The sequence below is a fragment of the Takifugu flavidus genome, chromosome 8 (genome assembly GCF_003711565.1).
Source record: "Takifugu flavidus isolate HTHZ2018 chromosome 8, ASM371156v2, whole genome shotgun sequence".
Lineage (NCBI taxonomy): Eukaryota > Metazoa > Chordata > Actinopteri > Tetraodontiformes > Tetraodontidae > Takifugu > Takifugu flavidus.
This window is the reverse complement of record NC_079527.1, coordinates 6,614,295-6,723,835: the sequence shown is the minus strand read 5'-3', so window position 1 is coordinate 6,723,835 and position 109,541 is coordinate 6,614,295. Positions and strand designations below refer to the sequence as shown.

Below are 109,541 nucleotides of genomic sequence, written 5' to 3'. Positions count from 1 at the left end.
CATCAAACAAAATACCGACCGTGGTAACCACTGTAACAACATTTCTGATTGCTGCTGCCATGGTGAGGAGGCTTAGCAGCAGTTTGGTGCAACTATTCAATATCTTTGGAACACAGATGGTGAAAGGGTTAATGAAGTAACACTTAGAGGATATCCACAAGTGCAAATCAGAGTACATTTACTGGCACAGCTTTAAGATACATTATCGTGATACATCTAAAGCTGGTCACACCATTGCAGAGAGACTTTGCATTCAAAACAATCACAGTGGCTGAAGTCAAGAATCATCAGGCTTGTCTCCTTAAGCAGGAAAAAAATCTCCAAATGTTATGATTGGCCTTGGCTGCAGCCAGCTGTGGTTGCTGTCGTGTTCTTGCTGACTTCTGCACCTGGAAATCTGCCTCTCTGGAGCTGAGAGCAGGTGACAGATCTGATCACTGAAGACTGCATAAAACTGCCTTTGGATGCATTTGAATGCTTTTGTTTCTTGTCATTTTCTATTTTGGGTGCAGTTTTGCAGCCGAGTATCACCCTACAAACCACTTGTGTCAGCAAATATTACCAGTAAATCCGTTCCACTGGCACCAGTAACACTGGTAAAGGTTTAAAGTGCAGACATGGTTACAACACAATTGTGTATAGATTTTATATGTTATAAATTCATCCGATTTGTCAAAATAAAACAATGAGATGGATTCAGATTAAATTAGAAGAGACATCCACATTAAATAAATGTTTGTCGATGTTAAAATGATTGCCACTGCCAGTCCACATTTTTGGATATTTGCTTTATAGTTTACAGTAAATACATGATTATTGCAAACGCAATGGTTCCATGGATCAAAGTGAATAGTTAATATCAAAGACCAGTCATTCAGAAGGGTATTGCGTGTGCGTGGCTGTGCGTGAACCCGCAAAGTTAAAAAAAAAAAAAAAAAAAAAAAAAGCCTCTGTAAATCGCCACCATGTGTCCCGCGTGCTGCCGCTCCCGCCGCCGCCGCGCCCGCGCCGCCGCGTTCTCACTTCAGTCTCATCCTGCCGCCCAGCTGGACGCAGAACAGCAGACAGAACACATCAGAAAATTACGAGCACCGACAACCAGCGCCTAAATATTTCACCAGACCTTTATTTTATTCAGAAACCTCCGCTGAGGGTTTATTCCGCAAAAGACTGACGGCGCTGGCGGGACTGAAAGTGCGGAGGTGCGGAGCGCGGTGTACGGCTCCTCCGGCAGCGAGCACCGCTCCCGCGGAGGAGTAGCGGCCGGTGGGTGAGCAGCCTCTCAGAAGACGGGAGTTTTTGGACGTTTCTGCGAGAAGATTGTCAGCAGTTTCAAGAGAACAACTTAACGGTGTCGATGCGGGGAGCTGCGGGGCTGGAGGAGTGAGGAGATGCTCGGAGTATCATGGATATCCGAGAAGGGATAAGCATCATTAAAGAGCACAGGGAAGCACTCAGGTGAACAGAAAAGAGCTTTTATTGATTTTCTACAGTCCTGTTTTTGTTATTATTCTCGCAGGTTGGAATGTTTTAACTTCCATCTTTAATGTTGAACACAAGTTTTTCTTTCACTGAATTATTAGACCTTCAAGTAGTCGTTGCTGTAGATTTTCCTCATATTTCTCCGCACACAGTCCCCATCCCATCCCAGCACTGCAGGAACCCGGAACACTTTATATCTCCATCGCTTCATCAATAATCTTTATAGGCGAAATAAATGATTGAATGAAAAGATGCCGCTGCACATCCCAGTTTCCTGCTTACCCATCCTGACATTTACTGTCTGTCTTTATGTCTGAGGACACATGCCCTCTCATGTCCACCCCCCCACCCCATTCAGAGAGTCAGCCTCCGTCAGTGATCAACAGGGGACGGGACCCGAGTCCGGTCTCATCAGCTCTTCCACTCCTTGATTGCAGTGCGCCTGATTGCCTGCTCAGACTGTCTGTGGTCCTTTGGCGCGGGGCTCCTGTGGAAATAGTTATCCACGGGAAATCAAGTGGCCCATGTGTCTGAGCGGGAGACGCGGGGGCATTGTGACTTGGCTGTTGGAGAAATTAGAGGGGGTGGGTTATTTCACCCGCGGTTTGAGCCTTTTGGTGTGCAGGATTTCTGCTCCCGCTGCATGTATGAGCCTGCAACAGTCTATTATCAGTGACACCACTTCTTGTCCTTCCGTGCACTCACAAACTGCCATCTTTAATATCTCGTTGGTTAGAGTAGCAGAGCTACTACACATCTCCTTGGGGAAGTGTACTTATGGCTGGACACGTTTCCGATGATGTCACCGAGTGAAAAAGAGCAGGGTTGCGGACCATGAAGTTCACAGCACCTCGCTGAGCGACGCCCGATCCGCAGGAGAGGCGGAGGAAGAGGAGGCCGCAACAAGGAGGGCGTCGTGCGTGTGAGGACGGGTGCATTGAGATTGTCAGTGCGGTTTTAGAACTCTTGAGATGATAGCGGGGATCCGCAGTGACAGATAACCTCACTGAAACTTCACACCGGGTGTTTGATCGGACTCAGACCAAGACGTTGATCCTTTTCTTTCCATGTTAGAAATGTTTACTGTTTTATTCAAAGCTCGATTTGGACCCGGCTGAAGTGGCTCAGCGAGTCCCAGTCGTGTATAATGAAACCCCATGAATCGGAGATTCGCTTTCCCGCAGTTCAAACAAAACTAAACACCCTGCAAAGATGACAGAAGGAGAGCTAGCCTGGACATACTCGCCAGGTGCAGAGAAGATAGAGATGCTAACTACAGGAGATAGATAGCGAGCTGGATCTGGACACATCGGACTGGCTCAGTGGTTCTGAACAAGGTCAGATAGGTCATCAGCTTGGTCCCTTGGAGCCTGACAGAAGGTGAGGGTCACCATGCAGGAAGGGGGACATTCGCACACATTCCTGGTGCTAGCATCAATGGAGCACTTGCATTGTCCGTGCATAAAATAGCACAAAGAAACAGATGATCTCGATTTACAAAATAACATCAGCAGAAAACAAAAGAAAGTCTGTCGACATCTGTGTGTTTTTATACCTACTGGACACATCAAGGGTTTATAACCGTCAGGTTGTACGTCTGAAGGGGTCAGACTGACAGATCTCTGGATGTGTCCTTTGCAGTGGTCACAGTGCAAAGCCTGACAGGCTTATAACCAATGAGCACAACCCCTCAAAACATTCCTGAATGGTTTTGTCTGGTGGCAGCAGTTGTTGGTTACTCAGGTGATAAACAGTGGGGGTTTTTTTCCTGGTAGCTGTGATAATGGTAAATGGGGATCCAAACAATTCCCTGTTTGTTCTGTGAAAGCAAAATGAATCTAGCGCAGCTCACTGCAAGCGTGGCATTGTTTTCTGTTTTCATGTGCAAAAATGGGGAAGAAAACGACTTCATGAGCCCCCACGTAAAGCTTTTTTTTGTACCCTTTGACTATCAGCCCCGAATCTGTCAAGATGTTAGACACAAGCCGCTGCCTTTTAAGGGTATTAAGTGACAGATGTTGGAAATGGAATCCAAAATTAGCAGTAAAAGCATACGCGCTGGAATGATCAGCTACTTGTGCGCTCAGGCGCAGCATCTGCTGAAAGACAAATCCACGACTGCAGGCGCCCCGAACGAGTGATTCCCCTCAAAATGTGACGGTATTTATCAATTACTGCATCGCTTCTTTCTTTGGGTTTACACCCCCAACCTGCGCAGCTGAGTGGAGGAGAGCGTAAAGTGTGCGAAACACCTGACGGCGTTTTGATGTGAAGCGTCTCTGCTCATTACGCCGAGTGTGGAGCGTGCGCACGTGCAGAGGAGCGCTTTTAACATGCAAACTTTGTCTCTAGGGGGATCGGGACGAGCGCGTTGGTGCAGGGCCCCCTGGTGCGGTCTGGAGGAACCAAGAAGCTGGCATGCGTCGTGTCGCGCCTGTGGGTTGTGTGCTTAGATGAAAACACTATTAGTCTCTTTGTCTTGTGCCACTGTTTGAAGCAGAATCTTGGCTGTGGAATATGTTGGCACTTCCTTGACTCCTGCAGGGTGCCATTTGTGAGGAAAAGTGAGGGAGAGAAAGGGGAAAAAATGGGTGACACACACGCCACAAGCCTTCAGCTCGAGAAAGTTTGGAGGCTTCTGTTGGTGTGTGCTGACAGGATAGCAGCGCCAATTTAGCAATGACAGTTTTGGGCTGTTAGGTAATGCCTCAGTTCAGTCGGAGTCGAAGAAGTATTTCTTTCCTTCAACATTTAAAATGATTCCATTCATGGCAATGTTTGAGGAAGTGGGGCAATATTCCGATTAAAAGAAACACGATATTTGGAAATGGGTAGAAATTGGTCAAATGAATGATTCCTCACTAACGCTAATGCTAAATCCTTTTGCAACCTCTGTTTGTGTCTTCACTTAAAAACCAGCAGAACATGAGCTAGCTAGCCCCCTGGCAGCTTTTACAATTGTCGCTGCTTGTTTACATTAGAATATCAGATTATCTGATATTATGTTGCTAGCCGGGCTCGAAACAGTTAAACATTCACGCTTCGGGAGATCTCAAAACGTACATAAGTAGAAACTGCTGCGTGTGCATAATGAGAACGGATCCGTGGGGGTTATAATTCACCAAATTTAGTCTTAAACCCAGTTTAAAGCACTATAAGGATTTGAATATATATGATTATTTTGTGTTACATTTTTGATTTGATAATTGAATTTTGAGTCTGATTCATCCTCTCGCAAATACTCATCTACTTAGGAAATGACGCTAAAATCGCCACTGCTGCGCCGCAAAGCAGCCCGCTGAATCCTCCATTCACGTGTGGGGCGATTCAAATTGTGCGGGATTAAGTCGAAATTTCACGTTTCCCCGCCGCTGTTCACAACTGGAGCACTGCCGGAAAATGAATTTGAGATGACTTGAGGCGCTCGGAGCCAAGAGAAGAACTTCCCGCAGACACTGACGGAGCTGGTGTCTTCAGATCGAGTGAAGTCACAGCACAGGTGATTAAAGATGCACCATTTTCCTCGTCTCGTCTCGTTGCCGTGGAGTGTAGGAGTCTCATTCATGATTTAGAGCTCAGGGGCTACCAGCGTGTGTGTGTGTGGGGGGGTGGTTTGCTCAAGCATATTAGTGTGAATTTTATCTTCATCCAGGCCCTACCACAACTTCTGGAAGACCCTACTATTAAAACATTTTTTTTTTTTTTGCGGCCCTGAAATATTGATGGCGGAGGAGAGACGGGGCGCGGGAGAGGGGGTGGAATCAGCCGTCACTGTCAGCGTCTATGGCTGACTGAACTACAATCTGCGATTTATCAGCTCCAGCTGGCGCTGTCAGAGGAGGGGAAGAAAAGAGGTGTCACTTTGACAACGCTGGATTCTAGAGGACGGCTTTGTCCTTACAAATGTGAGGCTTCCCTTCAACGCAGCTGCAATAACTTATATAAAAGCTTCGGTTTCGTGAGCTCACAGCCGGCCCTCTCCAAAAAGCTGGAGAAGAATCAGCTGAGGAACCTGATTTGTAGATCCACAAATAACAAAGCACTGTTTCAACTGAAATGACTTCTATATTTGCTTCCTGCTGTGCAATAATTATTGCATCAGGTCAACAGAGGCAGCCGTAGGATGAAGGAAACAGTCATTGTGACCACGACCTTTCTAAAAAACACCAGGGCCGTTTGGAGCTGGTTTCTGACGCACGAGGTCTCACTCGGCCCTACTTTTCACCAGACACTTGTTGCATTCATCCGATTGCCACTATAGAACCTATATGAAAGCATCTCTTTGACAGCTTGCCTTGAGAACAGCTGCCCCTGTGAATAAACAAGTCATTTGCATCTGATGAGTGTGTCTCCATCGGTAGGGCGAGACCATTTCTTCTTGCAAAGGGACCTACCTTCATACCGGTCCAAACATCAGTGGTGAGGGGTGGAACAGATGGATGGGGTGGATGTGATTTAGTGCAGGGAGTCATCAACCCAGACCCACTCGGCCCATAATCCAGCCTGGTCCTCTGTTCCACCAGGTAGACAACAAGTGTCAGCTTGAGGGTGGCAGATAAGAACAGGCCAAATTGATCCGCAAGGCCAGTGATGTGGAGTTGGGCTCTCTGAGAAAGGTGGAGAGAAGAATGTGGGCAAGCATTGCTGATGACACCCACCCACTCCAGGACGTACTGGTCACACAGGAGCATCTTCAGACAAAGGCTCATTCCTCCTAAATGCACCACGGAGCTCCACAAGGAATCGTTACTGCCTCTGGCATTACGGCTCCTCCCTCTGAGAGGTGAAAACAACACATGTACCTCACAGAAGATTTTTATATTTGCTCACTTTCCAACCTGGCATCGGTGGTTTGATGGGGGCGGCCAGTAGAAGCTCCGATCCGGAGCGTCAGTGTTGAGGCTCGATGGCGTTGTGCTTTCAACCGTTGCCTCTGCCTCGGACATGAAAGGGGTGGACTTGAAAGGGGAAGTTTGAAAGCCTCCCCTGTCATTAACTCTAATTTTACACAGCAAACAATTGAGAGAGTGAATTTGGGATGAAAGTGTGTCGTCGGCTTTTGTCGTCGCCACTTAAGGTCATGGGGGTAATTTGTTTTCATTTTTGAAATTTGAAGAGGAAATCAAATGCCGCCGCGGTCACGACTCCACTCGCTGTCATCTGAGCTTCCCGGGATCAAAGGGGGCCTTTCATCCACGCACTCACCCCGTCATCTCATGTCTGGTCCTCGCTGCGTAATAAGGATCAAGCGACCAGAAGATACCTGTTGAGAGCCTTGTCTCAACAGTTCTCACGCTCCGGTTCTGTCAAGAGGGGGGCTCTTGGCTTTGAAAAGGGCCGTCGACTCAGAGATCATATGATGGAACATATGGGCGCTTCAAACCTTTTTTCTACAAATGTTGAAGATGTTCCTCAAAATCTGGAGCTGTGGAATGTTGGAAAAATTCATTTTTTCTGTAGCTCTCCACGCGATAGCACCATATTCTAAGAATTGTATAACCTGATTTTTAATAATTTACGTGTTAGGTCCAATCTGTGACCACCCCCACCTGGATCTACTAGGCCACCTACAGTACCTCTGAACGGTCAGAAGTGAATTGCTCGTCCAGAGCGGAATAATTTATTCACGACAATTGTTTCCTCAAAGGAGCGGAAGTCCAAAAATATCCAGGTGCGAGAGTGGGGATTTGAGCAGCTCCCTTTTATTATTAAAAGCCAACATTTGCTCATGACATTTGCATCCTAATACTGCAAGATAAGTCGGAGCTAAGATGACACTCCAAAACCCAATGGCTATAATGAGATTTATGGCAAAAAAAAGTGCAGCCTTTCATGCTTCCCAACGAGGGATGGAAGCTGGAGCAGGGGAGCTGTTCTTAAATGTAGTTATATATCCAGTATTCTCTGTCATCCTGCAGAGATTAAAGGCACGCGCACGACGGAGGAGCTCCAAATGTGTCATCTTTCACCTCTCTCCTTTCTTCCACCGCGCGCTGCCTCCCTATTAATTTGCCACACTTATTTTTTTGGCCGTGCCGCTGGTGTGTGTTGACGGGAGACTCTTGTCATCAGTCTGTTAAATGTACCACGGCGCATCAGCCTGAGCAGAGACAATGGCTAATTTCCTCTCTGGCTACATAACGTAGCTCCTCGTTCACAGATGTTTATCCGGCGCTCTATCGGAACAGGACCCCGGCCAGCAGCAAATCGCTGGTGTTCAGTGTTGGGACCAGTAAACGCACCGCTGGGGGTGAGTGGAGGGACAGGAACATATGAAATCTTCCTCATCACGGAGTCAGCAGCGTGGCTGACTGTGTGTGTGCAGTCACCTGTTTATGTCAAACCTGGTATAACATTCAAGGCCTGATGATTTGGAGGACAGGTTGTTATTATGGGCTGCAGATGGTTTGACAGCCAGCTCGAGTTTGTTTTTTTCTCAGCAGGTTTGAGGAGATGCCAGCGATCCCTCGTACGCATGATCCTTCTATGCGATGTTAAGCACTCAAGCTCCACGGCTCTAGAGTGCTCTCCAAATGCTTTATTTTGACCAATCATCCTCCGTGTTTACGTGAGCCAGGTTTGCTTCTTGATTAGCACCACATATCGCTCCAGAAATATTACGCCGTCTGCCTCTAGCCGCTCCCTGCATTCTGAAAGTCATTGTTTCGTGGCATTAGCCTGGTGAACTATTTTGATTCCTCCCTCTGTTGAGCTGGTCTCGAGTGGTTCTGAATAACTAATGGGGCCATCCTTCTTTTTCTTTGCCTTTGACAGAGCTGTGGATGTGGACAAAGCCAAGATTCTGTGCACCTGTGATTGGATGTAAGCTTGTATTAACCCGAGACCATTAAAAATGGAGTTGCTATGGAAATTCATACTGCTACTGTCATCGCTGGTGTGTGCGGCAGGTAAGCTCCCCACTGACACACACACAGGCACACACACCTCCACTCCAAATATGTACTTCTCATCTTGTTAGCAGTGGGGCTATGAATTGTTACCTTGGGGGCGGGGGAGGCTGAGGAGAGCAGCTCAACTCCAGCGTAAAATCCACAGTGGTGACGATGAAACAGGCTTCTTCTCCTGGACAGAAGCCGGCAACAATATTCAGAGAGCAACACCTTCAGGTGGGCAGTAAGGTGCCACCAGCAGCTTTATTTAAGGTTGCGTTCACAGTCCATACACAGCCGCCGATGAACGGCCAATTTTTCCACTCGCCGCTCTGGCCATATACGTGATGGTCTTTGTGATGCCTTCATGAAATCCACAAGTTAGTGGAAAGTAAGGGGGGAACAAAGAAACTCAAAAAAAAAACCCACACATCTTACATTTCTGGGTAGGTGCACATCAGTTTAGAAGGTGATCTCTTTTTACGCCTTACACTTGTGGTCCCAGCCAGCTGCTCCTCAAAATTACCCGCTGCTGTTCAATATTTACGACAGCAGGAGAGGTGACATTTCTGATCAACTATTACCACTTCGCACCAGATGAGACGTAACTGCACTATTGGACCCATAACACATACAGCTGACATGAAGAATAGGATACAATCCAACGGCGGCCAGTGTTAGCCTGCAGTGTACACAGTGTTCATGCTAGGTTTCAGCAGCCTTCTTGTTATTCTAAAAAGTCTAAAAGCAACCAAACACACATTATGCAAATGGGGCTAGCCACCGTATCAACCCTGTGCTTCCAGAAGCCATTTCCAATAATACCATGTAATTTTCAAAATTGAAATTAGAAAAAAAAGAAAGGAAAATACAATTAAAAAGAAATCTAGCGGTCTGTTTCTGAAACGTGTAGGAACCCTTTTTAAACAAGGAGCATGTTAGAATATGTGGCGAGTAAAGCTAATTAAGTCAAAATAAATTATCGTGATCATTCCTGCCATGGCTAAAAGTCTTATAATTGAACGGAAAAGTTCACCTTGATGTCTTTTCATCAACATTTTTTCAGAGCACATAGGATCTGTTCCTTTTTTCCTTTCAGCTTTGAATCTCCGGCTCAGACGGGCAATAATTAAGCCCGCCCTGCGTCTGTGAAAGGCGGTCTTTATCCAGCAGTTTATTGCACATTCGCTTAACGAGCCTCCAATTGTCGCCCTAATTGAGATCTCGCTGCTAGTGGCGCGGGGCTCTTGTCCTTCATCTCGCTTTTAACAGCAAACACCATTTTTTTAAAAATTCCCTTGTGAAATGTTTAGGATAAACTGGGACTTCTTCCAGCCCCTCTGAAGCTGAGAACAAGATGAACGAGGGCGCCGCTGCTTGCGCACAGTATGTTGAGCGGGAGCAATCTTTCATGTTGCTTTCCTCCAAATCAGCAGCCCCTCCTCACAGCTGGGACCTAAAATAATTAGCGAGCACGCACGCCGATTTGTGTCTTTGTGCGTCGTGGCTGTGTTTGTACGTCTTTGTGAGCTGGCCTGCACCAAAGCAGCAAACACCCATCGTGGTAACAATCACACACATCAGCGCGCGCCTGATGATGGATCAAGTGCACACATCTGGGCTGCAAGAACCCCCCCCACCCCACCCCCGACCCTGTGAAAGTGAATCCAGCTGAACGGCTGCAAATGGCGGCAACAAAACACGCCGCTGCCACCGAGAGAGGCAGAAGACACACCCGGGGTTCGGAGTCACGACAGAAAACGTGTCTAACAGAGGAGCAGAGGTCGAATCGTTTCTGAAAAGCATTGTGTTGCACAGGCGTTGCCTCACTCCCGAGGCGCACAGCCGCAGTAGGTATAACAAAGTAGCACCCGCGCATTAATATTCAATCTGCTGCTGCATTACACATGCCCTGCTACAGGACCGAGGATGGCGCAATAGAACAGCAGACCCGCGGAGCTACTGTGTTCGAGAAACGACACCATGAATGGTTGAGCGTGCCGACGTTCGCTGAAGGCAACGTGGCGTCCAGTTAGACTCTAACCAACCCCCTTTGAATCTCAAACTCTAACTGTTAGAGTTTGAGATTCAAAGGGGGTTGGTTCGAATGGGAAAGTTTGTATTTGACAAACACAGATGTGTGAGGGAGAACACAAAGTGGGAAAAGGGAAGTCGTTCTTGCTTTGAGTTCATTAGAAGTTCTACCCCCGCGTCCCCCCTAAGGGTTTTAACTGCCTGGAGCAGGTGACACATACTGTGTGTGTGTGTGTGTGTGTGTGTGTGTGTGTGTGTGTGTGTGTGTGTGTGTGTTTGCTCCTGTACTTGCTACCTATTGAGTGCCAAATCTGCATTCTACAAACAAAGTGAGGACATTCTGGATGGACTTCCCAAATTCTGACTGTTTGAGAAGGAAGACATGGTTTTATAGTTGAGCTTAGAAGGAGGTTAGAAGTTGGGGTTTGGGTTTAGCATTTAGTGGAAGGGTTAGGATTAGGGTGAGGGGCTGGGGAGTGTACTGTGTCTCTGAAAGTCCTCACAAAGATAGAAGTACAGGGTGGAATAATTGCTCAGTTAGCATTACGTAGTTTATCAGTTATGCAAAAGTCATTGTTTAAGAGAGCAGAAGTAAGGGTGTTTGTTGGTTGAGTTGAGATTTTATTCATTTACTTGAGAATTAAAGGTATTATGTAATGTGACATAATGTGATAATGTGACATCAAAAAACATATAAAATAAAAGTGCATGATTAACTCAGAACTTGTTTGATGAATCTAGCGTCTTTTTGTTAATTTAGCGCAATGGAAACTTCAGAAAGGAAACCTTTTTCTATTTCTCTCGTTAATAATTTTAAAGAATTGCTTCGTGCACAGCTGTAAACCATTAAAATGGCAAACAACTAATATAATATTTGGTATATTATACTTGGTGCTTGGATTTGATAGAAACTGTGTTTGAGAATGTGAACGTCCACCTTTGGAGACTAAACTCTGGTGGTGGTGAAGTCTGACGAGGCTAATGGAGCAGCAACAGAGACACTATTGGCAGTGGTCCGAACTTGTCTGGAGCCTCCACTGATCCATCTTCAGGCTGCACAAAAAGCATTTTTTTTAATTATATAAACTGGAAACTGGCCAATGCGTCCACCTGCTCTTCAGACCCCCTATTAGAGCAAGAACTGATTTTTAATTTGATTCAAAAATCAAAGAGCACTTCTGGACTTGTGTAAACAGGAGTCAAATGATCAGATGTTGAGAATCCTCTTGACTGCAGGAAGGCGGTGACGCCGCCTCACACCGGTGCACCGTTTCCATTACTTGGACATCCGTAACTGGTTTCCAGTCTTTCCTGGGGTGAGGACTTTAGGAGACTCGTGTACTCCAAGTTAGACTTGGTCTTGACTTCAGCACATCCACCTGTGGCTCATCAGGTTCAACAGCTCATGTGGGCGGTGGCGGGATTTGGTGTTCCGGATCAGTGGCTGAGGCTCCGCCCTCTGATCCAACTGCCTTTATCACAGCCACCCACCTACACTGAGGAACATTTGGCTTGTTTCCATCACCAATGTGTGAAATGAATAAAGCAAGCAGTTTCAGTCCCAGGGCACCATTTTAGCGCCTTTCTTCTAAAGCGGATATAAATGCAGATGAAGAGATTTTCCCGGACATCTTCCGAGTTCCCCAGACCTGCGTCTGAACCGCTCCTTATCCCCCCTTCCAGGGCGTCTTAGGTTGGGAGTTATTATTGACTTACCTCATTGATTCATCTGAACATGGCGCAGCCTTTTAAGAATGCTTAAGCAAAGATCTTATTGCATGTTTGAAGTTATGTGAAGACGTGAAACACTCTCCTGGGAAATTGCCTTGCGTGGCCGACCGGCTTCCTCCAGGAATGAAAGATCCTCCAATTAATGCACGCACAACGGAGCGATAATCACGCACGCAGGCTAATGACTGTATTCTTTGGGTATTTTCATGTTCCTGCGTTGTAAACACGTCAGTATCAATCAAAGAACCCTGTATGTTTTATATCTATCAGAATGAATGTTGCAGCCATACTAATTAATCGGCATTTTGCTTGATCAGCACAAAAATAACCCCCTTTTTTTCTTTTTTACAGATTGTTAACAGCTTTGTTCCGATTAAACTGCTTCTTATCGCAGATCTTTGCCAAAAGCCTAAAAATGAAACCGGTGCCGACGAAATCAGGTGTTATTATTGTTGGAAAACTCATCGTACATTTTTAAAGCATGATGAATGTTTCCATTAGCAACGAGCATAGCAGCAGGTAGGCAACAAATACCTCCCAACGCGAGTCGTGAAGCTAGTCATAGTACCGCTATTAGGTGACAAATAGGATTTTGTGAAGCAGTGTTCTCCCGAGTTAATGCAGACGTTCGATAACAATGAAAACAACCAGGAATAGCTTCAATGTTCCATTCCCACACATGCGGGCAATCAATCCTGTGCTTTCCCAGTTAAGGTAGCTTTGACTGCCCTGGAAACAAGGGTATTGAGTTTCACACGCGAAAGGATGGAACAAAGCGCGTTTGCATACAAAACCCCTGCAAGATTCCACATTTCAGCGCTCTGCCATTCGGTTTTAGGCCGAATATTTCCGGGCTTTGGTCCTAATTCTCCAGCGTGGGCGCCACGGTGTGTCTGATTTTCATCATTGGTGTGAACTTCTAGAACCAACCTTGCTGAGATGCACCCCCCCCCCCCGACCCCGACTCAAAGACCTGAAAGGTAAAGCTTATCAGCACAGGCAGAAAGGAAAGACGCTTAAAGCAGCAAGATTGTTTTTTATATTTTTATTGTCTGATACATAAAACCCTGAGCCGAAACGAATGGATTCGGGGCTGCGCGGACCACCGAAACCTCCCTCAGAGCCGACTCCCCCCACGCCTGTTTATTCATGCTGAGCTAAGCTGGACAAATTCATATGCTGTCAGCTACTATTGAATTTGAGATTAGTTTTTATTTCGGCCTCCTAAACGGCTCCCGCGACCGCCACTCCTGCCGCCCCCGGGGAGTCTCGTGCCGTCTGAGGGGCCCGCCTATCGCCACCTGGCAGCAGGTGGGAGATAAGAGCCAGGGCGTTCCTTATTTTATCTGAACGGCCTCCCTCTGAATGTCCTCCGTCTCGTGTCATTGTGCTGTGACTTCCTGTTAGGACTCCGCATCAGCACGCGTTCCTGACAGAGTGCTTTTTCATACTTTGGCTTTCCCTGGCCTCTGACTTTGGCGCTAACTCGGTTATCTGGCTGCAGCACATCGTCCTGGTTTTATATATCTGCTGCTTTGCTAGTTTTCCCTGCTCGCATCTGAGCGGCCCAGTCGAGTCGCAAAAATGAAATTCCACCTGGGGAAATAAGAGTGAAAAAAAAAGAAACAAACAATCTCTCAATGTCTCCAATCTGTGAAACTCCAGTGAAGCTTTTCAGCATTTGATTACGAAGAGGAAGCTGAGCGGAATACCGCTCCGCCTTCTCAAACCGTAGCTTAGGTTCGTTCTCGTTAGGCCACTGTGGAAATTTCCCAGAAATTGCGTCAGGTTAAGCCGGGGCCCCGAGGCGAGCGCTCCCAGCTCAACCTCCTCTCATTATTCTGACACTCGTTCAGGATCGTCACAACATTCGTTCAAGAGCAGGTCAGCTGAGTAGAACTGAGAAAAACCAAAACAGCCGAACGCCCCACATTCCACTTTATTATTCTGAATGTCTTTGCGCCTTTAAATTGCTGCCATTTAAAGGTCTTATTGAAGAAAACATTAATGTTTTTAAGACCTTTTTCAGGGCGATAAAAGTGTTGCGATCAATGTTTCAACCGTGTGCTATCGGCCACAGCAGCATTCTCGAACGCAGCCTCGTTCACTCGGAGTCCATGGTCCCCTGAACAGGTGCCTCACGGCTTTGTCCTTAAATTCAAAACCACCTCGGGGGTCGGTCTTCTAGCTTCATACATGAACCCCTTCACCATTGTTTTGTGATTCTCATTATGTGTATGTGTGCATTATTTTTTGATAGTGTGCAGCTGCCACGACATTATCGAATGGTTATTGTGTTACTTTTAGCAATGTGCACGATTTCCCAATTTAGCCCGGTTTTCTGCACAAACCATAGCCATTCCTGGGAATATGTGCTGTATCCGTGATGAAGAGAGGCAGCGCCAACGTGGAGGTACTGACCCTCTCAGCATGTACTGTAGCGCATGAAAAATAAACTTACGATTCAGCTCGGTTGAGGATTCAAAAAGGCTGCTCCAAATTTCAACTTGCTTGCGAATACGTTAATTGCCATCATTTATTACCGGTAGCTCTTGTGTCTGTTCGGTCCCAGGTGTCCACTGACCCTGGGTGTCCTAACCCATCACATCAGCACGCCTATCCAATTAGAGCCTTTTACATGAAGACCTTCACCCCGACCGTCAGCCGTCATTATGACTTCCAACACTTTATTACATTATAAGTGCTCCAATAATAAACTCCAGCGGCTTTTTTAACCATCAGAGATCAGTTATGCTGTATATTTGATCTCCTACACTGAAATGTGTGCATAAATAAATGCTTTTTAATAGTAAATTATTTTTGCTTAGCATCCGTATCACCCTGCCTGTTAATTAAATCACCAGTTTACTGGAACTGGTGATGTACAAGAACATATTAGGTGTGAATCAGCACCAGTACTGCTGACTGGATGTGTTGTGACCAGCATTTATTCTGATATTTTGGATGAATATTCACATTTAAAACACCTTCTGAAAAAGGGAGCAGAACTATCTCGCCCTGGATCACAACCGGCAGCACCAACCCCCCTGCAATAAAAGGGCATTTTATAAATGAGGGCATGTTGCTGTTTTGGCATTTAAGCGAAAGCTTTACTGGATTACATCTGTCTGAAGGTCTCCAACCTCATTACGCTCATAACGTGAACTTGAATTTTACACGGAAAACGTCGATAATCTGGTGCAAACACAGATCTGTGCTGCTCTGCTGACCTTCCAGAACTTCCCGTCTAATGCGGCCTCTCCTTTCAGGAAGTGCAGTCCAGTTGGGGCCCGTGTTCACCAAACAGCCCGGCAGCGTGGTGTTTCCTCTCCAACATGGCGAGAATCGCAAAGAGGTGGTGTTCAGCTGCGAGGCCCAGGGACACCCACCCCCCTTCTACAGGTAACCGTGGCTGAGGATGATGCTGCTGCTGCTGATGATGATGATGATGAAGGTCGTGCTGGTATCGCACCTGATTTGGAGGATTTAACTGGATGATAAACATCAATAAAACCAATTCAGCTCCTGCTTGTTGGCCTCAATTTTGCCCTGAGAGGTTCAGCGGTCCCTTGGCACATGCAGTTAGATGCAAATTGATGCCTCCGTGGCTAAAACGATGACAAATGAACACTAATGACAAATGATGATTTGCTGTTAAAGCTGGTCGCAGAAGATGATGAAGCTCAGACTCAACAAACGGGGTCGCTGGCGATGGCTGTCGCACGCCCCCTCTCCTAATTAAATGCAAATGGGAAAAACCAAGCATTTAACGCATAACAGGTTGAACCAGTGTGTGGAAGCGTGTGGCTGTAAATGTAGCTGGAAGATTCTGGGTGAAAATCGAAATAGCTGTGGCAAATTCAATCAGTGTGATCAACGGAGACGCTTAATTAGCATCCTGGCGCTACGCCGCTGTCTGGAAAATCCTACTTTTGAAAATAAAAACATTCTAAGAGATCAAATCTGCAAGTTCCAAGAGCCTTCTTGGCTCTATATCAGATCAAATATTGCTCTAATTAGATCCTGATCTAAAGATGCTCATAGGTATGCTGCTGCATGTCACCGTGGGAATATCGCTTAAAAAAAGATGAAGGAATAAAACATGTCTGATTATAATCATGGCCGTGCGATTAATCTGAAACCAAATTTAGATTTGAAAGATTGCCTCTACAAAAACTGTAACCAAGGGGGTGGGGGACTGAAATGTATGCCTTAAGAACCTAAATCATGTTACTATTTGTTTGAGAGACAACTAATCAAAGCTGGACCCCCCTCCCAAGCGGCGTTTTATATGAAGTCTGAAACAATTTGACTCTTATGTGTTTAGATATACTCTTTCAAACGTGCCACGAGTCTATTTGTGGGATAAATATATGCTAAAGTAAGCGAGGGCGGCATCTCCATCTGGGGGATGCTCTGAACTTCAGGTCACTAATCTGAGTTTCAGAGACGAGCCCCGTCCAGCCGAATGTCTCCCCGCTGATGTGCGCGGAGGCACAGCCGTTTGCGGGTGCCAAGGACACTTTAATTTGTTTAAGACTCCTTGGCGCCCGCTGCCACATAAAGACCCCACTTCAATTTATCGCCATGGTCACTTGATTTGTCTCATCTGGAGCTCTTGGATCCATCTCAGCCGTTGGCCACGTCCCTCTAATCAGTCAATTTGCGCCGGCAGCGCTGCTCGTCTGTGTATGCACCTTCCTCTCTCAAACAATGGCTCCCTCTTCCTCCTCAGAATACTTTACATAGAATAGGAGATGGAAAGAAGAAAATCCGAAGTTGCTGTTTTGGTTTTTCCCCCCCAGATGTGTGAAAGGTCTAATTAAACCCAAGAAGCTAACGCCCAACCCTGTTCCTGCCATGAAAAGGCATTTCTGGAGAATCTCCTCTCACAAGTGTCTTTTTGTTCCTGTGTGTTTACCCTCCTGTTTCTCATTTCCGTCTGCCTTTGACTCTTACTTTGTTTGAGAGGGAGCGTGTCGCTCCTGCTTTGCTGGAGTCTAACACAGACAATTTCGGCAAGCTGCAGAGATGATAAAATATATCTGAACACGTTCACAAAGTTCCCCGCAAGTCAAATTTAGTTTTTTGAGGGTTTTTTCCCCCCCTTTGCTCAGGTGTTCACGTGCTTGTGCGCACACACACACACACCAACACTTGACGTTTCATCAAAAAGGCATATTTTGCAGTTTGAGCAGCCCTTTGGTTCAGCCTTCCATTCATATAATCACTAATAGGAGGAGAGGAAGGGCTCTCCTTCTTCTCTAGATGATGGAGAGATCTGACAAGGAAGCAAATTCAGCCTTCTTGTTGAGAAAGTGCATTTGCTGATTGGTTTCCTTTTCAGCTGCCTTGTGTGCACCACTTCACGTCCTGAAAAGCCAACATCATTGCTGCTGCATAGATCTCAGGGTATTATCATTATTGCTGAGTTTATTGGTCTGCAGGCTGAAAGGATACTTCTCTGACTTCCAGTTGTGGGCTACAAATTGAAAGGTCAGCTGGAGCGCTGCCAAGGTGCTGTTGCGAAAACACCTCTCCAACAATGATCGCATCTTCATCTGCTATTTTTATGTATACTAATGTGTGTACTAATAGAGGGTAAATAGTGTGTTACTACAGTCTTCTTTTTTAAAACCTTTCACACCTGTTTTTCAAAATCTTTTTTTTCACTGTTTTTATGTCCACAGGTGGAAACTCAATGACTCTTTCATCCATCCCAGACCAGGGTCGCGCTACTCACTCGTGGGAGGAAACCTTCACATCAGCCGTCTGAACAAAGACGAAGACGTCGGCATCTATCAGTGCCTGGGCTCGAACTCCTTCGGCACCATCGTCAGCAGAGAAGCCAGCCTGCACGTTGCATGTGAGTGTCGCTGCGTGCCTGTCGTGTCCATCGAGTGAGCCTGTTGTCTTGGAAATTTAGCAAGTTAGCTGACCGGTTAGCGTGTTCTCACTGAACAGTGGGTTCTGTTGACAGCCAACAGGCCTGTACAGGTGGGTGTGAATCTCTATTTGCCCTGGGACTCCACCTCACGCGCTACAGGTGAAGGATAACATCTGGCTGGATGAATTGAACGTTAGCATTTTTGTCATTGTACGGAACACAATGAAGCTCAAAATGCTGGCACTTTTACAGGCATAATATAAAAAGAGTAAACTTCCTTTCTGCCTGGTCCAAATTTTTTTTTGCCACCAAAACATAATAACAGGCCTTTTACAAAAGAATAAATCAATCATCGTAAATTATTATAGTTTGAAGTTCTCTCCAGTTTTGCTACTTTGCCTCAGTCGAGCTCACCTCAGTTCAACTCCTCCTCCACTGCATCGATCCCGTCTTTATTTTCCTGGGGAAAGCAAAAGTTTCATTAAACTATAGATGTTCCGCTGGACTGAATGTGTAATGACCCGGTAGGATTCTTGGGAAATTGTTTGTTGTCAAGCCTGATCTTCTCGCTCAATAACGCGGGACGAGAAAGCCCGGAAGGCCGAAAGGGTTAAACGCCTGCCTTTGGTTGTTTGCTCCGCCCGCTTCAGAACTTTTCGCAGCCCTGCGATGACTGTGGCCCGGGCCTTGGCGGACCCCCGTGCAGCTGACGCTTTACAGCCGCCATCCATCACGCTTTATAAGACTGGATTCTAAAGCCTTTCTGGCGCCAAGGTGAACTTGAGGCCTCTGTTCTTGATGGGCCGTCCGTATCGCACGACAGCCCCGGTGTCTGTGAACAGATGGCACGCCTAGATTGAATCCTGAGGTTCCGTGTCAGTGCCGGAGCTGATGCACAACCACCGTTGGAGATGTGGGATCCATCCAGCTCTTCGTGCGACGGGTCTCAGCCGGGACGAGCAGCCAACGAGCACGGACGTCGTACATCTTATTTATTGCTCTCGGTTTAACTTAATTAAGCCTGCCGTATGATTGAGCGGGTCTCAGGTCAGGGGATGAATTCACAGGGGAGCAGCCAGTTATGAGAGTCAGTATCGTGTCATTTGTAACAGGCTGTGATTCTTAGCGTCTCTTCACAAACACCAGGGGGCCGTCACCTTCCACGGCCTCATAATAACTGTGAGACAAAGACCGGGGGCTTTATTAAAGAGAAGAAGGCTGGTAATCTTATCCAGTCTGGGAGGAAGGTGTGGTTTAGACAGGCCTCAACAGGCTTTGGTGTCCTCTCTTACTATTGTCTTGGCCAACCATGTCGTCCATTTTGAATTAGTCAAAAAGTTGCTGGCCTACTTTTTAATCCTACATTGGCTGTACATTGGTGTCGGTCAGCATCTGGTGGGGGCTTAAACCTCAAAAAGTGAAGGTCTCTAGTCTTGCTGACAGTACAGAATTAAATGTTTAAAAGGCCAGTTCTTCTGCCCGAAAGGCCAGAAGGAATAATCCAGCGTCTCATCAAACCAGATTGACTTTTCTAATCCCCAACTGGATATTTTTGGTGTAAGTGAAAGGATTGCCACCGATACAAGTTGGACCTCTACGACAGATTGCCACGCTGGCCGAGCACTACTGGACAGCTGCTCCCAGAGCCTAAATGCAGCACAGCATTCGTAGCCTCCAAGGGTGCACATGATATAATAGAAGCATCTTTACCTGTGTTTACCTGTGGTCCAGACTTCCTTTAACTCTGCGTGTAAATGCCAAGCAGAGACAAACTCGGCTGTGGCTTTAAGACTTTGTTAAAAATATCAAATTGAATTATTGAAGAGTCCAACGTCAGTGAAGGAATCATCGGTCTTTCTTTTCTCAACAATATGGATTTGAGTTTGCTGAAATACTGTAAAATGCTTCTGCTATGGAACGTCGATAGCATTTTACAAACACAAACAAACAAACGCGTGTTTAAAACCCCCGTTTGTCAGGCCTTTTGGTCATTTGTTTTTACCAAATTATTTTTTATTATCTAGACCTTTTTTTCACTGCGAAGTTTTGGTACATTTTGAAAAATGAGAAAAAACCCATATAATTTAAAAAGAAGAAATTGCTAAAACATCCCTCCTTTTGATTATCATTTTGTAAATGTTTATTTAATATTTTATTTCCCACCCAAGGCCAGTCCACCTTAACAGGGTGGAGCACACACAAGTTCAATCGTGTGCTATTCACAAAATGTGACTTTAGAGCAAAAAAAGAACAAAGAATTATTTGTCTGCTTTGCTTTGTCATAGCAAGGTCGTATGCTGAAAAGAGCCACAATATGATAAAGACTGCAGTTGCCTTTTTTGCATTTTCTGGTAAATCTATTATTTAACATGTTTTCTCATTTGCATTGGAGCATTAAATCCCAAAGATTAATCATGTTTTAAGAACATTTTCCTCTGAAACCCAGGTGATGGGTCAGTTTATAAGGAGAATCACCCTTAATTGGTGAAAAATAATGCAGCCAGAGCCCTTTAAACCTTGGTCGGATGGAAAATCTAACCCTGGCACAGATTGCCCTTCATGTGACACTCCAATTGAATGAGTTTAATTCTTCTTGCCTATAATCAGTTTTCATTCATCACAACCGGACACATTGATGTAGGTGTTTTGGGGGGAAAAATGCAAATTTACGTCCAATTTCATGGTTTTGAAAGCTCTCAAAATTGCCAGAACTCTGCCACAGAGACTCACATGGAGTCACAGAGCGGTGAAAGGCTTGATTAGATGATCCGCGGGGTGTAGAACAGCTTGTGTTGTCAGGCGTTGTTGGCTTTTAGTGAGTCGAGCTCATTTGGCGTCCCGTTCTCCGAAGCAATATTGATCACCGGAGCTCTGCTCCACGGAGTCAGCCGAGTAACTGATACTTTCTAATTATTGGGCTCAGTTTAAAAAAAAAAATCGATTGTCTTTGTGGTTATATTAGATTTATTTATCTGCCATTTTGTAAAGCCAAATTTATGCATCCGAGCGAGTGCACGGGCACGTTGCACAGCTGTCCTTTGAAGGACATCACGCTGACTTTCAATTGTCATTTTGATTACTGATGAAATCAGTTCATACCTGAACAACCGGAGCGTCATATCCTTGTGATAGCAGAGACTGGACTTGGACCTCAGCTAACCAGGTTGAGGTGGAAGATGCCTCAATCATGGCCACCATCAAAAATGTTCTTTTTATTCCTGATTACTGACTGGTGTGTTTAAGGAGTGCATACGGCGGTGCAGTTGTTAACACGGTTGCCTCATAGGTGGAAGGTTGTGGGGGCCTGGGTCTCCTGACTGTGTCCACGTTTCTCTAGTTCCCCCCACTGTGCAAAAACATGCACATTAGGCTGTTGTAGATGTAGGTCCTGTGTCGGTCACCTGTCTTCCTGGACGGATGGACATTTTCAGCTGTTGCAGCGTCAGTGTGCATTACAGTCATGTCTCACACAGAATAAAGACTAACCTTGGCAGGCTGATGCTCCTCACTGCAGGCTGGATACTTAAGGAAGGAGAAGCTCTGTCCTCTATACAATCCGGCATCACTGTGTGTCTTTGTCATTTCCTGTTTTGATGTATAATATCTTCCTTTGTTGGTGTTGCATTAACTTGGCAATTTAACACACACTTGTGCGCAGTTGCTATGGTAGCCTTTTCAAAGCAGAGGTAGATGCTAAATGAAATCCCCCCAAAAAATATTTTGATAGCTTCAATTGTCCTGTTTCTTTGGTGTAAACACACATTTCAGCTCCCTTCGCTTTGTAGCTTCTTCTGTTGACTGGCTGGTTTTCCTCCAGCCAGGCCCAAGTGTCCTGCAGTGATCTTGAGACCACAAACAGCTGAAAACAGGCAGACCGTCACGTCTCAACAACGAATTTACAGAGTCAGGTATCAGGGTTAAAGTGGTGAGTTCTGCAGAGGTGCTGCTCCTGACTCAGCAGGTTGTGGCCCTGGCAGACCTGGCTCTTTAATATGTTACCACTAAGTTAAAAGATTAGACTGGAGCGCTTTAGAACAAAGGGCACTTTAGAAAAAGGGCTTTAGCAGACCTCCTCTGCCTGATCTGAAGTTGTTTTCTTACAACAGAATTCAGCTGCTTCAGATTGAGTTTCGTGCAGCGTGTTTCAGCTCACAGGCAGCAGAGGCGGCCCTGAAAGATTTGAAGCCATTTTTAACCTAAAATATGGATGGATTTTAACCTTAAAAATCACATTTTCGATCATGCGTACGAAAAGAAGAGGTTTTTGGTGCATATATTAACTCTGTAGGATCGTGTTGGTGCTCCCTGATGTGCATAGTTAAATAAATCACTCCAGATTAAATAGCTAATTTAAGTGTATCTCTTTTTTTTAATCCTTAAAATGAAAATAAAACAACAGATCTCTGGCACGGACAAAACCCTCTTTGACAACCTTGGTGAACAATATGTAAAAGCTTCAGAGACCTTCAACTGGAGGAACACGAACCAGACCGACTTCTGTAGCGCTGAGGGAAATTTAATAAACCAAACAAAAAGCATAAAATGAAATGAAAGCTGTATGTTTGGCTGCCCCGGGTCCAAAAGATCAGGTTAATAAAATGTTTCTCCACTGATTTTTAATGCCGTATATTGACAGGTTTTTGTTTTTTCTTACAATAAAAATGTGACGGGATACAAAGTTAGTGCAGAAATTTTAAACCTTTGTAATATTAATAATACCTCCAAGCTCTTGCTGATCAGTGGTAAATGTGTTTGGAAGCCTGTGCACGCTGCCATATTTACTGATGAGGCTATAGATCATCCGCAGATTTAAAATTGTCTGGAACAAAACAAAAACACCTACAATTATGGCTCTCCTGGACAGAGTTTTCCATTATTTTCAGGGTCTGCGGAGATCACGAACCATATTTACCACCTCTGTCTCGCTCGTGGGCAGACGCCATCACTTTCACAGTCCTTTTGCTTGTTTATGAATACAGTCTTGATTATGTCATTATATGGCGGGTGCGTGTATGAGCTATCTCCATGGGGAAAGAAAACGGCGCCATGTTCGAGGTTTCTCGTCTCTATTTGCTTTCTCTCAGCAGGTTGTCAACTAGTAATCGGCCTCCATACAAATGATGTGTTAGTGGTAGTCGTTTAATTGTTGGCGGCCCGTGTGCAGTGGATGAAACACAGAAAGTGATAACAATACACAGTTCCAATTAAATTCACTCATGTGTGACTTATACTTGAGGGATTGCTTTCTGCACCAGTCACAAGTGTCGAAGTCTCCGGCGCACTTTGTCTGCATTTATGCAAATATTACACGGCCGTCTCTGCATCACGCTGCTGTGCTTTAAGCAGATATGGAATTACGGAGCTCCGCAGATACGGTTCGCCGTGTGTTTTTATCTGTGTAAACACGTTCGTATCTGCTGTTTGCTTCTCTGCCTTTGTTTCACTCCTGTGTGTTGTGCTTAACAGATCTGGAGGACTTCAAGACTCACAGAAGGAGTCCAGTGAGGGTTCGCGAAGGTCAAGGAGTGGTCTTGTTATGTGGCCCGCCGTCCCATTCTGGAGGTAAGATGGCTCACCGCGTGGTTGCATTCATCGCTGTTTTACAACTTGAGTCATTCCCACTGCGGGCTAATATTTTAACTCCAAGGTCACGAAGAGTCAGCGCCGGTTTTGCACAGAAATACTGGCGGCGTGCTATCACTTCTCCTCCTTATCTGCTCCGTATATATCGGGACGAAGTGGAAGGCGTGCTGTTTGTTGGAGTTGTTGAGGTCAGCGGAGTGAGTCATTTTTACTCTGCCAGTCTCTGGCCTGTCAGGCTGGTTCTCTGTTGGAACTTCTGGTACGGACACTGGAGAAGAGAGATGCTCACCACAGAGATGCTCTACGGAGGTGCCTAAAACAGCGGAAGATGGCGTTGCTAATGGAGGGATGGGCACCTCCTTTTGTAAGAAAAGTTGTTTCACACTAAAATCATGTTGCCTGACATCAGCTCCTTGGAGAATGATGATGATGATAATTGCATCGGGCCCTTACCTTCAGGTTGGGGATGTTTTGTTGTAACTATCAGGGTGACAACAAGCGTGGGAGCATCTGCAGCACAGCCTGACGCAGTGATAAAACAGAAGGAATGAATGATTAGTAGGGGTGCACCAGCTGATATCACCCATAGACCATTAGAGCAGCTCTTCTTAATTCCTGCACCTCATTTTTCGCACAGTAATGTTGAGGTAGGGTATACGTCCATTCATCAATATGCCGCCTCTCAACGCCATCACTCATTTTTGCGTAAAGCAGCAATATAGTTAAATGACAATGGAGGACTCATGAAGTCATTAGAATCTGACTCACACATTAATGCACCTCAGATGCTTTAGGAGAGTCAGATTGCTCACCGGTTTATCTTGGGATCAGCTTTCAGATGCTTGATGGTGCTGCCTTCCTGAGTGGCGATCGCGCTGCAGTCCTGTCCGCGTGACGAACGCGCTGCGGTACGAGAAGCTATTTGATATCAACAACAGAAAGATTTTGCGAAGAGTGCCAGTCCAAATTCAAATTCCTGATTAAAGGATTAAACGTGTAACAGATAACAGATAAATACAAGTAGCGGGACCCCAGAAATCCTACCTGCGGCCCTGTCTGGTGTTCGGCCTTTAAGCATGATGTTTCACCTTTTTGATGACAGAGAGCCACAAGCACACGTTTGGAGATCAAGCTGTAATAGCTGCTTTCTTCCTGATGCGCGGGGTCTAAATGCCAAAGCACAGTCCGGCTCGGAAACAAAGCGTCAGCTTCCTCAAGAGTGTTGGGCCGTAGCGGCGCTGTCGCGAACGGGTCTTAAAATACAGTGGGACCTCTACTTACGAAATTAATTGGTTCCAGAAGTTGTTTCGTAACCTGAAAATTACGTAAGTAGAGACACGTTTTCCATGTAAATGCCCTAATCCGTTCCAAGCCCCCAAAAATTTGGGCATAATTTTTTTATAAATCATAAAAATGCATCAAAACATGTAACAAATACATGTGACAATTAGATTACTGCACAATAAATGTAGGAATTCAGTGCAAGGCTTCTCCAGGAACAAAATGAACTTTATTACAGGCTAATCTTACATTAGCCGTCATTACTAGCAACGAACGTTAACACTTGTGGTAACACCGCCATCTAAAAGACAAACATACGAACACCCACAATAAATGAAAGTGAAACGAAGGCGACACTGGGATACACACAAACTTGTACTGATTGACGTCCCTCCTAGCCAATGGGATTACAGGAAAATGCTGGGCGATAGCCAATGGCCGAGCAGCTACTAGCAACTTTGCGTTCGCTAAACTCCGCGAGCTGCGAGTAGCAGCGGTAGCGTATTTTTGACCTTTGTATCTCTTGAAATTTCTTTCGTAACAAGAGGAAATATTTTCCCGTTGAGATGTTTCGTAACCTGAAAATTCCGCATGCAGAGACGTTCGTAAGTAGAGGTTCCACTGTACACGCAGTGCAATTCAACAGTCGGTTCATTATTGATATAGAAGCAAGGCTGATTCAGTCAGGGAGGTGCCCCAAATTCTCCCGACTCTCTTCCCAAAAGCGCATGTTCCTGCAGGCATGCGGCTGATGCCTGCACGCTGATGCCGTTTGAAAGAGGAAGCTTGCGTCTTCTTATGAGAGCGTGCAGACAGGGGATGTAACATTCCACGACAACCTGCTGGATGAGGTGTTGACGTTGACAGACTTCTTCTGGGATAGATTTCAGAAATACTCTGGGGCAATTTGCACAAATTACACATGCAAGCATCGAGTAGTGTCGGCTAACCAAGCAAAAGGGGGAGGAAAGAAAAAACCACCAACATGTGCGCACTTGGAAACATACTGATATCATTTAAAGACATTCCAGTTGAATTAGGATGTTTTACATGATTGAGTTTACTCTTAATCACTAGCTACAACACCTAATGTAAAACCATTCAAAATGCTGCCTGCAGGGAGGGTGAGGCTACCCTTCACAGAGGTGTAAATGGGCTGTTTGTGGGTTGGCTATAGGTTTTCTGTTTATAGACACTTATTCTTCATCAGGGTGTCAGAAGGTTCTGGAATCCTGCTGCTGATTGAGTATCAGGAAAAGCTAGGTAACGTCTAAAAATGACTTTCCTACAATTGATGTCAAATTGATGGACTGCGTTAATGGAATGAACCTGAACCGTCTTTTGTTTCGAAATCCTAAGTCAGCACACTTTGGACTTATTATTATTATTTTAATGGTTTGCCAAGATCCCAATAATGCTTAAGAAGTCATCTTTAGGCTAAATAAAGTGTGCAAGTTGTGTAAGTTGTTGGTTGCTCGTGGGTGGTGTGGGCAGGTGTCTCCTGGAGACGACCCCAGCCATCGTCTCAAATGCTATAAAATGGCTGTGCTAATCATTAACTCAACTGTTCCAGATTGTTGCAGATCATTCTCAAACAGCTCCTTCACCAAGGGTGTAAATATAATGGGGCCATTTCCAGGTGGTCCCCAAGGTGTCTCAGGCGTTATATGATAACAAGTGGCTGGTGTTTAGATGAGGTGAGATTGAACTCTGTTCGTCTTGAGGAAAAACAGGTCGATATCACTTTTTTTTCTACAGAGCGAATGTAAATGTAGCAGGTGTGTGCAGTCAGTGTGTCATTGATTTCTTTTTGTGTTCTTTTGTGTGTTTTTTACATACAGAGCATAAAACTGACAGTTGCTTAATATAATTTGCGTTGGAGGAGGATAAAAAAGGGAACTTTGGAGTTACAGTAATTACTTGTGTTGACATTTTTAAAACCTGTATTATCAACAGATCCTTATGTGTGTTTTTGTTGAACAGCAGGTGAGAACAACGCCGCTGCAAGAAGGGTTGTCGGAAGCCAGCGTCTAACTCCTGAACTGGTCTTTATAATACTCTCATGTTTTTCTGGGTCAAGACACTTTATATTTTTGAACAAACAGATGGTTTATCCAGGAGCTTCTAGGGTGTTTACACTGTTAGGCAGTCGTGCGGTGAGGGAGGGACGCGTGCAGGCATCATTTTATTTAAATCGAGAGCGAAAAAGTGCATCAGCATCCCTCTTTTCAAACTCATTTTCCTAAGATTGAGGCGTCGTCCTCGGCCTCTGATGTTACACAGAAGAACTTCAACGCCTTTGTTGTGAGTGCGATCCTGCATATTTGACAAACATCGCACGTCACAGATGTTTACCAAGAATGTGTGCCAGCGTGTGTTTGGGGCTTTGACTAAATCACTAGAAATATGATATGTGGGTCTTGTTGATGTTTTTCAGCCCTCAGGGAAGTGTTAATAGATTTATTCAGTAATTCTCTTTAATAATTCATGTTCGTCTCGTCTGTCATTTGTTACCAAAAGCAAGCTCCTTATTTAGACTGCCAACTCCCCTCGAACTTAACTCCGACGTGACGTTGATCATTTGGGACTCTGGTCCTGGAGGGGTTGTTGTCACTCAGCGACGTTGTTGTGTTGCACCTGGCCCATATCTGTCACTACCAAGTCGTACCTGGTCTTTAAAAAGCTTCAACTATCCACACTTGTATGAACTTCACAGCCGTGTTATTTGTCTTGACATAATCCCTAAACCAACGAAAAGAGCTATTAAAAGCTCCACAGAAGCTTCTTAGACGGAACTTAATTAAATCAAAACAACTGAAAAAGAAACTCTCTGTGTTTTTGGGCAGAAAACATTAACAGAATTAATGAACAATAACATGCTAATGTTGTAGACATTGGGCTTGTACTAGTAACCGAGGGGGTCTGCGGCCTTCTCCTGCTTTCATACTTCACCCAAGGGAAGTCCTTATAGGCCCCTCCCACTCTGGCACACGTGCCACGCCCGGAATCTGTGCGTGCTGAAAGAAATCAACATTTCTGCATTTTACTTTGGCCACGCCCACTTTACGACCACCTACGTTGTTGGTGTACACTTCACAAGAAAAACCTTTTAGCTTGTTGACGTGTGGTGAACAAAGCCGTGAGCTCTCCTAAACCAATAACATCTTTTTTTTAATCAACCCTGGGAGAACAGACATATGAGACTTTAAGGAAACAATCCTGTGCTCTTCTCCGTGGGTGTTTTGATTCCAGGAACTCCAGAGGAGCTCCTGCTAAGACCCTATATCCTATTGCTGTTACCCTCAGTCTCTACACCACCTGCAGCAACTGTAGGAGGTGTAAGCCAGCCTGAGAGCGATATCTCAGTTTGCATGCACCTGATTAATGATGCCATAATTATGAACACAAGTAATAGGAACCGTTGTCGAGACTGTGGGCTTTCACCTGCCACCTCCCTCATCATCTATAATTAGCTCGACTCGTCACGTCTTTCCTGTGCTCTGCTCCTCTAATTTTGCTGAGAATTATCCATGAGATGTTTGCTGTTTTAAAAATCTAAGAAACATAAATGATTCCAACAAATAGATAATTTTGACCGTGAATTTAATGTAGATGTTGCACAAAACCTCAGTAACATTCATGTCCACACCGCCGCTTGATTGTGGTGAATTAAAGATGAAAATGGGAGTGCTGATTACCAGTCATGTGGACTGGTTTCTCCATATTTGTCCACCTAGCTTGTAATCAGCACTCCGACTTTCGTGCACACCGGAGCTGCTTCATCCCGTGTTGTCGTGACATTCAGGTGTCGGGAGCGGCTGGCTCTGATGTTTGCCGACAACAGTCATCACACATCAGGCCCATTGACGGAGATGTTTAGGATGATGAGACGAGTTTCAGCTGAATCATCTCCGCTTTTCTTTTCTGAGAGGTTAGCTTAGTCATTTCTGTCTGATGATTTATCCCAGCTAACTCACTCACATGCTCATTTTCACGTCCTCAATTATTCCCTTAGACAAAAAAATCTAAACATCGGCCCTTTTCTTTTTGTTTTAATGTTGGGCTCATTTTAATTTTTGAAAGGATTTCAATATCCCATACTTGAGTGAGGAGGCTGTTAGCATTCAGAAGCACTGTGTCAATGGAAACAGTGAATCTAAAACCACAAATAATTTCTGAATTGTGCCTAAAGAACATGGAAAACATTGTTAAACATCCAAGAGCAGCTGCACGGTCCTGCACTGCAGCACACCCCGTTTGCATCAGATGGCTCTGTGCCATTTTCTCCTTTGAAAGGGTCTGAGTAGCCGCGGCCCTAATGCATCTGACCTCTTTTCACTAATGGAAAGGGCCTTTTAGGTTTAGTCAAGGCTGAAATCACTTGTTCTCTCCATACCCTACATCCACGGCATACCAAAAGCTGCTCTGTTGCCACACGTGCCCCTTGCAGCGATTCTTTTGAGAGGGTGAACTTATGTGCTATGAATACAGAGACACGGCCCCGGATAATGGATTTTACTGTTGGGACAGAAACCCGCTAACTTTGACACAAGTTGTGCACCTAGTTCTGTTTGATACAGTGCACACAGGTGCAGAAGAAAGGAAAAAAACGCTCCAATTTAGATTCAGCGTGTACTCGGCCTGTCATGTTCCATTTCTGCTGCCTCTGCTCAGGTCATTAAGAGGGAACCGCTGTTGCCTGTTCATTATACAGAGACTAAATGGAACCACAATGAAAATCTGCCACTCACTGTCAGTCATCATTGTATTATTCCATTACCGCCCTTTCGCAGAAGGCTCTTAAGTCAAATCATCAAGCGCGGACATTGGTGCTTTCCACTTCCTGGTTCCTGCTTCCTATTTCTCACATGAATCTTTAACTGGGCAATTAGCAACCACTTATTTGCTGTGCTTCCAGCCTGTTGTGCCCCGTGCAGTTGGAAGGTATTGTCTCAGAAACAGGCATTAAATATACATGGTGTCGTCAGGATGAGAGCAGGATGTATTATTTAGAGGAGAGAAGGTATTACAGCTGTTTTCTGCACAGGTCCATCAAGACAGGAGGTCTGGAAGAGAAGACAAAACAGCATGAAAAGCACATTGAAATTCCAAAGCAACCCAACTCACATCAGTTTGTGGACAAATTTCCTTTCTTTTTTCAGTGAACACCTCTAGACCGAGAAGTGTTGCTGACTGTTCCTTGGCTAAAGGAGTAGTACAAATAATCATAGATCCTGTTGCCAAAAACCCCGTAATTTGTCCCAGGGTGTTAGTCTCCACACAGGAACATCGCCCAATCCTCTTATATATATATAGTTCACGGGTAAACTAATGGAGATGGATTATGGTGAAACTGACATTAGCTTGTGAGCACAGAGTTAGCAACCTGCACCTGACTGCGCCCAATGTGACGGCCAGCAGGAGGATGGCTGCCTGCACCGGTGCCACACCCTCCACTTTTGAGAATGTATTTAAAATATCTTTGTCCCATTGGTCTCTCAGTTGGGGTGAGATGGCTAGCCTAGACGCACTGTAAGTGCACAGCAGTGCGATGTTTTACAGGGTCCCTCCTTTCAATACAAGTCATATCTGCCAATTATTGCAAGCTGTTATCAGATTTAACTATCTCGCCGAGATGTTAGAAGTATATCTAACAACTTACAAACACATTGGCAGACTCTGAGGAGAGACAGATGCCATTTTCTGTGCAGTTTCAGTCTCACATTGTGTTCTTGGCGCTGTCACGAGGTCAGGCCGTCCTCCAGTTCAACCCACATAAAAGCAGCCATTCCGGTCTGTACTGGATAAAAGGAAGCATCCCTGCGTGTTCTTTCTCGGTGACAGATCCAGATTTACAAGGTTTGCGATGAAAGCCCGCAACTACTCCGGCCCCCCAGCAAGCTCCCAGCTTAAGTGAAGAACACCGAGTCAGTAAATGAGTGTGCAACTGATGTTTCAGTTATTCCCTTTACTGTTGTGCCGAGTCATCACTTAGGGGGGGGTTTACCAACAGCCGAGATTGCTTGTGGGACAGGGATGCAATACGGTCCAGAGCAATCTATCCTCGTGTCAATATGTCAAAACACCATCTTTCCTTTTTATAATGCTGATTGTTAGTGCAAAGCTGCTCTGACTGCACTCAATTTGGCGCATAGTATTGGGAGTCTGTCCCAGAACTTTGGGATGATGGATTATAGACTGGCTGGTACCATAGCGACGTCCACCACCTTCTGTTGCTGCTGCTTGTTTGATTTTTTTGTTTTTAAAATCAATTTATCCATTTTCTGTTAACCACCACCTCTGCTAATCAGACCTGCTGGAGTCCATCCGTCCGTCCGTCCGTCCATCCATCCATCGTGTGTGGTTTTTTTGTGTGTGTGTGTGCGCTTGCCCATGCTGCTGAATGAGGACCATACACATCTCACCTTCAGAGTGAGGACAATTTGGGCTGGTCCTCACAAAAGTAAAAGGTCTTTGTGGGTTAAGTCCTGGTTTTAGGTTAAGTCGTTAAGTCAGCCTGAGGAGCTGGGAAGTAAATTTTGCTAAGCTTCCCCTAAAAAATACAAAGGTGTGTGTGTGTGTGTGTGTGTGTGGTGTGTGTGTGTGTGTGTGGTGTGTGTGTGGTGTGTGTGTGTGTGTGTGTGTGCACCTGAGCATCGTGGTCGTCTTCTTTGTCACCAGCAGAGTTACTCGGTGATTCTTACTGGAAGACAAATATTCGTTGTTTCCTGAGTTTCCACTCAGAGGCTCTGTTTTACTTCCACAGCATTAAGGAAAATTATCTAACAGTGGAGGAGAGTAATTGCTCCTTAATTACAAACAGTGCTTTTAATTGTGTAAAGTTGGCGCTAATACTTTGCCCCTGAAGGCTTCTCACACTGGAGTGATGAGACGGCTGAAAGAGCCCTCGTTATCTGTCCACGTGCACAGACGATTCATAAATGCTGTTATATGTTTCGGCAGAACTCACCTTCAAGTGGATCTTCAACGAGTACCCGTCGTTTGTCACCCAGGACACCAGGCGCTTCGTCTCTCAGAAGACAGGCAACCTCTACATCGCCAAGGTGGACCCGTCGGATGTGGGCAACTACACATGCGTGGTGACCAACACGGTCACCAAAAGCAGTGTTCAAGGGCCGCCGACCCCTCTGGTGTTGCGGGTCGATGGTAGGAGTTGAATTATCACGTAGAAAAGTTGTATTTTACACTCCTGTGTAAATGTAGCAAATATTCAGAGCCCTGACAGAGCGACATATGTGACTGCTGCGATTGCAAATAACTAATCAACGATAAATAATCAGCATTCACAGCGATGAGTTCGGAGTGGCTTCAGATTAGCTTTAGTCCGGTTAACAGCCTTTTAGAGGTGAAGGTTACAGCTGGCCGCCATCGATTTTACAGCCTAACTGGTGCCACCAAACGTAATCATGTGAAGCGGTCCGTGACTGGGCTAACAAATGAAACCCCTCTCCTGTTTGTTAGGTTATAGAGTTCACTATTACTTCTCACTTTTGCTTACTTTACGACACACTACACAGCTCGGTAATGGGATTTTATATCGACGAGCGGACTGATTACGGTAAACACCAGATCCCGGAATCAAGTCAGAGCAGGAAACAAGCTAATTCCCTCTCAGGACAAGAATGCATTTGAAATTGCTTTAAAAACACCGGTTGGCGGATTGAGCTTGATCTGAGCTCTGTATTTACTCTCCACGTTTCTGCAGGTGTGATGGGCGAATACGAGCCAAAGATCGAAGTCCAGTTCCCTGAAGTGGTCCCTGTTGCTAAGAGCTCCACTGTCAAACTGGAATGTTTTGCACTTGGAAAGTATGTCCCACTGTGTGTTATTAGACCAAAACTCACGGCAGTTGTTGTTTTGTTTACTGTATTAATCAAAGCCATATGGTAATGGGCGGGGAGGCTGCACGCTGCTTTTCATAGCAGGCGTTTTTAGGTCTGAAAGCCAGAAGACTCCAGTGATGCTTTAGATCGAATAAACATTTTCTGCTCTGGTGTGATGTTTCCTACCGTCAGCCCGGTGCCGACTATCAGCTGGAGGAGAGAGGGCGGGGCCTCCTTCGGAAGGAAAGTGGACGTGAATAAAGCCAGCGGCGAGCTGGAGATCCCGTACTTCCAAATGGAAGACGCCGGGGTGTACGAGTGCGTGGCCGAGAACAGCAGAGGGAGGAACTTGGTGAAAGGAAAGCTGTCTTTTTACGGTTAGTGGGAGGAGGACTTTACGCCGGCTTCGATCGAAAACTCGCCTTCCTCCAAACCTTTTTGTGTCACGCCATATTGATCCTTAAGTTAGAGTAAAGGGGGGGGGGAGTCATTTGCGTTGTGATTCGTGGCAGCCACAATGGCCATGCGGAGGAATAACAGTGGAGTATGGTGAAACCATTACATTTGGGTGTCAGACATCCACACATGAGTGCATCATATAAAGGATATTGGCTATAGCTGTATAACCTGTGCTTTAACTGCTGGTTCCCTTTTGACAGTCTCTGTATTGTGCCAGTGGCTAACATCAGGCACGGATTCCTATCGCCTTTCAGAGAAATGGGATTCTTTTCACCCTCGTCCCCTACAATAGTTCTTCCAGAGCAGTTAATGGCTCCTGATGAAGAAGCTTTATGGTTCCTCTCTCCATTATTTTGCCATTTATGCATTGACAATGTCTGCCCACAAGGCCCCGGAGGCTTGTGCTTGAGTGAAATCATCAAATCTAAATACGTCTCTCCAGTGAAGGGGGATGGATGTTTGATATGCTAATATCAATGGCATCAATGGCACCTGTGGGGGAGACAAAAAGCTCGTGTTACATGAAGGTATCACGCGCTTTCATTTAAAGCGAAGCAGCCAATGTCACAGCGACGGTAACACAAAGAAGTGACCATCTCAGGTTTTCCATGGGCAGCCCTCCCTCCCCCACCCAGGTTGGAAGCGGTGTTTCTACTCGCCAGATTTAAGTCCCGTCTCAGCTCAAAGCTGGGTGATAAAACTCTGTAATCTCATAAATGGAACCTTGTGAGACATCCATCAATTCTATAGAAGAAGAGCCGAATCAATAAAGGGATGCGGTGTCGGCAACAGCCAACTTAAAGCGAGCGCAGGGGCCAAACCGGTGGCCTCTCTCTTTCGATTCCCCACCTAATTGCCCCTCTGTAGTTGCAGGGGATTTATGAAATTAGATTATGGTTTAGCAGTTGACTGCATTTGAATGGGTGATCTGATTGACTAGAAGCTGCCTCCAACGTCTCCTCCTTCTATTATGCTATAATTTCAGATGTAGGAAAGTACGAGACAAGGAATTTGTTTCCGCATAATGAGCGTTTTTAATTCCAGAGGCACAGTATGTAACACGCAAGGAGTTCTCGTGGAAGGAGCTAAAGACAGCTTGTTTCTTTTTTGTTGGAAGTATTATCTCTCTTCTCATGCGGCTCCACCAAATATTTTTTTATCTCTTTAAGTTTTAGTGTTCTTGGCGAGAGAAACACGCTTCTGATAATGGATGGAACGCTTCTGTAGTCAGCAAATGCATTTTATCAGTAAAAAAGAAACACAATCCTATACTTTCATCCTGTCTCGCGCTGTTAATTGTTGCCATTCTCTCGTTAATGTATTATCAACTTTTCCCCCTTTCAAACAGCCTCAAACGACCGAATGTTTCCACAAGGATAGGAACAAATAAACCCTTGATCCCCTGAGCTTAGCACAAAATTGATGACTGATAAATACTAACTTACTGATAAATAGTTAATAAAATGCACTTTGTCAATTTAGGACGCAATAGGTGCACCAGAGTCGCCGTTCGGCCCGTTGTTGTTGAGCATGACATTGCTGCGGCGGCGCAGCTTAGCTTGCAGACGGATTTCAGTCCGGCGTTCTCCTTGACCCGGGAATGGCTCCTTCTTTTTATGTGGGTGATTCATGAGGGCCATAAATCTTCTTCCACTGTTGCCAGAGATAAGATCCCAGTCATTTATGTGATTCCAGGACCACTGTCATAAATACTCTGGCTTTTCTCTTCTGTAGATTCCAGACAAAAAGGGAAGGCGATATAACCAATGTTATGAATGGCTTTCTATAAAACAGAATGCCGACCTTTATTTTTCACGCACATAAATAAAAACTACAGGCCTGGTCCCTGTTACAGATCTGCATTGGTAATTTGAGTAATTTCTTCAGCTATTTATTCACTGTTACTTCTTTTCCTTAATTGGCTCATGTGGTTGTTTTTGTTTATGCATTCATCAAGTAAAGGTTAGCTTTAGGTTAATTGGTCGTGGATTTATGATTTTTACCCTCTGATGATCCCTTAATGAACTAATTGCCCGCTTGGATGCTCCATCGATTCATCCTGAAGCTAGTCCGCGTGCGTAATGATGCTCGGGCCTCCGCCGCCACTCACGCCATGTGGTTTGTAACCTTACAGCTGCGCCTCAACTGACTGAGAAGCCTCAAGACGTCCAAAAAACCATCGACGACACTTTGGTGTGGGAGTGCAAAGCCAACGGCAAGCCCAAGCCGTCCTACCGCTGGCTGAAGAACGGAGAGCCCTTGGACCACATGGAGGTAGGAGCTCATCAGCTGCTTCTAAATCTACATTTACACGCGCAGCAGCGCAGAAATCAGGTGATTCCAGGGAAATCAGAAGCAGCGTTTAGTCTGTTATCTGCTGCCTTCCTCCGAATTTTCCCAGGAATAAATTGTGCGTGCCTTTGCTCACGCTTGGCCATATGTGCCGGGGACTAAATTTGGCATTCAGGCAACGCGCATGTGCCGTGCTGCGGGAGGGGGTTTGTGTGTTTTGTGAAGACGCCAAAGCGATGGCGATGATTTCAACAGTGGAGTGCTCCATCACAATTTTGTCCTTAAATCTTGTCTGGGAAACGCCTCTTCATCCAAAAATACATTTCACATTTAGGCACTGTGCCTTGTTGTTTTTGCCGGAGTGGATGTGCTCTCTGCCTACAGCAGACCCGTTGATTTAGGAGCAGCGATCGGCTAATGAGCCCAGATACTGTTGCTGTTTAGTTGGACGTCTCTTTAAAAGGGCCTGTGCGGTTCTAGTTTTCCATAACTTGGGGTGAATGCTGAGATAATATCTGATATCTGGGGCACTTTAATTGCAATCACAACGCTCAAGCAGCGAGGAAGATTACAGAGCTCCGTGCTGTGAATGGGTTGCCATCACAACACAGAAATAGTTATTTACCAAGGCTGCATGCACAGGAAGCCAAATATTGATGCGTACAACTGGGTGTCACTGTCACAATGTCGGCATTTCCTCAGTTTTTTAAATTGTTGTCATAAATCTGAATCACCAACAAAGGTCACCTCCTCTGTTTGCCTCACATCTTTAGCCACAGGACACCCTCGGCCCACCTGTGCATCTCCACTATTGATTTCTAAATAACATTATAGAAATTCCTTTGCCGGGTGGCCGGGGTCACATATTCTCCCTGCGCGTTGCTATATTAACGAGGTTGGGTGTTACCATTTTCAAAATGCCACCGTCAACAGCCGCAACAGTAAATCAATTTCCAAACCCAAAGGTCAGTGATGTAGAGAAAGAGGGGGAAGCGGAGGAGGGCCAAGAGGGCCATTTGTTATTCCTCATTAGAATGGATCAGTCCTCTTCTCCCTTCCTCTCCCCGCTTTATCTCAGCATCTCTGGCACCCTTTTTCTTTTCCTCAGCTCTTTCAAGCCTTTATCTTCCCCCGCCACTTTCCCTCTGCCGCATTTTGGGTCCCTTCCAAGGGATTTCAATGGCTCAGTGGAGGGCTGTCACTTCAAAATGTCATCCCGGTGAAACAAGGGCGCTGCCGTCTTGCGTCTTTTTCCACTCCGCCACCAGTTGACCGCTGAGTGGGCGCGGGTGTGTTTTTGGTGTCTCCGCACCTCCGACCTCTAAAAGAAGAGCACAGTGGTTACATCCCAGATTTGCCACTTCATCCTCAGAGGGTTGAAACATAATTAATGACGGCCATAACGCTGCTGAATGCCAGCGTTTGTCTCCGCTGCTGAAGAGACACTGATGAGCCTCTCAGGGTTTCTTTGACGGGACATCGGGTACAGGACGGTGGGTCGACCCAGGCGCTCTCACCCGTCTCCCTCATCTCTATCATCTATTGAGAGGCTCTCCTTCTTTTCCTGTTTGCTCAAACGCACACTTGGGCCTCGCTCCTCCCCCCGAAAACACTCCATCGCCGCCCTCCCCTTGAAAGACGCTGCACCCCTCCGGCGGTGGGTTTAACAGCAGGTCAGCCGTGCATCCATTGTACGGCCGGACCTCAGAAAGAGCTGACGCTCCCCGGCGGTGTCGCGGACTGATGCTAAGGGACACTTCTTGTCTTTTCAAGTGGCAGTGCTGTAAGGATTCCAGGCGACAGCCGTACCGGCAGCAGGACCCTCCAGACTACTTTGTCAGTGACATTAAAAGGTCTGGCTACACTCAGTGGGAAAGATCAAGGGCAGGAGCGACGAGCGCTGCCACAATTACACTGACACGGCTATAAAAGGGGAGAAGAAAGAAGTGCCAAACCTTTTAAAGGTCAAAAGTATCTCTGTTAAGAGAAGAACTTTGTTCAGGTGTTATTGTTAATATCTGCTCTCGGTGAAGACTTTACTACTGTAGTAGTTCACATTTTAACTTTGAAACAAAGATTTTTATTTGCAGATGGATAAAATAGCAGCCTCATAAGTTTGGATTTTCACCACTGGCTGTCTGGGGGGTTGCGTCCGTTCACTGAAGGCCTATTAAGACCCCAGAAAATGAGTAATGTTTCAGTTATCAAGCCCCTCAGGACAGGAATAAGATTGGTTGTCTGGTTCCCACTAAGTGTATGAGACAGTTACTGGGCAGTTTCAAAGCCTTCCGTTTCTTAATTACACCGAGGTCTTAAATAGAAGCAACCAGCCATCAATTACCTTGCAGCTCATTTTAATACAGCAAAATCATTGCATTTAGTGCAATTTTACTGTATCGCCGCCTGTTAGCTGATAGTTTAAAAAGCATCAAGCTGCCAAAACAGTACTGGAAAAATAAAATTTGAAATTGATGGAAACACAATTGGTTGCTCAGGCTGTGCATGTTATATGTCACCATTGAAGCATAACTCATTATGTTGAATGGATACAAACATGCATTAAAAAGCCTTTTACAGTCATAACTGTAAGCAAATGCTGTCTAATTACATGGAATATTTCATGGAATTAAGGCATAATTAGTGTATAAAACACAATCAAGCAGAGCTACGTATATTTTTTCTTTCACGTCTGATGCAAACAGGAAACAAACAGTTTGTTTAACTTATCTGAAAGTGCCAGCGTTGTGCTGTATCATTTCGGTGTTTGTGTTAAATGTTGTTTCACTATTATCAGGGGCCGCCACCTGTGTCTAATAGTCTCCGCCCACTTCCTGATGTGCATTAGATGTGTCCTTCATCCCTTTAATGGCGACTACGCTCATCTTGTGTGGCTACCGTGATTGAGTCTTTTACAATGGAGATTGGGTCTCACCTAAACAAGCAACAGTGGCAGGAACACACCACTTTAAACAGGGAGAAACCGTGAGCAGGACCAGGCTCATTTAGATGGACCCTGCACCCCCCCCCAACCTGGGGACGTTATCTTGACACTACTTGGATTACATATGTAAAAGTATTGAAAGCAGTTGCTCAGAAACAAGCCAGGCCCTGATTGGTTGCGGTTCGTAGCGTGTCCGGCCTCCTGCTGACTGGTCGCCTTGTCCGATGCAGTTTACAGTCTGTCACCAGGTCGACCTAACGCGAAGCGTCGTGACTCAGGTATGATCATGTTTGTGCTGCATGTCCCCAACAGGACAGGCTTCAGGTGAATAATGGAGTGCTGAACATCACCAGCCTGAACCTGGCGGACATCGGCATGTACCAGTGCGTGGCGGAGAACAGGCACGGCCGGGTGTTCACCAACGCTGAGCTGCGCGTCGTCGGTAGGTTTTTCTTTTAAAAATCAAGCAAGTTATGCAGACGCCACGCTGCTGCTGCCAGCGTCCATTTATCTCCGTGTGGATTGAAAGTTGCCATTTCACCATCTTCTCCACCCACGATCACATTGGCAGAACATTCGCTACTCGTATGTGTGCAATTTTCTTTTATATAAAGAAACGCTCTCCCTCCGTGCTCGTTTTCATAATCACGGCTCTTTTTTTGACCCTGTAATTTATAAAGAAACACATCGAAACACGGCACCGACGCAGAGCCAGAGTTGACCTTTCCCTTGTATTCAAACAAAGCCCGTAAAATTGGTTGCTGTTCGTTTTCCTCTGCGTTGAAAACCAGAACAGTTCTTTCAGCACTAATGCGCCTCCGAGGTCACCCCAGAGCCGCCGTCATTGTCAAGTGACCATGCGGGTTGCTAACGAGCTACGCCGAGGACGGCGGAACAGGAAGTTGAGGAGTTTGCCGAGGGATGAACAGAAGAGCAAGAAATAAGAGCAACACTGTATTTTCTCATCCTTATATAACTGACATCATGAAATAAAATTTCTAGGAGCCTGATTTAGAAGCTACTCCTGAACTGTTTCCACCCTTAACGAGAACGGGACCAAAGCCGAGACTGAGAATTTATTTTATAGTGCACCACTTTAATCTTTGTACTGCAGCAGATGTGTCACGTCGAGGTTGTTTCCACAGCTTATAATAATAATAATAAGAAGAAGAAGAAGAAGAACAACAACAACAACACTTTAGGCTCATTTAAGGACCTTTTTGTTTAAGGGAACTACAAAGCAGCAGACAGGAGCTGCGCATGTGCAAAATATGGTTGTGTTGATATCATTGAGGGTCTAAGCTGACCTTCCCCCCCCCACCCCCGTCTCTCTGTGAAAACTGCCCCCTGCTTGTTTGCAGCCTCCCGGGGTGCTTTACAGTTATTAGCATTTATACAGACAACGAGCATATCAAGACTATTTTTTGTTCATCTCAGCTGAGAAATGTAGCAGTTTTGACCTCAGCGTGCACCAACTCTGATCATCTCAGTGCAAACACGATATCAAAAATGTGCCCGTGGCTTTAAGACGCGACCCTCTACGAAACCACATGTTTCACGTGTCACCGTCACTAAACCAAAGTGCCCGGCTGTGTGTTGTGGGACTCTTTATCTGCTCGTATGGATGCGGTGTCAGGCGCAGCCGTGTCACCAGCGCCAGGCTTCATGTTCATGTCGAGGAGCTTTCTGCTGAGTCGATGCGCATACAAAACAGCCCCAGACGCCGCTGCCTTAGTAATTAAGGCCTAAAGGAGCGGCCGTGAATCCTGCTCCTCATTATACGTTCCCTCAGTTTTGTTTCAGAGTCGCACAGCTTAATTTTAAATGCATAATGTCTTTCGCGGGGCAGTAATGAAATGGGGATACATATATTTCTTTCTAATTAAAATGCCTTCTTATCTTCTAAGAAACGAATAAATGCCGCAAAGTTATCCTGGAGTATCGGAGTCGGGGTGACCTTTGCGTTTCAAGAATCCCAACTGTTGGCTATATGCTGCTTCCTTCACCGTATTTACAACGCTTGTTTGTCTTTATTTCTATTGCTGTTGCCGTCAGCCATTGCTCCGGACTTCTCCCAGAACCTGTTGAAGGCCCAGACCCTGGCCCGACAGGGTGGGGATGTTCTGATTGAGTGCAAACCCAGGATGTCTCCTCGGGGCATCATTTCGTGGAGGAAAGGGAAGGAAGCCTTGAGAGAAAACCACAGGTATGCGGAGCATGGCGTGTGTGTGTGTGTGTGTGTGTGTGTGTGTGTTTGTGTGTGTTTATGTGTGTTTAGTCCTTTCGGAGTCGTATTTCATCAACTTGTGATTCTATGTTTCCCTACTTGCTATTCATGGTCTAAAAGAAGCCAGCCCATAATGTGACACCTCGCCATTTGAATTGCATAACGCGCTCTGCCCGCCGACACTCGGCTGCGTCCCTTCCCTCGACTGTACTATTGTATTTTGCTCGGAGCCACTTTCTGCAATGTTTACTCGAGGAATTGGCCGTTCACGGCACGCCACATTTGGATCGATGGCCTGATCCATCAGCTCATTAGCAGCATGCAGGACCTGGAGGGTCATTAGAGAACAAGGCAAACAATCCAGGCTACCATGGAGACCAGGGCGAAGCACCTGGGGATCTGCTGATCAATGGCCGGCTGCAGAACAACATGCGTTCCTGTGTGATCACAGTGGTGCTACCGGGGAGGGAGGACGGAACACCTTGTTTTATTAGAAATCAGGTTAAGTGCAAATCAATTGAATACCTCTAGGTGCTGGAGAGGGAAAACAGAGACGTCCATCAGACAAGAGAAACCAGTTTCTCTCTTCAGGTGCAGTCACACTTGATCAGGATGCATATTTTTTGTCATATGTAAGGTAACAAACCAGCCTGGACGAGGGGATTTTAATCAACACGGACTTGGCTCTAAAGGAGTGAAGCTGCGTCAGGTTGTCACGAGTTGCGTTTTTCTGATTCTTTTTTGCATAAAAGACAGCTCAGCCCTTCTGGAGCTCCCCCTTTTGTGTTTTATAACACCTAACATCTGCGCTGGAGTTTGCCAACAGGAGGAGCGGGCGAACCTGCTGGCGTCGTGGTGGGACGTCCATATCTCTCGTTTGATAGTGGATTAATTTTTCAACTGCTTCAGCAGCTTCCTCACACTGGAACTCTGGGGTATCCATCCCCACCACAGTGGGAGTTCACTGGGTTTAGTCATGTTTCACCTCCCCTTGTCAGGCAGAATGCCGGGGAAGTAAAACGAGGGATCTGATTGCCTGTAACGGCAGCGTCTTATTCCAGGCATGAGCTGCAGAATCAGCATCCGGATTACGTGTTGCTAACGCTGGCTAAACGAGGGGGGACAGTCTGCAGATTTATCATCCTCTTAAAGTGCTGAAAGGAAAATGCATCCGCTGCAGTGTGCAGAGCCCAGGAAAGCAAGACTCCCTGTTTGAGATTTCAGTTTACAACCCCGGCGAGGTGCAGATGCTGGGCTCTGACATTAGTGCTGCGTGCGTATTCCCTCACTGCTAGCTCGTTAGCACTTACTTTGTCAAAGCGGGGCTGCTACCAGGGTTGCTGCAGCTGTGGCGCACCGCTAATCCATCCCAATGGCTCAACTAAAATACCCATAATTCCTTCTAATCTTGCAGGGATAATGTTTTCAAGGATCTGTTGTGGGGAAGAACAAATCAACTAAAAACAGGGCAGATTCTGATGAGTTAATGAAATCCCGCTGTTGCGGTTCCTGCCTAGCACTAAAGAACCGTTTCATTGTGGTTAACCATAATGAGCTTACCCTAATTCAATTTAATTGCTACTGTAAAACAAAATTCTGTAGCTTGGAACAACATTACCTTTGACTTAAAACATAGTGTTTCACCCTAAAGAATATATATGGATATATGCACCCCATAATGCCACAACGTGGAGGGATTTTCTGTTCTGTTCTGTTGCCAGGGATTAAAATAAGATGTGTAGAACACAGCGGTCCAGTTGAGAGTTAATAATACAATTATTGTTTCGAGGTAAAACATAATGTCTTTCATTTACAGCCTCTTAGTTCGGCTCCTCTGCACAGAGGTGTCGGCGCTTCGAACAATCGCTCACTTTAATGGCGGCCAATGAGGTTGAGTTGAAGGACCTGTTTACAGAGCCACAAAGCTAAAGTTTTATGCACTCTGCACATTTCTTCGATGCCTTAATCACTCCGGCCTGACCTTTGAGGGAAAAAGGAAGACGGCGGAAGCCTTTCAGACGGCTAATGCTCGTTACATCTTCATCCTTCACCGCTCCTTTGTGGCTTTGTCGCACACGTATCCCGAGATGGGCCGCTAAACAATTTAATAGTGAGGCTTACCCGTGCCAAATCTCATATCCATAACTCTTTGTTATAGACCATTACAATGGAAGCGCTCTGTTCGGTTAGCAGAATATGTCCCCGACTCCGCGGGGAATGGGCACGGCAGAGGAGGCTAATGTATTATAATCCTACAGGTCATTCTGATCGTGGTGGGAGGTCCGCGCCGTTTTCCACTGAACATTTTCCTGAATGCGTTCAGAATCTCCCTTCGGTTATATTTGAAGCATCAACCTCATTACGCCGCTGTGCCGTTTCGACAATAAGGAGCCAGTTTCTGGGGAGGATTTGCAGAAGGATTCGTTTGTCAATGCAATTAATTTCTCTGGGTTCAGATGCGGTCGGAAATTGACCTGAAACCAGAGCTGAAAGGCTTTATCAAACATTGACGCGGGGGAAAACAAACTGCCCACAGATCTGTGAAGTTTGCACATTAAAGACAGCAAATAATCATTGGGAACTTTAATGTTGGTTGGAAATAGTTTGCTAGCTTCGTGACTTGAACATCTTGGAAAAAACATATCAAACCACTAACTATGAAGGATGCTAATGTTGTAGCCTGTCTGAGCTCAACAGGCAGCCTGTAATTGCCACCCACCTTTTTAATGCATCCCATTGTTGGCTACAGGAGGATTTCACATACATGGTATTAAAAGCCATCCGTATCACTCTCAGAGAGGCGGAACCCCTGGTGTCACATGACCGCGGTGCCCCAGAGTGAGAAAGTGGCCCTCGTATCACCGTGAGACGTGTAGGATGCGGGGCGGGACGCAAACGCCGATACGTGACGGGCTGGAATGACAACAGATTACTTCCAGGATGGAGGCTGGGAGCGTAAAGGCGTGAAGCTACCGTAGAGAATGCACCAGGGTGGGGGTAAAGTTCAGGATGACCTAAAGCAGCGAGATGCTCGTGCATTTAAAGCCGCGGCGGCGTTCTGCAGGAGTCGAGCATACAAACCGCTCCGTTAGTTGAGGTTGTGATCAATTAAAAGCAGAGAAGAAGGATCGGAGTATAAAACTTGGCTGTGTAGCTTCCCTCTCCGACAATACAAACGCTCCTTTTGTTACTCCATTTGTCAGCCGTGCACATCCAACAACTGCTCTACAACATTAACATATTCATCTTTTGCATGGCGCCAAATGGCTTTTGCTTGTTTTCAATTACAATCAGGCTAAATGATTAATTAGTTCAGCAAGCGGTGGCGTCTTTGTTAGCTGAAGGCGAGGCGGCTTTTACGGTGTATTTATATTGATCCCTGTGGGATCGTCTCCTGCATACGTGACCTCCCAGGAGATCCAAGTGATTCCAGGCTGCCTACAGGACATCTGAACAACTCTTGACTTAGTTACTATTCGTATTCTCTGTTAGAAATCTGGAGATGATGACTGGCTGGGCTTCTGCCCAGCGTACCGTTCAGGGACCTCAATTCATGGATCACATCGGATTGGATAATTCAGTCAAATGAAAATAGGCTCCTCCCCTTCCCAAATAAGAGTTAGCTTTATTTTAGCATTGTTGGCTTCCATTTAAAATGTGTCAAAGCTAAGTGGAAGGAAGTGTCACAGCGTTTTATTATACTTCTGTCGTTAGCATGCACTTAGCTGAGCACTTTTGACCTCACAATAGTCGCACCTGTTCCCTTTTAAGCTAACGTCAGTTGTTGCTTTTGCTCCAAGTGGCAACATCTGGAAGTAGCCAAATGCTTGTGTTCACACCGACACATTTTTCCTGGTGGAAAAATCTGTTTAATCACAGCATTTAATGCTAATCATTGAGCGCTACGATCCATATCAACTCAGACGAGCATGGTTTTTATTATATTTTGCGTAGCCATTTCATGCCGCAGGACAAATAACCGCAGAATAAACAGACAAATGAAATACGGGCTGACAAAGTTTATTTTCCTTCATTTCCTCTGGAAATACATTTTCTGGAAACTTGATAGCAGGATAGAGTGATTACAACATCCTCTAAGCCTGATGGAGGCGCAGCTTCCTGCGTCTGTCTTTAAAGCGCTGTGATAGATCTACTCCAGTAATTACAGAGATAAAAGAGGAGACAGATCAGGGAAAATGTATTTTCGAAAGCAGCTGAGAAGACGAATAGATCAATGAGGACGTATCAATGCGAGAGGATCCGCAGATATATTAAAACAAGTTCATATAAATAATAAAAGTGAGATTCATTTTGATTAAATATGGGCCTAAAAACATGTCTTTTTTTCTGACGCATAGTTCGTGGCCAGTTTTGCTTTGAGGTTCCAATTCCCATGAAAATAAGTGATTCAGCCTCGTATTTCTGAAGTATGTGGCTCACCTGTGACCCTTTCATTTCATCTCAAATGTTAGCTGAGCACAACAAACAATTTGATGACTTTTGATTTAGCTTTTATCTTTTAGCCTTGAAATGCAGGAAAATGGGGCTGAATGAAAGCCATCATGTGCATTTCCATGAAGTCTGGTCCCTTTCTTTCTGTCCAGGCTTTTGTTTTTTATGTGAAAACACTCCATTCAAGGCCTTGTTGATGCTAAGAGGCACAGATTTCTACGCTGCTCAAGGCTCTCAAGTTTCCCAAACTTTTGCTTCCAAAAGTAAAGTGAAGAGAAAATGTCACCTTGTTCCATCAGCGTTCAGGATTAGCAGAATGTAAACCTTCTCATGCACTAGAATAGTGCCGACATCTCCGCCTTCCATGAAAAACAGGACGCAACCCTGCGACACGAGGACTCGAGGCAGCGCTGCCGACTTCTCCGTGGCGTTAAGTCTTTTTTGAGGGGAGGGGGGGGGGTGGGGGGGTTGGAACGAGGAGCAACGGCGGCGCACTTTCTGTCAGAGCAAATCTGTCGGGCCTGAGTGATGACGCCAGCGGATGAAATGAGAATCTTTGGTATTTGGAGTCCCCGGCGCCATCTGTCATTGAGATTCCCGCTTCCTTTCATTATCTCACAAGTGGCAGGTTGGGATGTCTGTCTGTGCTGGGGAAATCTTCCCATGATTCAATGCAATAAAAGGAAGAAGAAATAATGCTGCTTTCGCACTCTGGCTGTTTACTTAAAGCAGCATTTATGTAAATGTTTGGGGAGTAAACGTTGGCATGCGTCAAAATAGAAGCCAAGTCCTGCGTCTCAGCTGACTCAGCCCACTTCCGAACCTTGAACTGTGTGTGTGTGTGTGTGTGTGAAAATACTCATTCTGGTCACAAAACGGGATTTTGCCCTCCTCAACAAAATCGATCGTCATGGAGGGGTTGTGATTCTCCGTCTCGGATGTCATTCATGTTTTAGCATGTCAGGCTGCAACACTTGGACGCTGTCCGTTCATCGTTTCAGATCTACTCTAACCTTAATTAGACTCCCTTCCTTAAACCACTGCTCTCGTCAACGGCGCCGAGAAGTCAAAGCCTTCACGCTGAACTTTTCCTTACCTGGAATCAGGGCGAAGAACAGGGCGCCAATTAAAATGATCTGCGAGCTGAGAGCGCCTGACGTGTCTCACCTGCAGTGATTTTCACCCCATGTGATCCGCAGAGTCACCGTGTTGGATAACGGAAGCCTTCGCATATCCAACGTCACCAGACTGGACGACGGACTCTACACCTGCGTGGCCAGAAACCAGTTTGGAGTGGCGAGCAGCGCCGGCAGCCTCTTGGTGAAAGGTAAAACTTTTCTGTTTTGGCTCATTCAGGGGGTTTTGTTTCCTCTCGTGTTGCAGCTAAAGACGTTGCTTATAATCAGAAGGTAGGAGGGACGTGAGCTAAATAATCAGATCTGTTGAAGGTTCCCGACAGCGCCGCAACCAGCCCTTCATCTAGTTTTCACTCCTAATGAACAGAGAAGCAGAGTTTTCTTTTTTTAAAAAGGCTCTTGTTACCTGAGACACACACTGTCCAATTAGTTGATTGGGAGTGGCTGCAGGAAGCCAGACGTAAGGCTGATTACATTTATGTGCCTCCATGTTTAATTCATACCCCCATTTTTAACACCATGCCTCGCAGCCATGCCTGGGTTTTTCCCCAGGACCTGAGTCCACTGAAAGGGCGCACTTGTGCAGCGTAATGAATTTTCCAGGTCTTTTCTAAAGAGCAGAGTCAACAACAGCACTCTATTAAAATGCCTTTTGGTTATTCCTGCTCTTTTTCTTCTTGTTGGAATTGCAAATGGACCCGCGCCGAAGCTCAATTTTTGGCTTCTCGCACCCCTTCTTTGCACGTCTGAATGGAGCTTTTCCAACCCCCACGTGCGCGGCTGCAGATTTATTAACATTTCACGTGTATGAGATGTTTGTGAGTTCACAGTAGCGGCGCCCGTGTTGCAGCACGTGCTGCGGGTCAACGATCATTCAGGGAAGATCAATCAGGCCTTATTTTCACGTCCCTTCGAGTCCCCTTTCAGATGTCCTCCTCGTTGACTTCACTCCCTCCTCGCCACTTGACGCCGCGGTTCCGTCCCTGTCACTGTTTCGACACACATGAACTCCTTTATGCTCACTTTCAGGTCTTCTCTACGTGGAAAATCGGGGCCGACAGCACACCCCGGCAATTCCTCCCAATCTGAACGCACCATTTTATATACAGGCCTCTTCCGGGCTGTTAGGACAATATTTCCTTCCAGAGGACGGTGGAATCAGAGGGGTTGCGTTCAGAGTGCACTGAAGGGACCGAGAGAGCCAATTTGTGATTTTTCCCTTCCAGCCAGGACGGGAAATGAGGGTGACAGCTTTGCAATCAGAAAGTTTTCTCCCTCATTTCACATCTGAGGGCTCAACTTTCCCAAGACTCACCTGATACCCTCGCCTCTCCTGGAGGGTTATCTTGTTTTGACGCCGCTGAATATAGACCTTCCTGCCCACCGACACGCAGCGTCGCCCCGCTTCCCCATTAGATGCTTATGACACGCACGCATAATTCACCGTGGATCGGCGTTGGGGCCCGGGCTGTATTCAGCGCCGCTGTTGGATCAGACGCCCTGCCGAGGCGGACAAAAGATTATGATGATACGCAGCACGGCGAGGATGCAGAAATAATGCCTTTTTGTCTCGGCACAAGCCAAATTATAGGTTCATGTCTGACCTGCAGTAATGGCTGCTTTCTTCTGTCCCCTCTGCCTGTTTTTTTTCCTCTTCCTCTTCTCAGTTCGGTCCTATATGAAACCATATTCTGATTTATGAAGGCGCTGCACCGCAAACAGGCGGCTAGACGGCAAAGTAATTTAGATTGTTTGACAAATGCCTCGGACGGGGCTTAAAGGAAGACCGGACTTATTTCTGAATGTTCAGGGAAATTAAAAACGGCTCTGCTCCGCGTCTGCAGAACCGACCGCAATCACCAGCCCGGCAGGTCACCTGGACGTCACCGTGGGGGAGAGCATCGTTCTGCCCTGTCAGGTGTCTCATGACCCCACGCTGGAGCTGAAGTTCACCTGGTTCTTCAACGAGCAGCTCATCCATTTTGGAAACCTCTGGGCTTTTTTTGAGAAGGTCGGCGGGGTGAGTGAAGTCATGACGCCGCAGTTCCTGCAAAAAAGAGAGAAACCCGTAGACAGGAAGTTGCATTTCTGACACTGAAACAGTCTAGTCTGCCCTCTTTAGTGTGCTCAGTGTATCCCATAATGCATTGCGAGTCTCTAATGACCTGACCGGAGTGGACACGATGAAGTCACTTTTGAGGCTAACCTTAGCCCCAGTTAGCTCGTGTTGGTTCAGGTTTCCCAGCATTCCCAGCTGTCTTTAACAAATCCTGCTGCTGAGCTTCATTTAACTCACTAATTGAAATGTTTGACCATAAAAAGCTCGAAAGGAAACAGCTGAACGTGACTTTTTAGAGGCAGGCAGAGCCGCAGCTCTGACCTCTTCACCCATAATTATTTCAAATAATACATGAATAAATTAGCTATTTTCAGAGCTTTTTATCAACTTGTCTCTTAAGACTTGTTAGTCACGGTAGCAGCAGCACTAATCAAGGATCTTATTACGGAATGTGTTATCCTTTGACAGTGTAACACTACTATATAATTCTATTTGCAAGGCTAATAATTAATTGTCGTGGGCTTATAATTATGTGTGGCCATGATTCACTATTGAACTTCGTTTTAAAAATAATGAGCTTAATTCTATATTATATAATGTACCTGAGGAAAAATGCCCTGGCTGAGTTTTGTAGCTTAGTCATCAATTTAGCGTTTTATTCTGACCTCCGATGATTTGATTTAAGAGTAAATTGTGCTAACAGGAGCATCTCAGCTCTGACTGTTGTCCTCTTAAGGAGGCATGAAGACGTCCTCTTCCCTCTGTCCCTGGATTTGTCTCTCATAATGTATCAGAGTCCCGCTGACAGTGCAGGTGCATTTCAGGGCCTTTTACCTTATTGTGAAAGTTGAAATTAATGTTTTTTTTACCCTCCGTGGCCTTTTTGCACCAACAGCGTTCATCCGGAGACATCATGATCCGGAACATTCAGCCAAAGCATGCTGGGAAATACACGTGTGCCGTCCAGACAAAGGTGGACAGCGTGTCAATTGCCACGGACGTGGTGGTCAGAGGTAAGTGTGATCCCTGCTGCGTGATGATGGCTGAGGCTGAAGAGTGTAAAGGCTCGGTCGTCACCCGGGTTAAACTTCTTACACGCTGCTTTTGTTCGGCTCAGGTCAGCGAGTACGTTTCTGATACAATCAGCCGTGAATGTGTGGAGGCTGGTGCCTGTGTCCTCGCAACAGAACAGGCAGAGATTTTAGTGAAGAATGCAGAACAGGCAGCAGCTCGGGCTGAACTGGGAAACTACGCAAATGATCCTTAAAATATGCCGTCAAAGACACCGGGGACAGAGAAGCAGAGGAGGAGCTGTTAGCATAGCTTCCAGGAACCCTTTCCACATTTCTAAATAATAATAAAAGGGTACCAGAAACTGTGCAATTTAGTGGTTAGTCCCCACAACAATAGCAAAACACTGGGGCCCTGATGAAAACACAGCTCCTTGGCCTTCTCTCACATCCAGGCGTTTCCCAGATGTTGATGCTGCTGTTACTGGGGCCACAGTGAAGCAGGTGTACAGTTCATTTGTGAGTTGGTCCCCTGGTCAGCTTTCATCCCGAGTGAGGCACCTACCTTTTCCTTCCAGGTCCCCCCGGCCCGCCCGGGGACTGTCGGGTGACCGCGGTGACAGAAAACACCGCGTCAGTGTCCTGGGCACCCGGGGCGGACAACTACAGCCCAATCCTCAGCTACGCCATCCAGGCCAGGACACCCTTCTTCCTCGGGTGGCAGGCCGTCAACACTGGTAGGCTGGTTTTTAAGCTGCAGAGCGATACGGAGGGCACGTCTCACCTGACATCTGCCCTTATCAAGACCACCGATTCACCAGTAGAACCCTGTTTAACAACAAGTAGCTCCCTATTCAAAATGGCGGAGCCTATTGTTGCTCTAGATGCTTCTGGAGGATTTTTGACTAGAATGTTCACAGAATAGCTAAGAAACGAGGGGGCGGCGGCTGGTGTCGCTTCCAGACATCACACATGAACTGTAAAGAAGACCTCATCGGCGCCGCAGGCTCTCGGAGGAGGATCTCGCGGGGCTTCCCTGAACCGCTGTTTCTGCCATGTCTCTCAGTTCCCAAGCTGCTGGGAGGGAAGCAGCTGTCGGCCACCGTCATCGACCTGAATCCCTGGGTGGAGTACGAGTTCAGAGTCCTGGCGACCAACAGCATCGGGACGGGAGAGCCCAGCCGACCGTCCAAGAAGGCCCGCACCAGAGAAACGCGTATGTGTCACAAGCTCTGCTGCCAGGTCCAATTCCAGCACTTTTCTCGAGTACAGAATGTGGACTCAAACTTTTATTTAAGTTAAATAAAACTTTAATGCCGCTTCAGCCCCACGTTAAACATCTCTGTTCCCATCAGGCTGAGCAAACTCTCCATATATTGATTCCAAACTTAAAAAGATACATGAATATTCTAACGGGTCCCACTCTGCTCCGCCAGCTCCAAGGGTGACTCCTGCCAGGGTGAACGGCGGGGGCGGAGGACACTCAGAGCTGGTCATCACTTGGGAGGTAAGGTTTGTCTTTGAGATACGAAAATTTGTGGCCTGCTCACGTCACTCCAGCCTCCTGGGTCGTGTCCTTCCTCTTCAGCCCGTTCCTGAGGAGCTCCAGAGCGGCTCGGGTTTCGGTTACGTGGTGGCTTTCCGCCCTCTGGGGGCGCAAGGTTGGATGCAGGCCGCCGTCACCTCCCCGGAGGCATCGAGATACGTTTTCAAGAACGAAAGCATCCCCCCGTTCTCCCCGTACCAGGTCAAAGTGGGGGTTTACAACAACAGAGGAGAAGGCCCTTTCAGCCCCGTGACCACCATTCACTCCGCTGAGGAAGGTCGGTCACATTTCCAGTACAACACAAACCGGTGGGGACGATTGTTGGTTGAGCGGGACTGACGGCGATGGCGATGGCGATGGCTACGCTAGCGCTGCACCAGGGCGGAGCTCAGCACTAATCTAGCTGAAGCAAAAGCTGCAATGAGTCTCTTATTTGTCCATGCTGAACACTGAAAGCTACAGTGGGAGACTTTTAGTTTCGGTTTTGTTTTTAAAGACGTCCAGGACTGTGGAATTTAAGCTTCCGTTTCAGCTTCTCCTGCTTTTGTTTTGTTTTTTGTTTTTTTTCATGCAAAAATGCTTTTAACATCGTCGGCATTTAGCGAGCAAAGTGACTTGTACTGCATTAATTCTGTAATGTATGTTTTAAGCAAAGCGTGAAGGAGACAAGTTACATGACAGCCACCTGTTTATCAAGTGTAGCTGCTGCGAGGGGGTCAAAATGCTATAAATTCTAGTTAAAATGCATGTCTTTCTGACTGTGTGTGTGTGTGTGTGTGTGTGTGTGGCGTTCAGAGCCCAGCAGAGCTCCAGGGAGGCTGAGAGCGAGGAGTGTTTCCGCGTCCGAGGTGGAGGTCACCTGGAAGCCGCTAGCCTGGAGCAACAGACGCATCCTGGGCTACGAGGTCAGCCAGACTCCATCCTGAACCATCCGATCGTACAAAGAAAGCAGACGACGATCCGGTTTCTTGCACAGCTCCTTATTCAGTCAGACCGGGTTGTGGTGTTGCTGATGATGAATGTTGATAGATATTATATTATATAAATGATTATTATTATTATTGGGGTTGTAGCTGCAGTACTGGAGCGAGAGGCAGAAGCCAGACACCGCCAGTGTCATCAGGACGGTGGGGAATAAAACTTCAGTGCTCATCAGGGACCTGGAGGGCCGGTGCACCTATTACGTGTCCCTGCGGGCCTATAACAGCGCTGGAGTGGGTCCACAGAGCAACACAGTCAATGTCACAACCAAAAAACCACGTAAGCTCTTTTTAATTATGCTGCCGCAAATGACTGTTTCTTTGTGTGTGATGGGTTGGCCCGGCTGGAGGAACGCCGCCCCTGAAGTACTTCACTATTAGAGTGAAGGCAATATTCCCTCCACAACAAACCATGTGGAGGTTACCTGTTTGATAGATGTAATGGATAATTACTACTAATAATCAATTCTAACGGATTTGACAAATGTTACACATATCTTGAGATCTGGGAAACAGCTGTAAACAACTCCAAATGTACCACTGTATGTTTTCTGCTCATTATCCTTTTTATTATCTGTATTTAAAAAACATTTTTTCCAAAGTCAGTTTGCAGGAGCAGACATTTAATGATTTATTATGCTGAAACAGCAATATTTCAAGGTATTCAGGTTTACATTTGGGTTTATTTTAGACACATTATCTTCGGTTCTGGACTGAGCTGTGCGAACAGCAACATCCACATTCTTGCCTCTGAAATCCAGGCGGTCAGACTGTTGCCTCTCTTCAGGTGTGGCTGGATGTGATGAACGTCTATCTTTAGATAAATACATACAATAATACCTGCAAAACATGGACAGGTTCCCAGTTTCTCACCTCTGATGTGGAAAGACGTTGATGTTGTTATACACTTGTTACACACTTATACATCCCCCCGACCCTCAGTGAGATCCAAACATGCTGTTCTCACGCCTCCACATCTAATCCCCCCGCCACTTTTTTGCTCTCAGCTACGGGATCTCAAAAAGTTCTTGATGTTGCTGTTTATTGAGCGGCTTGCTGGTTGCTCCCCTTTCTTCGCAGCGCCCAGTCAAGCACCGGGCAAAATCATGTGGAACACGTCCAACTCCAAGGTGATCCTGAGATGGGACCAGGTGCACGCTCTGGAGAACGAGTCAGAGGTCACAGGATACAAGGTAGAAACGGGGCGAAACGTGGAAGAGGATGAGGAAACAGTCTATTTTAATATAGATTTTGCCAGGAAGGCCTATTTCTGTCTGTTGTAGTGGCATTGTAGCATTAGATCTTTGAAGGTATAACCTTTTGTAACCCAACCACCCACTACCCCCTTTCTTTATACCAGTATGCATTCAGCTTTACACAAAACTCCACAACCTTATGGTTTGTAGCTCAAGGGGGAGTCACACAGCTGAGATAAAGATCTAGATAGGCAGCAGCAACATCAAGAATCCTCCCGTATCTCTGCTCCACCCTGGGTCAGTCCTTGTTAGAGTTCACAGTTTGTGCTAAAGCTCACGCCGCCACCCTTTTTCCACCCCCCGCAGGTGATGTACAGCCAGGACAAACACAGCCGGCCCAGTGTGGTGGAGACCAACAGCACCTCTCTGGAGCTGTCGCTGCCGGTCAACCAGGACTACGTCATCCAGATCAAGCCCTTCAGCGAGGGAGGGGAGGGCAGGAGCAGCCGCCAGATCACCATCCCCAAGATAGCAGGTGGGTTGTGGCGGCGGGGTTTATGATCTGTCAACATCCAAACTTTTTAAAGCATATGTAGAGTTATGATTCCAGTCCTTCTCTGCACCTCATTTCTTCTATCTAAGGCCGTTTCTAAACTCTACTGCTGTAGGTTTTATTGATTATTGTTGAGGTTGATTATTAATGGGACACTCTAGAAATACGTGTAAATATAAAGTCCAAGCTGTTGCTTTAAGATAAACCACTATCTTCTCATATTTCCATCAAATGCTAAAGTGGAGGTTTTTTTTCCTCATTGAAGTTATTGTGTTTAACTGCCTTGGCAGTGAAGTAGAGTCTCTTATCTAAAGACTGAAAATGACTGCATATCCCATCAAACAAAGAAATGGGAAGGAACACGCAAATAATATGTGCAGTGTTTTGTTGTCTGAAAGTGAATATTTCTGTTTTTATACGTCCTTCAATGCTATGCCCACTCTGGTTTTAAACCAGCTGGCAGGCAGGGTGGCAGTGCCATCTAGCGGTACTGTTCGGTATTTACGCCACACGATTTCTTTTATGGCATATATGATCACAGATGTAGAAGAATAATACATTATTAAGCTGATGGACTTGTCTGGATTTCAGGTGCCGTGCCGTTGGGAGCGGCCCAGGGGACCTGTACTTACTCTCTGGTTATCCTGGCGGCGTCCCTCTTCACAGCCATGTTATGACAAACATCTGCAGGAGCTCGCCGCCCGCCAACGGGAGAAACGGCAGGTCAGAGACGACCACGTGATGTCCACTTCCTGCCCTGGCTTAGTATCTCCGCTCTTCTATAAAGATCCGTCCTGCCTTTCAAACAGATTCGCTGAGAGGACCCGGCTCTTCCACGGGCTGTTGTTTTGGAATAATAAGAAGCGTCACTCCGCAGTCTCTTTGATGGTTTTCCTCCGTTTCCTCTCCTGTACTTGGGGGACCAGTGCTTCTAACCTCTGAGGACCGTGGGCAGAGATATGTGTATGCTTCTCTTCTCTGCAGGGCTGCTGTACAGACCTCTGGACCTTTCTCAGATGATGTTTTTTTGGAGGTTTTTTACCTGGTTGTGGAGGAGACTGAAGCCCGTACCCGGCTCATGTGTGTGTGGGTGAATTTATCTGCTAAACCTACATTTAAAAAAGGAAGAAAACAAGAAAAAAAAGTCAAATAAATTTTGGACCGTTTTTAACGCCACCTGGATTGGACTCATGCTTCCGCATCGGCCCACGGTGCATCTCAGACTGTAACCAAAGGTACGGAGCGGAACCGCCTGTTGTATCATTGTGAGAAGACGCAGCGTGCGCACGCCTCGTGCGAATCCCATCGTCAGCAGCCAGCCTGTGTTGAGTAATAGATGTCTTAGCTTCCTCCTTCATCCAAAAGAAGACTCTTCACTCAGCGTCGCCGGGCGCTGGGTGGACGGAATCCTCAGGTCCCAAACGAGCCTTAAGTCTTAGGAGTCTCATCAGTGATGTTCCAGAGATGATTTATTTATTTTCCTCATTGTGTTTCTGGCTCTTCACGCTGCTCCATCAGTAATTAGCTGTATACTATGAGATTTCTCTTGTTCTCCCTGAACTGTCATGGCTCCTGCGCGAGCAGTGAAGGTGGTGGACCTTCAGAGGCTCTACCGACTGGTCAGTGTACGTTGTTTAGGATTTCAGACTGGATCAACTCGCTTTTAATAAACATGGTGACTTCTTATTTCCACGTCTTCCTCTGATGAGCTCGTAAGCTTTATCACCTCATGACTAGGAGGCACTTTTAATCCCTTGGGATTATTTTTATGTCAGATCTGGGCACTAAAGTAGTGAAATTACAGGCCAGGAGATGCTCATATTTTATTATTCTACTAAAAAAATCCCATCATGCATCTGGGATTTGGTTAAAGGTATATGAAATGATGCATCTGATCTTATTCATTTAAGATCGAGAACATGCACATGGAATTTTTCAACTGCATAAAAAGGGTCAAACATGAGGAAAAATAGATGACGAGGGACATGGAGATGAGAAGGCTTTAGGGAAAGATGCAGGGAGGAATGGAGAGGTTTCAACACAAGGGGGCATTGGGAGGTGCACTGGGGGAGACTGATGCAGAGACTGATGGGAAAGAGCACAACAATCCAAAGTGACCTCCAGGAGTGACCATCTAGGAAAGAACCAAAACTCTCCTCTTTTTCTCTCTGTTTTCTTTTTATTTGTTTTAAGGAAATGCAAGTACAATGTACAACGAAGTCACAGCACCAAGCAATGGAGAGCAGGAGAGTTGAAGCTGCTGAGGAGGAGGAGGAGGAGGAGAGCGCTGTACAGAGAGGTGGTCTTCGAGTCAGACCTCTGAACCACAGTCAAGTTTGTGGTTACTCAGTCTGGTGTTAGTGTGCAGAGTTCCATCAACAGGGTAGAGTGGTGCTGTGAGTCTGACTTTAGGCTTCTGAGAGGTTGGGGGTGGGGTGGGGGGGTCAATCTGACCAGGATTCAGCTCAGTTCTGTAAGTACACGGCACCCTCTAGCGGACATTAACGCTCATTGCAACCACAGGAACTACGCATCTCCACAAGTCACCGGACTGCACCAAATGCACAGCACCATTATGCATGGCTGCACGAGTTTCCCTCCCAAACTTTCAGTTTGACACCCACATTCATGACTAATCACGTTATTCTTGAACCCAAACATGACGATCGATGCTCACGCTACGAAAAATGTCAACGGGGATGCAATAATCTAAATGCAGTTTGTGAATTTGGGCAATCCCGGGGGCCCAAATATGGAACGTTGCTTTGAAGAAAGGTAATCTTTGACGCAACCCATCTTTCTTGGCACTTAACTGGGATGAAAGTTCACTTTTTTTTCCCCATAAAAAGTGATGTCATAGAAAATAAGACTCGTACGTGTGCAATTTTAACCGCTACCTTAACCAACACACTTCAGGACAGCATCTAACATTCAAATACCAAATCACACACAATCTAACATGTTCAGATATGTAGCATTTATCTTTTTTTTCTTTTTTTTTAAAAATCATCTGGCACTGTACTGAACTTGGTAGAGAACCTGCAGTCTAAGATTCACAAGGAGAATGAGTCAGCCTCACATTAAATAAGGAAATAAATACATAAATAATCCAAATAAATACTAAAATCAACTGAATACAGCCAACTAGACCTACACCTGCTACTGTTTATGGGGGCATTCTAATGAAAACACATCATATGCTTCATATTTTCCACTTTGGAGCCAGAATTTGTTTCTTTTTCTGACATTCTCATTAATCAATCGGTGTCCTGCCAAAATGCGACCAACCATGCAAACGTTCCTTTAGCTGATAAATCTCTGAAGCCTCTGAAGTTTGAAGTTTCTACCTCCGTTTTGTTTGGAAACCTGGGAGAGAAGCGAGCCGACTGAAGCGACAGGAGGAACCAAAATAATACAGCAGGTTTCTGATATGTTGGAGTGTCTGAAGCCCAGACGCACAAATTCTGTCATGACGTCACAACTCATCTATCCTTGCATACAGGAAGTGGGCACACACACACACACACACACACACTGTAAAGTACTCCTGACAGCAGTAAAACCTTTGAGACAGAGAGAGAGGGAAGTACTGTGATTTGGTTTGGTTCCAAAAACTGAAAGGATTCCTCTCTCTTCTCACCGAACGCTGCCACGTTCTACAGAACTGGAAGATACGCGTATGGATTTATGATCAAACTCTGGTAGGTGGATTCATTCCCAACGTGCGTCTTATTGGCGTCGGTTTGATCTTTGAGGCGTGAGGAGTTTGAATACTGAGGCACTCGGAGGTTTGCAGGGGCTCAGAGGTGTAATCGCTGTCATTGCTCCACGTGTTTGGGTTTCTGGTGGCGCCGAGCCAACTGAAGATGAGACGTGTCTTCCAAACTGTCAGGGACGGAAATCTAAATAAAGGAAAACTCTTGGCTGTGTTTTGTGAACAAGGGCACGGTAAAAGCTCCACAGGCTGTTCATCAGAAAGTGGCGATTTTATTAACTGGGGACGATGACGCTTCTTGTCCAAAGGGGGGCGCTCGCGTGTCAGGAAATCAGGACTGCGGGTGAGGAAGCAGAGAAAAGCTTTGGTCAAAGGCTGAAAACTTTACTGAATCGTTCGGAGCGACGAAGGCGCCATACCTCTGACGCACCGTGGCGATCCTCGGTGGATTCCGTTTCCCTGACAACAATCGCCTTGGTCACCTGCATGTCGGGATGCTGCTGCTTCGCTTCCTGTATTGCAATAGCCAGAGCCTGATGGAGAGCGAAGATGGACAGTCAGAATATACCTCTAAGCGTGCAGGTGGCGTACGCCCGTACCTGCTCCTGGTCCACGTCGTCGTCCCCTGTGATTATGATCCTCTTCTCGATCCGCGTCTCTGAGTAACCTCCCTTCACCGTCTGCAACACAAACACACGTTTCCTTCAACCAGTGGGACTCAGGAAGGAGCCAGATGTAGCTCCGCCCTCTCCTCTACCTTGGTAACGTGCGTGGTTGCCGATGTGACGTTTTCAGCAACGAGGATGGGCGAACCCGCCGACTCTCTGCTTAAACTGCTGACGTGAACCTGACAGGAAAAGACTTGGTATTCGAGGAGAGAGGGGGGGTCTGAGTTGCAACCCTGTTTGTACTCACGGGGGAGACGGTCTGTCGGGTAGAGTAGGAAACCTCACTCATAGCCGTGATGCCATGATCCTGAAACAGAAGCCCCCCCCACACCCAGTGTGACCAACGCGCCTCTTCTGTGTCCGTGTGATGAGCGGACCTACCGGATCCGTGAACTCCACGATAGTGGTGGTGACCTCCGACCCGTTGGCCTGCGTCTCCGTCCTCACGTCCGTCTTCCTGACCGCCGGCGTTGGCATGACGTCGCTGGCCTCCCTGCTCAGCGGCGCGTAGGCGGCGATGCGGCCGGTCTCGCGGTCTACGGAGGACGACACCGGCACCGACCTCTTTGGTTTCCTTGGTACTGCCGGCTGGAAAAAAGATCAAAAAAGATCAAACGGTTGAAACCTGAACCTCCTTTCGCCTTTCCTTCAATTCAAAGTACAGACAACCAGTAAGTCTCAGTGGCCCAGCATAACATCCCCGTTTAGCCAAGAAATGTGTAAACATCTGCTGAGGATCTCCTGGGAGCATTTTAAGAGCTTTAAGTGTTTTACAGCTCATCAATAACGTTTGATATGCATCACTTAGCCTGATGTGCGTGAATGAAATGAGCTCAGTGCAGCAACAACCTTCGGCTGGTTTTTACTGAAATGATAAATAATCACCGATTAGGACTCATAAAGTGTGATGATGTCACCATAGTAATCATTGTGACGTTTACACCCCCCCTCCCGTAGATAAATTCACTGCATATCTTTTTTTCCCATCATAGTAACAGTAAACAGCGGAACACGCCAACACGCCAGGGGTGTGAACGCCACACAGAAACCTTCATCAGTCATCATCCGTGATAAAACTCAGCCATTATTCCAGACGGATGCAGCCTCAGTTGCTGTTGTTTGTGGAAAATCATTTGCCGGCGATCTTTTATATCCCGAGATGAAAGAGAATAGTTTCTTCATGTGTATTTTTAGGGGATCAAAAATAGTCGCTCCCGTTTTCCTGAATAACTCTAATGACAGGAGCGGAGACCGTACCTGTCCTTCGGGACGTTTGACCTCCGTTCGGACCTCTTCTGCGCCGGCGTGCTTGGCCGGAGGGCTCCTGCTGGCTCCTCTGGCGGCGGGCGCCGTTGTCAGAGGGGGAGGGACTTCAGGTGGTCCCTGCGGCTGGAGGAAGTCGATGCTGAAGCACAGGCCCCCGTCGGGGGAGAGATTCCTGTCCCCCAGCTCCGACATGCCCCTGGAGAACTCCTCCATGCCCGTCTGCAGGTCGGTGAGGACGGTGAAGTCCACCTCAGCCTCCAGGCTGGACGTGGAGCTGACGGTGATGCTGGAGCACTTCCGCTCGATGCCCAGGTGGGCTTCCTTCAGGTACAGCGTGTCGTGGTCCTGATCGTCCTCCGAGACGGAGCCCAGGCGTTTTTCCCATGGCTCCTTCTGTGGAGGGAAACATTTAGCGCTTAATTTGTTTCGCTAAATGAGCTTTTAGCAAAGACAGAGGCTAAAAGCAGGCAAAGGGTTCAACGTAACGACTCACTGAGGCGTCACTGAGCGGCTCTTCGTGGATGGCTGGCGTGGGCGGCGTCTCCTACAGAGGGGAAACAACATTCTGGCGTCACTACAAGACGTTACAGATGACAGCTGAGCTCTTTTTGCCGCTGCTGCCACATGCTGCCGCGGCGTCGCACACGACTGAAATGAAGAGTTATTAAACACATTATAGCAGTAATCTAATTAACTTGTGTTATTAGGAGCGCTTCACCTCTTCGCCTGCCGTTAATACCAGCGCTCGTATCAGACACATGCACCTCCAGCTAGCTTCGTAGGTTAACCTCGCTGAATGGTTGTGACTGTAATGGTGATGTCGTGCACTGAAACCTCCCTTTCAGGAAGCAGGGATTCATATTCGTCAATGCACCATATGAATTCCGGAGCCTTGAGGAGCGTTTGGCAGCTCTGCAGCCTGTCATTACGTCTGATCGCCTTTCTTTGTTTTCTGCTGCAGAGGTGTCAAGCAGGGCGCGCGGCTCCGGCGCTCTTTTCAGCCATTTAGGGAAGCGCCGACGTTTGGTTGGTGGTTTCAAAGGAAAATGGTGGGAAACGGGCAGCAGCGTTTATCCCATGAGGGAGCTGGGAGGAGGTCGGATGTTAACGTGGCAGGTTAGGTGGGATAAAACGGGATGTCTGAGGCTTTGTGATCTGGCCAATGACCAAGCGGATGTCAAGTGCTGCTGACAGGAAGGACGGAAAGCAAAAAGCTCTCCGGGCCAATGATGCAATGCGGAGGAAGGTGAACTTTTGCTTTCTCGTACGCAGCCGCATGAGTTCAGGGGTGCGCGTGCGATCGGCTTTCAGATGATGTCGCCCGAAGCTCATGCAGTGTTTTGACAATGGTTGGCTTTCCCCATGATGGACAAACGGGGCTTTACCGCTCGCTTCCTCTTGGACGTCTCCTGACCGGCCGACCGGTGGTGGATGTGGCTGTTGTCCATGTTGGTGTGACGGTCGAGAGACCAGTGCGTTTTCAGTGGGAGGCTCCTGGGAGGGGCCGTCGGGACTTTGGAGCAGCAGAAGAGAACGTCTTTAAAATCGGAGCCGTAGAAGGTCTCACCTCCTCTCTGGCTCGGACTTTGTCCCACTGGACCCCTGAAATGCTGCTCTTCACAGTCTTGATCCTCCCTTCCTGCCTGCCATGATCCGTCTTTCAATTGGGTCACGTTCACTTCGGGGACTCCTCTATCAGACCAGATCTGGGCGGGACTCACATCTTTATTCAGAGACTTCTTGGATCTCTGTGGCTTGAGAGGAACTATTTTGGTGACCTCAGATTGCAAGTTCCCTGTTTTGTTGTCGTTTTCTGGCTCTAGAGGGAACGGCTTGTTTGTTTTCCAAATCTCGAAATCCCTCTTGCTGCTGGCAGTTTCAGTCCCACTTCCCCGAGGGAGAGAATCCACAAACAGCGGGGCATCAAAGGTCCGGGAAGGAATATTCTGCTCGTGTTGACGATGTCTAACATCGCTGTCGACAAACACAGAGCTCTGTTTGCCGGGCGAGGGGCTGTATCCATTCTCGTGAACAGCGTTCCAGTCGAAGGCCTCAGTTGCGAGTGGAAGTTTTAAATTTATTTCCTGCATGGCTGACGTTGCACGCACTGTTTTTATAACGTTAGCCGGCGTTTGGTGATTTTTCCCGTTGGCTTGGGTCCAGGACGCCACAGAGAGCACGTCTTTACCCTCAGAGCCACGTTTTCCCGATTCAGAGCAAGTGTGTGGTGGGCTTTCAAAAGCATCCCGCGTGTCATTCGATCTGGCATCAGCGGCCGCCTATGTTGACATAGAGTAGACAATTGTGTTAGCGGAGCTACGAGACTGCTCGTCCGTTATTTATCGTAGAATCCGAGGGAAAACTACAAACGAAGCGCAGTCTTTTTCCTGTTTCCCTGCTTTTTTTCCCTAATAAAAGCGAGATTTTGAAGGTTTCATGAGATCGAGCGATAAGGTGCGAGATAAAAAACACGATAGATGAAACAGGCATCACAAGAATGATCAACTAAATATTGGATTCAATGTGTTAAACAATGATTTGCCAAATATCACGAATTGAATCTTACTGTTCCAACTTTTTTAGAAAAATGTTCAATCAAAGTAAAATATTTTTTCTATTCATTCTGACATGAAACAGGCGTCCCTGAAGCTGAAATCGCACCAGTTTAATTAAGTATTTCATTGGCTGTCAAATAAAACCATAAAATAGCAACAGATATATTAGGTTATCGGTTTTAACTTTATTTCTGCTTTCTTCTCCCACAAATCTAGGAAAAAAACCCAAATAAATAATTTTAAGTCATAGTCAGTGCTTCCATATTTTTCTGAAAACTAATAAATAATAACAACCTGTCAAGTTAGATTTTTAACTGTAATTAAAACCATAACATTTTCTAGCATATGTATTAGCATTAGCAGGCTAATCCTTCTGTTTTTGTTTGATTTCACAGCCACATTTTTCACAGATAGCTAATTTGGAGCTCACTCTGGGAGCAGATGGTGCTCTTACTGGTTTTCTTTCGGGGGTTCCTCCAGGAGGGGTAGCTGAGGAGGGGCGCTTCTCCCTCGGGGCCTTCTTGCTATTGGGTTGCTTCAGTGCCCTCTTCAGCTCATTGATGCTGGCCTGATGCTTCTGCAGAACATCTTCTGGCTTGTCCAAGAACTGCTGCTCACACAGTGAGAAGAAGACACTCAGACCAGCAGCAGTTACAAAAAGATACTGGGAATAGTGTTTACGACAAAAGAACAAAGGTCTCAGTGTTCTATAAGTCTAAACGTAAGGAACAGCAGAGAAGAAGACACAGTCAAGCATGAGGACCACACACAGCACATGCAGGCAGTACCTCCTGTTTGGGCCGAAGGGCGACGGCATCCTGGATGAGATGGCGTTGGGGGGGGTGAGGGAAGTGGAGGAGGCGGGGAAGGGGAGAGGAAGGGGGTGGGTTTGGCGTGCAGAGACAGAGGGAAAGTGCTGCGGGTGAGTCAAAACTGTAGGCGGCCAGAGGGACAGACAGACAGAGAATCAGTCGACTCAATCAAGGCTTTTCACTGAGTCGAAGACGGGGACAATCTGACAATTAACGCGGACGTTTATTGAGCAGGAAAAACAGCGTGGAGGGGGGGATTATCCCCAGTCTTCTTTGTCCAATGATTTGACCACATTCCAATGGCACACATCAAACCCTTCACAGCTAAAGATTTCCTGCAGGGCTAAAAATCAGAGCTACACACTCAGCACATTCACATGCACAGCTTACACATGCTGTGCTCAATATTGGACTTTGGCATCGGAATCTGTTCTTCGGCCCTGTTTACATGCAACGTTGAAAAAAAATGTCCACCTCCTCAACACTAGGTGGCGATAAGCGTCTTTTCGGCAGGTTAAAATGGCCCCTTTTCTGGTTGAGACATAAACAACTGGAATCAGGTGGCAGACCAGATGAGGAGAAGAACTCTATATGCTGACGCCGGCTTTCTTGAGGGTTGTGAAGCGTTCATTGTGTAGTTAAATTCTGATTAAGGCGTATACATGTGATGGAAAAACAATCTCCAATCGCATTAACAGAGTATCTTCATCAGATACGGAGAGCACCAATATCACTCGCACTAAAGCACCTACATGCGCAATCATTTGTTTTTTGAGCTCGGCCCGTAGGGGGCGGGGCTAAGAAGTGGAGGGTTCTTGGTTCAAGTCTCAGTTGTGGGACTTCAGAGAAGTGTCATTGTGCAAGGTGCTGAACCCCTAACGGGTCACACAGGGCGCTGCAATGAGCTAGCGTTGCTTCCAGGGGTGTATCCACCTTCACCCATATGTCAGCTGGGCTGGGCCCCAGCACATCACCTCGCACGCGACCCCAAATTGGTCAAAAAAAAGAGAGAACACAATTTGATTATGTCTTTTGTTCACAATCGAACAAAAGACATATGTTTGTAAAAATAATCAAACCGAAACTGGTTGACACGTTCAGAATTTTAGCAGCTTCTTTAACGGCTACTAGTGAAATTTAGTGGCTTTGATGCCCAAATCTATTTAAACTTAAATATCAAAGATACGAAAGACCGCATGCAAGTTTTTAGTCAATTCCCTGTATGATTTTCTTGTTTAATTAAAGAAGAATTACTAAAAAAGAGCAACACTGCAGACCCGGCGACGGCACCACTGGGGACCCCCAACAGTTCACTGAATCGTGAAGCGCGCCGTCTGCTTCAAAGCAAACAACCCCCTCTCGTGTTTGGCCGCGACGCTGTTTGAGATGCAGCCCGCGTGTCGACGATTACATAAAAATCTGCAAATGCTGCTTTATCTCACGTGCTTAGGAGGATTAGGCTAATACGCTGTTAAAGACAGTCAACGATCTGAAGCTCCAGTCAGGAAGCGCTCCTGGATTACTCCCAGGGGAACGCTGGACAACGTGACTTGAAAAGGCGCTCATGTTCCCCCTCTGAGGGTGTGTTTGTGTACAGATGGACGGGGAAAACGTCCGCAAACCCAGACAGACGGCGAAGGTGAAAATACCTCCAACTTTGAGTCTACGGGAGAGCCCGCGTCCTCGCCCTGCGAGAGGAGAGGGGACGAGGACGACAGAGAGGTCAGAGAGAAAAGAGCTGACGTTAGTAAAGAGTGTTAGATTTACAGAACAGTCACAGCCCGGGTGGAGGTTAAAAAAACGTCTGATGCTGAGACTGTAGCAGGATTCTTATGAAATGTTAAGAGGAGCGGACTTAATCTGGGATAAGACTGGAGAGAAGCAGCAGAGAGGGAGGAAAGAAGCAAAGTTATTACCATGAGAGAGAGAGATGAGGTCTGACGCTTCGATAATGAGGCAACTCTCTAATTCTGCTCCAGAAAATTATGGGTTTTGCTTTTTAAATAATCCGATCCAGTTGGGTTTTCATGGCCTGGCTCCAGGGTGCTTTGGTGCAGGGACCTACCTTGACCTCCAAAGTCTTGGTGGGCGGCGAAATGTCCCTTTGATCCTGCTCTTCGGCTTGGTGATGCTCCAGCTCCTGATCGATGGACTGATCCGGGTCCAGGTAATGTTCGTGATCCAGGTCCAGGCTGCCCTCCTGGTCCAGGTCTTCTCTGGACATGAACTGCGTGCGGCTGCTGGAGCTCCGCTGGGACAGCTGGTCCATGCTGTCGGCCAGGGTCAGGGCTGGGGTCCGGGGTGAGGTCAAAGGGGGAGTTAGAAATCTGGGTGGTGCTGATTGACTGCGATCAGCGACGTGAACGAGGGCCCGGGCTTTTACCTCCGTCGGTGCTCCGGGGCAGCATGTGCCTCTTGCTCACGGACCGTTCAAACTGCGGCGCAGGTCTATCGATCAGAGCGCTGGCCTGTCTGGTCTGGGCTTGGGTCCGCCCGCTGTAGCGGAACTTGGAGCCAATCACCAGGAAACCTTTGGGAGGGGGCTCCGGGGAAACCAACCTACAGGAAGTTTTCATTTACCACCACAAATACTCACAACATAACTTTTACTGCCCCCTAATGCCCCCCAAAAGAACTGTGAGGCAGGTATTATTAATATTAGTAGTAGTAGCAGTAGTAGAAAGAGTATCATTACTATCACCTCCACAGGGTTAGGGGTTAGGAACTAGTAGAAGCAACCCAGACAACAAACTAGTGGTGGTTCTGGGGGTGCAAAGGGGTAAAAAAAACCAACCGTGGGTCTGTGCGAGTCCGGGCCTACCTGAAGAAGGTGTGGTGCTCAATGCAGACCTTCCACAGTCGCTTCGAGGCCCGGTGGTTGGGCAGCTTGAAGCCAATGGTGCTCTCAAACTGTTCGTACTTATCGGCAGTGGGATGAGGTGGTGCAGGAGGAGTTGAGGAGGTAGGAAAAACAAAAGGATAGTGAAGGGAGTGCAGGGAAAGGTGGAGGTATGGTGGAAGGGGTGGGGGCGGGGTCATCCACAGCGATACAAAATAAACATCCTATGTTCAGCAAATATGTGCGTGTATCCTAGCACCACATCGGGCAGAGTCTCTAACCGCTACAGATGAACCTCTGCAGATCACATGTTCAGTTAGCGTGTACAGAAAATAAGCACCGTGGAATCGATAGGCTGTTAGCGCGAGGACAGGCCTTTAAACATTCAAACCGTAGGCACACAGGAGACTAAGACCATTTTCACAAAGCAATCCAAGTTCAGAATAAATAGTGATGCCAGCAGTGCTAGAGACAGAATGCTAATGATGTTAGCGTTACTATGTTGATGCAAAGAATCCAGCGAAAACAGTAACGAGCTCGGCGAGGCTTCAACATTAAGATTCTTGATGAAAGAGCAACTCCTCCTGACTGGCTAATCCGCTTCAAATCTCTCCAGAGCACGAGAGAAGGATGAGAAGAATAAATCGTGACATATCATCCTCAAATTCATCTGGCGGGGATATAAAAAGCTCTCCTTCAAGTGTCAAATGGTTTGGAGGAGTGCTTTCATCAAACTGGGAGATATCGTAAGTTTTTTCTGGGAGTTAAATTAGGTGTTTTTTTTTAGCAGCGGTAAACTTTGTCAGGGGCTGGTGAGGCAAGCGTGCGTGCAAGAATGGAGAGACGTAAACAGAAAGGGGCATGAAATCACCTGATCTAGGTTTGGGTTTACCTCGCCGGGGCGGATCTTAATGTAGAAGTTGCTTCTCTTGTAGGAGATCTTGAGGATTTTTGGCCAAGCGAATCGATTGATCCTGAGGCGGTCTCTGTAGATGAGCAGCCCGTTAGCGCTAACGCCGAGCATGATGTCGATCCCTTCTGAATCCTGGACAAAGAGACCACATTCAAGGTCTGGACCAAGTACGAGATAAGGTTCTGCCTCCGTACCTTAGCGTGATGCAGATCCACCCCGTACATGGAGAGTTTCTTGGCATTTTCTAGGAAGCTCAGATCCGCCTCTGCTGGACTCATTCCCCTGTGAGATCAACGCATCATCAGGTCGGTGCCGCTGTTCCAAACCTCTGCTGCTCCTCACCTGTAGTTACGGTGCAGCTCCATCACTCTCTCCTCCAGCTCGCGGGTCTGGTTGGGCGCGAAGTGGAAGTCGTTGACGTAGTCGGGGCCGTGTTCTTCAGGCTCGTAGTCGCCGAGCTCAGCCTGAACGGTGTAGGAGCCCAAAAGGGCGTGGGTGACAAAAGAACAAGGAAGACGCCCAGACAGGATGTCATCCCTCAGCTGCAGGCACAGGTAGTACCTGTAAACCAGGAAATGACCACTTTCATAGTCAACAGAGAAACTGTTTTTCAGTTCCTGGACATGAACTTTAGACGTTAGACCCACAGGGACATAAATCAATCATAAAAGAAGAGTGCTAACCTGCTAGAAAACCCAAAATAACTCTCACAGTTAGCTTACAAAGGATACATAGCACAACCTCGAGGTTATATCAGATTTGATGTGGAGTAAACTTGCAGCTTATGGGCAGGGCTCACCTGGTGATGTCTTCGATGAGTACTGACGGGTCTGGAGGGTAGAACTTCACCGAAAAACCGAAGATCCAGGAGCCGGCTGAAGGCAAGTCACCAACAGGGAGGTTTTAGAACAGATGTTTTTCCTGTGCGAATTGTTGCAAGGCGTGCGTGTGTCTTTTATTCTTACCACGAATTTGCTTTTTAATCTCTTTGGAAGGATCCAACCAGTTCTGAAAGGGAAAAATAAACATGAAAAATTATCTTCAAATTTAAAACCTACTGTCCCTGTCTGTGTTTTAGGTTCCTGATGTTGAAATGCTGTTAGATGGCCGACAGAAAAAGGAGTTTTAGGCTGTATTATTGAGGCTAGTGTTGGGTTCTGGGAGCTTGGTTACAGTTTTCTTCCTGCAGGGGGCGTGGTGGAGCTTTTCCCCTGCCACAGCTGGAGCCGCAGGCCATCAGTAATCTAGTCCCCTATTTAAAGGCTGTACTCCTGTTTCCAGGGTTGGAATGTTTTGTCCCTTCTGTGAAACCCCGACTCTTTGTGATTTTGCCTTTTGTGATTTTGCCTATTGTGATTGGACTATCGTGGTGAGTTTGGACTGTTTGCTGGATTACCTCCAATTTTTCGTTTTTCGGACACCACCCTCCACTGTGTGCTGCCTGCTTTCGGGTCCTGGTACAACTGCTCCTAACAGCTGGAAGAGCCAGCTGATTCGGGGTGCCTCTGTTTAATGTCACTGGAGTTTCACAGCGCATCGTGCACGTTTTGGACGGCTTTTAAAAGGTCACCCAGTTTAATCAGCCTTTAAACGGTTAAATACTATACGCACTACTCTCACCAGAAGTGATTTCATATGGATTAAAAGGGCAACAGGGAAGAGACGGCAGCAGGATAAAGGCTGTTTTGTTTGTGAGGTAATTGGCATTTCATGAATGTCAAGAATCGTTATGGCAACTGGGACAGGTTACATCGCGTATTTGACCAGCCCCCTGCTGGTCAAATACTGAACTTAAACGTGCACGTTATATTTTATCCAACACCCAACTCTGGTCCCAGAGTTGAAGCGCTTTGAAAAGACTCCAGCCAGTAGTTTTAGTGGTTCCATCGATGGTTTTGTGATGCTGCTGGTTCCAGCACTAGTTTTGGCTTTACCAGTATCTCACAACTCTGAATCTTCTCATCCAGGTTCTTCAAATGTCTGCCTCTGACACTTTGGCACTTTCTAGGAGCTGAATGACGTCTTGGATCAGCAGAACCATGCTCTCCTCTCCACCAGCCTCTCCTTTGACACCATCCTGAAGTTGCCATGTAACCTGGCTTGGTTGCTAGGCTGTGAGGTTGCTTCAACAGCTCTGTCAGTGGAGGAGGTCGGGCAAGGTCATCTGACCATCTTCTCAGGTCCAGGAAGATTCATATCTGAGGTTCCCGGACAGTTCACTGACGATGTCACAGGGAGGCTCCAGCCCCTCCTTTGTTCAGTCCTCTGTTTTAGAGGTGAGATCATTGTGAGGATCTTGGCTGCAAATTTATTTCCCTGCTCTCTCAGAGAACCTCATCTAACAACCGTTGCTATGGGTATACAAGTCAGACCTTTCTTTTGAAGAGTTTTATCTGATTTTTTTATGTTTGGCGCATAGCTCTGTCGCACATTTATGCCTACCGAGGCTAGAATGATTGAATTTGTGTTGTGTATTTATGGCAGAAAATATTGAATATTTCCATTTTTGGCCATTTGACTTCATGAATTTATCAAAAACGCAAGTTTAATAGAAACTCACCAGTAGCATTTAGGGCCGTCCTAACGGTACCATGCTGCATTTAAAATTGGATTTAAAACAGTGCAGATTGTCGATGTACCCTTATGATTTGGTCCTGTTCCAGATCTACACTGAGTGTTTGTGTGTTTCTGTGTGTCTGACCTTGGAGTTGTCCGTGTCCTGGAAAGTCAGGCCAAAGTAGTCTCTCTCCAGCAGGTTCAGATGGCCACACACCATGTCCAGGAGGGTCTGGCCTTTGGCAAATTTCTGTTACACACACACACACACACACACACCACACACACACACACTTTAAGTGCCTTTAGGAGTGGTGTTCTCCTGGAAATCAGAGCCATAACAGATTGTTATTATTGCAGCAGATTGTTGCCCCTTTTGTCCATCTTTTCTCTTGATGATAACTGCGTAGCTGATGTCCAGACGAGGTTACAACTCTTTTTTTTGTCCACCACATCGAACAACATGCCGCACTGGTATATAATTATGTGGCCTGACGGACAGCTGGACAAAGAAGTCTGAGAAAAATCAGGGACGTCAAGGAGGTCCATGCTGTCGTCCTCTGTGCCGCTGATGAGGAGCAGCACTCTACCGTTCCCTTCCACATCAGTGGTGTTTAAAGGCCACACCCATTTTCCATCAAGGCCCTCAATGAGGACTCTGTGGGTTGCAGGGCTGGCCTTGGCAAATGCCACACACACACACACACACACACACACACACGCCAGATTCATCTCCGAAGGAAACCTGGCTCCAATGGTGGAAAACCAACCAAGTGGCTGTTACCATGGAAACCCATCTAATAGGTCCCTTCTGTTAGTGCCTGTGCCCTCTCACTTCCTCTGTCTCTGCCTACCGCGAGGCTGACACAAAGCCGTGTTCACGGCGCTTTGCAGAGACGATGTGCATTAATGAACTGTTAATAACGTCTGAATTCAACCAGTGAGAGGTCAGGCTCAACGTGGCTGCAGGAGCGAGAGCAGCGTGCTGATCAACAGCCGGGGGCTGCTTCTGGCTTTCCCCTTTTTAAGGGGGAGGGCATTTATTTGATTTTCCGGCATCTCAGGTGGTCGCCCACAGCACGAGAACCAATTTGGAGGCTGCTTGATGAGATTTCGCCGTCGCCCCGATCGGCTCCAATCAGGCTCCCGTCACTAGTTCTTCGGCTGATTGTGTTAACAGACATTTGTGTGTCGTCTTAGAAATCCATTTAGCTGATCACCTCAGCCATGCAAACACGGAGAGAGGAGGGAGAAATCATGAAGCTGTTCGGGCGGCTCTCTAATCTGTTGGGGCCTCATGGTTCCAGAATCTACTGCAGTCTAGCGTTAATTTACAGTCTTTTAACCTAAATAACTTGGAAAGCAAAGGTCAGGTCAGTAATTGCGAGTCAATATAATTGACAGACTCCTACAATTGATTCAATTTTTCCAGTCTCACAAGGCATATTTATACACCAAATCCGACTCGTGATTTCCTTAGAAATACACCTGCATCCCATGGTCGATAGCGCCTGCTCCTCAAAGATGAAGGTCCTCCTTTTTTCACTGCCTCATGTCGCCCTCAGGTCTGAAGCTTTCTCTGCACTTCAATTCTGGTATAAAGCGGTTGGGGAGGCAAAGGCTCATATAGGCTATTAAACTGGGAATAAATTCTGCAAAATACACAGTAGGCAAACACATATTATCGCCTCCGCTCCTCTGCAGAGGGAGCTCAGACCAGGGCCCTGTATCATAAATCTTTCATTCATCTTGTTATCCGCGTGAACACATGAGCTGCAGATTTATAGGCCGGAGTTTTTCCTCTTCAGAAGTAACCGTCACACTTAATCCTTTATAGTTTCAAACATATAGCTTCTTTTCTGCAATCTTCCTGCTTTTGGCTGCATAAATGTGGTAAACTATGCAGAACTTTCACTGTAAATCCTAATCAATTCACAATCAAGCAGTCTCTGCGTGTCACTGTTTCCTACTTTTCTTTGATTTGTTAGGCATCACTCTATACAGTACATGAAAGACTTGCGTTCCGGTCCGAAGACAAAATCCGGCAGGCGTGTGCAGTTGGATAATGCAAGTCATTTAGCCACAGTGGCGTTACTTGTGTTCTTTCTGCCAGTTTTCCCCCTCAAAACCAGTGCTGAAGCTTGTGAGGCTCCCTGGCGCTTACGTGTCAGCGAAGACTGGCATGACACCTCGCACGTGACACCTGTTATTTTAGCCAAAAGATTCTTGATGCTCGATGACACATTTTTAATGAAGCGTTTTCTCAGGTCTTAATCCCAATAGCATTGGCTAACCAGTGGATACATACATCTGCGCTGATAGCACCTAGAATTAAAGGCGCCATTGTGGTTTTGAGGAGTTAAGTCGTTACAGATCCCGTAAACACTCAATCCCCTCCCCAGAGAGGACACATCAGGTTTTTATGACAGAGGCTCCTAAATGCTGCCTGTCTGTACGTCTGAGTTTCATCTTTAAGGACTCAAGAGATGCTCCTGCTCATGTGACTGCCTCTGCTACAGAACAGTACTGTTTATTGCCTTTTTTGAAATGCTCAGGCTATTTGACAACAAGTTTGTGGCGCTAATGCACCTGTAATGTGAAGTCCACAGGGCCTCGCGCACAGACGACACCTGATGCATTTTGTATGTTTCATTTTCATCTTGATTCCATCTGTGCCGAGTTTTCATCCATCCATCTTCCATTAACCACCGCTTATTTCAGCAACTTATCCTTCAATCAAGCTCAAGCATATGTTTTTAGATCGTGGGAGGACGCTTGAGGACCTGGGGAAAGAAAAAAACCCACGCAGGCAGGAAGAGTTGAAATCAAACTGCAACTGTGCTAAACATGCTCCAGTGTGCAGGAATCCAGTTCAACCAAATGTGTGTAGCTTTGTAAGAAAAAAAAGAGGAGAAAAATGCACGAGGTTTATTACTTCTGCTAATTTGTGAGTACATGTTCATGAAAAGCGGAGCTACCAAGGGTGAGCATACTAACTGACCCCAGGTTTTTGAAGGATTTAGTATGTTGGAGTCAGGATGTGGCTGTAGCTTTAGTACTGGACAAAAATGCACTGCGAGCGATCAATATCTATAAGGTTGCATCTATATGGGGGCTCAGCGTGGCCCGCTTTGCTTTTACCGTCACGGCCCGCCCGCTCAGTCCACAACACGAATGTAATTAAAGTAATGATTTCACTGCGTCCGTCACTCTGTCGCTGCCCGCCTGCAGGTCCACCACAGCCGTCCTCTCCATGGTATCTCCAGCTCCTCCCCCACGCTCTCCGCCTTCTTCTCATCTCCTCTCCAGCCATTCTATTCTCTGTTCCGGTCAAACCTAAGAGGGTCCATCTGTCAGTTGTAAAGATTTCCCGTCAAAGCCCCATACCACTACTGTCACCGTGCAGGTGACATATGTGTGTGCATGCGTGTAACCCAGGAACAAGGACGGACTGCAGGGAGGGGCGGCTGTATGAGTGTGTGCATGCAAGCATGTGGGCGGGAGCATTTCCTTGCTCATTGGTTCCAGGGAGTGAAAAATGCCGGGTCAGGTTGGAGGCAGAAAAGGCATTAAAGGGCTGAATGAGGTCAAATGGATCTTTCCAGTCACGCATCACATTCCGTCGGCACCGGCGGCCAGTGGGCTTCCTGCGCCAGGATCTGGACACATTCTAATGATCATGGCAAAAAAAAGGCTCTGGGAATTCACCTTTTTTTCCCCCCTTACACACACAAAATCACACAGCGTGACCACACGTGGACGACTGGGGGGTGATCGTGTTTGCTGCTTGTTCCGTCCAACCCCCACAAGCCTGCGTCTTACTCTGCTGATCTTGCTCTCAAGCAAACGAGGCGATGTCCCTCGGAGATTTGCCGATTCAGCAGCCCTGTGCAACAGCGCTGTTTCTAATATCATGAAAATTCGCATTTTGATGCGGCCTGGTTAAAAAAACATTGCAGTCTATGAAGCAACATGAAAATAAGAAGCCGCGCTCCTGAGCTCCTGAGACGCAGCTTCGGCCTTGCCTCCGGTTGGAACAACATCCTTTAAATCACACTCAAAATAAATGGAACCTCTAGGAAGAGTCATCCGCCACGGCAACTTCGTCTAGATGGTTCGGATCAACCTGGACCACTGCATATTTCAGATACACAACCGAAACTCTTGGACTGTTCCATCCCCGCTTTCGGGTCCGAACAATTTGCCAAATACCACCTAACCCCTCCAAAGCCCATCGGACATGAGATCTGCATCCGCGTCGACCACGGATGGTGGCTTCTCTGCCCGGCGGCATCTGTGGAGTGAAGCGGGCATGAACTTCCTGTCTGGTGCAATCTGCTCGGCACAGACTGGCACAGCTTCCATCAAAACAACAAACGCGGCACGTGAACCCTGTCATGGACTCGGCTGGTGAATGAGATGAGGCAGATCAGCTCTGGTTGCCATGGAGCAGCCGTGACGTGACAAAGGTGCATCAGGAGGAAATTTGTAGCGAGTGTGGTACAATGTGTTAGCACACCTCAACTGCGGCCTCGTAGTCTGATCCATCCAGCAGACCGACTTTAACGGGGACGGTCTTCGGCCGCTTGTTGGATTTCTGGGGGGATTTGGAGGCTTTGCTGGGGGTCTTCTCAGAGCTATCATCCTCCCCGTGGTCCTCTGGAACCTGGAGACAAAAAAAACATTTATTGAGGCTTAATTTTAGATGGTAAATCCTCCAAGTCTACAGTGGCACCATGCAGCTACACTCAAGAGATTTAAATCTCTTATGGTGAAGCTATTAAATACATGAGGAGGTGGCGAGGAACTACAGGACTGTTGTCAGCGGCGGAGCCGACCTGGTCGGCCTGATTTGTTTGCAGTCAGACAGCTAAGTGCTTGAGCCCTCTGTTAAGTTCTGATTGGCCTCTCAGGGGATGAAGATGAAATGATGATGACGCAGTCGGAGGAAGCAGCCACCACCACTGCAATTGTGCTTCCGCCTCCAGCTTTAGATGTCAACTTCCTTTCATGAAAAGAAGAAACTGAGCATGAAGATAAACACAATGAGGATTTAAATCGATAATGTTGATAATCAATCTTTATTTATATCGCGTCTTTTACAATCAGAATTGTTTCAAGGCGTTTTCCAGAATCCCAGGGCCTGACCCCAGACAAGCAACAGTGGCAAGGAAAAACTCCCCTTTAACAGGAAGAAACCTTGAGCAGGACCAGGCTCATGTAGGGGGACCCTCCTGCTGATGGCCGGCTGGGTAAAGAGAGCTGGGAGAGGGAGAGGGAGAAGGAGGAGAGGAGAGGAGAGGAGAGAGAGGAGAGGAGAGGAGAGGAAGAGGAAGAGGAAGAGGAAGAGGAAGAGGAAGAGGGAGAGGGAGAGGAAACCATGACCCACTGGGGTGACAGAGGCCTGTCAGGTGATCATGTTTCCAGACCCCTGCAGCCTCGGCCTATAGCAGCATAGCTAAGATGTTAACCTAATGATTAGACGACCCTCTAAGTATGATAATTTGTCTGTCTATGATAATAACTGGAACTACAGAATTAGTAACAATAAGCTTTTTCAAAGAGGAAGGTTTTAAGTCTGATCGTAAAAGTAGCAATGGAGTCAGCCTCCCATACCTGGACAGGGAGTTGGTTCCATAGCAGGGGGGCCTGGTAGCTAAATGCTCGGCCCCCCATTCTACCCCTAGAAACTCTGGGAACCACAAGTAGACCAGCATTCTGAGAGCGGAGCGGTCTGTTGGGTCACTAGCTCCTCCAGGTAGGATGGAGCTAGGCCTCTGAGGTCAAAAGAAGGGTTTTAAAAATTATTCTAAATTGAGCAACGCCATTACAGAAGTTATCCAGGACTTTATGTCTTTAAGACAGGTCTGGAGCTTCACTAACTTCTCTGTCTCCTCTGGTTTCATGGATAAATAAAGCTGAGTGTCATCAGCATAACAATGAAAATTTATCCCATGCTGCCGAATAATGTTCCCTAAGGGAAGCATGTACAAGGTGAAGAGGATTGGTCCAAGTACAGAACCTTGAGGAACTCCATGGCTCCAAGATCTTGGATTTCTGAATTAGCGATGACGCCTCAGAAAAATATATGGGGCTGAAGGAGTTTAAGGGCTCATTGGAGAACCTGATAAGACCAAGAGCTTTTGCGTTGATTACATGATGCAGCCTATTCATCTTTTCTTTTGGACGATGTACATACGTAGGGATGTAGGACGTGGAAGCATCAGGTCTTGCCTTGGTAAACACCTGCAGTCTTGGCGTGGCCAATGTGGGAGCTGTTAAATAGGCTTCACGCTGCTGCTGTCCTTCGTTTACTCCCCATTTTTGTTGTACTTTGTCTTCCGCTCATGTTCTGATTTTGCCACTTGTTTGTTCCACCATTTGCCACTGATTTCATGTCATGTGACACATGTGCAGTTGTTAGACATGAAATTAAGCTCGACTTACTAATTCCATATTTGAGGAAAGAGATATTAGTTCTAAGATGGTTCTGAAACACAGATTTGTTCTCTTTAGAGTATTACTGCGGATGTGTCCCATGTAATGGAGACAAAGAGAGGCAGTTAGCTTCCATGCAAGCCGAAAACCCGTTGGGTCAAATGATCTATAGCTGCTGTGGATCCCACAGAGCTCCCACCTGATTGGCTCTCCTGGCGTCACCCTCCATCGCGCTCTTCATTTCCCCGGCTGAAGTCTTCTCTGTTGTCATTGAAATGGACTGCAGTCCTGCAACCACAAGCACACAAATTCAGTCAGCATCTAATTTGTTTCTAGAACCAAGGAGGAGCTTCTGCCGCCACCCGTCCACCCAAGGATCCCTCACAAATCTGACTCAAAACAAGCAAAACATTTTCCTGTCTGCGGACGGCACAAATGACATTTTATAGTACTGGAATGTCTGCAGGACAGGGACGCTGGTGACACCACATCAGATTGTTTTGGTACAGAAAGCGTCTCCATTGTGGGAGTTTTTTAAAAGGATCCCGAGCTGCAGATGTGGGCCGAGCGGCGGCGGCGGTGCGCAGCCCGTTGCTTCGTCATTTATGCAGAGCTGCTGAATGAGTGCGAGCGAGGCGGCGCGGCCTCCCACAGGAGCACTCTGGCTGACGAGCGCTGCCTTCAGGAAGCTCTTTTCTCACACCAGCAAAAGCGATGGCATAAATCACATCTGCCAAAGAGCCCTGCGGCAGTGCGGAGATGGCAGGGCGCCGGGAGGGGCGCGAGATGACAGCGAGGGTGGGAGCACGTTGGGAACGGGACGCGGAGAGCAGGGAGAGGCATGAGAAATATGAGACTATACAACAGTGATATAATATCCAGGTGAGCTGGACTCTCAGCCAGGTAGAACAGACAAATCTCCTGGGTGGGTTCACGGCCAAAACAGGTTTGAGCTGGAATTTTCAATGAGACATTTCCTTAGTGGCGTCAAAATGCAGCATCAGAGTTTCCTGAGAATAGCTGGACTGGGTAGGAATGCATTATTGAGGTGTTCCCTTGTAAATTTAATTCAATTCCCTCAAGTCCGCTCTGTTTTTGCAACATTGCCATGTTCAGCCTCCCATCACTGGTGTGCTGGAAATGCAAATCTAAAAGCTTAGAAGATGTCTGAGGTTGTGTCTCATGAAAATCATTAAAAAGCCACCAAATAACGAAGGACAGGATGCTGCCATGGTGGAGAAGGTGAACTGGGCATGTGGGCACTGCCGTCTTGTTCCATCAGAGTCTGAGTGTAGCTCAGAAAAGCTGCAGCGTCTGATTCCACGTGCACACGTCTGCACACCATTTCTGGCATTCAGTAATGAATTCCAGTGCACCCGATCTGCCCCAATGAGCTTTTTGCAGGGTTCTACAGTGACTGATGCAGCATGTAGTTTTCAGGCATAAAGAACTTGTTGTTTGGTTGATTCCTGCCACCAGGGGGCAGACAGTGTAGCGTTTCCCGTCATGCACCGTGTCATGCTTAAACTTCTACCACTTGACCAGCAGGTGGGGCCAAATCTTACAGCAGCATATTTTCCGCATGTTAAAATTTCTATCTATCATCAAGTTTCACTCCAGATTTTTTTCCCCTATAACCCACAAAGCTTCATCATATCAAGAAAGTCCTAAGGTTAATGAGAAGTGGGATTAGTGAGGTGGGAACCTGGGAGGTTCTGGTAATAAAAAAAACATTTTCCAGATAAAACATCATGAGGGAAAAGCCAAATAAAACTGGACTTTATTCTGATAACAGTGGGGAATCTGTGCACCTGCAAAAGTTTCATTAACACTTTGCCCCAAAGACGAAGCCCAAATAAACAAGTTCCCTTCAACCAGCTGCCTTTTAACAAGCAGTGGTTCTGGAAGTGAACGTGTCACAGCTTTCATGACAGGTCAGCCCGCCTCTGCATAATGAGCCCGATCAAAGAAGAGAACATCCTGCATCTCAGGATGGCTGCAGATGTCGCACCGGGCGCGTCCAGTCGCCACAATTCTGCTGATTCATTAATTAGCCTGGTTAATAACTATCATCCCTTTATCTCTGCGTTTTAACGGTGCTTTTGGAATAACAGAAAGAGGAGTGTCAGTATTTTATGTCCTTATATATACGCTATAAACCAAGCAGCCATTTAAGAGCGGTACCTTTTTGATGGGTGGGTCCATACGTGACTCATGTTTATGCAATGCAGCAAAGTCACACTTAGACAAGGACACTGTTGAATTTACATAAAGGCTCGTATGAAGTGGACTTGGAGGGTCAGCCGGTGCAAAACACTGACTGATGATGCATCGCCAACAATCAGCGCTGACCTGCTTCTCTAGAAATAAAGCAGCACATTTCAGGAGAAGACTGAGTACTGGGCAGCATCAGACCAGTAGACCTATGCACAAAACACTGGGAACACACACAGGCCATCAGTCATCAAAATTCACCATTAAGATTTACTTGTTTTAGAAGCTGCCATCATGTGTAAATATGCCTTGTTGTCTTCCAGTTGCATGGCCTGGACGTGGAAGGTCACAGTTTTGTGGAGAAAAACTAAACCTTTTGTGAACAGCTGACAAACATTATGATATTAAGGTTCCATAAATACCACAGTGAGACATGATGGAGATGCTCAACGTGCTCCTTCTCTGAATGTCAGAGAGTCCAACCAGCTGCTGAACACTCTTTACAATCATCTCTGGCTCGGAAACTTCACACAGCAAACATCAAGTGAGTTCTCTGTGAGGGAAATGGTGCTCGGAACATTGTTTGGAATCAAAGACTTCCAAAAATAGATATTTTATCTGCATGAGGGCTTTAGTTAAATATGTGGTTGCTCTACATTGTTCCAATGAAGTGAAGTAGATGTAATCTTCTATCGGATGGTCATTAAATTAAAAACACAAGTCGTCTCTAGAGTCACAAGATCCGAAACGATGACAATACGCACAAGGTAACGGCAATATTGAGGGTTTGAAAGTCCATCTAGACAAACTAGGAGGAGTCACAGAAGCTCCACAGTCCCTCTGCAAATTTAAGATCTCATGAGGATGATGCGTCGCAGGACTGTTAATGAAACACAAACAAACAGGATAAATCACGAGTTCATTAAAACTGCAAGCTAGTGGAGCAAAGATGAAACTGTGTGTGTGTGTGTGTGTGTGTGTGTGTGTGTGTGTGTGTGTGTGTGTGTGTGAGTGATAGGCGAGTAGCAGTGATCAAATCAGAATAAACCAGTGATGAGAGGAACTGTGAGGTGCCTGATTCCACACACCACAGGAGCTGCATCTATTTAGATACGTACACACAAAAAATATATAATAATATTTATAATAACTACTTTCTCAAAGGACCCCCCACCTCCCCAACCACAATCTGCCCGTTAGAAAGAGGTCACCTGATAACCATCTTGCCTCATGGACCAGAGCAAAACCTGAAACCCATCCAGGCCATTCAGTAAGAGGACATGGTCATTTACTGCTCCTGCCACCAGAGGATACAGAGGGCCGGCGGTTTATTAATGTCAAACTCCAGCCATTAATAAACCGCTAACACGGACCTGAGTGCTACAAGCTGCTCATTTTCATCTTTTTAAATGTCTGCGCTGCCGTGACACAGCTTGTGTGCGATTCCACACATTTACACGAAGTAGTAATCATTTATTTTAGTCACGCTGTGCCTGCTGGTGTTACAGTTTTACTCATCCCATTAGCATTTACCTCCACCTCTGAGGCCAACTGGCTGCATTATCAACATGACCCGTGTGGATCAGATGTTTTTCCCTGTTAGTGGCATGAAAGAAGACGACACGAGTGCATGGTCACAGGTGTCAACTAATATTAGAGCTACAGTCGGTCTGTTGGGCCATTTATACCAGGGATGATAAACTTTGCGCAATATTACAGAAAATAAACCCTTAATGAGTGGCAGCTTTCACAAATTGGGCATTTTAAGCTGCAAACATCCCAAAAAGACCCTGGAGGGACTGATGAATACTCCTGACAAAAGATCTAAAAATCTAAATCTGAAAATCTGAAGACGGATAACAGCAACTCGGTCGAGGGATCGAAGGATTCGGTGGCGGGACTTGTGCTGCGAGACGAGCCTAGAACGTGGACGCTCACAAATTAGTGGAGTTAACCGAGCACAGCCACGGGGTCTTTCCCGCTGCATGATGGGAGTGGAGACGGCCGGACAGATAGTGGGGAAGAGTGTAGAGTTTCAGAGTAATTCCGCATAAACAACCATCCGAAAGGGTCATTTGCTCAGCCACGGTGAGGCCACGCGGAGGCTCTGGAACAGCACCGCCGACCAAAGGCGCGTCAGAATGCCCGCTGCCCTCGATGGAGGGCTGCAGAAAAACGCTCCAGCGCCAAACGCCCGTCCTCCGCGGCAGATAAGCTGTCCGATAATAACAGGACTGATGGCTGAAGAGTGATGTGGACGAGGCGCCGCTCCCTCCAACCACTCGTCTCCGTGTCTCCTCTCCTACAAACGGCCTGTCAAATTCCTTCAGGAGCCCCCCCCAAACCCACCCAAAACAAATTGATGGATCATCAGGCAGGTGTCAGTTTCCCAGAGGCCCACCGTTCATCAGCAGGGGACGCCTGACAGCGAGACACCAATATTTCAGCAGAGGCTCTGCTTGTGCATCCCGGGGGGGTTCGGCATACAAGCGTCCATGATAGCAGTGTCAAGTGTCCGCTTTCCTCCAGAGGACGCGGAGCAAAAGAAATAAATAAGCAAAGGCTCCGGCGCTGTCGGAGAAAAGGGGAGCGAGGAAATCAGAAATCCGCTGTCATCCAACGCGAAGCTTTGCCAGAGCTGCGCTTCAGACGGCAGCGAACGTTTCATTTCACGAGATGAAGCCCAAACGGCCCAGTCACGGTACCAGGTTCTGCAGCCAGGAACACGCAGGACGCGTCCTCGCTCTGATCCCTCGGCCGCGTTCTTCTGCACCTCTCTCTCGCCATAATTAGGCCATTGGTTCGTTCGGGTTTTTTTCCCGGTTTGCACCGACCGAACCATCTGTCTTCAGCAGGATGCGTGGGGAGGTTGTTCTCCTCTGAATCTGGGTCTGCCAGAATCACAAACGAGCCCTGCTGAAAACGTTTGAAGGTAATTGGGCAGGTTGGCTACAACAGTGGCTGTTTGGTGCTCCTGTCTGGGTTAATGGACCTCCGCGGTTTCTTTGACTGGAGATACAACCAGGCTGGTTCTGATCACTAGATCAGTTCAGCACAGAGACACCAGAACAAACCAAATGATGCTGCTTTCTTCTTCAAGTCGCGTTTAAATGCATTTCTGAAATGAGATGATCCGAAAACTCTGATTTACCCATTTCAGCCTATTTATCAGACTTATTTCATACATATAGAGACTCAAAACAACTTCCAGGTATTTTCAAAACTTCAGTCTGGTCTTGGTGAACACGGAGCTTAGCGCTAGCTAATGTGGGAGCTAACAGCGCAGCAAAAACAGGCCTTGTTTATGTTTGTTTTCTTTTGTTATATTTCAACACACACAGCTGTAAAATAACAGAATGGATCAGGGATACTTGCACAAATATGACATTTTTGGAATTGGATGATCAAATTTTTGATTTTTGTGCAGAATTTTCAGACATTAGCCACCAGGGGTGCAGTTAAAACTTATCCAGCCTCAGTCTATATGATTATGAGTACGATCAGCAGGGAACAAAAAGCAAGGATATCATGTACTGTTATCATGACGCAGGTTTTTAGGTTTAATTATCTAACATAACAGCGTATCATCTGTATGCAGGCGGTAATAAACCTCACAATAGCTGTGAATTATATTATCATCAGGCCGGGGACAGCCACCGTTATTAAGCCTGCCCTCATGATAAAACTCTGCTTAAAAAAAAAAGACATGCTATATTAGATCTAATGCCACCCAGTGTTCCAGCCAATCGTAGAGCTTCCCTCAGTGTTCCAGCCAATCGCAGAGCTTCCCTCGGTGAGCCATCGCATTTCATCATGCAGCTCTGTCCACATCTCAGTTTAGCAATCAGTGGATTCCTCCTAATGGCTGACAGCCCGCTCCATCAATCCCGGCCAGGGAAACAGGTGACCGTGGGGGCTGGGAGAGAGGGAGCGGTGCAGTCACCTTTTATCACACATGCAACCTTTAGCGGGCTGCAGCGATGAGTGTAGACTCTCTCAATTCTGCTGCGAATCAGGTCACTCCGGCCCACCGAGGCATCATAGAGGGAAAAAAAGGGGTTTTTATTTCTCTATATATCAGGACCTCAGAAGACCTCTAAGACCCCATAGGTCAACCAGCACTTAGCCAACAACATACCATTATGGTCTGTCTGATGATGATCTAAACAAGATGTTGGCTGAAGGTGTGGTAAAGGTTACACCAGTGATCAAATGTACAGAAAAAACATGATTAATGGCTCAAACGTGCTTTAATGTAAACTCTCAGGTACAGGTAACGTGAACATGATCTAAACATGCTTGGCCTTCCAAATAAAATGTAAACTGACTGTATTTTAACATCTAAATCCCTGTGATCAAACCAGGATGTCTTTTATTGTGATGTATTTTATTGTGAAAGCCAACCTCTGTCTGACAGTGGAGGATTCTTTCAGGGCCCCGCCTTTGAGCACGTTAGGCCGTGATTGGCATGTTAAAAGATGGAGGTTAAATGTTTGAAATGCACCAGTTGGGAGAAGCCCAATAAACTGCACATATATACGTTGTACATATAAGCAGGACCTGAATTGATACGTCTGATGAGTGTAAGGAAAATGTGCACACATTGAGACGGTATGAGTGGATAACATCAGGAACTCTGCCTGCAAGGCTGCACTTCTTTAAAAATAATTGAGTGTCACCATTAATTATGTCTAAAGCAGACACTCTTTTTTGATGTGCGGTTGCCATGGAAACAGCGCTAAACATGGTCTGTCAAACATGTCAAAGGATAATAAAGAACGAGCTGGGGGAACAAAAAAGAAAAAAAACAGTAAAACAGCCCGGAGGCATCACTTTTTGTTCGTCGGTGTGCGCACTCAAGAATGAGAGGTGGGAGGTTGGCAAGCCGAAGGTGACACAAAGGAGGCCGTGGCGGTAGGTGGAGGAGAACGATCAACAGATTTACACACACGCTGGTGTCGACGGGGAAGGAGAGCGGCGTGGAACCAATCTCAGGCTCAGGTTACACCCACGGATCGCTCTAACTGTAGAAAATGATCAAAGCCAGACCTGCCGAAGGCTAAACATACTAGCATAACGGACGCTTGCTAATTCTGCCCAAAACCTGCTGCATGTGTGGACTCCTTCAATAGAAGTGGGTTTCACTGGTTTGCATCCTTCCAATGGTGACTTTTCTGGTTTAAAGAGGCTTTCAGTGGTTTTGCCGACCATTAAACTCAATAAAAACACCCATAATCCACCTGTGACTACAGCCGCTCGCTCTTTCCTCCTAAATCATCTCACTCGTGTTGCTCCTGCACACGGGTGCATTGTTGTGTGACAATAACGCGCACAAGCTGACCGCATTTTACGCCGTGAGGGGCGGCGAGCTACTGCAGTGACGTCAGTACGTCTAAGCTTTCACAGGGAAAGATACCACATGTTTAAACACTGTGGGTTGCTATGGCAATGTGAGCTAATTGACTCTATCAATAGTTGAAGTATGCGACTCCTCTGTAAAACAGGTATTCAAGCATATTCGGAGTTTAAAATACAACAGAGTCGGCCGTGCATTCAGTGGCTAAAAAAAGCATCCCCTGCCCCAGGTTCACCAGCAAACTTTCACTTTATCATCCCACTTTTTAAAGTCTCAGTTTCCATCCGGCCCAGTGATTAATGTCGCGTCAGATGACCTGAAAATGGGACGTCCCGCTGAGCTCGAAACGAACGCAATCACTCGTGACGGTGATGCAAAAAGTGACACTTTATTAGGCGGCGTTATCTCTAACAGCTCTGAGAGCTCCTCTTAGTTCTGAGCCGCTCCAGTTTATCTGGGGGAGAATTCCAATTTGGCTGCGGACGGACCGCTTGGCCCCGCTTCAGGGGGCTAATACAAATTGATCGGAGCACGTCTCCACAGAGGGCTTGTGAGATGAGGCTCCCTCACAACAAGCGCGACCTTTGCCCTGCCCCTGGACAGGCGTCCGCCCTTGCTGGTGCTTCTTTGGAGCGGCACGCAGGAATATCTCTCACAGCGCTCCATGGTTCATGTTGGGTTGTGATTTCATCACTAAATCACCTGCGATGGAGCCCTCTGGGCTCCTGACACCTCTGAGGAACCAGCCATTTCACCCTTTTTTCCCCTCCCGCAGCTGTTTTACAAAACACACACCTGAACAAAGAAGCAGCGGCCTCGAGAGTGACGCCGCTCTGAGCTCGCGCACGTCGGGGAGAGAGCAGGTTGATTGGTGAAAAATCCAGCTGGAGGGTGAGTGGAGGGCCGGAGGAGCGGGTGGGCAGAAAGACGGGTATCACATGCTAATTTGCCTTCTCCTTGAGTCGATATGGCTCCACAAATTGGGTCTGCTGGAGAAGCCCGGGGGCAGCAAAGGAGCCGGATACACAGACTGGCTGTGTGTGAGGAGGATGAGGGTGAGGAGGGGAACAATGGGCCAAAGATGCTGAAGTATGGCCACACTGTTCAGCCCAGTAAAGTTTTCCTTTGTTGCACCCTAATTCTACTTTTGAAAGAGCCTTACAGACGGTTTACGGCAGTGATTTACCCTGAAAGAAGCTTTTTTTTTTAATGCAGCTTCTTAATTTCCTAATAACCAGGGTCCCCACGCTCAGGCAAGCCTCTTATTTTCCTAATTGCCCCCAGCTGCCTGCATGAAGCACCCACGCCTGCGCCCTGTGCCACACCCGTGACAATACACTCCATCTCCAATTAGCTCATCCCGTTCAGACCAGCATCAGCTGTTAGCCTGTAGCTTCACGCAGACAAACCGCACGCTGCTGTGTCCGTGGGAAGGCTTTGACCGGGTGCCGCCTCTGCGGGCTGGATGTGAGCTCCAGCCGGGCGGGCTGGAGGACGCACCTGCCGCCTCTGAATGCTGGGCCTCGGCGTGCGCGAATGAAAGCATGTCCCTATTGCTCTCTGCTTATTAAGGCTTCCCGCCGACGATGTCGGTGCCATTAAAAGCTCAGCGGTAACACCCTCTCCGTCCGTCTGGAAGCGAGAGAGAAGGCGTCTCAGCGGAGCATCTTCAAGCGCGAAGATGCTCCGCGGCTCCCTTCATCCAATGTCACAGGAGCCGGCAAGAGCAGAGCCCGCACCTGTTCCGCTGTCACCCATGGAGGGACAATTAAAAAAGGAGAAATCCCTACCTGTGATGTCCCGGGAGTCACGCTTTTCTCCCGGTTCTGATCATGGAGATGGCAGCAAATCTGAACGACGAACAGCGCCACAGCCGCGTCTGGTTCCTGCGCAGCGGGAGAAGCAGCTTCGCGGAGAGGGGACGGCGCACAGGCTCCGGCCGGCAGAGACGGCGCACGGTCGGGGAAGGGCCGGGAGCAGGAGGGGGGGGCGGAGGGGCGTTTTCACCGAGTGAGCGGTGGGAACTCCTAACGTCGCGCGTGATGAGGAGCGCACACGACACGCAGGACGCAGCGTCTCGCATCACTGCCCCCAAAGGAGATTTTAGGTTTTTAAAAATATATATATAATAAAGGAAATAAATGAGCACCACGTGCATTTATAATCATCAAAAAAAAAAAAAAAAAAGAATGGATCAAGGACAGAGAAAAATGTGTCCAAGAGGCTGCAAATAAAGATTTATCCGTGAAGGCAAGGCGACTTAAGCAAATGAATAAGGAAATCAGTAGTTCTGATTGATAATGGAAGGAATGGAAAATCAGTTCCATGTTTCTACTGGTGACTTATGGGTGACCCCATCCCCCCATCCCGCTATATCACCCAATCTGTATCCACAAGAATCTACCTGCTTCAGACGGTCTCTTCCAGGATGTTCACAAACGTGCAATGAAAAATACCAAATTCTAAAGACGTTTGGAATTCATTTACATGAAATACAACCGATGTTTGAGCCCCTAATTAGATAAATATCTGAATTAGTCAGTGAGAATGTTACTGAGAAAATCACATGTGCCATTCTGTCCACACGGTGGCAGTCGTGTGCAGTGTTCATCATCGGTCCATATTAATCACTCCTGTCAGATCGTGTTTATTTCGTTTTTAGTTTCACTTTAATGCTGTCGGGCATGGAGGCAAAAGTTGAGGCCCTTGCGAAAGTAGGAATGTTTTTCTATTTGAAGGAGCATCATGTCCAAACAAAGCCGCCTCTCTCCTGATCAGGTGTTCAGGATGTGACACACTCCAGTCCCTCTGAGTCAGGACCCTCGCTTAAGCCTGCCACAACCATTTGGCAGCAGCAACTCTTTTGTAATTGACTGTGATCCACATGTGCTGGGCTGTTTTAACATGTAAACTAATAAAGCATAAAGGTCTAAATTAATTATAAATTTAATTGGGGAGAGGGAAGTCTGTGCTTCTCTTCGTAGGCTGCTGCCCCCGCGACCCGACCCCGGATGGATGGATGGATGGTCTAAATCAGTGCTTCTCAATTATTTTCTGTTACGCCCCCCCTAGGAAGAAGAAAACATTTTGCGCCCCCCCCCCCCCCCCCCCCCCCCCCTCCCCGCCGTGACTATAATTAGTATCATTTGTCTATGAAATTGTTATAGACCAAAGCGGGATGATTGTTGCCAATATTCGGCACGTTTTTGCCGAAAAAACTCAAGCGGCTGATCAGCGTGACTGGGGTGTAATGTCTTTAAGTGAGGGTTAGGGTTAGTGTTAGGGTTAACCAGGGTTAGGGTTAACCAGGGTTAGGGTTAACCAGGGTTAGGGTTATCAGCGTGACTGGGGTGTAATGTCTTTAAGTGACGCCTTCATTTATTTGGCTTCATGCTGTCCTGCCAACATTTTTAGACACAGTAAACACACCGGTCTTTCCTCGTCTCCCACCGTAGTCGCAGTGAAGCCAAGCGCTATAAATGCTTCGTCATATTTCCTCGTCTTAGCTTTCGGGAGACTTTCGTTTGTCTCATTATCTCCGTCTCTCTCCGCCTTTCTTTTCATCACTGTTAAGTATTTTTTCATGCTGTCTCTTGGTGGTTTGTTCACTGCACTTCCTATCTCTGTGGTGTGTGCGCGCGGGATGTGCAATTACACTTTATTCTAGTACGGCAAAAAAAAAAAAAAAAAAAAAGTTCTCCGGGGTCACACGCGCCCCCCCTGGCATCGCCCCACTATTTGAGAAGCGCTGGTCTAAATTAAAGGCTGAGTTTGATTGAGGATGTGGTGGATGATGTCATCTATTTATTTAATGGAAATGCATATTAGCCAACATTAAATCTTCACAACTTGCAGCAGGCAATGATAATATAATAATAATGACACTAGTAATGACAGTAGCTAACATTCACATCTGATTTAGTTTCAGGTTTAAACTTAGAGTTTGTGTTGTGTCAGACAAGTTAAAGTGGATGATATGATATTCAGAAGGAAGAGGACGTGATGCCTTCGGTGCTCTGTCTGAATGATATTCTTGTTTGTACCTGCGTGCAGTTCAGTCAACAAGACATATGTTTGAGATCCCACGGAGCCTTTCAGCAGCTACTTTTCCTGGCTCCAGGACAGAATAATCACAGACCACAGAGCAAATAAACCCCAGAGACGCTCCAGTTAACATAACTCTGTCTTTTGCCAAAGTGAGAACAAAATCCAGGTCATAGGTCAAAATATGACAGGACTCTAAGCTGTTCTGTTAAAAAAAATAGTGCAGAATGGAGCGAACTTTATTAATAAGGACAGGAACTGTTGTGCTGACTTCACATTACAGAAAAAGAACAAGACGGTCGTATAAAAATGACCTAAATGTGTAGTTAAACAGGCAAAAAGTTGCAATCGCATGACCAGAATAGTCATTAAAGTCCTCAAACCAACTTTTGAAAAAAAGAAATCAGCCTTTCGTCACCATGATGCCTGACAGGTAGCACATAACAATTAAGCACCTGGTTTGGCAATATTTGCTAAAGCTAATGGGCTGATGACATCTCCTCCGCAGCCGAGGCTTTCAAGTGCAAACTGTGAAACTTTGCTTACTTAAGATGGGCGGGCAGGAGTTCTGTTCATCAGTACAATAATATTAATGTGAGCTCAGTGGCCGCTCCGCAGCAACAACACAAACGCCTATACAATGTAACAGTGGTGAGTCAGCACAGCTGGATCAGACTGCAGCCGCCTCCGTGCCAAAGCAGTTAAAGCCCTCCTGTCAGGTGTCGATCGGACACCTGCCGAGCTCACAGTTCTGCTCCTGCAGCAGCTGGGTCTCTGTCAGGAGTCCTCGCTGTCATCAGGGACAGACCGGAAGCTGTCTGTCAAACACTGGCTCGTCTTGGAACCCTTTTTACTGCATTCCTGTTTTAAAAAAGTATTACATTTCTATTTATTTTTAGCCAGCATTGCTAACAATTACGCCACTGATGAACCAGTGCCATGCGCTCCTACCCCACAGCTATAAATAGTATCAGTATCCATAGGAAATCCATACCTCTGAGGGAGCTGAGCAACCGCCTTCTTCCCTTCACTCACATCCAGATGAACTCCAGGCACAAACACCCGCAGGGTGACTCAGCGCCGGCTGCTGCCGGGGTCGAGGATCAATCAGAGCACCGTCTGATGAAGCCTGAGTCAGGAGCGTGTTCAGACTCCGATGGCGGCGCACGCAGGCACGCAGGGCTGAGTCAGGGACGGAGCTCATTCACACAGGTCTGAGTGCAGTTTGGAATCCACAATGTCAGCAAACTGGAGAATGTGCATCAGTCATCGTTGAGCCACCTTCAGAGGCGGACTCAGACTGTGTTCCGCTCCACAGGTCATCATTGACTCCACACTGAGATAGCAGAGAAGGTCAAACCGCTGAGCGACCTCACTTAAAGGGGGCTGTGCTTTCAGGAGTGCTGTGCTGTGGATACACGCTGGAATTTACTTTACATGGTTCCCTCCAGAAAATAACACGAGTGACCTCGGTGCACTCTGCTTGCTTCTCACTGACATCTGAAACCCTTCCATCTGCACAGGCCGCTGACCTACACCTATCCGCCCTGGGCCCAGTGATTTGTGGTCGGCATGCTGAAAACCACGATGGTGATGGGCAACTCCGAGCGCGTGTGAGGTGAGCAGTTTAAAGATGATTTGTCACAGGTCAGCTATGAGGAAGCCAGACAAAGAGGACGAGAAAAATCATGAGGTGCCAGAGCATGTTCATTTCCAAACAGCTGTTGATAGCTGAGTGGACACATGGGGGGGTTTCAGTGATTGGACTCTTGACCATTAATCCATCTGGATTAATTATTAATGTGTTGATTGACCTATTTTATTTGATCGTTCGCTCACTTTGAGAGCTTTTGAAAGTGGCTGTGTTGAAAGAGACAGGCCTGAAACTGCAGCAGACACTGCCTCTAGAGGCGGAAACTGGCATTGCGAGACAGAGCAAAGCTGAGGCTAATTAGCTGGCGTGTAATAGATCTCTGTAACGCTATACGTTAATGCCTTTACACCACTGCCAGAGTTGTTTCTCTAGATCCTGTTAAGACCATTAATGTTCATTTGAACAATCCCAGACCCTCTGGCTGCCCTGAAAAGTTTAAATGCTTCAGGTTGTCCGGGGTAATTTAATGTGAGACCACTGTGCCTACAGCCAGACACGGAAAAATGGCCTTAACATCTGGCTCTCAGTGAAATGTTATTCCTCCATATGGCCACAAAATATACACTGGCAATATCAGAGGATGTAAACTCCAAAGAATTCCAGCCATTTGACATTAAATGATTTATTTGCAACATCCCAGGATACTTTAAGCACCCGAAGACGTCTCTGTTTTCAGGGTGGGACCTGCAGGCAGACACATTTCAAAATGAAACATTACTTGATGAAAATAATCAGGTTTTCTCTCAGATATCCGTGATGGCGCCCGCTGGAAGGATGAGAGAACTATAAAAAATACTGTTATAAGGCCGCTGCCCAATAAGGATAGAGAGATGCTTGTTTTTTTTAAACCCTTTCAAACCGAAACCTGGTTGGGTTCTTCAGCTCAGAACAACCGCTGGAATATTTGTAATTTATTGGGGCTCCTTCTTGTGTCAGTTTCGTCTATTTGCAGATCAGACAACGGTGTTGCCTCCGTCCAAGACTGCAGCAATTCCTCCCTCGTGTGAAGTCGGTCCAGACTCTGGATGCCAATCATGCACTCGCTCACTTCTTCCTTGGATGTGCATGTTAGGAGCAGTTCAGGTAAAGGGCCAAAGTTTTTGTTAGGCAGCTGAATGTGGAAAAATAACACCAGGTGTGGGTTAGCTCAATATGAACGTATTATTTGGTTCCGTACTTCCTCTTTGGAGATTATAATAAAAAGGTGATGATCAGGGAGACAGTTTTAGAATTAAGGCCCCCACAGTGGGCTAATCCTGCCGCTAATGTGGCTAACACTGTGCCTAGCCATGGTACAAATGTGAGGGATTCCCATTCACCATCCAGTTCCAGTGCAAATGCTGCAATGACACTTGACCCACCATCGTGGATAATGTGTGAGCACTCCACAAGGGCTCCACGGGGGAGGGGGGGTTCTGAGGTGAATGGTCCCAATGATAAGAATGGTAGTAAAGGAGGTTCAATAAGGAGGAAGAGAGCATTTTAGCGTAACAGCTAACAATAGCTTCTCCCAGTTGTAAATAGTTATGCCAGTAATTGTTCCTTAATGTGTTGTGAGTGTTTTAGTGGATGAATGGACAATAGTGGTGCTAAAAGGCAGCGTTGTGCTTATGGAGACGGCCTAGCATAGCCATGTGTAACATATGTTTCATATTTCAGCCTTATCTTGACTGTAAACCTCGGCCCTCTCGCATCCACATGTGCTTTGTTAGCATGGTTTATCAAACTCAAGCTCCTTTTTTTTCTATCTGTGATTTGACGTTGCTCCTCGTAAGGAGCGCTTACACATAGTCCACATGAATCTATTTACGTTGACATTTTGACAGTTCTGTCTATCACATGAGATTGTTTATTCAGTCGTTGCCACATTTGTCCGTTCTCAACAGACGTTTCCAGCCATCTGGCTCAGCTTTTCCCAACTCGCGTCTCCTGTGACCACCTGAGAACCCACTCTCTACGTAAATAAACACATTTCACACCGCTGCAGGCTAGGGACACTTCCACAGCCAAATGTTGAGGTTTGCTGGCTGGATGGCCGCGTTTCCTCTGACTTAAATTAAAATCTAAACAAAAGGAAAGGAAAAAAAAAGCTTGATAGAATTTTGGACGTGTGCTTTATCGCAACTTCTCCTGTAGACACAATGGCGACAGCTAACAGTGAGAACCACGACTTCCGTGACGACAAGCAATACAGCGTCCAATAAAATGAATAATTTAATGTAATGTAGAATTAACTTGATGCTGGAGTCACTATTTTAGGATTCAGTAGTTGATTTTGTATTAAATCAATGCTAATTACAGCCCTTCTACTGTTCTCGCAGCAACAAGGCCCCGAGTGTGACTCCAACTCAGGACTCTCATAAAGAGTGAGTGTGTGCGTGTCCCTTGATGGACCGGTGACCCGTCCACGCTGTCCTCCTGTCCCCCGACACCCAGTGACCCAGTGACTGCGGGGACAGACTCCGGATCCCGACAGGGTAGCTGCTGAAACAGCCCAAGGTGTCCAACTGAATCACGAGCAACACGTGATTGGTTCACGCCATTAAATTCTTTTTGAGATCAAATGAACGTGTTCTTTCAGCCGGCGCGATGCTGCAACATGCACATGTCTGATTTCCCCGAAGGAACAGAAAAGAGGGTTGTGACAGACAAGCCTATTCAGGCAAATGAGAATGTAATGATCCAAAGTGGTCTGACTGATACAACTACGAACATTTAAGCCCTTTAACGGGGCTGGTAAATATGGTTTTATTTGGAGTCCCCTCTCTTTGATTTACATTTCTTGCCTGTGTATCATCCCTAATAAATCTATTATATGAGCGTTTCACTGTCGTTAAAGCTGCTGTTTTGCAAGGCCGATTCTGCGTGTGGGAGACAGTAATAAATCAAAAGTGATGGAAGTCGGGCGTGAGCAACAGCGCCCGTGTGATCAGTTTTGGAAATCCACTGGAGCCTGAGGAACGAGGTGAACTCCACCAAGTGGAGGATATGGAGTGTGACTGCTGCCTGTCTGTGTTTTTCAGCATGTGCCCCCCCCCCCCTCACACACACACACAACACACGCAGCCCCACTTCCCCCTCTAACACGAAACATACACACCTTCAGAAAGGCAGCCATGGGTGAACGCGCTCCTTCGGGCCTTCCTGGGTTCCTTTTCTTGACATCTAATTGTCATTTTCCCAAAGCTTTGCTGTAAAAATGATGCAGCGTCCCTCTTGGTATTGTGACTTTTTGGACAAGGTCACACTTAAATGCTGAGGTCAATGAGTGTGAACCGAGGCTCAGATGGGAACAACCGCTGCATTCCACACTTGACTGAACCGGTGAGAGCACGTTTCTCCCTTCCTTAAGGTTACAGTGAAGCTCTCCAAAATTATGAAAGACTTGTATAATGAACCTTTGTGGAGAAGAATCCTACAGATCTATGCCCACGGGCGGCGGTACCATGTTATTATTGACTCTTTTTTCCTTATTTTAATCCTCTTATTCTCGGAAGTTATTGGATTGGATTAGGAACAAACCTGCGCGTGCAACTTTTCCCGAGCAGGTCAAAGTAACGTGCGTGTTTTGAGCGGTGTAGACGTGCGCGCAAGAGAAAGCCATCACTTCCTCCCATCACCATTACTATCACACTGACTTTACTCGCATCGGTATCTGGAAGTAACATATCATGTTCTCGGTGACCCCTGAGCTGAAAGGGCAGGACTGATGTGGTCGGCCCAACGCGACTCCTCACACGCCAGCGTTTCAGACAGTCCGGCAGCTCCAGGGGTGACGGGAAAGTCACGTCTCCTGTGAGCAAAAGCGGTTTTCCCTCCGGCTGAGCCGTAACTCAAGCAGTCAGTGGTGCCAGCTCCTCAGAGATGCTCAGAATTTATATTTTTCCCATTAAAATAAACTCCAAAAAAGAAAAAGAAAAAGATAAAGAGTGGAGCGATGCCACATTTATTAAAGGGCCTCTTCATTTTCAGGAATGTTGGGACACATTATCTGTGGTGAGTGGAGGGTTTGCTGTGTCTGGCTGCTGGCCAGAATTGCAAATCCCACCTTGCAGCTTTAAACACTGTATTTGTTCGTACACCCTGAAACACGACACTAATACCAGAGGAGATGTTAAGGATGTTGCAGCACTTTCTTACATGGGTGTGTTGGAGATTATCAGACCCACATAGCAGCGTTTTCACAGAAGAACCTCGATATAGATGGTTTACACAGGCCAAATGTTCTGTTGCCATCTACATCTTTTATTTTTTATTTTGGAAGTTAATACTTGCTAACTGTAGCTAATATAAAAGTAGTAATCAGAGAATAAATGTCAAACTCGGTCCTATTTTCTAACTTCTCTTTACTCACTTTTATGGAAAGAGTTGCGTACGATTCACTTTCTGAAGTGTGAGTCTAAACACCATCTTTTGGACAGTTCTGGAAACTGGAGTGTAAACACTGTAGTTGCTCTCTTGATTTCGGAAAGTAAACACACATGCTCGCAGTGCTAAATGCAACACAATTGCTTCAGAGGTCAAAAAACACACACAAACACACACACACACAAACAGGCAATTCCAAGCTATAAGATTTTAATACAATGAATGCATAATAGCAGTCACATTGTTGACAGAACCAATAATTATGTTGGCAGAACAATCAGTAACATAAGATGCACAGTTACAGAACAATGTAGCAAATTGAAAGTCAAATGCAAATGCTAAGCCAAATCAAAAGTTTTACACGCTTTCAGCCAAGCACAGCACACTTGGAATGTTATAAAAATGTTTGTGATTACACCTCGAGTGAGAGGTGTCTTGGAATGTTTGTGTGGTCCTACTGTAGGTATTGTTTTCCAGAGCAGAACCTGGTAAATATTCACTGCAAGGAGAATAATATCCTTTTAATGAACCAGAACACCTCAAAACAAACAAACTTTAAGTCTTGACGGGGGCTCTGAACCTGCCCTTGCGTGGTCAGGATGTCTGCACACAAATATTTCCCAGGGTACACTGTGGGAATATGGCCTTTCTCTCTGAGAACATTGTTAATGCTGACTGCAGAAGGTTTAGATGTGGCTTCAGGGAAGGCTTATTGAAGGTAGACTGAGCGTGAAATTCCTGGATGATAACGGTTATTGGGATTTCCAGAGGTTCAGTTGGTTTCGTGTCTTCTGGAGGAAAAAGGTGTGCGCTTGGTGCAGCTCCACCATATGAAATACCGTAGATTTCGATCACAGTAACAATGTTTTATATGGATAAAATACTTTCTTGCAACAACAAGGCAGATATCTTTAAAAAGAACCCAGAAATATTGCAAATCTGACTTGTCAGCAACACCAGATCAAAGCGATTGTGGGATGAAGCTTCCCGACATGGCTCCACACAGTTCCTGTAAATATTTGTTACAATGTATCGAACACTGCGGGTGGTGTATAACAGACTGGCCCGTTTAAGAGAAACCAAACACAGAAAATAACAGCAGAGGTAGCCCTGAGATAGGAAAGCAAGCTCGTTCACAGCTCCACAGTGGGAAACAGGCCGGATCCGGAATAGCAACAATATAGAAAATATAGGTCTGGGCTTGCAATCGAGTTAAAATAAGAGGCACGGATGGGTTAATGCACTGGAGATGACCTTGTGCATACGACATTAATAAAAGCCGGCTCTATCCGGCTGTGCACATCCTCTCCAGACTCCAGAGCAGCTCCATCATTCCTGTTGGCTTTACTGGGCTCTGGTTCACTGTTTTACAATGAAGGGCTGCAAAATAAATACTGTAGGTTCCCAAAAAATATATAAAGAATAACATTTTTACATTTAAGAAAAGAGTATAAATACAGGCTGCAAAGTCACATCTAGCCAGTTTAATATGAGCCTCGTAGTTGGAAAGGAAAAATAACCGTGTCCGCGTCATCTGATTGTAAGAAGTCCCTGCAAAAGCTAGCCTAGGTTTTCTTTTGCACCAAGATGCTTTGCTTTGCGTCCTCCAAAATCTCTCTACGTCTTCTCTACATGGGATGCATAAACATACGCTATAATGTACATACAATTATACATAAGTAAATACTATACATAATGTGCAACGTGACTGGATACTATATACTTTGTTAGAGACAGTTTAAGCACATTTATGAGTCATGTTTATAAAAGAACGTTTAGCTTAATAGGTAACTGATCCATGCAAACACATAAAAAAACAACAACCTGCAGTTGGGAAACCACTAATTTGAATGGAATAGCTCAAATAAAAGCACTAAATGCTACTAATAAATGTATGGCACTTAATGAGGAACAAATAGTGTCTGGGTTTCACCACCAACTGAAGTAAACACTAACACCTAGTTCATTTCCAGCCTTCAGCTGGTGTGAGCTAAAGCAATGCTAATGAACAGCGCTTTATTAGCTTTTTGGTTTAGCCAGAGGGTTTAATCATTCTGAAAGGTCAAATGTTTGTTGTGGGGAAGAGTGAAAAACGAATAGGTAGAAAAGAAGATTCCGAGAGAACAATTCCTTGAGATAATTTGGGCCATGTTGCATGGCATCACTGGCATCAGAACCCCTGTCCTTCCTGAACTCCTGACTCACGTGGATCCACTGGATCGAACGCAGCCTTTCGGTTTCACAAAAGTATAACCTCGTCTAATTCACGCTGGAGAGAAAGGCTTGTTTGCTGAGTTTGTTTCACATTCAGTACATCACAGCTTTGCAGTGGCAGGGAAATATATCGGAGATGCAGCCCCAGTTAGCATCCATTAGCCTGAGGCCGGTACATAGCACTGTGGTTGTGGTTGTAACTGTAATCCTGTTTGTGGAATAAAGTTGAGATAAATGATATAAATCTAATTCTATCCTTAGTGTGACTGTCAAAGCAGCACACTCGGCTAAAACTCACTGTGGAATCTGAGATTAGAACGGCTGTGCCAAATGAACGTCTCCTCATATTTATGTTGATTTCCATGAAAATGCATTCGGGGTGAATCAAACAGCAGGAGCTAACAATTCAACAATCTTGGTGTTTTGTAACCCGATCATGCGTCTCTTGTCGAGAGGCGAGCGCGGCGTTCTGTAGACCAGACGCAACTTGCTCGCAATGTCACTCGCTTAATCAGAGTATTTCTGGTTATTAGTCCCATATTCCTAAACTAAACCATCACTAAACCCATCTCAATACATTCTGTCGTCACTACTCTCTCCTTTCTGCACCTCCACGTTTATTTAAGTGAACCTCCAAACAGGTGGCCTCATGTTCACGAAAGCCTTTTGAAGTGATCTGGCTGGCTCCGCCCACGAGCCTGAAATGGATATTTTGGATCTGAGTATTAATTTACAGTATTTGTAGAGGATCACTTGAGTGATACGGTCTCCGTCTTTAACGCCTGATCCACCCAAATGCAGATCTTCCCTTTGACAAACAACACAAAAAGACTGAAATAACCTGTTGTTAGAGACACCTGTAGATGGTTGGGTGAGATCTCTCCTACCCCAATGTGTCATAACTGCTCCTCTCTGACTCAGAAACTGAAACAATAAATGCCCCAGGCTGGAAACTTTAAGATAACTTTGCTCCGAGGAGCGATAAGAGCAGAGTATGACACCTGGCAGGGTGTGAACTCTTCCCAGAGTGACAGTTAAGAGGCTCATGAATCAAAAGATTAATAACATGCCCCATCACACACGTGGCGTGAAGGCAAGTTTTCTCTCCATGTTTCAGTATCGACACGGGCGCGATCGCTCAACACCAAGTGGGGGGGGGGGGGGGGGGGGGGGGCGGTTGCCTAATGTTGTCCCCAAAAGGTTAAAACAGAAAAAGTCACAGAGCTAGACAGTAGATGACAAATTATGGATTATATTAAGATGTAGATTATAGTCTTTTCTACAGATAGACAGATCATTTTTGGGGGGCCAGACAGAACTCGCCCCAGGGAAGTTTACGCTCGTAAATATACCGTTGAAGGCAAGAGCTGCAAAATTAAGATTTAGAAAGAACAGGGTCCATTTCCCTGAAGAGAAGATCAAGGGATTCATCAAAGTGGTCATTCCGGGTCAGTGACTCTGTACAGCCCATGGACAGGTGCTCTCTGCAGTGAGCTTTAGGGAAGAAAGAGAAGGAATCACCTCAGTATATCACAGACAGCCCAGTGTCAGGAATAATTGCATCATAAAAAGAAGAATTTTATTGACAGAAAGAAAAACAAAAGCCGCTCGATGCTTTGAGAGCACCAGAGGGAGAACTGCACCACTAAAGGATTCGTGATGGAGGCCTGATGCTGGTGAAATGTAAAGAATGTTTGAGAATCACATTACAGAACAAAGAAATAATGGGAGGTTCTGGTTCATCCATCGGAACGTCTTGTTTTAGCAAAATCACTTAAAGAGTAACAACAGCCCCAGTTTTAGGCTAACAAGCTAAGGCACTTTTTTTTATGGGCGGGGCACCTGGAGCAGTCAAGACATGCCCAACCACTCCCCAACTGCCCCCCTACACACAGACGTTGATGGGTGAACACTTGGGCTGCGTGACCACCGCTGCCTCCAAAACATCGGCCCCCATCTCAGCCAAGAGCAAAGTCTGCCTTTGTTTATCTTAGCTTAGCTTAGCGTTGCAAAAGTAACCTCATGCTTGAGTAAACGTAAAGAAGAAGTAAAATATATTGAATAATTTGACTGTTCAGTGTCTCAGCAGTTTTATATTATATTATATTATATTATATTATATTATATTATATTATATTATATATATTATATTATATTATACTGTATTATATTATATTATATTATACTATATTATATTATATTATAGTCTGAATCTCGGGGGACATATTCTGAATTTAGTTCATGATGGATCCCACACACCAAAATAAAGTGCCCCCAAGCAGCAGCTCAAATCAGCCATGACAAGTGAACGCCTGGAGGCTTCACACTGACCTTGACTGACAAAAGCGTTGGCACTCGGGATCAGCAGGCCTGGCACAGGCGCAGCGCCAAGACTCCGCCTCCTTGTCTTTGGTTGTTTTCGCGACCTCGCGTCTGATCCGCTGAGGGCCCCGGTAGCTCGACATTCCGTAGGGCACCAGGCGTCTACAAAGGTCAAACGAGCAGAGATAAGAGTGTTACTTTTGACACATATCTGTAATTATCTGGAAAAATTGAAACAAACAGTGTCCAATGCGACGACAACACAAAAGAGCTGTTAGCAGAGTCGGGAGTGATGGTGAAAAAGAAAGGAGAGAAAGGAAGAAAAGAAATAAAGATAGTCTGCCACCACAGCACCAAAACCAATCTGCTTGCCTCTAATAAAAAGAGCTGGCAACCAGTTTTGACACTGTGTTCTTCCAAATGTGCGTTTTTAATGAGAGATAGCTTTGAATCATTGACTTTGTAAAAATACTGACGTTTCCTCTCAGAGTTGGATTTAAGCAGGAGTAAATCATGTGACCTGGGCTGACTTTGGTCCGGGTCATTGGTGAAGACTACCCTGTTCTGACAGAGGTAAAGCAGCCAGACGTGGTTCTGTAGCGTTCTGATGCAGGAGGCGTGCACAGAGGCAGATTACGTAATAAGCTAGAAATAGTGTGTGACCAGAATGAATGGCCCCGCTGCTTCACACCTCTGACCACTGGAAAGTGCACTACAAAGGGCCAAAGTGTATGAAACTATTTCGTGGCACTGCATTTGCACCGCACAAGGTCAGAGTGACCTTCACCTTGGACCTCAGTCCCTCCTTGACCTCCACCAGACCTGCTGAATATTCTACCTGTGAGGCACTGAAGACAACCCCGTGATGACGGGTGGGACCGCAGTGAGCTTTGACCTCCGGCAAAAGGAATCGATTCCAAGCTGGCGTGCGCTTTAGATCAGGTAACGGACCCTTCAGGTGTTTCTGGCGTGTTCTATGTTCAACCTCTGCATGCTTCCATTCCTCACCTCTCCGCCAGACACCCGACCAGACGGCCGACACCGTTAAAAAAGAAGAAACTCTTCATCGGAAATATGAACCTCCATAGATATGAAAGCTATGATAAATCAATGTGTTCAACTTCATAAGGATCTTGTAAATGTTAGCATATCTGTTTAAGATCAAATGCTCATAGAAATAGTTCCCAGGATATAAGCCACCTGATGTGAGAATCCAGGAGCAAACATCTGGATGCTTGAAATACCTTTGACTCCAAAATGTGCTGCGAGCATTCCACAAACAGTAGGAAACCAGAGCTGAATTAATGATCAGGGGACATGTCCAGAGACACAAGTTAAGACAGGAAAAATGTCCCATATTTACTCGTTTTGATGGTATGTTAGCCTGAAGGCGCATTTGAGGAACTCTTGACTCTTCAAGCCTGTTCAAGCGCCCCCGGGAGAACCACAAATCACAGTGTGGGCGGAGTCAAATGTTCAGCTACTGAGTGGAGGCAACCCTCAGGCAGGACGGCTGAGCTCCTACTTTGGACAGTAATGATGAAAGTCCTGCTTCCTGAGGGCTTTTTTACACCATCTGAGAGCTTCTCTTTTTTTCGCCTTTACCTGCGCTCAGAGCTCTGGCCGAGGCAGAGGAGGAACAGCTGCGCTACAGAACCTGCACGCGATGTGTTACCAAATCTTATTAAAACCCACAACCTGTGTGTGTCATCTGCGCTCCCTGCTGACTCACAGCGACACATGTGTGCAGAAGGGTTGGGGGGCCCAGAGTGGGCCTCAGGGACGCCTCAGGGGACAGAACGATCACTGATCACTGGCAGCGCAGGAGGCAACTGGACCTGGTTTGTGCACTTTCAGCACGTCATGAATGTTCTGTAGAGCCCTCAGTGGTTTTATTGTTAGTCTTTTTTTTAGAAGAAGGAAAAAAGCTTTGAAGATAAGAGAGCAAGGATTGAAGACTTAGGAAATAAGCAATTCATGACAGATCTTCTCAGCACATGACAAAGAACTAGAGCTTGAAATACAACATAACAGAACCATATGCTTCAAAAAAGAGTTCAACCCTGTCGGCCTGCTCAGAACATACAGAATCATAATAACGTGCACATTTCATCAGATTTGGCTGGTCTTGCAGCACGTTTGAGGGGAAAGTCATATGCACATGGAGATATTTAACATAAAAGCTGTGTGTGATGCCGGGCAATAAAATCAGTTCAGGGAGTCGCTCCCCCTTCTTACATTTCAGTCTGAAATTCTTTAAAGGTTTCCAGGATACAGTCAGAACAATAAACCCTATAAATGTCACAAAAGTACCTTTTCCACAATATAAAATTACATTTGCATACTATATGTTGTTTAATGACTTTAAACAGCGCATTTTAGGTCATTTCCATCATTTACTGAGTATTACACCATGCTGCTTTGCTCCTAATGTAACCTCTGCATCTTCCACTTCAGAGAGCAACTCTCCCCGTCTGGCCCCGAATCTCCTCAGAGGAGAGCATGTTGAAAAGCTAAAAAAACAGAAAACATCAAAAAATCAAAACGCTGACGCTCAGCGCTTCCAGAGTGTGGATCCACAGCCGATCGCTCCGGAGACATGGGAGCAACTTTGGCATCACTGCAGTGCGCTGTTTCCAGGGAGCTGTTTCAGCAGTCCCCAGACGCTGTCTCAGGACACACTGAAGCAAGCAGGAGGCAACGTAGACCCGTCAAACGCACGCGTTCCCCTAAAGCCTGAAGGACGACGATCGCCGTTGGCGTGCTCTACATGACCCCGTCTTTAACCGATCCCTCTACACGACGCCTCTAAATCCCGGTTAAGTCAGATGTTTAGGAAACAATAAGACCGGCGTAAATGTTTTGCTCGCCATTTTCTTGCTGTGAAGTCAGCGGAGGAGGCAAGTGTGAAGAGCTTGAGTCCAGAGCACTCCACAAGTGCCAAAGGTCAGGAGCGCTGCAGCCAAAGGCAAAACCGGCTGGTCTGCATTAGCTTTATCACATTAGGCCAACTCCAGGCCAGGCGTTGGACTAGCTGCCTTTTTTTTTTTTGCTTTTTGCTGAAACTATATCCTGAACATTATAGTGTAAAATTCTTGACTTCCTCTCTGCTTCATGCATCCTTGAAAATCAAGATATCTACAGTATTTTGATACTTTTAGCATTTAGATTTAGAATTAGAAGCACCTGACAGCAAAACACAGTTGTGGTGTTTATCTTGCAAGGGTCACGTGTTCATGTTACATCTGTTACGAGCTGCAAAGCTTTTTTTTTATGTTAATGATTACAACTTCCATCAGTGATGTGCGAGGTGACATCATGGCAGCAGTTCTGCTTTCCTGTTGAAAATGCTACCTTAACCGACTCTGAGTGCACGTTGGGGGAAGCGGCTGCCGTGCATAATTGGCTCACTGCAACGTGATCTGGTACAGAACACCATAAAAGACGACTTCTACTGAAACTATGCGCCGTAAATGGTAAATTTGAATCCCCTGAAACTTGCTTCTCTTTTACATTAAAAAACAAAAAAATCAGATCGGCAATAATGTGAAGTAATTTTAGCTGAAGCTAAACCTGGACGGCTGTTTTCAATCATTTCTTGTACCATGGCGATCTTGCGTAAATAAACATCTACAGCTTAAAAAAGGTAATCCTCACAAAAGGATCACCGTTTCAGCGCAGCGGTATGCTACCGTGGCAGAGCGGGAGCTCTCTTTGTGAGGTGGGCTGTGTTTTTGTCATTGAACAAGAGCAAAAGTTTACAAAGCGGCTGAAGGCCAACGCCTGAGGGACATTAGCAATGCTGACAGATACGTCAGCTATTCTGTATGGTATCAAATTGAGGGCTGGGGATAATAAAGACTTTGTAAACTAATCTGATCTAATGTTCTCTAAAAAATATGAACTTTCAGTGCTCTTCACTCTGGTACGGAACTAAGAAACTACAGTATATTTCCATTAGGACTGGACTGTGCTGTAAGGGCTTTTTTTTTTTTTTTTAAATTAAAAAAAAAACTTCAGTCGAATGACCAAATGTGTACATCCCAGCAATAATGCTGTCAGTCCAGCTTGTGTGCAAAAGGCTGGAGACCGTATTTTGGAAACAGCATTGCAGAGAAAGTCTAATTTCACGTGATCGGGCCATTAAGGGAAGGTTTTGTGCAGTTGTTAGAAAACGATCAAGCTCGCAGCACCAAGATTGCACGTGAAGGAAGCACAGCCTGGACGCCTGCCAAGGAAAACTGGGAGATTGTCTCTCCCCACTTTGGCCCCCTGCGAAATGAGGAAAGCTGAAGTTCTTTGATTGAATTTAATGAGCTCCAAATCGCTGCGGCAGGCTGCGAGAGGACGTGTAATCTCCAGGCTGCAACGAAAGTTGATGGAGAAATTGCCTTTTTGCCACTGAACATCCCGGTGTGGTTCCCCTGTCTGGCACTCTTCCTGCAGGCTGGGAAAATGTGTGCGGTACTTTGAATAAAATAATACATGCCAGACCTTCCTGATTAGAGCACATAAACAAACACAACTCTGGTGTTTTATGAAACAAGGGCAAACTTAATGAAGAAAATGTTTACTCCCCCCGGCCTTTCTGCTTAAACTCTCCTGTCCTACTGAATAGTAACACTTGTTATTTTTGCAAAACAGCTCCATCGGCGCAGCTATAGCAACTGTAACTGTCTCCAGTGCACACAGCAGAACCAGAACCAAATGTGTTCTTTGAGGACAGCAGCAGTTCATTTAACAACCATTACCCTAGTGTCATTAATACGCCTCTGACCTCTGCAGTTCTTTTCAATTTCAGTTATTCATACATTCATTGTCACCTTATAACACAATCCATTCTTGTTTGTTACAACTGTCAGGGTATCGTCAGGTAATAATAATGACGGACCTAAATCAGCCTTCTCCCCATTTTATTGTGTTCATACATGTAATAAATCTTCAGAATTTCGCACCTTTTTTCCCCCACATGAATTCACAGGGAAAAAACTAAAAAACACACTTACTCTCAACTAGATTAAGATCTAAGCTTTAACTCAGGTCTTCTTCATTCACCACTAGGTTGAATTTGCGTGTTTCAGGTCATTTTTGAATCAGATCTATACAAAGCCTCCCAGAGCTGCTGTAGAAACGCGTCTGAACAAGGTGGACCACGACTGATGCCAGAGATGGTCTGTTGACATCTAGTCTGGTGGCCACAAAGCATGAGAGCGTTCTGGTCTCACCCGCCCAGAGAAGCTTCTGGTTCTGATCCCCATTAAATGTTGTAAGTTGAGTCCCTCATACTGTATCTCAGCTGCTGATGCTGATGTCTCCCTCACAGAGGTCATGGTGAGGCCTCCGTCTCCATTTTTTAAATTATGGATTTAGATAAACTACTTCAAGATGTAGAAGTTTGTATACCTAGTTTATAGATATACTTTTTGATTTTAAAGTGTTATGCTGTTGCAAAATGGGTTTTTATTTGTCCAGAATCAATTCATACAGTTGCCTTAAATGTTCCACAATAACCAAGCAACATTAGCAAAGAGGTGGAATTTAAACTACTTAATGATTAGAAGGAGATAAATAACTTTAAAAGAATGTTTTTTTTAAATTCAAGATTCCTGATTTATAATCATTTAGCAATTTAATCCACTTTAGAGTCTGATCTAATCTAAAATGCCACGCCCTGGGGCTTGAGGCCTTTTGAAGGTGTTAATATGAGATATTTCAATGTCAAAACAACACTAGCCTGCACTTGTGTTCTCGGGAAGTTCTTCACTTTTAGGGATGACATGTAACATTCAGGTCCTAAATGATGCTGGAGTCAGTTTACTTTCCACCTTTTTCTGATTAATGTCTTTTCTGTTCCTGTATGAACCTGCTGCATCTTCATTTTGAACAGTTGAAACTCTGCAGTTATTTACTGCCGTTACTGAGGCTCTGGGTGGTGGTCCAGCTCCAGCCAGGTTCACCTCAGCTCAGTTCCAGGCGCTGCAGCTAACTAGGATGAAGGCTGCACAGCCAATGAGGTGCAGAGCCATTGTGCCAAACGTGACCCGGCTGTAACTACGGTTGAATGGGGAAAAGTGGGGCAAGAGCTTGGATCTGCACTCAAATGCAAAGGCTTTAAGGTCCAGGATACAATTACAGGTATATTAAGAATTATCAAGATGGTCCAGTGCCTCCGGAGGCACGAATGAGATTCAAAGGATCTGTTGCCAGGTGAGCGTCTGCCGCGGAGTCAGAACTCTTGTTTTTTCACACTTGTCAACAACAGCGACAACGGTGTTGTCAGTTTCCTCTTTAGCTGTCTCAAACCAAACTGCTGAAGAAATTGAATTATGTCAGTTTGTTCCAACTTGCTAAACAGTAATAAAGTGCGCTGTTTACCTGAAAAGGGCCTACAGCAACCCTGGCACGAGAAGAGAGGGGCAGAAAGAATGCTTCCCTTCCGCCTTGCCAAGAATTTTAATATGTGGTTACGAGGAGGTAGAAACAAAGAGACGAAAACCAGAAAGTGTTGGAAAGTAGTCTTTGAGGCATTGCGGTGTGCTCAGCACCATGTTAAACACACAGGGTAAGCACAAACTGGAAAACGAACCAAGCTTTGCATTTCTTAGGACAAATAAATCAACTCATTCCTTCCATGTTGTGCCTTGATGTTCCTAAAGCATTGTCAAAATACCACAATACCATAAAACTTTAAGTCACTTTGACACCTGAGACGGCATTACTTCTCCTGATGGAAGCGTCTGACGTTTTTACAGGTGCAACACACACTTTTAAGCAGCGTTCATGTTGGCGAGCGAGGCTTAATGATAATGCCATGTTACCACGCCGAGCAGCTGTACATCTCATTACACACATCGTGATACACACTTCCCCCTGAGGTGAAGTTAAGAGAATATACCAAAGCAGAGGAGAAAGAGGTCTTTGTTGCAGCGGTGTTGTGTGTGAAATGGACACAAGTGACCACCGGCAACAAGGATACTGCTCCTCAGCCGCTAGTTAAAGAGCAGAACAAATGCAAAATGGAAAACAAGTGACAATGCTGGCCCCTACTCATCTGATTAGGTCAGACTCAAACGTCAACGCAGAGGCCATCTGGGATTTGGAGCGCAGGGCCAAAGTGTGCTTTTTCTAAAGGGCCTATCTGATAGTACCATCTGTTATTATGAGAGACACCCATGATGAAAAGCACTTCTGCCCTCAGCTTCCATTCAAGAGCGTTCCACGGCTTTCCTATTCCATCATGTTTGTGCACAGATATGCTAATATCATTGTCTTTGGGCTGAGGAGGCACCTTTCATCTCAGGCGCTGGGCTGACACACGGGCCATTTCGGGATATCTCACTTACTGTATTTACCTCAGGGGGTAACAGCCTACCCCAGCTGTAGACAATTAGCTCTGCATTAGCTCTGCATTTCTTTCTTATCTCTGCATATTCAGACAGCCTCCACACTGCATACATACAGTATATTGCTGAGCCTCTTGGGATCCCTGAGAGTTTTGTCAATTCCTGACCATTTCGGCATTAGCAGATTTTGTCAGCTTTAGAAATGATGCCTACAGGAATATGATAAAGGATACCTGAGTCAGTGTCATTCCAAATACATGCATTTGGAGGATGGTTAAACTGGCGACTCTGGAGTTTCAGTTTTTCCTAACGTTGGTTCCCCGGGATTTAACATCATAAACCTCATGCACTCTGTGCACTTTTGAAGGTTTTAAAAATGCTTTTAAGGGCAGAAATTCTTGAAATGCAGCTAAAACGGAATCAGCCCTTAATTCCAGGTTAGAATAACATGTTGCTGCAGAGACAGAAAGGAGACAAAAGGTCGTTGATAATAAAATTCAAAAACCTCACTGATGGTAAGCTGCTAGGTCTCAGCAGCGTTTCTCTCCTGAACATGCCATCGCTTGACATGCCGTCGTGATCCCCCACCCCCGGGACGTGAATTGCCACATTATGTTGCTGATAATCAGCTGCACGATTCCCACTAGAGGTGCACGTCAATCAGAATTGGACCCCCCTCTTGTGTTGCCTACAGGCAGAAAGTGAAAAACCCGTTAGGTGTGTGTGGAAAGCAGTCAAGAACATGTGCCTTACTCGGGTGTGTTGATCCAGATGATATCCAAATGACAGTAGTAGACGCATTCTTTATCCTTGTAGGAATAGCAAGTGCAGCGCTTGGATCTGGTCTTGGATCCCCCGGCAGCTGCCAGAGACAGCCCCGTCTGTGCGCCGCGGGATACCCGGAGACCTCCGGGGTTGTACTCGGATATAACCACGGCATCGAAAACACCTTGCAGTGAAAAAGAAACGTGTTAGAAATGTGCAGTTGAAGGGAAAAACATTCAAAATGTCCAAGTGAATTACCTTGCAAGAAAAAAAGTCCCAATAAACTGAAAAACATGACTTTCGAGAGGACAGAAAATATCCTTGCCATTGTCAAATATTCCCAAAATGAATCATAGCCCGGCCAGAACGCACGCTGCGCACTTGTCAGATTAATCTCCCGCCAACGTGGAGTGACGATCCACCGAGTTGAGCGCAGATGTCCATGGAGCAGCTCAACCCATTCAGACCCCAGACTCCAGATCCGACTGACTGTGGCTCCTTTTCTTATTGAGGCTTCAGCTCCGTGTCATAAATCCCACCTGCGGGGCGCAAACTGGAGTGGGAGGAAACTGGGAAGCTGCGGTGGGAACAAACTGCCGCTCGCTATCCTCCAGGTAGACACAAAAACGACAATGCGGGACGGAAAAGGAATAAATGAAGTGAGCCCAGACCCCGGTCACCAGGTCCTATCGGCAGTTTAAAGCTTTTGGCAAAGGTTTCGGCGCACGCCCTCCTATTGACGCCCTACTTTGAAGTGCATGCGCGCGCGTGTTCCTGTTGATGCATGAAATTTTATCGTGCTTGGAGACCGTAAAAAAAAAAAAAAAGACAAGTTGGTAACACTTCACCGGCCAGGCCCCTGGGGCAACAAATAATCCAGCAGCAGCGCCACCACACAGAAGTTCTGTATCTATAGTTTACTTACATAACTTCAATAAAGAGCAGACACACAAACAGTCTCACAGTTGTGTACGTGAAGGCCAACAGCCTCTTTAGGAGATTATGGACACAATCACATGGCTAACATGGGAAGATGCTGCACTAAGACCCAGGAGGAAACATACTGGCACGGAATATTTGAACTATAGAACCCTAGAAATCCATATGTGTGTGTGTGTGTGTGTGTGTGTGTGTGTGTGTGTGTGTGTGTGTGTGTGTGTGTGTGTGTGTGTTGGCACTCACTGGCATTATCCGGGCTGATCACTGCTGAAATATTCACATTCTTTCAACACTGGCAGTCTTTTTGTCTCAGATCGAAGTGACAAATGAATTAAAGTGTCTCAGCCAATCTTGCATTACATCTTAATTTCCAGCCTGTCTGAGCCATAAAACTCCTAACCAGAATCTTTCCTGTCCTCTCTTCACCAAAGGAAAACCTTGAATTGCGGTTGCATCTTGTGGGTCTGGTTGAGTCTTTGTTTTTCACCGTTCTGATGTAATGTTTCACAGAATGAGGATGGATGTAGCCAAAAGCTAGAGAGAAGCTGGACCCCTGAAAACAATAGAGGCTTAAACTTTCACGCGGGAAGAAAAAAAAGGAGGAAAAATTGGCATCCCAGCATCCCAAACCCCAATTTTAGAGGGTTCATGAGCCTCAAGGCCACACATGAGCAGTTATGAAGCAGAATCGTTATGGACATGTGAGGCAGCACAATGTGTTCCAACATGACAGAGGACGTGGAGCAAGGTAGTGGAGGAACGTGCCTCTTCTCTTGGGCTGGGGGGGCATTGTTGAGTGATTTAGTCAACAACCTGTTTTGGGATGACTCTGTGTCTGGTTTGTTGTCTACCAACAAATGCTGGCTTCACAGTCACCAATCAGACCCTCCCAGGAAATGATCGTACATCTGGGTTCCTGCACCCAAAGCAGTGTACTCATTTTATGACCATGATTGTTAGCTCTTGCATTAAATTGTGATTCAATTATTATTATTATTATTGCAGCTGGATGTTTCTGTGTGGGGGGAGGTGGGCGTGGGAGGAGGAGGCTAATGTCCGATAAACGTGTACCTGCAGCTCAATATTATGAAAACAAACACAGGCTTAATTCTCTGATGCAGCAACTCTAATTTCCTTTTCCTCCTGATTGTCTCCAGACTCTCACTCACACACACACACATACATGCACACACTAATGTTAAAGGCAACAGAACCGGTGTACATCCATACTGAAAAGGACCCAAAAGGTCCCAGTTGAGCCAAAAGTTCTCACTTTATGTTGTGTGTTCCGGCCATTCATGCATGTTCTGCAGGGTCACACTGTGCTAGCCCCTTCTTGTTGGTCCCCCAAATTCCCAAGTCAGGGCTTTTGTGCCATACTTCAGCTCTCTGGCACATCCCCCAAGCTGGGGGAACAAAGAGAAAATTCCAAATAAATGAAAACCACGTTCTGTTTTTGCTTTTCGGAGCAGAATTGCTGACCCCCTCCCACACCCCGCCCCTAAAACCAAAGCCCATATAACATCAGACCTGGTGAGTAATGTTCAGATATTTACTATCAGATGGTCAGGAGACAACATAACAGACAGGCATGATGACAAACATACACAGTCTCCGCTTTGGTTTTGCGCATGCTGGAAAGATTTAATACTAATATGGGAAAGAAAAATCCTTTTTGAAACCAGTATATTTTCCCACATCAGGGTAATATTTTTTCATTACTTCTGACTTTTTATTTCTTATACTTCACTTTTTGTGAGCCAGCAACCGCATGTGTGAGTGCTGGTCCAGGGTCCTGCAGCGGAGAGAAAACATGCAATTTAAAGAAGGCTTAAATGGGGATGGGGGGGGGGGCTGTAGGTAACACGTTGTCCTGCTTTAACTGGCCTTCTCTTTATACCCAAACAAAGTAAGGATGATGCAGACATGGAGGCCAACAGAAAACCATCAATAGCTGCTCTGTTAGCAGGTCTCCTTATGACGAAGGTGAGGAAAGAGCCCAATTTTCCATCAACATTTTCAGGAACTTTTACTACCAAGGTTTTATTAGTTGCGTAAAAACAAATCCTGGCCATTTGTGTTCTGTTGTGGTCCTTCAGTTTCTCACATTCTTGCTGATAATGCTTTGGATTATATATAATGCTTTTTCAGTCATTTGTTTCTGTTTGTGCCCTACAATCCCACTGAATTTATTTCTCACACTCAAAAGAACCTTGACTTCGACGTCCATCACAGCTCTCATCCATTTTCATCAATACACAAATGAGGGGAGGCTTGTAGAAAATAAAGGCTGCAAGTGTGCTCCATTTCAGCACAGAGCCGTCCCTCAAGAAGTCCAGGGAATTTTAAAATTCAGTAGTTTTTTTAAGGACAAGACTGTGTTTGAAGGATAGATGTTTTTGATGATTTTGTTTTCTTTTAAATCTCCAGGAGACACCAAGCTCTTTCCAATTCTCAGTGAATAATAATAGTTCCTGTATAGGAGAGTAGAGTGGAGCAGCCAAAAGGAGCAAAGAAGAAGTTGGACTTTTTTATTAATCTTAATATCAATCTACATACAATACAATGCCAAGAGCAGGCAAGCCTGTATCGGTGCTAAGACTACCAATTTCTGACATTTTGTCAAACCTTGAACCTGGCTGGAATCAGGGTTTTGGAACTGGATACCAAGACAGTCTAGTAAGATCTGCAGATGGGCGTCTTCTGAACAGAACATGGTTCCAGTATGAGGAGAATTGCTTTAAAGTCAGCTGGATGTTTCCGTTATGAGGAACAGCTGATGCTGCTGGTTTGTATCAGCTGCCCTGTTGCCAGTGCTGCGGTGTAATGGGAAGCATCTCCGATAAGATCAAGAATCAATGGCCGTCCAAACCAGCCAAAGAGAAGTTCGAGAACAACGAGAAGTCCAGCAATGTTTTAATGTACCTGTAGCTATGGAGGGCCATTTATTACAGATGTTAAACAGAGATTTGAGGAG

The 109,541-nt window shown here is 46.2% G+C and overlaps 3 protein-coding genes and 2 long non-coding RNA genes across 18 annotated transcripts; 2 read left to right on the top strand and 3 right to left on the bottom strand.

The window, feature by feature from the left end:
* The first annotated feature begins 1,001 nt into the window (after nt 1-1,001).
* On the top strand, nt 1,002-55,269 carry cntn3a.1 (contactin 3a, tandem duplicate 1). 2 transcript variants are annotated; one of them, XM_057040384.1, is made up of 24 exons: nt 1,002-1,458; nt 8,257-8,390; nt 15,407-15,539; nt 17,828-18,003; nt 23,491-23,586; nt 31,852-32,055; nt 32,615-32,717; nt 32,925-33,109; nt 35,326-35,465; nt 38,737-38,866; nt 40,480-40,630; nt 46,303-46,430; nt 48,084-48,259; nt 49,194-49,311; nt 49,887-50,045; nt 50,375-50,524; nt 50,745-50,815; nt 50,897-51,131; nt 51,650-51,759; nt 51,928-52,114; nt 52,915-53,027; nt 53,397-53,565; nt 54,175-54,306; nt 54,393-55,269. In XM_057040384.1, exons 2-23 carry the CDS (start codon nt 8,336-8,338, stop codon nt 54,258-54,260), a joined length of 3,075 nt encoding a protein of 1,024 aa, XP_056896364.1. In that variant the 5' UTR covers nt 1,002-1,458; nt 8,257-8,335; the 3' UTR covers nt 54,261-54,306; nt 54,393-55,269. The 2 variants fall into 2 exon arrangements, with proteins under 2 accessions (XP_056896364.1, XP_056896363.1); XM_057040383.1 differs by having other exon boundaries at nt 54,175-55,269.
* Nucleotides 29,817-31,999, bottom strand: LOC130529798 (uncharacterized). The gene is made up of 3 exons (XR_008951651.1): nt 31,859-31,999; nt 31,538-31,591; nt 29,817-29,954 (listed from the first exon to the last, which is right to left on the bottom strand). It is a non-coding gene; the product is annotated as an uncharacterized LOC130529798 (long non-coding RNA).
* Nucleotides 55,270-55,742: 473 nt separating the features above from the next.
* On the bottom strand, nt 55,743-85,004 carry si:dkey-178k16.1 (band 4.1-like protein 1). Of its 13 annotated transcripts, none has more exons than XM_057040376.1 (25): nt 84,706-85,004; nt 75,545-75,633; nt 75,107-75,430; nt 73,427-73,573; nt 69,053-69,157; nt 67,317-67,359; nt 67,151-67,226; nt 66,694-66,912; nt 66,546-66,633; nt 66,310-66,483; nt 65,421-65,518; nt 64,983-65,158; nt 64,665-64,888; nt 64,249-64,287; nt 62,576-62,605; nt 62,242-62,397; nt 60,618-61,511; nt 59,726-59,776; nt 59,224-59,625; nt 58,348-58,554; nt 58,214-58,273; nt 58,056-58,145; nt 57,898-57,978; nt 57,718-57,831; nt 55,743-57,635 (listed from the first exon to the last, which is right to left on the bottom strand). In XM_057040376.1, exons 5-25 carry the CDS (start codon nt 69,125-69,127, stop codon nt 57,630-57,632), a joined length of 3,303 nt encoding a protein of 1,100 aa, XP_056896356.1. In that variant the 5' UTR covers nt 69,128-69,157; nt 73,427-73,573; nt 75,107-75,430; nt 75,545-75,633; nt 84,706-85,004; the 3' UTR covers nt 55,743-57,629. The 13 variants fall into 13 exon arrangements, with proteins under 13 accessions (XP_056896356.1, XP_056896357.1, XP_056896352.1 ...); XM_057040377.1 differs by lacking the exon at nt 84,706-85,004 and adding an exon at nt 79,498-79,873; XM_057040372.1 differs by lacking the exon at nt 75,107-75,430 and having other exon boundaries at nt 84,706-85,003.
* A 3,205-nt stretch (nt 85,005-88,209) lies between these two features.
* On the top strand, nt 88,210-90,808 carry LOC130530103 (uncharacterized). Its single transcript, XR_008951743.1, has 3 exons — nt 88,210-88,577; nt 89,550-89,696; nt 90,500-90,808. It is a non-coding gene; the product is annotated as an uncharacterized LOC130530103 (long non-coding RNA).
* Nucleotides 90,809-93,169: 2,361 nt separating this feature from the next.
* On the bottom strand, nt 93,170-106,381 carry edn3b (endothelin 3b). Its single transcript, XM_057041455.1, has 4 exons — nt 105,884-106,381; nt 105,614-105,809; nt 97,527-97,679; nt 93,170-96,689 (listed from the first exon to the last, which is right to left on the bottom strand). The coding sequence occupies exons 1-4, from the start codon at nt 105,951-105,953 to the stop codon at nt 96,635-96,637; spliced, it is 474 nt and encodes a 157-aa protein (XP_056897435.1). The 5' UTR covers nt 105,954-106,381; the 3' UTR covers nt 93,170-96,634.
* Between the last annotated feature and the right edge of the window lie 3,160 nt (nt 106,382-109,541).

Excerpts from the sequence above, each read along its gene's own strand:
- edn3b (XM_057041455.1), bottom strand. The coding sequence starts at position 105,953 with ATGGCAAGGATATTTTCTGTCCTCTCGAAAGTCATGTTTTTCAGTTTA. Across the intron at positions 105,810-105,883 it reads GGGACTTTTTTTCTTGCAAG|GTGTTTTCGATGCCGTGGTT; the intron begins GTAATTCACTTG and ends TTTCACTGCAAG. Across the intron at positions 96,690-97,526 it reads CAACGCTTTTGTCAGTCAAG|CTCACTGCAGAGAGCACCTG; the intron begins GTCAGTGTGAAG and ends TCTTCCCTAAAG.
- si:dkey-178k16.1 (XM_057040369.1), bottom strand. The coding sequence starts at position 79,930 with ATGATCCATCAATTTGTTTTGG. Across the intron at positions 58,274-58,347 it reads TCGTGGAGTTCACGGATCCG|GATCATGGCATCACGGCTAT; the intron begins GTAGGTCCGCTC and ends CTTCTGTTTCAG. Across the intron at positions 57,979-58,055 it reads CAACCACGCACGTTACCAAG|ACGGTGAAGGGAGGTTACTC; the intron begins GTAGAGGAGAGG and ends TTTGTGTTGCAG.
- cntn3a.1 (XM_057040384.1), top strand. The coding sequence starts at position 8,336 with ATGGAGTTGCTATGGAAATTCATACTGCTACTGTCATCGCTGGTGTGT. Across the intron at positions 8,391-15,406 it reads ATCGCTGGTGTGTGCGGCAG|GAAGTGCAGTCCAGTTGGGG; the intron begins GTAAGCTCCCCA and ends CTCTCCTTTCAG. Across the intron at positions 18,004-23,490 it reads AGCCAGCCTGCACGTTGCAT|ATCTGGAGGACTTCAAGACT; the intron begins GTGAGTGTCGCT and ends TGTGCTTAACAG.